Source organism: Delphinus delphis, chromosome 4 (genome assembly GCF_949987515.2).
Source record: "Delphinus delphis chromosome 4, mDelDel1.2, whole genome shotgun sequence".
NCBI lineage: Eukaryota > Metazoa > Chordata > Mammalia > Artiodactyla > Delphinidae > Delphinus > Delphinus delphis.
Genome location: NC_082686.1, coordinates 48,923,894 through 49,068,072, shown reverse-complemented (window position 1 = coordinate 49,068,072; position 144,179 = coordinate 48,923,894). Strand labels below are relative to the sequence as shown.

At 40.4% G+C, this 144,179-nt stretch overlaps 4 protein-coding genes and 1 non-coding gene across 8 annotated transcripts in view; 1 reads left to right on the top strand and 4 right to left on the bottom strand.

The window, feature by feature from the left end:
- NFKBIZ (NFKB inhibitor zeta) overlaps positions 1-2,285 on the bottom strand; it is an 11,627-nt gene extending 9,342 nt beyond the window's left edge. Inside the window, exon 1 of the mRNA XM_060010590.1 lies at positions 1,850-2,285. Within this exon, the coding sequence (XP_059866573.1) occupies positions 1,850-2,138 (289 nt within the window). The 5' untranslated portion in view covers positions 2,139-2,285. The remainder of the gene's footprint in view (positions 1-1,849) is intronic.
- A 22,539-nt stretch (positions 2,286-24,824) lies between these two features.
- Positions 24,825-78,336, bottom strand: NXPE3 (neurexophilin and PC-esterase domain family member 3). Of its 3 annotated transcripts, XM_060010586.1 has the most exons (9): positions 78,237-78,336; positions 77,357-77,488; positions 74,849-75,036; positions 74,093-74,204; positions 72,503-72,791; positions 51,036-51,790; positions 46,718-46,791; positions 29,794-30,000; positions 24,825-26,655 (listed from the first exon to the last, which is right to left on the bottom strand). In XM_060010586.1, the coding sequence occupies exons 5-9, from the start codon at positions 72,593-72,595 to the stop codon at positions 26,105-26,107; spliced, it is 1,680 nt and encodes a 559-aa protein (XP_059866569.1). In that variant the 5' UTR covers positions 72,596-72,791; positions 74,093-74,204; positions 74,849-75,036; positions 77,357-77,488; positions 78,237-78,336; the 3' UTR covers positions 24,825-26,104. The 3 variants fall into 3 exon arrangements, with proteins under 3 accessions (XP_059866569.1, XP_059866570.1, XP_059866571.1); XM_060010587.1 differs by lacking the exons at positions 74,093-74,204; positions 74,849-75,036; positions 77,357-77,488; positions 78,237-78,336 and adding exons at positions 54,706-54,839; positions 58,920-59,058; positions 59,972-60,058 and having other exon boundaries at positions 24,826-26,655; positions 72,503-72,605; XM_060010588.1 differs by lacking the exons at positions 72,503-72,791; positions 74,093-74,204; positions 74,849-75,036; positions 77,357-77,488; positions 78,237-78,336 and adding an exon at positions 54,706-55,095 and having other exon boundaries at positions 24,826-26,655.
- On the bottom strand, positions 52,413-52,485 carry TRNAR-CCU (transfer RNA arginine (anticodon CCU)). Its single transcript has one exon. It is a non-coding gene; the product is annotated as a tRNA-Arg (tRNA).
- A 14,237-nt stretch (positions 78,337-92,573) lies between the features above and the next one.
- Positions 92,574-121,053, bottom strand: CEP97 (centrosomal protein 97). Of its 2 annotated transcripts, none has more exons than XM_060010584.1 (11): positions 120,946-121,053; positions 118,397-118,539; positions 117,483-117,641; positions 116,475-116,576; positions 114,128-114,241; positions 113,408-113,574; positions 107,318-107,482; positions 103,642-103,775; positions 102,433-103,207; positions 98,635-98,710; positions 92,574-97,392 (listed from the first exon to the last, which is right to left on the bottom strand). In XM_060010584.1, exons 1-11 carry the CDS (start codon positions 120,986-120,988, stop codon positions 96,688-96,690), a joined length of 2,583 nt encoding a protein of 860 aa, XP_059866567.1. In that variant the 5' UTR covers positions 120,989-121,053; the 3' UTR covers positions 92,574-96,687. The 2 variants fall into 2 exon arrangements, with proteins under 2 accessions (XP_059866567.1, XP_059866568.1); XM_060010585.1 differs by having other exon boundaries at positions 102,433-103,030.
- Positions 121,054-138,724: 17,671 nt separating this feature from the next.
- On the top strand, positions 138,725-143,361 carry RPL24 (ribosomal protein L24). Its single transcript, XM_060010583.1, has 6 exons — positions 138,725-138,792; positions 138,924-138,999; positions 139,535-139,645; positions 141,986-142,122; positions 142,541-142,604; positions 143,237-143,361. Exons 1-6 carry the CDS (start codon positions 138,788-138,790, stop codon positions 143,315-143,317), a joined length of 474 nt encoding a protein of 157 aa, XP_059866566.1. The 5' UTR covers positions 138,725-138,787; the 3' UTR covers positions 143,318-143,361.
- Positions 143,362-144,179: the final 818 nt, after the last annotated feature.

Sequence of the window (144,179 nt, the reverse complement as noted above, 5' to 3'; positions counted from 1 at the left end):
CTCAGTTTATTATTTCCCTCTGTTCAGCTACGCCAAGAAAGCTACCTAAATTCACTGAGCTTAAACGCACTTCCACATATGCACACAGGATTTCCCCTCACCGACTGTTTTTGATCACATAGGCCTTCTAAGTAGAAAGGAAATAATCTCATTTCATATTTAAGCTTTAAAATACACTTTAAAATGCAGTACATGAGGGCTTCCCTGGTGGCGCAGTGGTTGAGAGTCCGCCTGCTGATGCAGGGTACACGGGTTCGTGCCCCGGTCTGGGAGGATCCCACATGCCACGGAGCAGCTGGGCCCATGAGCCATGGCCGCTGAGCCTGCGCGTCCGGAGCCTGTGCTCCGCAATGGGAGAGGCCACAACAGTGAGAGGCCCGTGTATCACAAAAAAAAAAAAAAAAAAAGCAGTACATGAGTACAGCATTCTACTCTGACCACTACTATGTCACAACCTCTTGGGATGAGCTGAACACAAAGTAAACACACAAAGAGTCAGGAAATGAATAATTCAGCAACCCCATTGAGAATGGAAAAAAATAAGATGGGACAAAAAACAAGGCATAATTTTAAATATATAGATATATACACATATATATATATAATCAAATACATGAGAGAAACAACTCAATGATAGTGCAAACTAAACACTAGTTAATTTTATGTTTAAGTCTAAGAATATCTTGCCAGAATCTAACACGGCATTTCTCTGGAATGACAGTAGTTAATAACTCAGCGTCACAGGGAGAAAAATTCAGTTTCAGAAATCCCCTATGGTAAACCAAAGAACTAACAAAATAGTTTCAGCCAGATGAAGGCCAAATGTGGAGGAGAAAAAGGGTCTAAATACACACACAACTTTGGCATTTGCTACACACTTAACATACAGGGAGCATGTTATACAACCGAGTGGTTTAAATCACTTTTTTAAATGAAAATGACAAATCACATTTTAAACTAAAACACAAGCAAAAAACAGGAGTGGCCAGCCGTGGGGAATACCTGAAAGAGAACGCTCTTTAAAATCATGCTGAATAGATTTTCCAAAATTTGAGATTATCTAGACGTTCTTTGGTTCACCTACAGCGACATCCTGTTTTCCCCCAAATTATGCAACTCCGTTCATTAAGAAAAGAAGCTAACAATTCACAGCCGCAGAACGGAAACGTTACGCCTTTCTCTGCTACAGACGGTTCAACCATTCTAAAGCACACAAAACAAAAACCGAAGAAATTCTGGGCAGATTTCGGAAAATCACAGACTCTAAACAGGTTTTCAGTCCAGCTTCACCTTACATCTTAATAATATCGGTTTCTTTTCTTTATAAAGTCCTTTTACTTAAAATTTCCACAAATACGTACTTAGAAAGAAATAAATCACGACCTTCAACCCAGTACCCAAACCCTTATCGCCGGCTACAGCCTTTCACTAAAACAGCCACAAGAAAAAGGTACACCTACATCAGATCCAAAATCTCGCCATAGCATGTGAATTATACCTTAAGAAAAGTGTTTTTTAAAAAAAAGAGAAAACCCAACGTGGTCCATTCCCCCCACCCGAAGTCAGAACTCTGTGTTTCAAGTTACCAGGTCAGCTAGAAGGCGCCCAGATTTCACAGACGGTCAAAGGGCATCGAGTGATATTCAACGCCCAGCACGGGGCAAGGCATCCAGTAGTGGCCTAATAATAACGGCCAGTGTGATTATGTACCTCCTCTAAAGCAGGCGCCGAGGCCACCTAACACCTGGCCGAGGTACTTCGCTTCTGGGCGGCCCAGACCCCCCCTCCCCGCGGGTGGGCCGCCCGCAAACAGGGGTCCTGGGGCCGCCCCGCCGGGGCCGGTGGGTACCTTGCAGCCGCTCGGCACGGGCGCCGCCTCTCGGCCGGGACTCTACCGCCCCGCAGGAGGACACGGACGAGGCAGAAGAGAAGTCGGACGAGTCGGAGCCGGGCGAGCCGGGCGCCGAGGGCCCAGACGACGAGCAGCCGGCGTCGCAGGCACCGGGGGCGGCGGCGGGTGGCGACGCGCCGTAGAAGTAGGCCAGGTTGAGTGGGCTGGTCATAAGGCGGCAGTCGCCGGCCGCGTCCAGCAACCCCTCTCCGCCGCGGCTGTCGTCCAGCAGCTTGTCCACGATCATACTCCCGGGATCGGTGCTCGGGGACCCCAGACACCTGCGCCACCGGTTTGCTGCGCGCGGCTGCCTCCCGACTGCGGCTGTGGCCGTGATGGGTTCTGGGACTTATCGGCTGGAGGACTGCGCGGGCACGGGCGTGGCCCCGGGCTGCCGGACTATTTAACCGGCCTTCGAGGCCAGGGGCGGAGAAAAGAGGCCACCGCCTTGCCAGCCTCCCCCGCGCCCGGCCGGGCCATTGGCGGCGTCGGGGTAGCCTCCCGGCCCCTCCTCCGGATGCGCCCCGTTTCCAGTAAAATGTACAGGATGAGGCAATGTGCCCTCCGCCCTCGCTCCGCCCTCGCTCCGCCCTCCCGGCCCCGCCCAGACCGACCGGTTGTTTTCCTGACCTTCACCTAGAAACCCCGATGGAACGCGGCCTCCTGGCCCTCGGACCCCCGACCCGGCCGCCAGCCGACGGATGTCGGGGCCGGCGCAGCCTCGGCGCGCTCCCAGCCTGGCCTAGGCGCCCGGGAAGAGGGCGCGTGGCGTGGGCCTCGCCCTCATTGGGCGGCGAGGAGGCGGGAGGCGGCGGTGGGAACAGGTTGGCCTGGTTCCGTGGCGTAGGAAAGTGCTGGAAGGTGCGCGCCGCGCAGCCCTCCCGCCGCCCTGCGCCGAGCTTCTCGCCAGCCCCAGCCAAGGCGTCTCCCAGCCAAGGAGTCTCCGGGAGGTTCTTAAAGGCCCGTCTCCTCTCAGTTTAGTAAGCGTTTGCCAACGTACCTTTTGGCCAAATCCCAAACTGAAAGAGATGTTGAAGCCATTTTTTTCTGTCCTCAAATTATAATACGGGCAACAATTTTTTTTTTTTTTTGGATGCAGCCCAGGAATAAAAAGCGGTGTCCTGTAAACTTCCATACTGAAACAAATACGTCTTAGCAAAATGACAAGTATACATACATGTATGTGCCTATTTACATATATGTAATTTCTTTATGCTGCACAACTGTCCATTGTGTCGGATAAGCACAGGAATTTTGCTCTTTCCTATCTTAAATACTTTAATGGAGTCACACAATTTTTGTAGTGAAGTCCAATTACTTGCTAAAACCATGGCTAGGAGTTAGAAGGAACTAAAGATGAATGATTATGTCTGTCCTTTCAAGTACATTATAATCTTTTAAGAATGATAAGGTAAATACACACATGCTATATTAAAAGAAACCAATTATGATTAAATATCATGAGGGATACAAAGTTCAGTGGGTGTCCTAAAAAGAACGTCTAGTGAAGGGCAAGATGAGGTCATGAGGAAAATCTTTGCAAAGAAGGTGACATCTGAGGTTGGCCCCAAAGAATGGATGAGGTTTCAATCCACAGCATTTATAGGAAGAGGGAACAACAATGAGCAAAGAATTAAAGAAAAGGTGTCAGATGAAAGCTTACAGTCCCTTCTAGGATAGTCAAGGGAAGACCATAACATTAAATGTGAAAGGTAACTTGGTGTTTTTGGGTGGAGCACCTCCAGTAACAGGCTGACACACTGGTCTTTAATAAACATTGAGTGAACATGAAAGAATTTGGGGCACGCAAAATTAATCCGGAAGCAGCTCAAAGGAGGAGAGAAACCACTGTAATGGCCCAAGAGAGAACTGACGTGACCCTGGGGCAGAGGCAGTGGGAAAGAAGAAAGTAAGCAGAAAGAAAATAGGCCTGCGCAGCATTGCTAAAGCAGAATGCTCAGGTCGCACCGGGTTGGAGGTGGGCAGCAATGAAGGGGTCCCCAACCAGGCTATGGTTTGGGGCTGGATGACCATGTGAATAGGGATGCCAACTTCAGATCACAGGGGAATCAGGGAAAGTAGACTGTTAGGGTCCCGAGAGGAAGAAATGAGGGAGGCAGGGGAGGAGGGAGACAAAGAGCTTGAATTGTTATTCAGTATTGATAGGTGGTACAAGACCCTGGTGCAGGTGCTAAAGTAAATATTTCCTTGTTTCTCACAAATGTTGTATTGCCCCAGGAACTTCTTGCTGCCTTTCCCTCCTGCCAGTTTTTGAGTTTTGGTAAATTTTTTTAAAAATAAAAAGAAAACAGCTCCCTTGATGTATCTGCAGAAAACAAGGCTCCAGTAATTGCAGTTCCTCAGAAACCAAAATCACTTAAAAGATGCTCCAAATGAGATACTAGGCTTTCTCAATAAAATCTATTTGGATTTTTTTTCCTTCCCACTAACATTTTATGTATAATAAAGGCCTTAAATGGCCATCCAAATAAATTCACGGCCAATATTTTTTTTTACAAAATTAATTCTTGGGCTTCCCTGGTGGTGCAGTGGTTGAGAGTCCGCCTGCCGATGCAGGGGACACGGGTTCGTGCCCCGGTCCGGGAAGATTCCCACATGCCGCAGAGTGGCTGGGCCCGTGAGCCATGGCCGCTGAGCCTGCACGTCCGGAGCCTGTGCTCCGCAATGGGAGAGGCCACAACAGTGAGTGCGAGGCCCGCGTACCGCAAAAAAAAAAAAAAAAAAAATTAATTCTCCCCCTAAAATTATTTCCTGTTTCACTTGGTATATAAAAATTCAAACTTGAAAATCATGGCTTCTGGAGAACTTAATATAGATAAATACGGTCAGTAGACTAATGTTTCAAAATAAAGTTTTCTACGAAATATCAAAGCAATCATACTGTTTTAAAAGACCACAAACCACCCCCCCCTTGGGCTTCCCTGGTGGCGCAGTGGTTGGGAGTCCGCCTGCCGATGCTGGGGACACGGGTTCATGTCCCAGTCCAGGAGGATTCCACATGCTGCGGAGTGCCTGGGCCCGGTGAGCCATGGCCGCTGAGCCTGCGCGTCCGTAGTCTGTGCTCCGCAACGGGAGAGGCCACAGCAGTGAGAGGCCCGTGTATCACAAAAAAAAAAAAAAAAAAAGACCACAACACACAGTCAAGATGGTTATTTGTTAATATCACTACAAAAACTAACTTTAAATGCTCATTTAAATGTTGAAATATAAACTCAGTGTGGTCTATTAGGTTGAGTGATTTGACACTGCCACTGTTCTAATCAAACATTGTGTACCATTCACTCTGTGGAGATAGCTAACCATGTTATGAGGACTCTCTGGAAAAGTCCACTGAGGCCAACAGTTAGCACTAACTTGCTAGCCATGTGAGTGAGCCATTCCAAAAGCAGATCCTCCAGCTCCACATCTGGCCTTCAGATGGCTGCAGCACTGACCAGCATCTTGAAGGTAGTCGTATGAGTAACCTTGAGTTAGAAACCCCTTTCAAAGCCACTCCCAGATTCCTGACCACAGAAACAGTATTTGAAAAATGAACCTTTGAGAATTTACACAGTTTACACTGCTCATCATAGGTGGAGAAGAGATTAAAATCCTTATCTGTCTGAGTCTGGAGCCCAATCTTTTGCTTTAGAAAGGGAGATCAGAAGACTCATTTCCTCAAGGCTCAGATGCACGGTCTACATCTAAAGATATAGGAAAAGATGAAAATGACAGATCAGAGAGTTCCCTGACTCAGGAAAGGAAGAAAACTATTCCAAAGCAATTGGAAGGAACTGTAAGTATAAAATAAAAATATGATGATGCTCTTTTCCTTGGCTTTATAGATGTTAATAATTTACCTTATTGTGTCTTATGCAATAGAACATTTCTGCATAGTAATATGATGCCAGTTAAGTTGCAACACCATTTTGAGACCAGTCATTCAGAGTTTTTAAAAAGGAACTGACGTTTTAAATGAAGATGTAATGAACTTTTGAGAAGCCAAAAATTATTTGGTGCAGCTTTTCAAACCTGAGGAGAAAAATCCAGTGAAGTATCTTACAGCATAACTGGCTGAAGAAGTGAACGTCATAGGTGAGAGAATAGTAAAGCCTGACAGAGTTTATCTTGCTGAATGCCTTCTAGAGGAAAAGTCAGCAAAAGAAACCATGGCACTGCCACTTTTCAATGTTATAGTAACTCATCAAATTAAAGATTTGACTGCAAACTTTAAAACTGGTCTTTTCTGCAGAACTGCACTTTTGCCTTAGAAATGGATAGATCTGCTGACTGTCTGGACTTGCTATTCTGGTTGTATTCATCAGGTATCAGCACCAACTAATTATCAAAGATCTTTCATATGAATGTTTGACAACAAACATAGAGGTGCTGAATCAGGGCTTCCCTGGTGGCGCAGTGGTTAGGGATCCGCCTGCCGATGCAGGGGATACGGGTTCGAGCCCTGGTCTGGGAAGATCTCACATGCCGCGGAGCATCTAAGCCCGTGTGCCACAACTACTGAGCCCACGCTCTAAAGCCCGCGAGCCACAACTACTGAAGTCTGTGCACCTAGAACCCGTGCTCCGCAACGAGAAGCCACAGCAATGAGAAGCCCGCGCACCACAACAAAGAGTAGCCCCTGCTCGCTGCAACTAGAGAAAGCCCACTTGCAGCTACAAAGACCCAATGCAGCCAAAAATAAATAAAATAAAATACATTTTTTAAAAAAGAGGTGCTGAATCATTTGAAGTATACAATAATTTTTTTGAATCTCATCATTTATCCTGGAACAGTTGTGTTGACATTTGCACTGATGGTACTAAAGCAATGGTGGGTAAAATTGCTGGTGCCTTACAACAAGTGAAGGCAACAGCAACAAAATGAACTAGTCATCATTGTATTCTTTACCACTACCCATTTGCAGAAAAAAGGAAAAAAAAGAGAAAGAAGCCAGTTTCACTTAAGAAAGTCATAGATGAAACAGTAATAATTACTAACTTTATTAAGACTTGACCCTTGAAATATATATATCTTTAATATTTTATGACAATTGTCTGGAAAGGCATTTGGTCTACTAGGTTGAATGATATGATATGACAATGCCATTTGTTCTAATCAAATACTGTTTGAGTTGTGAGCTGAACTAGTCTCTATTTTTTATGGAATACCAATTTTACTTGACTGACAAACTGGTTATTCAGATTTGGGTATTTGTCAGTTTTGGGGTTTTTTTTTTTTTTTAACACATGCAAATCATTTATTTCATTTCGTTCTCACCATGATTCTATGATGTGGGAATTGTTCCCTACATTTGATAGGTGAAGATATGAAAACTAAAACAGATAGCACCACTTGTCCAGGATCCCATAGCTGGAGCTCACATATGAATGCAGTGGATCATCACTTGTTTTTTTGTTTGTTTGTTTGTTTGTTTTAACGTCTTTATTGGGATATAATTGCTTTACAATGGTGTGTTAGTTTCTGCTTTAAAACAAAGTGAATCAGTTATACATATACATACGTTCCCATATCTCTTCCCTCTTGCGTCTCCCTCCCTCCCACCCTCCCTATCCCACCCCTCCAGGTGGTCACAAAGCACCGAGCTGATCTCCCTGTGCTATGCGGCTGCTTCCCACTAGCTAGCTATTTTACGTTTGGTAGTGTATATATGTCCATGCCTCTCTCTCGCCCTGTCACAGCTCACCCTTCCCCCTCCCCATATCCTCAAGTCTGTTCTCCAGTAGGTCTATGTCTTTATTCCTGTCTTACCCCTAGGTTCTTCATGACATTTTTTTTTCTTAAATTCCATATATATGTGTTAGCATACGGTATTTGTCTTTCTCTTTCTGACTTACTTCACTCTGTACGACAGACTCTAGGTCTATCCACCTCATTACAAATAGCTCAATTTCGTTTCTTTTTATGGCTGAGTAATATTCCATTGTATATATGTGCCACATCTTCTTTATCCATTCATCCGATGATGGGCACTTAGGTCAAACATGGATTGTTGTGAATTGAAAGGAGAATTTAACATTGGAATGCATTAATGAGGAAATCTGAACTCTCAGTTACTAAAAGACTATGCAAATTTCATATAACATTAATGACAATTATTCATTCAAACAATCACCTCACCTCCCCCAAAATTGATTTTGCTTACTACTATGGCCTGCAGGACAAATCTGGCCTATTGCACAGCCTGTCTCTTAAGAATGGTTTCTACATTTTTTAAAAGTTACATTTTAAATGGTTATATAAGTGCTTACATAATATCCTCTATCTTGTCTCTTAGTCCACAAAACCTAAAATATTTACTATTTGGCTCATTACAGAAAAAGTTTACGAACCCTTGTTTTAAGCAAAAGTGCTCAGAAGCACTGCAATGTCATGGCTTTGAAGCCTGCAAACTCAGCTCTAGCACTGACCAGCTATGTGTTTTGGGGCAAGTCCTTCATCTCTGAGCCTCAGTTTACTCACATATAAAGTGGACTATTAGTATCTAAATCAAATTGCTAAGACCACATGAGGTAATGTACAACGTGTGTAAATTATCTGACACATCCTAGACACTTCATGTTAGTTCCCTTCCAGTTCCCATAAAGTATTTTGACCATTGAGTGAATCTCCAACCTACTTGTATGTGTGTGGCTGAGAGAAGCAGGGAGAATAGATTACATATTGAACAAAAACTTTTCATACCTTTTGTCTGCATAGCATTTCCCCCCAGAGCACTTTCCCACTTGTGCAATCCAACTGTTAGGAAGAAACTCAATGTATTTTTTTTTAAATCATAACTGTAGAAGTTGTAGGTCAGAAAACTATTATAATGAACAAAGATGCACTAAATTAGACATGAGGTTCAGTAGACAGATTCTCCTGTTAACATCCTTCCACTTTTCTCTATTTCCAACAACCATGCTCAAATTTCATCTCTTAACCTCATTCTGGATTACATGTTGCCCTGCAGAGTTTCCTTTTCCCATCAGCCTACATCATCCTATACAGTTTAAACGTTCCATAAATGCTAGCAAACAGGGTCTAGGGGACCAAAAGACCAACCTATGATAAAGAGTAGAGAATAGATAGGAACAAAGTTATCTTTTAGTTTCATGTGTTCTGTTCTAACTCTCAGAATCTTTGACCAGTGATTCTCAACCCCTTTCTTCCCCCAGCACACCTGAGAGGTATGATACACTCCCACCAGTAAGGTTTTCTCTGGCCACTACGATCTTCAAAATGGGGTTGTATGGCCCTTGAAAACAGCTCCCCAGTGATTGTGATAGACCATTAAGGAGGAATTCTGGATCTGTTGGACAACTATTGCTTTAAATTACTTTACCCAATAATCCTAGTGCCATAGAACACTCTATGACATAAATCACAGCAGGATCAATTTGACCCACCTTCTAGAGAAATGGAAATGAAAGCAAACAAATGGGACCTAATGAAACTTAAAAGCTTTTGCACAGCAAAGGAAACCATAAACAAGACCAAAAGACAACCCTCAGAATGGGAGAAAATATTTTCAAATGAAGCAACTGACAAAGGATTAATCTCCAAAATTTACAAGCAGCTCACGCAGCTCAATATCAAAAAATAAGAAACCCAATCCAAAAATGGGCAGAAGACCTAAATAGACATTTCTCCAAAGAAGATATACAGATTGCTAACAAACACATGAAAGAATGCTCAACATCACTAATCATTAGAGAAATGTAAGTCAAAACTACAATGAGATATCATCTCACACCGGTCAAAATGGCCATCATCAAAATATCTACAAACACTAAATGCTGGAGAGGGTGTGGAGAAAAGGGAACCCTCTTGCACTGTTGGTGGGAATGTAAATTGGTACAGCCACTATGGAGAACAGTATGGAGGTTCCTTAAAAAACTAAAAATACAACTACCATACGATCCAGCAATCCCACTACTGGGCATATACCCTGAGAAAACCATAATTCAAAAAGAGTCATGTACCACAATATTCATTGCAGCTCTATTTACAATAGCCAGGGCATGGAAGCAACGTAAGTGTCCATTAACAGATGAATGGATAAAGAAGATGTGGCACATATATACAATGGAATATTAGTCAGCCATAAAACGAAACGAAATTGAGTTATTTGTAGTGAGGTGGATGGACCTAGAGTCTGTCATACAGAGTGAAGTAAGTCAGAAAGAGAAAAACAAAAACCATATGCTAACACATATATATGGAATCTAAAAAAAAAAAAAAGTGGTCATGAAGAACCTAGGGGCAAGACGGGAATAAAGACACAGACCTACTAGAGAATGGACTTGAGGATACGGGGAGGGGGAAGGGTAAGCTGGGACGAAGTGAGAGAGTCGCATGGACATATATACACTACCAAACGTAAAACAGATAGCTAGTGGGAAGCAGCCGCATAGCACAGGGAGATCAGCTCGGTGGTTTGTGACCACCTAGAAGGGTGGGATAGGGAGGGTGGGAGGGAGGGAGACGCAAGAGGGAAGAGAGGGCTTCCCTGGTGGCCCAGTGGTTAAGAACCTGCCTGCCAATGCAGGGGACATGGGTTTGAGCCTTGGTCTCGGAAGATCCCACATGCCACAGAGCAACTACACCCATGTGCCACAACTACTGAGCCTGCACTCTACAGCCCACGTGCCACAACTACTGAGCCCACGAGCCACAACTACTGAACCCTGTGTGCCTAGAGCCCATGCTCCGCAACAAGAAGCCACCACAATAAGAAGCCTGTGCAACGAAGAGTAGCCCCTGCTCACTGCAACTAGAGAAAGCCTGCACACAGCAACGAAGACCCAATGCAGACAAAAATAAATAATTTAAAAAAAAAAAAAAAGAGTGAAGAGATATGGGGACATATGTATATGTATAACTGATTCACTTTGTTATAAAGCAGAAACTAACACACCATTGTAAAGCAATTATACTCCAATAAAGATGTTTAAAAAAAAATTCTAGTGCCATTTATACCACTCAGACTACTTGAAAAAGAGGGACTAGATCTAACAAGAGTCTTCGCCTGTATGAAATACAAGCAGATTCAGGTTTACCTTTGATTATGATTCCTTAGAAAATAGAAGGAGGGTGGATTTGGTTTCAATGCCTAGCCTACCTATAGTTGTATTTTATGAGACACGATACCATAACCAGCAGCCCTCCTGGAGAAAATTATAGAGAAAGGCGATAGGCTTATGTTTGAATGGACTGTTAGCACCCACATAGGTACAATGAGAGGTGAATTTTTAAATACAGGTGTGATGAGAAAAAGGAAGAGAGATCTGACAGAAACCAAGGACTCGACAAGTAACCTTAATGAAAATTACAACAAAAAGAGTAGATGCAAACAGATAATCCGATAAGAGTAACCAGATTGCTAAAACACCTGGATTTTTAAAGAAAGTCACACCTACTTTCTCATAACGAGATTCTACTGCAGAGAAGGGACTATGTGATCATGATTTGTGGAAAGCAGAATTTAAGGAAAAACAGAAACAAAACTAAGTTTTTAGCCTGTATATTTCAAGAGTCTCAAATACATGCGTCTGTGTGTTCATTTATCTAAAGATATTTGTTAAGGAAAAAAAATTTATTATAAGAGAAGATAAAAATGCAATATCCAGCAATCTATCATCAGTTTAAATTCTATTGGACAGCGCTTCCCTGGTGGCACAGTGGTTAAGAATCTGCCTGCAAATGCAGGGGACACGGGTTTGAGCCCTGTTCCAAGAAGAACCCACATGCCACAGTGCAACTAAGCCCATGTGCCACAACTATTGAACAAAAACAGTCTATGCCCTCATGGAGCTTACATTCTACTTGGAAAGACAGACAATAATAAAATAGCTATACAAATATAAACGGGAATTCCCTGGTGGTCCAGTGGTTAGGACTCCACGCTTCCACTGCCGGTGGCCAGGGTTCTATCTCTGGTCAGGGAACTAAGATCCCACAAGCCACATGGCACGGCCAAAAACAAAATAAAGAAAAAGAAAAAGAACATTTAAAATTTAAAAAAATATGTGTAAAGCCAGGTTGTGATAATGTGCTGTGAAGAAAAACAAAGCAAGGCAAAGGGAGACAGCCAGAGATTCTATTTTAGCCAAAGAGGTCCTGGAAAACTTCTGTATTATCTTCCAAACCTATGTGATGGCAAAGCAGTTTGAGACCTGAGAGTTCTTGTCTCCTGTCTGTTTTGAACTCTGAGCAAGCTTCCCCACTCCCACAGGTTCAACTCTGACCTGTATTAAAAACTCCAAATCCCTATCTCCAGCTCTGACCTTTCCTCTGAGTTCTAATTCCATGATGCCAAGAGTATAATAGACAGAACTAAAACCAAACTAGCTCCCCCTTGGCTCCTTTACCCCCCACCAAAAGACTATCTTCATTTTTCTAGAACTGTCTAGAGGACTTAATGTTTTGTCTCTTTCTGCTCCTTTATTCCACTGTAAAAAAAAAAAAAAGTACTAAAATTTCCTTCTCCAAAATGCTTTCCACATATCTTGTAGTCCTCATTCTCAAAAGCATCACATTTAAGAACAGCTGGAAGTTTGTTTGGGAAAGCCCTGCTCGACCACAATTGGACCCTATGACCTCCCATATCAAAACTAAATCTCTATGCCTCGTTTTCATACCCTTCAAAATCCAGCTGCCTCAGATGTGTTATGGGCTGAATTGTGTACCCCCAAAATTCATATGTTGAAGCCCTGGTCCCCAGTATCTCAGAGTGTGATTGTATTTGGAGATAAGGGCCTTTAAAGAAATAATTAAGTTAAAATGAGGCCATTAGGATGTGCCATAATCCAATCTGACTTATGTCCTTATTAAAAGAGAGACACCAGGGACATATGTGCAGAGGAAAGGCCGTATGTGCACACGTGGGAAGGCAGCCATCTGCTAAGGAGAGAGGCTTCAGGAGAAACCTGCTGGCCCTTTGATCTTGGACTTCCAGCCTCCAGAACTGTGAGAAAACAAATTTCTGTTATTTAAGCCACCCAGTCTGTAATATTGTCATGGCAGCCCTAGCAGACTAATGCACTATCCCTTCATAGTTCTATCTACTACTCAACATGCAGTCTTACAAACGATCCTGGAAAACACTACACTAGTTCTTGTCCCAAACTTCTATCCAAGCTAGAACTCTTGCCTGTAATATTCTTCATCCCTTCTTAAAAGCACAGCGTTTTGAAGTCAAACAAACTAGATTCAAATCCCAGCTTCATTCACTTAACAGCCATGTGGCTTTAATTAACTTCTCTAAGACTCTGTTTTCTCATCCATAAAATGGGTACATCACTGAATTCAAATTCAGTCAATATGTAGGTTAAATGAGGTAGTGTACATGACATGCCCAACACAACACCTGGTACACAGCATACATTCAATGGTGATAGTTGTAGTTGATATTCATTTTTCAAAGCTCCATTTAATACCAGATTGTTAAGCATTCTGGCCTCTTTGGACCACCAGCCCAACCTGAAGAGAATATAGAAGAGGAGAATCATGGAGAGAAGCTTGGAGCCCTACCCTACAGGGCCTGATGCCACCTGAGAACATTGGAGTTAATGTGATAAGCCACGGGGAGCCAGTCAGGGTTTTTGAACCAAGGAAAAGCATGATCAAAGCCATGCTTTAGGAAGGATAAAGTGACAGCTGCGTGTAGATGATCAGGACAGACACCATGCAATACTAGAGGTGACAGGTCATAAAGAACTAAACTTGAGTGGTGCTTATAGGAACGTAAAGAGGGGAGAATTGTTTAGAGAAATATTTCAGACATGTAGTCTACAAGACTGAACACTGAAAGGGAGGACAGCGTCAGAGGTCTCCCCAAGGAAGGCCTTGAGATTGCTTGAGTGATAGCACCATGAACAGAAACATGGGGGCTGGGTGAAGATGCAGGAGCACAGGGGAGGCATCAAGCTTGATTTTAACCCTCACATTTCATTCCCTGTGCTGCTCCTGCCACTGCATCTCACCCCATATCTGCAGTCTGATCAGGTGCCCTTCTTTTCCAGTAAAACTGCAAGAAGGGATTTCAAAATTAATTTACACAAAGATATAAACTGTAACCTTTCTTAAGGGCTAATCTTCATTTTAAGAAAGCCCCTGCTCCAAAGATGAACAACAAGAAACGTGGATAATTGACAAACATAAGTGAGGTATGGGATGGAGACAGCATGTCCTTTACCAAATGTTATCATTACACATTCCACCTCCTGCTGCTACAAACACTTTGGCTGCAATCTGGTGCCATCCCTAGATTTTGACATTAGTGTTGTGTTTAAGAACCACTTTCTTATCTTAATGCTGGATGCTGTTCAACACTGCAAAAAAAAACAAAATTGTTTTCGTTGGCTGTTTAAAAGCTGAGACACATCAGCACAGAACAGCAGGGCTGGGAAGGTCCATGATACATCAGCATCAGCCATCCTTCAGATAGTTCCAGTTCTTCTACCCTGACACTAGAGATGCCAAGGGTAAATTCAGCAGCCTTGCCCAGTGCTCATTTTCCATCTCTCCAAACCTTGTCTTCCACCACTAATCAAACCCACCTCCTTTACCCTGGACAGAGGTATAAAATAGAAATTTCTTACAGTCTTCAAAATAGCTTTTCACAGATTAGAAAACAAACAATTCTTTCACTTCTTTTTTCCACTCTGGGTTATTTATTCAACCAAAATTCATGGAGTGACCATGCACATACACTGCAGAGGTGAGGGAAAGAGATGGAGGAAAGGAAAGGAGGATGAAAATCCAAACTCCTGCAATTCCTACCCTCAACATGTTCTCGGTTCGGTTAATCTTCATTCACATCTGTGGATCACCTTTGTAGCTCTGACCCCTTTAAATCTCCCACAAGCCTTTCTAGGTTTCTTTTAAATGTGGGATTCCATGGTAAATAGTCCACATTTTCAAAAGGATCTGACCCATATTTTCTAAATTCCCAGCCATGAACTTGTTTGAAAAGTGCATACATTGTAATGCGTGGGTATGCAAGGGTGAGTGTGTAGGAGAGGCTGATTTAATAGTCATGGTGCTGAATCATTCAGCAGATTATTTACCCTGAACTTCATATCACTTTCTGTCATATATTCACTGCACTCGGCCAAACACTGCACAAAATGTATTAAAAAGAAATCAACCTGGTACTGCTGCTATAGAAAATGGTAATATTAAACATCGAATTACCAGATGATCTAACTCCACTTCTGGGTATACACCCAAAAGAATTGAAAGCAGAGACTAAAAACAGATTATTTATACACCTATGTTCACTGCAGTATTATTCACAGTAGCCAAAAGGTGGAAGCAACCCAAGTGTCCATCGAGGGAAGAATGGATACACAGAACAGGGTATGTACATAAAATGGAACATCATTCAGCCTTAGAAGGAATTTCTGACACATGCTACAACTTGGATGAAACCTGAGGATATTATGCTAAGTGAAATTAGCAAGTCACAAAAGGACAAATATTATATGATTCCACTTATATAAAGTACGTAGAGTTGTCAACTTCACAGAGACAGAAAGTAGAACAGTGGTTGCCAAGGGCCGGGGAAGGGATGAATGGAGAGTCATTTTTCGATGGATGTGAAGCTTCAGTTTGAGAAGATGAAAAATGTCTAAAGATGAATAGTAATGATGATTGCACAACAATGTGAATGTACTTAATGCCATTGAACTGTATACTTAAAAATGGTTAAGATGGGGCTTCCCTGGTGGCGCAGTGGTTGAGAGTCCGCCTACCGATGCAGGAGACACGGGTTCGTGCCCCGGTCCGGGAAGATCCCACATGCCGCGGAGCGGCTAGGCCCGTGAGTCATGGCCGCGGAGCCTGCGCGTCCAGAACCTGTGCTCCGCAGCGGGAGAAGCCACAACAGTCAGAGGCCCGTGTACCGCAAAAATAAAAAATGGTTAAGATGGTAAATTTCATGTTATGTATACTTTATCACAATTTCTTAAAATATTAAAAACATTTAAGGATATAATAGAAGAAAATGTTCCTGAAATAAAGAAATATGAAAAAAAAGGAATCATCCCTCTTCTAGAAGCAGGTGCTTTAAAAATCCATGGCAATGATGCAGACACAAAGCAAAACACAAAGAGACAAAAGGCCAGGGGAAAATCTTTTTGACCTCAATTGAATAAGTATGTGTAAGAGCATTCACAGCTGTGTGTTTCAACCTTTCTTTCATTATCATACCCACTAAGGTAGTTTGTAGATATTTTTTTCCCTAATTGTCTCCTGATGAAAGTTTAAAACCACAGATAGGGACTTCCCTGGTAGCGCAGTCCTTAAGAATCCGCCTGCCAGTGCAGGGGACACGGGTTCGATCCCTGGTCCGGGAAGATCCCACATGCCGCGGAGCAACAAAGCCCGTGCACCACAACTACTGAGCCTTCACTCTAGAGCCTGTGAGCCACAACTACTGATCCCGCGTGCCCCAACTACTGAAGCCCATGCCCCTAGAGCCCGTGTTCCACAGCAAGAGAAGCCACTGCAATGAGAAGGCCGCACACCAAAACCAAGAGTAGCCCCCACTCACAGCCACTAGAGAAAGCCCACGCGCAGCAACGAAGACACAACGCAGCCAAAAAAATAAATAAATAAAACCACAGATACACTATATATCTGTTTATGTACAATGGTCCTTTAGAGGACCACAAACTATTGTGATATCTGAGATATTGCCCCCCAAGAACCAATTTTGCCCTCTTGTATGCAATATCACCCTCTCTGAGAAGGCATGACTTGCAGTATTAGCCACTCTAAAAAATGGGTGTCATGACAAATAGCAAATCTGACTGAAATAGAGAGCTGGGAATGCACACATACTAACCAACACTAAAATGTGTCCAAAAGTCTATCGCCAATGTTAAAAGTATCTGCACACTACTAAACATCTGAACAAAAAGTGAGAAATCCATTTTTAGTGTCTCCAAGTATCCAGAAATTGCCATTGTAGAGATGATATAATATCTAATTGATTAACAGGTTTTTGAGAAGTTTAATTCAGATATTTGATATCATGTATAGAGAATGTAGCATTACCATTGTAATGGTAACATAACCATGACATAGTTTATTTTTCTACCTGGTAAAATGACATATGCAGATTTTATAGAAAAATTCCATAATTTTTCTTATTACCTGGAATTTAAGGAGCCTTATGATTTTGCTACTCAGAGTGTGGAACTTGCAACATCAGCATCACATGGAAGTTTATTAAAAGTGCAGAATTAGGGCTTCCCTGGTGGCGCAGTGTTTGAGAGTCCACTTGCCGATGCAGGGGACGCGGGTTCGTGCCCCGGTCCGGGAAGATCCCACATGCCGCGGAGTGGCTAGGCCCGTGAGCCATGGCCGCTGAACCTGCACGTCCGGAGCCTGCGCTCCGCAACGGGAGAGGCCACAACAGTGAGAGGCCCGCGTACCACAAAAAAAATAAATAAATAAATGCAGAATTACAAGCTCCACCCTAGATTGACTGAAACAGAATCTGTAGTTCAATGAGATCGCCAGGTAATTCTTATGCACATTAAAGTTTGAGAAACACTGCCTTAAAAGACAAATACCATCCAAGTAGATTTATTTATTACTCCACTCATCCTATACTACGGAGCCTTTAGGAAGCGTAAACTGGAAAAGAATCATGCAAAAATTTTTAAAAATCACCAGATACAAAACACGCAAATTTCTATCCTGGGGCCTACCCCCTCAAAGAAGTTAGTTCAGGTAGTTAACTCACTCTGCAATAGCAGGGATGGGGCTTCCCTAGTGGCGCAGTGGTTGAGAGTCCACCTGCCGACGCAGGGGACACGGGTTCGTACCCCGGTCCGGGAAGAGCCCACATGCCGCAGAGCGGCTGGGCCCGTGAGCCATGGCCGCTGAGCCTGCACGTCCGGAGCCTGTGCTCCACAATGGGAGAGGCCACAACAGTGAGAGGCCCGCGTACTGCAAAAAAAAAAAAAAAATAGCAGGGATGGTTGAGAGCAGGTGAACGGGTTTGCCAGATGCCCGCAGCTCCTCTCTTCAGAAGCAGCAGCAGATGGCCCTTCACCAGAGGTGTGATTAGGAATGCTCTTTCAAGCCTTAGCTTTTCAGCATGGAAGAAAACATCCTGCGAGGAGTAATGTGAGCAAGCAGCAGGATTCCCCTTTCTTTATAATCCCAGCTGTTGTGTCCAAAACTGACTCAATAACTAAGAGGCTGCCTCTCCCCAAACATTAGCCCAACCGCTCCCATTAATTCCACCATATAGCTTCACTCTTTGGTCTGAAAGATTTTCCCTGTGGTCTTCTTAAAATATGAAGGGTTATGGTGGTTATTAACTACCCTAACTAACTACCAGTTAAAACTGAACAGGGAGTAGATGGTAGCCAGGTGTGAGCTAGGGAAAAGGAAGGACCCTAGGGAAATCAGAGCCCTGGAAAGAGGTTGACCTCTCCCCATTGTACCTCCGCTAATATCCCAGTGGCCTGGTGGCAAGGGCACTGGCTATGGGGACACGGCCCCTCAGATTCAAATCCAAGCTCTGCCACTTACGATCTGGGGGATCTTGAACCAGCTGTCAATCCCTCTGAGCCTCAATTTCCTCACCTATAAAATAAGACTAATTATGCCTGCCTCCGATGCCATTATGAGGGCTGAATGAGATCTTGCTGGTCAACTCGCAAAACAAGTGTTTAATAAATGTTAATTCCCTATCCACTAACTCCCCCAGGAAGCAGTAGCGTATTTTCATCCACTTAGTTTGGAAAGAAATTGTTTTACCTCACAGACAGTCCCAAATTAAAGGAACAGGAAGTGCTTTAATCAGAAACCACGTATGCAAGCTTTAATGACGGGCTTCACCAAAACCGTAGAGAGCATGATGCTCTCTGAGCCTGTTAGAGATTACATAACCCCGAAACTGCCAGTCAGCAGAGAGCTGAATTCCCCTCTTAGATGTATGCATGCGTCCTCTTCTCATGGAAAATAGTGGAAATTCAAAATGGTTAAAAAGATGCTAAACCATCAAAAAAATCTTAGTTCACAAGAAATCACAGTACAATGCCTACAAAGCTCATAGTAACTTTGAGGCAACTTCAAAATTTGATTAAGGGATCCAAGAACCATAGAAATTTTAGAAACATCCCACTGCCCACTTTGACTACATCAGCCAAGGCCCAGGTAACATCTGGAATTAGGAATATCCACCTTTCACACCATCAGGAGCTCAGCATCAGGCCAAGAAAGCCAAAAGGTGAAGTCAGCCTCCTGATCTTCCTATTAACCTGGGGGGGAAAATCAAGAGGCCACCAGATCAATGTCAGCTAAGAGCCAAAAGTAAATGGTTTTCTCAGGAGCAGTTCACTGTGCATCTCAGAATAATTAGAAAATCTTCCCTCTCAGTAGTGCTCTCCACAGCTCTTTAACTTCTGAGAGGGTTTCCTTTGGTTCCAGACTTCTTTCGGGACAAAGTAGAAATGAGAGAGGTTTGCCTCAACTTCCTCAATGAGGAAAAGTCTGTAGCTGGACGACTAAATTATACTGAGCATGGTCATCACCTCCATGCTAGCAAGGACAGTGCTAAACGTTTAACACGAGGTTTGTTGTGCGCCCACTTTTTTTTTTTTTTTTTTGGCCACGCTGCATGCCTTGCCGGATTTCAGTTCCCCGACCAGGGATTGAACCCAGACCCCAGCATTAAAAGCCTGGAATCCTAACCACTAGGCTACCAGGGGACTTCCGTGCACCCAGCTCTTGTGCTAACTCTTCCCAGACTGTCTCTCTTATAGCCTCTGTACCCTATCCAACTGTGTCTTTAACCAAAGCAAATTGATGTTATAATGAAGAGAGGTGGTAGATCATACATTGTACTCTGAAGCCAAATAAAAAGACTTTAGGGTTATCTGGATGTTTAGGTGATCTGTGTGGTTGATCTCTATCAGGGATTGTTGAGGGGAATGAATAAGCCTTTGAAATTTTTCTCTTCTTTTATTGTCTAAACAACCTACTGACAGGAGAGGCCAAAAAAAAAAAAAATTATTCCACCTGATCAATAACGTGTTTCTTTAGATGCCAGATTTAAAGTGAGGGAATATATATTACAAAGTGCTTAAAATTTACATAATAAATGTCATCCTCTGAGACACCTCCACCCCATACATCAGTTCCCTAATCCTCCTGGAGACAATCTCAATCCATCCTACCTAGAAAAGCACTTTTATTCACACAAAATCCCAGATTGTAATAGATCTGGGGGTTCAGCCAAGTCATCAAACTTCAAGATTTCCTTTGTTCATACAATGGTCTTGTAATACATGTCTTTCATTTTACAAAGGTAATATAAGAACTACATGCTATACAACATTTTGATCTACTCAGATATATTTTTCCATAAAGATATAGTTCTATGCCTACCCTTGGTGAGAAAGTATACCTCTAAGCCCACACTCAAACTTCCTGGGAGATTTCTAACTAGGAGTATCAAAGGCTACTTCACTGGCTAAATAAAAGTTTTTACATTAGATTTATGATACTTTCATCACCCATCCTACCAACCTCTTCCATCAGCATCTTAGTCTTTCCTGGGCCTTCAAGGCGAACAGAAACAATTCATAGTCATTACCAAACTATAAAAACATCCCAAATTTTCCTTCCCCAAAATACTGCCCCCTAATATTTTGCCCCAAAACAAGTATGATCACCCAAATATCAGAAAGTGACTCCAAAGTAAAGAATCTGAATATGGGAAAAGAAAAAAAAAAAGCTTTTAAGATACTTTTTCATACTAAATATAAAATAATAAAAATATACCTTTGTGTTTGAAGAGTCAAGTCATACAAATACGTAAAGGCAAATCAACTGTTTCCAGCTGTAATCAGCGATAATAACCCAAGTACGTGAGAGCACGAGAAAGATGATCAGTTTCCTTTTGAGGTTACATGATAAGCAGCAGCGACAGTTAAGCAGCCTTTTTCTCTAAGAACTCGCCGGCGTCTGACCTCTTGGCAAGAGAAGGCCAGGCCCTCTCCCTGGCCCCCTTTATAGCGTTCGCTTGCTGCTCACCGTTCTAGAAAGGGATGGGGGCGGGGGACGCTAAGGACCTGTTTCCTAAAATACAGAATACGGTCCAACTCTCATTCGAAAGGGTCTGCGTGGGCACAGAGGAGGGGCGGAGACGGCGGGAAGGGAGCAGCAAGGACTTTGTTCGTGGACTTTTTTTTCTGCACCCTGGAAATTCCCAGGCCAGAAAGGTACCGACCCTAGTCCCGGACATTCCCCTCAAGGGTCGGCTCCAAGACCTGGACTGGAACCCCGCAGAGGAATCAGAAGCAAATCTGTAAGCAAAACTTTTTTTTTTAGGGATGCCTTTTTTAAACGTCTCAGTGAATTTACTGCCTGCATTGGCCTTGCCCCCTCCTTAGATTCACCTTCTCTGCTTCTTTCGCTTTTTCTGTACAGCCTTTAAGTGCGGGGGCTGAGGAGGGGGATGCTTTCTACAGCAAAGCTTTTCAAACATGGCAGTCAGAAAGTAGTGTCCCCATGGTGTGCCTTCACTGACAAACTAAAGGACAAGGAATCTGCGATGTAAGTAAAGCAGTGGTCCCGTAACATGAAGATTACATTATTTTCATGTGGGGTGAATTTAAACAGAGAATGAACCATTGCGCAACAGTGAAAGGATATCTTCTACGACATTAGGTTTCACTGTGGCTTCTTTTTCTTTTAAGACACTTTCGACTGTCATCTCTGTACTGCTTCCCACTCCCCCGCCCCCCCAAGGCAGTCTTACAATCCAGCTTTAGAATTAGACAGGAAATACCTGCTTCTCCAATAGGAATGGGCATCTAGACCTAAACACCAGAAGATCCTTAAAACTTTAAGACAGCAGACCGTCCTTCTTATAAGAAGCCTGACTTCCTCTCATTTCACGCAAAATACTGAAAAGCAAAATGTAACACACTTAAGTTCACACGTTTTCTAAAAAGCTGTAACTGCACTTCTGAGACAAAGTGAACTTGAAGTGCATTCTGTGCCCTTCTACCTCCTGCATCCTATAAACTGATGCCCTCAACAACCCTCTGATTTTCCACCCTCACCCCCGCCCTCCCCCAGGATTCCTAGGTGCCCCTAGCACTCTGGGACTGTGGTCTCACTTTCAGAGAGGAAAAGAACACTTTCCAGAACTTATTTATTTATTGCACACTGAGGAGTCAGGCAAATGCACTCCACTGAAGACATAAAACCTGGAGAGAATAATGTTTAACACTAGAGAATGAATACACTTGGATTTCTGGCATGAGCGACTAGCTAATCTTTAAAAGCTGAATTTACCCAGATCTACAAAGATAATGCTGAGCACCTTTTTTTTCAGGGGGGAAGGGAGGGGGGTGGGAACAGAGTGGGGAGGTCTTATTTCTGTTGTTTCCCTTGGAGATTTATTTCCTAGTACTTTCTGGGTAACTGCTATTTCCTTTAATAGGGCCCAGAAGCAGACTCACCTCTGGCTTGCAACACACGGATATAAAGGCTTACCATACACATTCTTGGCAAGTGCCCAGATGGATCAATCTGAAACTTAATACCTGAAGCTGGGAAGTATCAGTCAGTTGGTATTTAACAAAATGATGGTTGTTCAGAAAGGTAAAATGGATCATATTGGAACAACAAACTTATATTTGCTAAAGAAAAGTTACTCTTAACTTTTATAAAATATAATTTTCACAGAAGAGCCTTATTATGGATTCTCCCTTTCATAAGTAGCATCAAATCAATCATTTGAGTTCTAGAATATGAGGAGATCCACTAAATGAAGTTAATGCTGCCATTCCAAAATAAAAATCCATATTTTAACCCAATGAAATTATATATTAATCACCATTTTAATATTTTATTATAAATCTAAATGGCCAACCTATGTAAATAATGATATCATTTAGCTAAACTGTTAGGCAGACTTTTATAATTAAGTCATGAAAACATAGAAAATATTTGTATGTTAAATTTAAAAACACAGATAAAAATTACATGTTCTCTGTGATTACAGCTGTGTGATTTAAAAAACCTAGAAGAAAATAAACCAAACTGCTAATGCTCATCGCAGATGATAGAATTATGGATTCTATCCATAGATTTTCTTTTTCTAGATTTTACAATATGTTTATTTAATATCCTTTACATTTATAATGGAAACACAACTCTGTGGTATTGGCTTAAAATAAACTTTTCAGAAGAAATTAAAATCGTTCTGAGAATGATTTAGGTAATATTCCAAACTCTACACTTAGGCTTTTTTTTAACTTCCACACGAGCATAGAAAGACACATTAGAAGGACAGAGTGAATGAGAATACTTTAAGAAACTGTGTCATCAGATCTTTAGGACATGTCACTAAATCAAAAATTAACGGGATGGGGCTTCCCTGGTGGCGCAGTGGTTAAGAGTCTGCCTGCCGATGCAGGGGACACAGGTTCATACCCCGGTCCAGGAAGATTCCACATGCCGCGGAGCGGCCGGGTCCGTGAGCCATGGTCGCTGAGCCTGTGCGTCCGGAGCCTGTGCTCCGCAACGGGAGAGGCCACAACAGTGAGAGGCCCGCGTACCGCAAAAAAAAAAAAAAAAAAAAAAAAAAAAAATTAATGGTATGAGATCGTGAGAAATCATTTGCACAAACAAGTAGTACCACTCCGAAGCTCTGAAGAGGCAGTAGAAATTGAAACTCTCCTGGGAAGACATGACTCAGCCTCCTCCAACGATCCTTGAGTAAATGCTCAAAAGTTCTTTCCTAAAAAATAAAACCTCTTTACAAAATCCAAAAAATTCTAGTTGAAAAGGGCTATGGACTCTCACATACCTTAGTTCAAATCTAAACTCAAGTTCCTCATCTATAAAATGGAACTATTATCTGCACTATTAGACCATGATCAGAATTAAATGTTATGGGAAAAGCTCCTAAAATAATAGACAAAAAATATTATTTCCTTAGTTCTATCTTCCCTCTGTGTTTCTCAAAACATAGAACACCACCATTGCATCAGAACTCCTGGGCATTTGTCACTAAGGTTGATTCCACAATTCCCAGAGGCATAGCTCCTAATTCTGCATTTTTATCAAATATTCCAAGTGAGGGACTTCCCTAGTGACGCAGTGGTTAAGAATCCGCCTGTCAGTGCAGGGGACACGGGTTCGAGCCCTGGTCCAGAAAGATCCCATGTGTCACAGAGCAACTAAGCCCATGCGCCACAACTACAGAGCCTGCGCTCTAGAGCCCGCAAGCCACAACTACTGAGCCTATGTGCCACAACTAATGAAGCCCACACGCCCAGAGCCTACACTGAGCAACAAGAGAAGCCACCACAGTGAGAAGCCCGTGCACTGCAACAAAGAGTAGCCACCACTCACCGCAACGAGAGAAAACTCGCACGCAGCAATGAAGGCCCTACGCAGCCAAAAAAAACTAATTTAAAAAAAAACTTAAAAAAAAATATTCAGAGTGATCCTTAGACATTCTAAAGGTTAAAGGCCATTAAAATTAAGCCATCTTAATATATTTAACTACCTGCTCCACTTCAGACTCAGAAAATAATTTAAAATCATATTTATTTATTTTATAAACTTGAAGGTGGCCCTCAAGGCTAGGAAAGAAAGATCTTAAACTCTCTGTTTTAAGTTAAAAACGCAGATTCTTTTTTTTTTTTTTTTTTTTTTTTTTTGCGGTACGCGGGCCTCTCGCTGTTGTGGCCTCTCCCGCTGCGGAGCACAGGCTCCGGATGCGCAGGCTCAGCGGCCACGGCTCACGGGCCCAGCCGCTCTGCGGCATGTGGGATCTTCCTGGACTGGGGCACGAACCCGCGTCCCCTGCATCGGCAGGCAGACTCCCAACCACTGCGCCACCAGAGAAGCCCAAAACCCAGATTCTTTGACCCATTCTTCTAAGGGTGTATTTTTTCATGCTTTAGGCATCTGTCTTCATCTCTAAAGCCTCCCCAGTTTCTTCACATGTTCACTTAGGGATAAACAAAACTATATTGTAGCTCAAAAAGAAAAGAGTACTTACTAAAATGGCACAAATTAATTTAAACTTATTTAAAATTAATAAGGTAAAGACAGTCAAGTAAAATTGATAATTCAATTATTTTAAGAGAGCCAATAGGAACAGCACCTTTTACTTCCAAGCATGACAGAATGTGTGTACCTTATGCCCAAATCAACCCATCACAGATTTCAATATCTAAATTTAATTTTTAATTAGATTTTAATTTCTAATTTGGGTATGCAATTCAAAATAACAACCAAAAAAGAAATACTCAAAATTGATGGAAATAATTTCTACAACTTTATAACAAACAATACCAATCTTTACATAAAAGTCAATTCTTAAAACCCTCAAACTTCAGAACACAAAAATAAATTTTCCTTTATAGATTTTCCCCTTCCAGCTCCAAAAGTGGTTATTTTAGAATAAGTATTCATCCTGTAAAATTTAGCTGAATCAGATAAGTAGCAATTACCCAATGCAAATATCAATTCAATGCACAGATTTTATATATACTGCTTTCATATTTCCCTTTTGCTTCTTTTCTAGATAAAAGCCAGACACTGTAAATATTCTCATTAGAAAGTTCTGACCAAGGACACTGGCCTTTTCAAGTAATCCAGAAAAAACTGGATCATCAAGATAAACTTCTAAGACACAGCAGTCTTCAGTGTGTTACGGGAGCCACTGACTAAAAGCCTTGGGGTTAATTCACTTCCCGCTGAAGATGTACCAATTATGCTATTCATGTAGATGTGCTCAATTTCCTTTACCAGACAAGATACAAACACTCCACTGCCAACCAAACTTGCCCCTTCCACTTAGGTCACAACATTTTTCACACTTTTTAGCACAGTATCCCCTCCCCTCCCAGGAGAAGCTAGTTCAAACACACTCATTAGTATCTTTGGTTACGAGGGCAATATAGTGTGTAAATGCTGTTAATAATCGTTCCCCCATAGATAAGTCAAGATGGGAAAAAATCCTATAGGTAGGTATAAATGTAATCTGCATTTTCTAAGCTCCTTACAAGTCATTATATAAAGTCCATCTCTTTTTTTAAAATTTTAAATACATATCAATGGCAGCCATCTCTCCATAGGGCCACCCATAAACTTTCCGTAGTGCAGGTGATAGAGAAGGTCACTGAATGTGATTTCTCCAGTCTCCTGCAGGGCAGACTAGCTCTCCAAGGGGCACACAAAGGACAAGAACATGTCCAGCTGGTTCTTCACAATAACTTCATCTGGATGTAGCTTGTGGGGCAGATAATGGGCCAGGGTCATCTCCCAGGCATCAACAAGATATACCCCAACTCCTGAGAACATCTTCCGAAGGATGGTGTCCAGCTGAAAGTTATACCAGTCGCTGTTGAAAAGGCTCACTTCAGGTCCCAGCTCTTGGGCGTTGGCTGTCCGGATGACTACCACAGTCTTAGGGCTTCGATCCAAGAGCTGGACCACGGCTCGACGGATGTTCCTGAGCCGCCGGATATACACTTCCAAGGGGAAGGTGCTGAAATGAGACCACACAGCTATGGCAACGACTGTGTTCTTCCCTCCCACGATGCCATTCAGCTCATTCGCCACATAACGGAGGTCATTGCTAAAGACGGTCGTGAAGCGGATCGGTGGACCGTGGCAGCGGTATTTGAGCAGGATGTTGTGCTTCTGGTCCACCGCAAGGAAGGGACCCACATTCTTCGGGCTACCCAAGTTAAACTCCACTAAATCTGAAACAAGGGAAACTCAGATTCATAAGAATGTTTAAACCAAGCGATATATTTTGATTATTCTTTAGTTAGTGGCTTCAAAGAACAATTTTTTAAAATAAAATAACAAAAAGGTACAATACAAATGTAAAGGAAACACCTATTGCACGTCACTTTGGCCCCCTTGGCTTCAATGGACCTTTATATTTTAACATATTTATTACTTAAATCACTCCATAAGCATGAAATTACAAGTAATACCATCAGCAATTGATTCTAGACCTGAGAAGCAAAATAACCTGTTTACCTCTAATTATTAGGCCAAGAAATCTTCCTGTTTGCACTGACTGTTAAATATCTAAACATCGATTTGGCATTTACACATTACTGTTCTAACAGATCAAAATTATTTCTTCCAGGTCAAGAACTATATAACTTCTGCTTTTTTACAAACACATAATAGTAACCAAATACCTCTTTTTGAAATAAGCAAAAGAAAGAAGCAACCACGCTTCTTTTGACTTTCAATTTCACCCTATGGATGGAAAACCCTGTTTATGTCTTAGAAAACTTCTCTCTCTCTGTCGTAACAAACACAGCAGCACAAGTTAGAATTCCCTTCTCTCCCTCTACTTTATCTAGGTTGTGTTTCCAAGTCCTGCTCCTCTGAAGATCCCAGGAATCAATGATTATTCTCCCTTATTACTCCTCAAAAAGGCTGTACAATTCATCACTGAACATTCACCCCATGAGGAAAGAGGGTCTGTGTCATATCCCTAAATATTCCTATAAGTGCCTTACACAGACCAGATTAAATAACCCTTGGCAGCCAAACTGAATTCACATTTCCTAAGCACCTCTTCCGTGCCAGCACTATTGTGCTATAAGCCAGCAATGCAGGACTTTGCTGGTGGTCCAGTGGTTAAGACTCCACACTTCCACTGCAGGGGGCATGGGTTCAATCCCTGGTCAGGGAATTAAGATTCCTCATGGCACGGCCAAAAAGAAAAAAAAATAGAATAAAAAAATAATAAAATAAATTAGAATCGTTTCCCAGCTTTAAAAAAAAAAGCCAGCAATGCTCAGATGGGTAAGTCACAGTCCTTGCCCTCAAGGAGTTTATAGTCAATTCTGAAGAAGTACCATCAAACTATAATTGTCCCATATTATTTACTCTTAAGGGTTAAAGTCAAGGTTTCACTTTTTTCTCCATGAGTTCCCAGGCTCCTCTTCTAAATTCTCATACCTAATTCATTACTACTTAGCATGTGGCCCCCCTTAAATTGAATAGAAGCTCAATTAACCATTCTTTCTTTTGATTAAGATCAAGCCCAACACAAGGCTTTATCGGGTAAAGATCTGTCTGCAAAGGGTAGGGTGGAAAATGCTCAAGACACACAATGTGATCATTGCTATGAAAGGAAATACCAAGCTACGTCATTAGAACTTAAGAATCAAGCAACTGGGGCTTCCCTGGCGGCAGAGTGGTTAAGAATCCGCCTGCCGATGCAGGGGACACGGGTTCGAGCCCTGGTCCGGGAAGATCCCACATGCCGCAGAGCAACTAAGCCTGTGCGCCACAACTACTGAGCCTGCACTCTAGAGCCCACGAGCACAACTACCGAAGCCCGTGTGCCACAACTACTGAAGCCCATGTGCCTAGAGCCTGTGCTCTGCAACAAGAGAAGCCACCACAATGAGAAGCCCTCGCACCGCAACAAAGAGTAGTCCCCACTCACTGCAACTAGAGGAAGCCCACATGCAGCAACGGAAGACCCAACGCACCCAAAAAAAATAAATAAAATAAATCTATTAAAAAAAAGAAAAGAATCAAGCAACTGCAGGCTCCTGGAGGGCCCTGCCTGGTCAACACCGAACTATGCCTAGCATCATGTCATACAAATGATTTCCCTTCTCCTGCTTTTGAACTTACGCTTCATCAACTAGAATTCTGCTATGTCTGTTTCAATAAAAAAAAGCAAGCAAATCAAAACCGGAATTAACTTTCTATTTTGGGGGGTCATATCTACTTCCTCCTTTCCTTCCTTCTAAAAATTAAATTTGAAACTAAGTTGATGTAACAAATAAAAGAGAAAAAAGAAAAACATCACACACAACCACTCCCAACTGTGGGAAGTTGCTTTATGAAAAGCCCTGTCCATAAACAGCCATCAGAAACAGTTCCCTCTGCTCAATGTTATGTGGCAGCCCGGATGGGAAGGGAGTTTGGGGGAGAATGGATACATGTATATGTATGGCAGAGTCGCTTTGCGGTACACCTGAAACTATCACAACATTGTTAATCGGCTATACTCCAAAAATCAAAAGTTTAAAAAAAAAATTTAAAACACACAAACAAACAAAAAAACCCAGTTCCCACAGAACTATTCATCAGCTCTCTAAACTCTAAGTGGGGCCTTTAGTCCTGCTGCCCCAAATCCATCCCTCCTCACTCCATCCACACCACTTCCAGGAAGAGGAAAAGGCCCACTGTGAATAAGGGATGGCCCTCCCATGAGTGGGGTTTTATTCCAAGTCTGGAGAGCTTCCCCAGAGCCCAGCAGGGAGACCAAGAAGCTAAGAAGACTGGGACTGACCAGAATCTCCCTTGCTGGGAGGCAGCTCCACCTCAGAGTCACACCAATGGATGGCCCAAGGGGTGAGCAGGCATGGCTCTGCCGCATGAATGCATTAAAATGCACGACAGTTTCGCTGCCTCCTTCCACTTAAATCTATGATAGACTTGGAGTTGGACCAAACAGAACTAGAAGAGAAACAACTGGAAATGTTCACTTCTATCTCACAGCCCAGAATGCTAGAAGTGAAAGACACCTGTGAGGTGATAGTGTCCTGCTGCCTCAGCTCACACTTGGAGAAGTGAAGCCCTGAGAAGTAGAAGACTCGTCCAGGGTCACACAGCTCATGAGTGGTATGAACTTCAACAAGCAGCCAGTGCTTTCATCGATGCGTCACAGCCCCACCATTGATCAGAAACTATCACTCATCTCTCCAAGGTTAGGACACCTCTTCAGTCCTACAGAGAAATAACTGCTTCCTCACCTGATGCCTTTCTTCAGGCACCGGACTGGGTCTGCTTATTTCAAAGCTGAATTTTGTATGTGTGGGAAAGAGTTATGAAACAAAAAGCAAAGTACCAACCTGGAACAAATGTAGTGAGGTATTCAAACCATTGCCTGATTGTCGAGTCACCAAATAAATACACCACTTTTCTCTGTAAGCATTCTGTAATGTTGTCAGGGTCATTAAACTGGCGCATCTTAAACTTTCTGGGCCTCCACTGATTTTTGTAATAATAGCCAGAAGGAAAAGTTCCTAAGCCTTGAGATAGTTCTAGGTTGTTGGTTTCTGGAAAAAAAAAAAAAAAAAAGATATTCTGAAATTCTCCTCCAACAAACCATACCTAAAAAATGTTCCAAGAAACACAATTATGCCCCTATGTTTGTTAGCTTGCTGGCTACGGATAACATTTCCTGCCATCACTTCTCAAAGAAATCCCAGACTTCCCCCCTCCTACAAAAAGTTCTCCTTTGCACAAAAATAGGAAGATCTGAAGTGGGTGTGAGGGTGTTTGTGGACACGCTCAAAGGGGAAAGGGGACGTTGATCATTCCCTCAGATTACGCATGTTTTTCTCAAAGCCAAAAATAAAGGCAGGCCAAAACTAAGGAAATGTGTAGATGTAAGCATTGTCCAGCATTATCCCAGAACAGGAGAAGAACTTCTCATCCAAATGCCTGTGAGGCAAGTAAAAATTTAAATTCATATTTTACATATGCATAATAATATTAGTCCACACTGTTTCTCAGCCCATTAAAAAGAAAAGTTTCAATCCATGGGTCCTACAATCAAATATTAACTCGGAAAACCACCACTGAATACAGAAAACAAACCATTTACTGCCCACAACACAAAAGGTTCAGAAGTCTTTATGCACAATGAACAATATTCAAATTGTATCAGCAGTGTGTACTCATGGTTGTAGCCTAGCTACACATGATAACACAAGTGCCGGGATACCTTTCAGAGAAACTCAACACCTTTCTGCCCTAACACCTCCCTCAGAAAATGCCACTGCAAAAATGGCACACTTTACGTGCTTCAACAGGGATGCCTAATATTTCTTGCAGGTTTACTCTGCACCAGACACCGTTCTGAGCAATTAAATTTATTATCTCATGGGATGTTCACAATAACCCTTTAAGGTAGTCCTATTATCCCTACCTTTCAAAACATTTAAGCAACTTGATCCAGAGATAGTAATGTAGCAAAGCCAGGATCTAATCCAAGCCGGTGAGCCCCCAAGCCCATGCTCTTAACCACTGCGTTACATCGTCTCTCAAAAAGAGATGTTAATAGATATCTTTCTTTTTGGCTTTTTTCCTGAAAGAGTACATTTATTCATTTCTAACATTTATTATTCAAACCTGCAATCTTCAAATAACCACCAATCATTTTATATCACTCCCTACACAGCCCAAAGTTGAAATCTTGATCATATTCCAGTAATTTTAGAGTCTCACCTGTTAAATCACAATTTAAAATCCAAATGCTCAGAAATTTAAATTTAAATATGACTCAGAAATTTAAATTTAAGTGAGTCTCCTATTTGTGACTATTTTCAGCTTCTTTGACTTCTTGATATTATCTCTATACTAAAAATTATTTTGGAGAGACCTTCAAGATGGCGGAGGAGTAAGACGTGGAGATCACCTTCCTCCCCACAAATACATCAGAAATACATCTACGTGTGGAACCACTCCTACAGAACACCTACTGAACGCTGGCAGAAGACCTCAGACTTCCCAAAAGGCAAGAAACTCCCCACATACCTGGGTAGGGCAAAAGAAAAAATAAAAAACAGAGGCAAAAGAACAGGGACGGGACCTGCACCAGTGGGAGGGAGCTGTGAAGGAGGCAAGGTTTCCACACACTAGGAAGGCCCTTCGCGGGCGGAGACTGCGGGAGGCGGAGGGGGGAGCTACAGAACCGCGGAGGAGAGCGCAGCAACAGGGGTGCGGAAGGCAAAGCGGAGAGATTCCCGCACAGAGGATCGGTGCCAACCGGCACTCACCAGCCCAAGAGGCTTGTCTGCTCCCCCGCTGCGCCGGGCGGGGGCTGGGAGCTGAGGCTCGGGCTTCGGAGGTCGGATCCCAGGGAGAGAGCTGGGGTTGGCTGCGTGAAGACAGCCTGAAGGGACCTACTGCACCCCAGCTAGCTGGGAGGGAGTCCAGGAAAAAGTCTAGAACTGCCTAAGGGGCAAGAGACCATTGTTTGGGGTGCGCGAGGAGAGGGGATTCAGAGCACCACCTAAACGAGCTCCAGAGATGGCCGTGAGCCACGGCTCTCAGCGCGGACCCCAGAGACGGGCATGAGACGCTAAGGCTGCTGCTGCCGCCACCAAGAAGCCTGTGTGCGAGCACAGGTCACTATCCACACCTCCCCTCTGGGGAGCCTGTGCAGCCCATCACTGCCAGGGTCCCGTGATCCAGGGACAACTCCCCCGGGAGAACGCACGGCACACCTCAGGCTGGTGCAATGTCACGCCAGCCTCTGCCGCTGCAGGTTCACCCCGCATTCTGTACCCCTCCCTCCCCCCGGCCTGAGTGAGCCAGAGCCCCCTAATCAGCTGCTCCTTTAACTCTGTCCTGTCTGAACGAAGAACAGACGCCCTCAGGTGACGTACATGCACAGGTGGAGCCAAATCCAAAGCTGGACCCAGGAGCTGTGTGTACAAAGAAGAGAAACGGAAATCTCTCCCAGCAGCCTCAGAAGCAGCGGATTAAATCTCCACAATCAACGTGATGTACCCTGCATCTCTGGAATACCTGAACAGACAACAAATCATCCCAAAATTGAGGTGGTGGACTCCGGGAGCAACTGTAGACTAGGGGTTTGCTTTCTGCATCTAATTTGTTTCTGGCTTTATGTTTATCTTAGTTTAGTATTTAGAGATTATTATTATTGGTAGATTTATTGATTGATTTGATTGCTCTCTTCCTCTTTTTTTTTTAATATATAGATATATATTTTTTTCCTTTTTCTCTTTTTGTGAGTGTGTATGTATGCTTCTTTGTGTGATTCTGCCTGTATAGCTTTGCTTTTACCATTTGTCCTAGAGTTCTGTCCATTTTTCTGTTGTTTTTTTTTTTAGTATAATTTTTAGCACTTATCATCATTGGTGGATTTGTTTTTTGGTTTGGTTGCTCCCTTCTTTCTTTCGTTTTTTTTATTACTTTTTAATTTTTTTATTTTTAATAATTACTTTTTAATTTTTTATTTTAATTCTTCCCTCCTTCCTTCCTTCCTTCCTTCCTTCCTTTTTTCTTCCATCCATCCTTCCTTTCCCTCTCTCTCTCTCTTTCTTTCTTTCTTTCTCCCTTTTCTTCTGAGCCGTGTAGCTCACAAGTTCTCAGTGCTCCGGCTGGGTGTCAGGCCTGAGCCTCTGAGGTGGGAGAGCCAAGTTCACGACATTGGTCCACCAGAGACCACCCAGCCCCACGTAATATCATCAGTCACTGAGAGGTCTCCCAGAGATCTCCATCTCAACGCTAAGACCCAGCTCCACTCAACGACCAGCAAGCTACAGTGCTGGACACCCTATGCCAAACAACTAGCAAGACAGGAACACAACCCCACCCATTAGCAGAGAGGCTGCCTAAAATCATAACAAGGTCACAGACACCCCAAAACACACCACCGGACACAGTCCTGCCCATGAGAAAGACAAGATCCAGCTTCAACCACCAGAACACAGGCACTAGTCCCCTCCACCAGGAATCCTACACAATGTACTGAACCAATCTTACCCACGGCGGGCCAACACCAAAAACAATGGGAACTACGAACTTACAGCCTGTGAAAAAGAGACCCCAAACAGAGTAAGTTAGGCAAAATGAGAAGACAGACAAACACACAGCAGATGAAGGAGCAAGCTAAAAACACATCAGACCAAACAAACAAAGAGGAAATAGTCAGTCTACCTGAAAAAGAATTGAGAGTAATGATAGTAAAGATGATCCAAAGTCTTGAAAATAGAATGGAGAAAATTCAAGAAAGGTTTAACAAGGACCTAGAAGAACTAAAGAGCAAAAAAACAATGATGAACAACACAATAAATGAAATTAAAAATCTCTAGAAGGAATCAACAGCAGAATAACTGACACAGGAGAACACATAAGTGACCTGGAAGATAAAATAGTGTAAATAACTACTGCAGAGCAGAATAAAGAAAAAACAATGAAAAGAATTGAGGACAGTCTTAGAGACCTCTGGGACAACAGTAAACGCACCAACATTCGAAATATAGGGGTCCCAGAAGAAGAAGAGAAAAAGAAAGGGACTGAGAAAATATTTGAAGAGATTATAGTTAAAAACTTCCCTAATATGGGAAAGGAAATAGTTGATCAACTCCAGGAAGCATAGAGAGTCCCATACAGGATAAATCCAAGGAGAAACATGCCAAGATACATATTAATCAAACTATCAAAAATTAAATACAAAGAAAAAATATTAAAAGCAGCAAGGGAAAAACAACAAATAACATACAAGGGAATCCCCATAAGGTTAACAGCTGATCTTTCAGCTGAAACTCTACAAGGCAGAAGGGAGTGGCAGGACATACTTAAAGTGATGTAAGGGAAAAACCTACAACCAAGATTACTCTACCCAGCAAGGATCTCATTCAGATTCGACAGAGAAATTAAAACCTTTACAAACAAGCAAAAGCTAAGAAAATTCAGCACCGCCAAACCAGCTTTACAACAAATGCTAAAGGAACTTCTCTAGGCAGGAAACACAAGAGAAGGAAAAGACCTTCAATAACAAACCCAAAACAATTAAGACAATGGTAATAGGAATATAGATATCGATAATTACCTTAAATGTAAATGGATTAAATATTCCAAGCAAAACACATAGAAGTGGCTGAATGGATACAGAAACAAGACCCATATATACACTATCTACAAGAGACTCACTTCAGACCTAGGGACACATACAGAATGAAAGTGAGGGGTTGGAAAAAGATATTCCATGTAAATGGAAATAAAAAGAAAGTTGGAGTAGCAATTCTCATATCAGACAAAAGAGACTTTAAAATAAAGACTATTACAAGAGACAAAGAAGGACACTACATAATGATCAAGGGATCAATGCAAGAAGAAGATATAACAATTGTAAATATTTATGCACCCAACATAGGAGCACCTCAATACATAAGGCAAATGCTAACAGCCATAAAAGGGGAAAGCGACAGTAACAGAATCATACTAGGGGGCTTTAACACTCCACTTTCACCAATGGACAGATTATCCAAAATGAAAATAAATAAGGAAACACAAGCTTTAAATGATACATTAAACAAGATGGACTTAATTGATATTTTGAGGACATTCCATCCAAAAACAACAGAATACACTTTCTTTTCAAGTGCTAATGGAACATTCTCCAGGACATATCCTATCCTGGCTCACAAATCAAGCCTTGGTAAATTTAAGAAAATTGAAATTGTACCAAGTATCTTTTCTGACCACAACAATATCACACTACATATCAATTACAGGAAAAAATCTGTAAAAAGTACAAACACATGGAGCCTAAACAGTACACAACTTAATAACCAAGAGATCACTGAAGAAATGAAAGAGGAAATCAAAAAATACCTAGAAACAAATGACAAAACATGACGACCCAAAACCTATGGGATGCAGCAAAACCAGTTCTAAGAGGGAAGTTTATAGCAATACAATCCTACCTCAAGAAACAAGAAACATCTCAAGTAAACAACCTAACTTTACACGTAAAGCAATTAGAGAAAGCAGAACAACAACAACAACAAAAAAACCCAAGTTAGCAGAAGGAAAGAAATCATAAAGGTCAGATCAGAAAAAAATGAAAAAGATATGAAGGAAAGAATAGCAAAGATCAGTAAAAGTAAAAGCTGGTTCTTTGAGAAGATAAACAAAATTGATAAACCATTAGCCAGACTCATCAAGAAAAAAAGGGAGAAGACTCAAAGCAACAGAATTAGGATTGAAAAAGGAGAAGTAACAACTGACACTGCAGAAATACAAAGGATCATGAGAGATAACTACAAGCAACTATATGCCAATAAAATGGATAACCTGGAAGAAATGGACAAATTCTTAAAAAAGCACAACCTTCTGAGACTGAACCAGGAAGAAATAGAAAATATAAACAGACCAATCACAAGCACTGAAATTGAGATTGTGATTAAAATCTTCCAACAAACAAAAGCCCATGATGAGATGGCTACACAGGCGAATTCTATCAAATATTTAGAGAAGAGCTAACACCTGTCCTTCTCAAACTCTTCCAAAATATAGCAGAGGGAGGAACACTCCCAAACTCATTCTATGAGGCCACCATCACCCTGATATCAAAACCAAACAAAGATGTCACAAAGTAAGAAAACTACAGGCCAATATCACTGATGAACATAGATGCAAAACTCCTCAACAAAATACTAGCAAACGGAACCCAACAGCATATTAAAAGGATCACACACCATGACTAAGTGGGATTTATCCCAGGAATGCAAGGATTCTTCAATATATGCAAATCAGTCAATGTGATAGGGACTTTCCTGGTGGTGCAGTGGTTAAGAATCTGCCTGCCAATGCAGGGGACACAGGTTTGAGCTCTGGTCCAGGAAGATCCCACATGCCGCGGTGCAACTAAGCCCGTGCATCACAACTGCTGAGCCTGCACTCTAGAGCCCGCGAGCCACAACTACTGAGCCTGCGTGCCACAACTACTGAAGCCCACACACCTAGAGCCCATGCTCTGCAACAAGAGAAGCCAATGCTGCAATGAGAAGCCTGTGCACCACAACAAAGAGTAGCCCCCGCTCACCACAACTAGAGAAAGCCCATGCCCAGCAATGAAAATCCAACGCAGCCAAAATCAATCAATCAATCAATCAATGAAATAAACCATATTAACAAATTGAAGGAGAAAAACCACATGATCATCTCAACAGATGCAGAAAAAGCTTTGGACAAAATTCAACACCCATGGGCTTCCCTGGTGGCGCAGTGGTTGAGAATCTGCCTGATAATGCAGGGGACACGGGTTCAAGCCCTGTTCTGGGAGGATCCCACATGCCGCGGAGCAACTAGGCCCGTGTGTCACAACTACTGAGCCTGCGCGTCTGGAGCCTGTGCTCCACAAGAGAGGCCGTGACAGTGAGAGGCCCGCGCACCACGATGAAGAGTGGCCCCCACTTGCCACAATTAGAGAAAGCCCTCGCACAGAAACGAAGACCCAACACAGCAAAAAAATAAATAAATAAATTACTAAACTCCTTCCCCCAACATCTTAAAAAAAAAAAAAAAAAAAACACCCATTTACGATAAAAACCCTCCAGAAAGTAGACATAGAGAGAACCTACCTCAACATAATAAAGGCTATATATGACGAACCCACAGCTAACGTTGTTCTCAATGGTGAAAAGCTGAAACCATTTCCTCTAAGATCAGGAACAAGACAAGGCTGTCCACTCGCACCACTGTTATTCAACATAGTTTTGGAAGTTTTAGCCACATCAATCAGAGAAGAAAAAGAAATAAAAGGAATCCAAATCGGAAAAGAAGAAGTAAAGCTGTCCCTATTTGCAGATGACATGATACTATTCATAGAGAATCCTAAAGATGCTACCAGAAAATGACTAGAGCTAATCAATGAATTTGGTAAAGCAGCAGGATACAAAATTAATGTACAGAAATCTCTTGCATTCCTATATACTAAGGATGAAAAATCTGACAGAGAAATTAAGGAACATTCCCATTTACCACTGCAACAAAAAGAATAAAATACTTAGGAATAAATCTACCTAAGGAGACAAGACCTGTATGCAGAAAACTATAAGACACTAAGGAAAGAAATTAAAGATGATACAAATATATGGAGAGATATACCATGTTCTTGGATTGGAAGAATCAACATTTTGAAAATGACTCTACTACCCAAAGCAATCTACAGATTCAATGCAATCCCTATCAAACTACCATTGGCATTTTTCACAGAACTAGAACAACAGATTTCACAATTTGTATGGAAACACAAAAGACCCCAAATAGCCAAATTCTTTTCTCTTGACAAAGAAAAATGGAGCTGGAGGAATCAGGCTCCTGGACTTCAGACTATACTACAAAGCTACAGTAATCTAGACAATATGGTACTGGCACAAAAACAGAAATATAGATCAATGGGACAGGATAGAAAGCCCAGAAATAAACCCATGCACATATGGTCACCTTATCTTTGATAAATGAGGCAAAAATATACAAAGGAGAAAAGACAGCCTCTTCAATAAGTGGTGCTGGGAAAACTGGACAGCTATATGTAAAAGAATGAAACTAGAACACTCCCTAACACCATACACAAAAATAAACTCAAAATGGATTAAAGACCTAAATGTAGGCCAGACACTATAAAACTCTTAGAAGAAAACATAGGCAGAAGACTCTATGACATAAATCACAGCAAAATCCATTTTGACCCACCTCCTAGAGAAATGGAAATAAAAACAAAAATAAACAAGTGGGACCTAATGAAACTTAAAAGCTTTTGCATAGCAAAGGAAACTATAAACAAGACGAAAAGACAGCCCTCTGAATGGGAGAAAATATTTGCAAATGAAACAACTGACAAAGGATTAATCTCCAAAATATATAAACAGCTCATGCAGCTCAATATTAGAAAAACAAAAAACCCAATCAAAAATTTGTAGAAGACCTAAATAGACATTTTTCCAAAGAAGGTATACAGATTGCCAACAAACTCATGAAAGAATGCTCAACATCACTAATCATTAGAAAAATGCAAATCAAAACTGCAAGGAGGTATCACCTCACACCAGTGAGAATGGCCATCATCAAAAAATCTACAAACAATAAATGCTGGAGAGGGTGTGGAGAAAAGGGGACCCTCTTGCACTGTTGGTGGGAATGTAAATTGATACAGCCACTATGGAGAACAGTACGGAGGTTCCTTAAAAAACTAAAAATTGAACTACCATATGACCCAGCAATCCCACTACTGGGCATATACCCCGAGAAAACCATAATTCACAGAGTCATGTACCACAATGTTCATTGCAGCTCTATTTACAATAGCCAGGACATGGAAGCAACCTAAGTGTCCCTCGACAGATGAATGGATAAAAAAGATGTGGCACATATATACAATGGAGTATTACTCAGCCATATAAAGAAACAAAATTGAGTTATGTGTAGTGAGGTGGATGGACCTAGAGTCTGTCATACATAGTGAATTAAGTCAGAAAGAGAAAAACAAATACCGCATATATAACACATATGTATGGATTCTAAAAAAAAAAGGTTCTGAAGAACGTAGGGGCAGGACAGGAATAAAGACACAGACGCAGAGAATGGCCTTGCGGACACTGGGAGGGGGAAGAGTAAGCTGAGACAAAGTGAGAGAGTGGCATGGACTTATATATACTACCAAATGTAAAACAGATAGCTATTGGGAAATAGGGAGATCAGCTCGGTGCTTTGTGACCACCTAGAGGGGTGGATAGGGAGGGTGGGAGGGAGACGCAAGAGGGAGGAGATATGCGGATATATGTATATGTTTAGCTGATTCACTTTGTTATAAAGCAGAAACACACCGTTGTAAAGCAATTATAATCCAATAAAGGTGTTAAAAAAGAAAAAAAAAGAAAAAAATTATTTTGGTTTTACTCCCTTCAAAGAAGATGCCCTATTTGACAGTGCATACTTAATCTTTTTTCTTAGGTATCTGCTAATGCTTTGCAGGTTCAGGGTCTAAATTGAAAAGTACACAGAATTGTAAATGCTCTTTTGGCCAATGTGATTATCAAAGAAAAATGAGGGTTAGGGTAAACACTCGCTTGGCTTATTCAAAAGCAATTTCTCAACATGCTACCAAGTGTGGCTTTACCATGTCACCACACCTTGCCCGGAGCTCCTCACTGTATCATCACATCAAGGCTGCACAGGCCAGAGAGCTCCTGAGCAGACACCTGGGGCATAAAGAAAACATTTACTGGAATGGGAATTAAAAGTGATTTTGAAGTCACAATATTTACCACAGTTAAGTCTGTAGACTCAGTAGCTGAGTCTACTGTCAAATAAGGGTCATAAAGAAACGGGTATATCATACAGGAAACAACTACCATTTCCATTCAAATGTTAATTATATTTACTATCAGAGTTAAGTCAAGCAAAGCAAATCAATTACTGAACCTGACATTAATTCTTTAAACATGCAGCACTAGATAACAGAACATATTTTTAAAGTGAAATGTGTTTACCTACATTGCCCTCTTATGGTCAACTGGGACAAAAACATTTCCTGACTAATATGATTTCAAGCAGTCTGAAGTTGTTTAAAAAGTCAGTGTTGCTTGGAGCTCAGAATGCATTTTCACATAAGATATCTGAGATATGAAAGCCCCTTAAATCAATAATATAATTCTTAATGTACTGTACAAGTGGAATGAAAATAATTAAAAAACAAAAATGAGTTATTACTCAATTTTATGGTTGTCTTGAACATTGATGGTGAAGGAAGTTTACAGGCAGGCGATTGTAAGAGCAGATATAAAGATCTTTATGCAAAATCAGGAGGGACAGTTTTGATTATTTGCAAGTAAGGTCCCTGCTTCTCTAAAATGTCCTGGCTTAATAAATAAATAAATAAATAAATTAAATTAAATAAAATAAAATGTCCTGGCTTCTCTTTAAAAGCCGACAGCTTACATTTTCCTCCAAAGGGCATCATCCCATATCATTCATTAGCCATAATAAGGGCTATTTGGACCACAAATGTGACAAAACGAGAGCGAAAAAGGCAGAGATAAATTTTCCTAAATGATCTAGAAAGAGCTGGACGAGAGGGATACTGTGTGAATTAAGGGTTGGAGGTGTGAACACAGGTCCCTTAATTTTCTGGCATGGAGTTAGAAGTAAGAACAGTGAAAGGCTGACCAAAGGGAGAACGTGGTTCATGAGGGGAAGGAAAGACAAGTCAGAGAAGAAATCGAGGCAAACAATTCCCTGGCCAGGGAACATGAGCACAGGAGTGCCCGGGCACCACCTCGGGGAGGTAAGGAGTAAGGATAGCGTGCCAAGCTCTGGGCATGCCCCGTCCAGTGCTGGGAATGTGAGGAGGTCCTAGCTACTCAGCCACCATACTGGTTTGAGTTTCCCCCCACAAAACCTTGGGAAATTGATTTTTTTCCATTCTATTTTAGTCCCCTAAAACTATGCATTTTACAAAGGAAAGATAAAAATGCTATGTGAGGTAGAAATACCTGTAGATTCAGAGAATGTTGAAAGGGACCTCAGAGAATAGCTAGTCCGAATATCTTTTAGAGGTAAAGAAAGCAAGTCAGAGTGACTTGCCAACGTTTCTCAGAGTTGAAGAGACAGGAGGTAGCAGAGATGGGACCATTTACAGAGACCTACATTTATTATTGAAATGGCTGTGGGCTTCCTTTCCCCAAATGATATCAGTTTGCTGGATGTTATGTGTAGGATGTGAGTCCTTTGATTTCCTAAGTTAATTGGACCTGGACCTTGGTTTCATTATCTGTAAAACGGACAAACTACTAGTTATTCTGAAGGGCTGTTGTGAAAATTCGATACTGTAATAGTGTGAAAGTGCAGTTGTCACAATAAGGGGCCATACTGGAACGCTGGAAATATTCTATACACTGTAAACATTCTATATCTTGATCTGGGTGGTAGTTAATTAGTTTTCTATTGCTGTGTAACAAATCACCACAAACTTAACGGCTTAAAAACAAGGGGCATTTATTTTCCCACAGTTCTGCACACGTCAGGAATCTGCACGTGGCATGGCTAGGTTCTCTGCTCAGGATCTCACAGGTGGAAATCAGGATGTTAGCAGGGCTGTGTTCCTTTCTGAAGGCTCTGGAGAAAAATCTGCTTCCAAGTTTGTTCAAGTTGTTAGCCAAATTCAGTTCCTTGTGGTTATAAGATTGAGTTTCTCATTTCCTTGCTGGTCGTCAGCCAGGGAATGCCCTTCAGCTCCTAGAAGCTGCCTACATTCCCTGCCCCATGGCCTCCTTCATCTTGAAAGCCAGCAATGAAGTATCTCCCTCACATGGAATCCTTTTCACACTTTCAATCTCTTTCTTCTGGAAGAACCTGGTCCCTGTTAAGGACTTATCTGGTTAGGTCAGATCCACCCACGAAAATCTTTTTTTTTTTTTTTTTTTTGTGGTACGCGGGCCTCTCACTGTTGTGGCCTCTCCCGTTAAGGAGCTCAGACTCCGGACGCGCAGGCTCAGCGGCCATGGCTCACGGGCCCAGCCGCTCCACAGCATGTGGGATCCTCCCGGACCGGGGCACGAACCCGCGTCCCCTGCATCGGCAGGCGGACTCTCAACCACTGCGCCACCAGGGAAGCCCAATCTATCTTTTTTTAAAGTCAACTTTGTCATATAATTGAAGGGACGGGTTTATATAAGGGCATGGATCATTGGGAGTCATCTTAGAATTCACCCTACAAAGATATGTACACATGTAAAACTCCGTCGTACTGTGTGCTCTATTGCATATGAGATAAATTTCAATAAACAGAGAAAATAGTAAAAAGCTATAAAGATGTTGATATTTATCCTATTGCTATTAAATCTAGTCCTATCCTAAACTTTCAGTAAACTCCCCCAAAAATATGAGCTCTAGTTTAGTTGCTGATGAGGTTAGAAGCCATCAAGGTCCCACACCATTATATGGTCTATAATGGTCTGAGGACCACAGTGCAGATGCTTATGAAAATTCAGTAGTAATTCTGACACTGGAAAAGCCTGTCAGAAACCAGATGCTTGCCCTTGATAAGATAGTCTAGTCTAATTGAAAGCTGTGTTTCTTTGCTTTTGACTGGAATTATGTGTGCATGGGGGTAGCACTGGCAGCCTCAAGCAATCCACCAGACTCTAAACATGCACCTGAGAAGAGTTTTACCTTGTACAAAAATCAATTAACTAATATATAAATTATGAAGTGTCATAGGGGAAATAAAACCTTCAAAATATAGGATTCATAAGTGAAATAATATAAGTGTAAATATTATGAACACTTCCAAGGCCTGGGCAAAGAAAATATAAGATGGACCTGAAATATCCTGTGGTACCATAAAGTAAGGAAGTGCTCAAAAAAAATAAGTTAATTAATTAAAAGAATGAGAGCATGTCATGGGGAGGGGGAAGGGTGAGCTGTGACAAAGCGAGAGAGAGGCATGGACATATATACACTACCAAACATAAGGTAGATAGCTAGTGGGACGCAGCCGCATGGCACAGGGATATCGGCTTGGTGCTTTGTGACCACCTGGAGGGGTGGGATAGGGAGGGTGGGAGGGAGGGAGACGCAAGAGGGAAGAGATATGGGAACATATGTATATATATAACTGATTCACTTTGTTATAAAGCAGAAACTAACACACCATTGTAAAGCAATTATACCCCAATAAAGATGTAAAAATAAAATAAAATAAAATGGAAATAACAATCCCTGTCCTACTTATCACATTGAAAATAAAATTATAAGTGATAGATAAATGTAAGTTATTTGCATTGAATTAAAACATACGTGAATGGAAAAAAAAAAAAAAAAAGAATGAGAGCATGTCAAAAGGGCACAGAAGCCAAACTAAAAAAGTTCTCAACTACCAAAAGTGGAACAATTTGAACAACTGAATTGGATTATAATCCAAAGAATGAAATAGTCAGGAGTCTATGCTGATAAAATTAAATTAATGGTGAAGAAGGGACAACTCTTTCTTACAGAAAAATTTCAATTAATAAATGTCTTAAAAATGAGAGACAGAGCAAGTCACCATTAGAACACCACAGAAATAACTGCTGCAGGGAAGATCGAATGATGAATGCTAAAATTAGTAGGTGAAAGGTTAAGCAGAAACAGAACGTTTACATAGTCTCTGTATTCGTTTCCTGTAGCTGCTGTAACAAATTACCACAAATTTAGTGGCTTAAAACAACACAACTTTATTCTCTTACAGTTCTGAGGCCAGGAGTCCAAAATCAGTATCGCTGGGCCAACACCAAGGTGTTAGGAGAGTCACACTGTCTCTGGAGGATCTAGGGAAGAATTTGTTCCCTTGCCTTTTCTAGAGCTATATTCTTTGGCTCATGGCCCCTTTCTCCATTTCTAAAGCCAATGTCATGGCATCCTCAAATCTCTCTCTGCTTCCGTCTTCACATGGCTTTCTGTCTTCTGTATGAAATCTCCCTCTGCCTCCCTCCTAAAAGGACACTTGTGATTGCATTTAGTGCCCACTCAGATAATCCAGATAATCTCCCCCACAGCTCAAAACTCTTAACTTAATCACATCTGTAAAGTTTCTTTTGCCATATAAGGTAACATTCACAAATTCAACGGATTAGGATCTGGATATATTTAGGGGCCATTATTCAGCCTACCACAGTCTCAAAGTACCTCCCCAGAATACTGAGTAAATACAAAGATAAAAATAATTAGTTTAGGGAATTCCCTGGCAGTCCAGTGGTTAGGACTCCATGCTATCACTGCTGAGGGCCTGGGTTCGATCCCTCATCAGGGAACTAAGATCCCACAAGCCGAGAGGCACAGCCAAAAAAAAAAAAAGGAAAGAAAGAAAGAAAGAAAACTAATTAGTTTACAGTGGAAAACCGAGGTAGACACCACTTTAACCAAGTGATCAAGGTTAACATTGTTAGCAATACATATCAACATCATGTACCCCCTCAAAAGGATACAACATCATTTCTGTCCTATTCTTTCCAAAAATGCATAACCTCATTCCAATCAAAAGAAAACACTAGACAAACCCAAGTTTAGAGAGATTCTAAAAACTATCTGACCAATGCTCTTCAAAAGTGTCAAAGTCATGGAAGACAATAAGAGCCTGAGGATCTGTCACAGAGGAAAGACTGAGGAAACATGCAACTAAATGCAATGTGAGATCTGCACTGGATTCTGAAACAAAAAAGGACATTAGTGGAAAAACTGATGAAATCCAAATAAACTCTATAGTTTAGTTAATAACATTATATGGATGTTAAATTCTTGGTTTTGATAAGTGTTCTGTGATTTCTTAAGAAGTTAGCATAAGGGGGGACTTCCCTGGTGGTCCAGTGGTTAAGACTCCACACTCCCAGTGCAGGGGGCCTGGGTTCGATCCCTGGTCAGGAACTAAGATCCCACATACCTCAACTAGAGAGCCCGCATGCCACAATGAAGACCCAGCACAGCCAAGCAATTAATCGATTAATCAGAAATTAGCATAAGGGAAACTTGGTGAAGGCTATATGGGCACTTTGTACTATTTCCACAACTCTTCCTTAAGTCTAAAATTATCTGAAAACAAAAGATTTTAAAAAGAGAACAAAGGGAATGAAGGAATTAAGAGAGGAAGGCAGGGAGAGAGGGAAGAAGGAAGGAATTAAAGAAGGAAGAATGTGAGCCCTTCGTTTAGCATCTTTGAGTGCCCCCTGCTGGTCACTAAGGTGAATTTAGGTGAAGTTCCCCCAAGCCGGACTTCGTTGATTTATAAAGTAATTGTCCTCCTCTTTTCTTTCCAATTATTTACCTGCTCTGAGACAGTTTTATCAAAGCCAGGCTACCCTGCTCCTACTGATTCATGGTTTCTTTCTTCCTCTAAAAATCCATCAAAAGCCCCACTAGTTACTGAATCTTTCTTCTCTCTAAACCGAATGTACATCACAAACCCACAACCACTTCCTGGCTGAATCCCAAGACCTGTCAGGTGCAAGTAAACCACCCAAAGCTCCTCCCACTGGACAGCCAGGGAATCACAAGGTGGGTGAGCCAGATAACCAGGGCTGTGGAAGAGGGGGATAGATCTGGTAGTGGGACGGGGCCTCCGGAGGTGTCAGATGTGAGGATATGAAGGGTTGAGCACTACTGGGTGATCCCATGTTTACTGATATCTCGGCTGTGGGGTTAAGGGCCAGGCAGATAAAAGGTAAGCAATTTCTATTAACGATGTTTCGCATATGTACCCTCTAAAATTAGTAACTTACTGGGTTCAAGTAAATCAAATACAGCTCTTCACTAGGAAAAGATCAGGATTTCTTGTGGCACATGACAGTGAACACCAGAGATACAGACTGACAGTGTCCTGCCTGCATCTGGGCCTCAAATTTTATTTAGCCCACACAATAGTTTTAAAGTTTTTAACTGGATGCCAATGTTTTGAAATCTGGAGATATTAACATTCAAAAATTGATTTCTGGTTTTTCATGAAAAAAATCTATAGATCTGGCTATGCTGGGTCTACATTTTTGCATAGCAACAATGTTTGCATAGCAACATAGGAACTGAGCGGACACCCCCTTTAGATGGTCCTTGCTCTGCAGTTCCCCCTTTAGATGGTCCTTGCTCTGCAGTTCCCCCTTTAGATGGTCCTTGCTCTGCAGTTCCCCCTTTAGATGGTCCTTGCTCTGCAGTTCCCCCTTTAGATGGTCCTTGCTCTGCAGCTCCCCCTTTAGATGGCCCTTGCTCTGCAGTTCCAGTGTGGGTCAATACCCACACTGGTGGGTTCATATGTGTTATATACCTCATCCCTGTGGCATTGGTGTTGGCACTATCTGCTCTGTAGGATACTACATACATGCTTTCAACAGCTAAAAGGACCTCGTCTGCCATCTGCACTTGATCTTAGCCAAAAGGCCAAGGAGTGATCACCTTCCATCTGCATAACCTCCTTAATAATGTTCATCCTTTCTTTCTACAAGTCACTATAGCTCATTATACCTATTATGCAAAAACAAAACACATACATTTACTCTTCTAAATTTCATTCTTTTACTCTTAATAGTATCCTACACAATGGATCAGAATCACCTGGAACGTTTGTTAAAACACAGTTAAAACCGTGCCCAGCAGTAACCGGGACATATTAAAAAAGGAAAAAAAAAAGGGCTTTGTAACATCAGTGTAACTACAGAGCCTCAACACACTTAGCAGGAAAAACAACAAATCATCAAGCTCATTCCTTTTTACCTTTTATACTGCTGGGAATCACAGTCACCCAATCAGGTCCACTGGAGTTGATCGGCATTTTGATATTGACACCACTTGAAAGAGGAATAAAAAGAGTACAAGCTTAGATTCAGGAACATTTATTTTCTAATATGTATCTTTATTTTCAAATTTTTAAATGGACAGGATTTCACAAAGCTTTACTAAGATGAAATATTCTTATAAATGTTACTCAATAAAATTGATAATTAATAAACTAGGTATATTATAATAAGCAGGTTATATGGATACATAAACTGAATAAGAATTAAACAAGTTTTTAATTTTTCACTGCTTCACCCTTAGAGTGCAAACTCCAAAATGACAAATTCTGTTTGAATTACTTACCTCCCTTGGACTCAGAGAATGGCTCACACTGATGAGAATGTCTATTTTGTCACTACTTAGTTTTCAGGCTGCAAGACTATGGAGCATTAAGTAATACGTCAGATTCCTTAGGCCTTGCCCAGAGCTGAGTCCTACCTAGGGACATGTGTCCCCAGATACGTGCTCATGCATGTACTCTGTTCATCATTACTATGGCTCTGTAGTGTCTGTTCCCCTTAATAAAACATGTACTCCTCAAAGACATGGATTATGTCCCATTCATCTTTCATCTTCAGTACTTAGCACAGGCCCTGGACTAGAGTCCATGCTCAGAAAATATCTGATAGAGGGCTGTGTGAAAAGGTGGGGGACAGTGGAGTCCAGGAGAAGTATACTGAAAACATGGTGTAACTATTCCAGAAACTGGCTCATAATAATTAGGCCTCTTGCACTTAGACCAAAAACAAACAAAACAATAAAATGTTAACTTTCCAAACTCGATATGGGAACTTGCAGTCACGATATTTCATTTCATCAAAAATCAATTCAAAACAGGTTTGTTCTTAAATAATTCTTAAGCTTCTACTACGTGCCAGGCACTATTCTAGCTACTAGGGATATAACAGTAAACAAAACACATAGCATCAGGAATTCCCTGGAGGTCCAGTGGTTAGGACTCTAGGCTTTCACTGCCGAGGGCCCAGGTTCGATCCCTGGTTGGGGAACTAAGATCCCACAAGCCAAGTGGCACAGCCAAACAAAAAAAAAAAACAGCATCTCCTCCTTCATGGCACTGACATTCTAATGAATGAGGGAGAATTATAGGGGGCTATGTTAGAGAATAACAGCATTTCATAGATTATAAAAGAGACAATTAATATACATGACTTTAAGAGAGCACATATAAACTACTTTCATGAGTTTAAAGCTTTAAGGTAAGGAAAAGAAGAAATCTTCACCACTGTAATTTGCTTGTAAAAATGTTTACTCTCAATCTAATCACGCAGAAACAATAAAGCAGCAAATCCAATTTAAGCAATATTCTACAAAAACAGCAACATCAAAATTGTCAATGTCGTAAAAACCAAAACAAGTTAGAGAACTCTTCTGGACTAAAAGATTAAAGAGACAACTAAAAAGATTGTGTGTGATCAGAGACTCAGTTAAAATAAAAGAGATAGCAATAAAGGATATTATTGGGACAACTGGATAAACTTGAATATAGACTGCATATTAAATAACAATGTTGTGTCAATGATAAAAGGCCCAAGTGTGATCACTGTGTCATGGTTATACGTTGGAGAAGGTCCTAGGAGATGCATACGCCTGGGGTGCAGTGCCATGATGTCTGCACCTTACTCTCAAATGGTCTGAGGGGAAAGAATTATACACAAATACACACATATAAACACATAGAAAGAGAGAAAGCAAATGCAGCAAAACATAACAATGGTGAGTCTAAGTTAAAGACTCACTGTTGTTATTCCTGCAGGGGTTCTACAGATTTGAACTTTTTTTTTTTTTTTTTTTTTTTTTTTTTAGCGGTACGCGGGCCTCTCTCTGTTCTGGCCTGTCCCGTTGCGGAGCACAGGCTCCGAACGCGCAGGCTCAGCGGCCATGGCTCACGCACCCAGCCGCTCCGCGGCATGTGGGATCTTCCCGGACCGGGGCACGAACCCGTGTCCCCTGCATCGGCAGGCGGACTCTCAACCACTGCGCCACCAGGGAAGCCCCTGAACATTTTTAATACAAAGTTAGAAAGAAAAAAAAAGTATAAATCATGCTAAAATAAAAGGGAAGCTTTTAATGTGATAAGCTCATTCTTTCAAAAGACGTCCTCTTATTATCAGAATCTTTTAAGCAAAGTATTATGGTTCTTTCTAAAACCAACACTTTTTTTTTTTCCTCGAGAGATTAGATCACCTTAATTGTCCAACTGTCATTTGGGAACCAAAGACCAAGGCTAAGCTTCTTAATCCTTTCTGAATTAAACATTACGAGCCACCAAGGAAGAGAGGTAAAAATGAGCGTAGCTTAACATATTCAGGCCATGAGCTCAAAATACTGCACTCAAAGATCCCTCAAATGATCAATTTCAATCTTTCTCTTTTTCTTTTCAGTTAGCCTAATGCAAAATTTCAGATTTTTAACAGAGCAAACAATGCAAAAAAAAATCTGTATCAGGACTCTGTCAAATGTTTGGTTTCCAAAAACTTATGCCACCTCAAATGCTTTCCCGGAAAACTTCCAGGTAAGTAGAACCTTTTTTAATGATTCTACTACAAAGTACCCTCAGCCAGCCTCATCCAGGATATGCAAGTAAAGGCAGGGGCAGACATTATTTTATCCTTCTGGATTCACAGGTGTTCTTTGGTTTTAATGGTAGGATTTAGTGTTAGGAACATTTTAAATTTTACACGAACTTAATTCTCTAACCTTTTTCCCACTTTTTTCCACGTGGAATTTCAGTAAATTACATGCTATGCTTCCTCCTCTTTGCTAAGCCACTAAGTAGACTGACAACACAACTCTAAAAGGGAGTAAGACTTTAAAAAATGGTCCACATAAAAAAAAAAAAAACTTTAAAAAAAGTTATTTAAAATAAAATAAAAGGGGGTAACTGAAAAGTCTTCATACATAGGCAAAAAGTACACAGAAATAAAATCATCTGCTCATAGTCATTGATAAATAATGTGTCTAAGATCTGAACCCAAGAATAAACCTAAAGTCCTTTTGTACGGAGCCACAAAAAACTAGGCAGTCCCCTCAAGAGTACAGTGAATACACTGGGAGTAGTGCTCCCTCTGCTGGCCTTCTGAAAGCATGGCATCAAATATGTACTTAAAACTGTTATCACCAAAAGCTGACTCAGGGAGTAAAAAATCAGAGTTTTATTTTAGAAGCTCATACAGACCACACATCTTATGTGATCCCTCTCTACAAGGGAATTTTTTTTTATATAAATTTTTTTATTTTTTATTTTTATTTTATTTTTGGCTGCGTCAGGTCTTTGCTGCTGCGTGCGAGCTTTCTCTACTTGCAGCAAGCGAGGGCTACTCTTCGTTGCAGTGCGCCGGCTTCTCTTTGCGGTGGCTTCTCTTGTGCAGCATGGGCTCTAGAGCGCAGGCTCAGTAGTTGTGGCGCACGAGCTTAGTTTCTCCGCAGCATGTGGGATCTTCCCGGACCAGGGCTCGAACCTGTGTCCCCTGCACTGGCAGGCAGATTCTTAACCACTGCGCCACCAGGGAAGCCCAAGGGAATATTTTTAAAGTACAGATTTCATTTAAAAATAAAAAATGTTTTACATTCTCTCAAGTAATTGTACTTTCTATGTTATTTTTCTTTTTATTCCTTAAGAATGTTATTTTATTTCAGAACTATATGGAATGCAATAATTTCAACAACTATTAACCTTCAAAAATACAGTTTGCTGTGGTATTCCTGGCTTCCCATGCTTATCATTATATCAGTCCAGCAATGTTACCATATTCATAGTCTTTTTCCTATCCATAAATGTTTATATGATTTTAACAACTAATAATATGTCACTTAAAACTTTTTTCAGTTTATTAGACATGAAGCTAAAACACTACCCTGACTATATAAAACTTTTTTCAGTTTATTAGACATGAAGCTAAAACACTACCCTGACTATAAGACCTCTAGCAGCCCTGTTCTTGGATGATTTTTTTTATCTGTTCTGTGAATAAGTGATCTTGCTTATACAGATATACTATGCAATTCTGAAGTTAAAGATATTAGGGTAAAAGAACAAAAATTTAAGGTCATTAATTTGAACTGAAATAAGCACACTAATCACAAAATATATTTATTTTCTTACCACCTCTCTTGAATTGGGCCAAGTTCAGAAAGATATAAGAAGCACATAACCAAAACAAGAAAGTCTCCTAAGTAGGACAAAGACAATGAAAAGGGACCTCTTAAATTACCCCCTAGAGCAAGGAGCACGTACCTCTGGAAGAAAGCATTCTCTGCAGCAGTTAGGAGGCCCTTCAGGTATCCGCCCTTGAAATGGTTAATTCTGCTACTGCAAGGGAGCTTCTTTGGTTTGAAGCAGAACCAGGGTTCTCCAGTATAGAGATCTGTAAAGTTGCACAGGGGAAGACTCCCAGGAAGACACACATTACACTCTGTAGTTTCAGAAATTCTTCCTGAACGGAAGAGGCTCTTGAAATAGACCCTGTCTGGTTTCTCTTCCTGTAGATTCTGAAGAACTCTGATTCCTTCACTGGGGTGGACCAGAGATATGGACACTTTAACTCTGCCTGGCCAGAGCAGAGTAAAAAAGACCTTGTAAAACCCATTCTGGTAGTCCACCACTCTACCCACGGCCCCTGCCTGCAGCTTAGGGGAGTGGATTCTGGCCTGCAGGTAGTCTCCACCATACTTCTTGGGCTTTCCTTGAAAATCCTGTACATGAACCAGCACCTCTAGCTGGCTTCCCACCTTGAAGAAGGCTGCAGAGTTCAAGATGACAAAGTAGCTGGAAGAAGGGTCAGTGCTCTTCAAAAAGGGGACTGGGCCCACATCAGGCACCTGCCACTGTAAGGCGGCCAACAAGGAGTCCTCCTCCAGGCGCTCCCGGCTGGACAGAGTCTGGTGCTCATAGCCACAGTAAGGATTCCGGCTAATTCCTGTCACCTGGGAGAAAACAAACTGTCCACCACTGTCGATGAATGTGGCTGATGCAGTCTCATGGTCCAAGTACTGAAGAGAAAGACACAAACAACAGAAACCACAGCTACAATAAATCTCCTTATAGTCAACAAATAAATCCCTGCTTCAGCTTAAATTTTAATAAAACTTACTTGAGATGACATTGTTTCAAAAACCACAGCTCACCAGTTTTACAGATTCCCACAGCAAATATCAGAGAAAAATCCCTTTGGTGCTTCCAGAAGGAGAAAGGGAAAAGGAATCATTTTGAAGGACAGTAGTCCCCCTTTATCCACAGGAGATATTTCCAAGACCCCCAGTGGATGCCTGAAACTGCGTCACATCAAACCCTATATATACTGCTTTTTCCTATACATATATACCTATGATAAAGTTTAATTTATAAATTAGGCACAGTAAGAAATTAACAATAATAATAAAATAGAACAATTATAATAATATACTAGAATAAAAGTTATGTGAATGAGATCTCTCTCAAAATATCTTTTTTTTTAAATTTATTTGGCAGCGCTGGGTCTTAGTTGCGGCATGCAGGATCTTTGTTGCCGTGTGCAGGGTCCTCATTGCCGTGTGCAGGATTTTTCAGTTGCAGCATGTAAACTCTTAGTTGCAGCACGCGAAGTCTTCGTTGCAGCATGCATGTGGGATCTAGCTCCCCAACCAGGGATCGAACCCGGGCCCCCTGCATTAGGAGCACAGAGTCTTAGCCACTGGACCACCAGGGAAGTCCCTCTCTCAAAAACATCTTATTGGTGTACTGTCCTTCTTCTTGTGATGACGTAAAAGGATAAAAGGCCTACGTGATGAGATGAAGTGAGGTGAATGATGTAGGCATTGTGACGTAGTGTTAGGCTACTACTGACCTTCTGACAACACATCAGAAGAAGGATCATCTGTGTCAGGTGATCGTGGATTGAGCTACAGTGATGTCAGTGGTTGAGGATCCTGGGTGGGAAACAGCAGGATGGCACAAGATTTCATCACGCTACTCAGAACAATGCACAACTTCAAACTGGTAAGTTGTTCATTTCCGGAATTTTCCATATAATATTTTCAGATCATGGTTGACCATGGGTAAATGACACCACAGAAAGCAAGACAGTGGATGGAGGGAGTACTGAATACCAGAGTATTCCATTCTTCTTAACAAGGCCTGCCCTCAAGCCAAACTATTTTACCAGAGTCTAACCTACTGAAGTTTTACCAGAGCCTAACCTACTGAGGTTTTATCAGAGCCTAACCAAACTGAGGTAAGGAACATACCCAACTCCAGCCCACTCTAACCATTCTATCCAATTTAAGGGTTGGGGGTAAGACTAAAAAACAATTCTGAAGTTCACAGACTCACTAAAGGACTGAGGATCATAGGACTATAAAATGTTTCACCTCCCTTACACCTCACCCCCACACCACTAAAAGCCTATTTACTGGAGTTCGTTTTACCCAGTACATCATGTCCAGCTTTCAACAAAAATTACAAGACATACTAAAAGGAAAAAAATACAGCAATTATCAAGGGACAGGAGGGAGGAATTAGGAATATTTTGTTATTAGTAATGTACCTGCACTACCCATGAAGCAGTATGGTATTATTTGATAGTGGACTTGAGTTGCTTGTAAATGCATACTGAAAACTCTAGGGCAATCACTTAAAGCAAAATGAGAAGTATAACTGATACACTAAGAAAGGAGACAAAATGGAATCTATAAAATGTTCAATTAGGGACTTCCCTGGTGGTCCAGTGGTTAAGATACTGCCTTCCAATGCAGGGGACACAGGTTCCATCCCTGGTCGGGGAACTAAGATCCCACATGCTGCGGGGCAACTAAGCCCATGGCCACAACTACTGAGCCCAAGCACCTCAACTAGAGAGCCCGCAGGCCACAACTACAGAGCCCACGCGCTCTGGACCCTGCGCACCACAACTAGAGAGAAGCCCATGCACCACAACTAGAGAGAAGCCCGCACGCACGCCACAAGACAGTAGCCCGCACACCACAACTAGAGAGTAGCCCTCGTGCTGCAAGAAGAGCCTGCGTGCAGCAACGAAAGATCCCTCATGCCACAACTAAGACACCATGCAACCAAAAATAAAAATAAATAAATAAAATAAGTATTTTTTTTAAATGCTCAATTAAAACCACAAGAGTCAGAAAAAGAGCAGAAGACAAAAATAGGAACAAAGAACAAGGACAATGAATAGAAAACAGTAACAACTATGGTAGATATTAATCCAACTATATCAATAATCACCTTGAACACCAATGGACTAAAGACACCAGTTAGAAGACAGAGGTTGTCAGACTCAATTATATGGTGTCTCTAAGAAACTTACTTTAAATATAAAGACTTATATAGATTAAAAGTAAGTGGATGGAGAAAGATATACCAGGCTAGCACTAATCAAAAGAAAGCAGGAATAGTTATATTAACTTCAGACAGAGTAGACTTCAGAGCGAGGAAAGTCATCAGAGATAAAGAAGGATATTATATAATAATAAAAGGGTCAATTCTCCAAGAAGACATAACAATCTTTAACATGTATGTGCCTAACAACAGAAAGTCAAATATGTGAGGCAAACACTGATAGAACTGCAAGAAAAAATAGATAAATTCACTATTGTAGTTAAAGACTTCAATACCCCACTATCAGAAATGGATGGATCCAGCAAGCAGAAAGTCAGTGAGGACACAGTTGAACTCAACAGCACCACCAATCAACTAGATATGATGGACATCTATAAACTACTTACCTAGCAACAGCAGAATACACATTCTTCTCAAGCTCACACGAAAGATGCACAAAAACAGATCATATTCTGGGCCATAAAATATACCATAAAAAATTGAAAAGAACAGAAACCATACAATGTCTGCTCTCAGACTCCAATGGCATTAAAGTAGAAATTAATAACAGAACGATAGCTAGGAAATCCCAAAATACCTGGAAATTAAACAACATGCTTCTGGGAATTCCCTGGCAGTCCAGTGCTTAATACTCCATGCTCTCACTGATGAGGGCCCAGGTTCAGTCTCTGGTTGGGGAACTTAAAAAACCCCACAAGCCACGAGGGGTGCCTAATAAATAAATAAATAAATAATAAAACAAACAACACACTTCTAAATAAAACAAGGGTCAAAGAAGAAATATCAATAGAAAATTTAAATCTTTTTAGTTAAATGAAAATGAAAACACAACTTATCAAAATTTATGGGATGCCATAAAAGTAGGTCTTAGAGGGAAATTTACAGCACTGAATGCACATTATTAGAAAAGAGGAAAGATCTAAAATCAATCATCTAAACTCCAACCTTAGGAAACTAGAAAAAGAAAAGCAAATCAACTCCAAAGTAAGGAGAAGAAAAGAAATTAGAAATTAGAGCAGAAATCAATGAAACTGAAAACAGGAAATCGATAGAGGAAAGACAATGAGGCCAGAAGCTGGTTCTTTGAAAATGTCAATAAAATCAATAAGCCTGCAGCAAGGCTAACTATGGAAAACAGACAGGACACAAATTACCATTATCAGAAATGAAAGAAGAGACATCACTATAGATTCCATAGACATTAAAAGGATAATCAAGGGACTTCCCTGGTGGTGCAGTAGTTAAGAATCTGCCTCCCAATGCAGGGGACATGGGTTCAAGCCCTGGTCAGAGAAGATCCCACATGCTGTGGAGCAACTAAGCCCATGCGCCACAACTACTGAGCCTGCGCTCTAGAGCCCGCGAGCCACAACTACTGAAGCTTGCATGTCTACAGCCCATGCTTCACAACAAGAGAAGCCACCGCAATGAGAAGCCCGCGCACCACAACCAAGAGTAGTCCCCGCTCACTACAACTAGAGAAAGCCCGTGCGCAGCAACAAAGACCCAACACGGCCAAAAATAAATCGGTAAATAAATTAATTAATTTTTAAAGAAAGGTAATCAAGGAATACCACGAACAACTCTATACCCACAAATTTGATAACTGAGATGAAATGCACCAATTCCCTGAAAGATACACTCTGCCAAAACTTATGCAAGAAGAAACAGATCATCTGAATAGGCTTATAATCTCTAGTAAAGAATCTGGATCAATAATTAATGACCTTTCAAAACGGACACCACCAGGTCCAGGTGGGATTCATTGATGAATTCTACCAAATATTTAAGGAAGAAATTGTATCAATTCTCTACACTCTCTGTCAGAATACAGAAGCAGAGGGAATACTTCAACTCTTTCTATAAAGCCAGCATTACCCTAATACCAAAACTAGACGACATTACAAGAAAACGACAAATTTCCCTCATAAACACAGATGTAAAACCATCAACAAAATATTAACAAATCAAATCCAACAATGTGTAAAAAGAATTATACACCATGACCAAGTGAGATTTATCCCAGGTATGCAAGAAAGTGCCTTAATAGAACTCCAGTGCTTCCCAAAGACCATGTCTTACACCCTCTTAGAACTGGTCCTTAATCTTCACTTTGGCCTTTCTGCTTAGAAGACAACCTTATAAGGACTTCAGTCTTTTCTAGTTTGGACATTAATTGCTATTTATATTGTGGCATTTTGCTCTATATATCGTACAACACAATGGCTTTCTAATATTTTGTATCTCAAAATTTTATACTCTATCTCTAAATTTCAGATGTTTAAGCTCTTTTCTTATTAGTGAGCAGATCTGCCTGTTTGACAATAAAGTTTTCTACCAAAAAAAAAAAAAAACCTCACCTTAGAGCCTTGTAAAATTTCACAGGTAAAGAAAAGGTCCTAATAGCTTCCAGAAAGGAGAACAATGTTACCAATAAAAAAACAAGAATTAGATTCGCATTAGCCTTGTCTTTTGCTACACTGGACACTAGAAGACGGTAGAGCAAAGTTGTAAGGTTCTGAGGGAAAAGGATTTTGAATACAGCGTTCTAAATACAAATCATACATGAGGGCAAAATAAAGACAGTTTCAGACATGTAAGCTTTGTTCCCATGTGCCCTTTCAGAAAAACATTATTTGAAGATTTAACCCAGTAAAATGGAAAGAAAAATCCAAGGAAGTGAAAGACATGAGCAAGAGTGTAACCAACCGAGGAATTCAATGAAAAGCAAACTCAGCATAACAGCTGGGCAACAGGTCAAGACAATAATCAGTGAACACTGAAACAGGAAGATAGAGGGCTGTGAGGAAAAACAACCAAAATGCCTTGAAGAAGCAAGTGGAGGGACTTCCCTGGCAGTGCAGTGGTTAAGACTTCGCCTTCCGATACAGGGGGTGTGGGTTTGATCCCTGGTCAGGGAACTGGGATCCCACATGCCTCGCGGCCAAAAAACCAAAACATGAAACAGAAGCAATATTGTAGCAAATTCAATAAAGACTTTAAAAATGGTCCACATCAGGGGCTTCCCTGGTGGCGCAGTGTTTGAGAGTCCGCCTGCCGATGCAGGGGACGCGGGTTCGTGCCCCGGTCCGGGAGGATCCCACATGGCGCGGAGCGGCTAGGCCCGAGATCCGTGGCCGCTGAGCCTGCGTGTCCGGAGCCTGTGCTCTGCAACGGGAGAGGCCACAACAGTGAGAGGCCCGCGTACCGCAAAAAAAAAAAAAGGAGAAGAAGCAAGTGGATTCAATTCAACAAATCATATGAAGGAAAATCCTCATGACATGTTACAGAAGGTGGTATTCTCTCTCATCAGAAAAAAAAAGCAATTAGCACTCCAGAAAAAAAAAAAAACAAGAAGAGGCATAAGAAAGTCATCATTAAAATATGAAGCAAATTAAAATGCAGCATGATTAAGCCACTGAGGTAGTGTATAAAAAAGATCCATTTGACCTTGATGTTTGGGAAATTCTCCACCAAGAGATATAGATTTGGTTTCAAAGGATCATGTTCTATATTGACTAACATTTACATGATTATCATAATGTTATTTTTTTTAAGTATAAGAATCAATCCAGGGCTTCCCTGGTGGTACAGTAGTTGAGAATCTGTCTGCCAATGCGGGGGACACAGGTTCAATCCCTGGTCTGGAAAGATCCCACATGCCATGGAGCAACTAAGCCTGTGTGCCACAACTACTGAGCCTGTGCTCCAGAGCCCGTGAACCACAGCTACTGAGCCTGCGCGCCACAACTACTGAAGCCCGCGCGCCTAGAGCCCGTGCTCCACAATGAGAGAAGCCACCATAATGAGAAGCCCGTGCATCGCAACAAAGAGTAGCCCCCGCTAGCCGCAACTAGAGAAAGCCCGTGTGCAGCAACAAAGACCCAATGCAGCCAAAAATAAATAAATTAAATAAATTAATTTTAAAAAAAAAGAATCAATCCATAAAGATTGATATAATTAAGGCTACGCGTTAGCCTTAATTATAGTTAGAGCAACAAAACTAAAGGTTATAAAGCCTGATGATGCAAAAGTTATATGCTAGCTAACGGAAGTCAAATGTAAAATAATGCAGAAGTGATTTTCTTCCTCACTTACAGGAGGGAGTTAAAATGTGCTATCTAATGCTATTAGGGAAAGAAAAGGTCTAAATACATTATTCTAATGCACAGAAATAAAAATAATTTTATAAAGTTTAGAAAGAGAGTGATAGAAAGTGTGAGTCAGCAGAAGACCTCACCTTTCATTATCTTAACAGGAACAGCAGTATCAACCAACATGTACTAAGCACCTATGTGCCAGACACTCTTTTGAAGACTTTACATAAATCTTTTAATACAATGTTTAAATTATCCCATGAGATAAGTCCTATTATTATGCCATATGATAGACAGGGAAACTGAGGCAATGAATGGCTTGATAATTTGCCCAAGGTCACATAGGTTAGAAGCAGCAAACCTGGACTAGAACCCAAGCAGTCTGAGTTCGGTCTGTGTTTTAACTTAACCATCCATGCTGTACTGCCTGATGTGGAAAGGTCAGAAGGTACAGTGTAAAGCTGACAAAACAAGATATAACTGTGTAATGTGTAGTTAGCACTAACTAAGCAAATAATTAAAAACAAGCAGTTACATCCAAGAAACAACATTGAGAGTGACGACTGGGGAGGGAATTCATTTATGTACTTAATACCACTCTCTATTTTTTCAAGTGGTTTATACTTTTCATTAATTATTTTCTTAATAGACAGAAGGACAGGTGAACACATGGATGGGAAAAATAGCTATGTACCTGCAATACTGTGATTTGTAAGAAATATACATTTGGTCTTCATCCACAGTTCCTGGCTCACAGCTCCCAAAATCCTTGGCAGCGATAAGAGCAATGGGAGCATCTTTTGCTGTAATATTTGGTTTCGTGTCCTCAGTTCCTGAAAACACTTCAGAGTCATAAAGGGGAAATGGGTGCCTTGTTCTTCGTTACAAGCCCCTTTCCACCACAGCAGGGTGTATGTTACTTTGGTGGCTTTTGGAAAGCTCCTGAGGATGGGGGCTGGTTGGGTTGTCAGGAGAACCAACCATGATTAGAGGGTTGGAACCTTCAGTCCCATCCTGGACCTCCATCCCTGGAGGCTGAATCAATAACACCTATGGAATAAAGCCTCCATAAAAACCCAAAAGGATGGGGTTTGGAGAGCTTCCGGGTTGGTGAACACATGGAGATTCAAGGAGAATGGTGCACTCAGAGCATGGAAGCTCTATGTCCTTCCCATATACCTTGCCCTATGCATCTCCTCCTCCTGGCTGTTCCTGAGTTATAATTGGTTATAATAAACCAGTAATCTTGTAAGTAAAATGTTTCTCTGATTTCTGTGAGCTGCTCTAGCAAATCAACTGAAGCCAAGGCAGAGACCATTGGAACTTCTGATCTACAGTCAGTCAGAAGCACAGGTGACAACCTGGACTTGTGACTGGCATCTGAAGCTGGGCTTGGGGGAGAGTCTTATAGGACTGAGCCCTGAACCTGTGGGATTTGATGCCATCTCCAGATAGACAGTGTTGTTACCAAACCAAACTTGGGTCCACTCGCCTGCCCACAGTAAAGCCAATCTACTGACACCAGGTTGTGGGGAAGTAAAGTGCAGCGTTTATCGTAAAGCGCCCAACTAGGAGTCCAGGGCAGCTAGTGCTCAGAAACACCCCAACTCCCGAATGGGTTTCAGGAAAGCATTTTTAAAGGAAAGGTGAGGGAGGGGAGTCACAGAGTATATGATCAGCTCGTGCACAATTCTCTGACTGGCTGATGGTGTGGTAGCAAGGTGGTGTCACAGGGGTTAACGTTACCAATCTTCAGGTTCCAGATGGTCTGGGGGCTATGTGCTCATGATCATCAAACAGTTAACTTCTTCCATCTGGTGGGGGTTTTAGCATCTGTAAAACAACTCAGGAATGTGGATCAGATACTGTTATCTATGTATTCCAGGGAGGAACTATGGACTGCCATGTGGCTGATTTATTGTTTCAATTGTTACCAGTTCTCCTGGCCCAACTGCTATTTTTGTCACTATATTGTCCTTTCAATCATTAATTCTTGGGCCAGGCTTTTGTGACTCTCGGGAGGCCTGAGAAACTACAGCTTTTCTACAAAGGAGAGGCAGGCAGAGGACCTGGGGGAGGGGGTCTGTCCAGGAAGGGCCCATAGGGTCCTGCTCAGTTACAGTGTCAGAATTGATTTGAACTGTAGGTCACCCTGCTGGTGTCCAAGAATTGCCTGGTGGTATGGAAAAATCTCCCCTACCCACATTGGAAATTGGGTGTAGGACCTTTTTAGTACCTAACCCAGGGAACTGCATCTGACATTATGCAATAAGTTAAATTGCAAGGGAAAACAACAACAGCAAAGCAAAACTGAAAATCACTCTCCTCAATAGCTAGTATTACCTGTTATAAACCACTTAAACAAGGCCTCAGGCTCCCCATGACCGCCTGGAGGTGTGGGATAGGGAGGGTGGGAGGGAGGGAGACGCAAGAGGGAAGAGATATGGGAACATATGTATATGTATAACTGATTCACTTTGTTATGAAGCAGAAACTAACACACCATTGAAAAGCAATTATACTCCAATAAAGATGTAAAAAAAAAAAAAATCCTATACGAGGTAAACGTAATGCCAAATAAGGTAAAAATAATCCCAAAATACAAAAGGATTTTTAATGATCTTCTTAGATTCTGTATTTTTTTCCCTTTCATTTTACACTTGTATCCAGACACTCTCAACTGGAAGAATTTCATTGGGCTCCTTCATTTTAAAGGAACACACAGTATTATTTGTTCATTAAAAAGGGTAATAATGGGGCTTCCCTGGTGGCGCAGTGGTTGAGAGTCCACCTGCCGATGCAGGGGACACGGGTTCGTGCCCCAGTCCGGGAAGATCCCACATGCCGCGGAGCGGCTGGGCCCATGAGCCATGGCCGCTGAGCCTGCGCGTCCGGAGCCTGTGCTCCGCAACGGGAGAGGCCACAACAGTGAGAGGCCCGCGTACAGCAAAAAAAAAAAAAAAGGGTAATAATGACTTTGAAAATTTTTCCCTGGCAGAGTTGACATCAGCGCCATGACATGGCATAAGACATTCCTCCTTTTTTGTCCTCCTTTTTAACAACAAATTAGGCACCCATCCAAAAGACAAAAGTGCCTCTGTGGGAATTGAGGGATCCAGTACCACATGCCAAGGGACCTAGGAGGAGTCTCGACCACATGTGTATCTGGTAACAGGCAGATAAACCTCAGTGAAGACAGCATAGCCAGTGAACTTGTCCCAATCCCTCTTGGCCATAGTCAGGGAAAACCTGGAGAGTGCTGACCCAGGCAGATACCAACAGATGAGAAAGAATTTGTAGAAATCCAGTCTTCCCAAGGGGAAATCCCAGAAAGAAAAAAAATACAAGTTTGGATGTGACTAAGAGGGTACGAGGAACTTTGCCAGCACTGCCCCTCCCCACACATAACAAGCCCAGGGCTGAACAACCCAGGAGCGCTCTCTTCCAAGAGGGAAAAGGAGAGTGGCAAGTTAGTGCCCAGCTACCCCCACTATGAGAGAAACCCACTTAACTCAGCAGCACCCCAAGTACTGAGGTGGGATCTCCATGACTGGAGGGAGGGAAGGGATCAGGAAAGAGGCAGATAAGAATACCAAAGGGCACTGAAGGGATGCAGTTCCTGCTAACTGTGCTCAGGACTTTAGCAGGGAGTCCGACCACGAGCCCATGGGAGACCCTCACCCGACAATCTTTCCACAGAGCCCACGGGCACTCCCAATGCCCTGAGTGCTAAACCCACACCTCCCCACACTCTGGAACCAGCAGCTCCTGTGCATGCTCCCAAATGAGGCAGTAAGTGAGACTCTGCTAAACAGGACACTATCAGTCTCTGTGGACAAGGGAGAAATACAAACTTAAGCCATAGTGCCTCCTTCTGGAAAACAAAAGCTTAACAGCAGCTAGCCTGGTGGATTGTAAGAAAAGGTTAAGAACTGCGCCACAAGAAGAAGCAAGACATGAGAAGCAAGTGTACCCGTACAAGGGCAGAAAAAACCACAGATAAAACAGGACTAGAGAACATTTTATCCCATCCAAAGGCAACTAGTAAGACGGGAGGAGGTATCTGCTATTTCAAGTGTGAAAGCAGCAATGCAAATGTACAAGGAACTATAAAGAATCAAGGAAACATGTCATCACCAAAAGACAACAATAATCCTCCAATAACCAAGCTCAAAGGCACAGAATTAACAACCTAGAAGATAAAGAATTCAAAATAGCTGTTTGAGGAAACTCAATGAGCTACAATGAAACAGAGACAAACAAGTCAAAATATACATGAACAAAATCAGAAACTTACCAAGAGATAGAAATCATAAAGAAGCAGCAAATGGAAATTTTGGAGCTGAAAAATTCCATGAATAAAATGAAAAAAATGCAATAGAGAGCATCTATAGCAAAGGAGATCAAATGGAAGACTGAATAAGGGAGCTAGAGGACAGGAACTTTGAAATAAACCAATCAGAAGAGAACGCAGGAAAAAAAGAATGAAAAAGAGCATAGAAAGCTTACATGATCTATGCGATGCCACCAAATGTACAAATATTAGAATAATCAGGGTTTGAGAGAGAGGAGAGAGGGAAAAGGGGGCAGAGTTTATTTCAAGAAATAATAGCTGAGAACTTCCCAAACCTAGGGATATACTTGGACAACCAAGTTCAAGAAGCTAAGAGATCACCCTATTATCTCTATGCAAAAAGACCTTCTCCAAGACACATTATAATGAAACTGTCAAAAAACAAGCGTAAAGAGAGAATCCTAAAGGCAGCCAAAGGAAAAATTATTGTAATCTACAAAAGAATGCCCATTCAGCTCTCAGTGGATTTCTAAGCAGAAAACCTACAGGCCAGGAGAGAGTGGATGACATATCCAAAGTGTTGAAAGAAAAAAATTGCCAATCAAGAATAACCAGAAAAGTTATCCTTCAGATGTGAAGGAAAAATAAAGACTTTCCTTGACAGACAAAAGCTGAGGGAGTTCATCACCACTAGACCTGCCTTGCAAGAAATGCTGAAAGGAGTTCTTCAAGCTGAAATGAAAAGATGCTAGTGATATGAAAACATACAAAAGTATACAACACACTGGTGAAGATAAATATACAGATTTAGAAAACTCTAATTCTGTAATAGGATGGTGTGTTAACCACTTAACTGTAGTATAAAGGTTAAAGAAAATAACTACAGCTACTATAACTTGTTAACAAATACACAGTACAAAAAGAGGTAAACTGTGACATCAAAAATATAAAAGGGAGGGAATAAAAAGGTGGAGCTTTGTGTGCAATTGAAGTTATGCTGTTATCAGCCTAAAATGGTCTGCTTTATCTATGAAATGTTTTATGTAACCACGAAACAAAAACATAAAGAAAATTCACAAAAGCGAAAGAAATGAAAACAGAGCATACCACCATGGAAAATCACTAATTTACAAAAAAAGGAAGGCACAAACAGAGGGGAAAAGAAACAATGAAAATGCAAAACAAATAGAAAGCAATTAATAAGCTAGCATTAATAAGTCCTAATGTATCAATAAATACTCAAAATGTAAGTGGACTGAATTCACCAAAAGGCACAGAGTGGCTGAATGAATAAAAAAATAAGACCCAACTACATGCAGCCTAGATTCACTTTAGATTTCATGACACAAAAAGACTCAACATGAAGGGATGGAAAAAGACATTACATGCAAATAGAAACCAAAAGAAAGGGGGTTATCTATACTTATATGAGACAAAATAGGCTTTAAACCAAAACCAGTAACAAGAGATAAAGATCATTATATGATGATAAATGGTCAATACATCAAGAAAATATAACAATCATAAATCTATACCTACCCAATGTCAAAACACCTAAATCTATTACACAAATACCAACAAAACTGAAGGGAAAAATACACATGAATATAGTAATAGTAGGGGGTTTCAATACCCCAGTTTCAGCAATGGATGGATCCCCCAGACAGATAATCAATAAAGAAGCATTGGACTGGAAACATATATTAGATCAAATGAACCTAAGAGACGTTTATAGAACATTCAATCACAGCAGTAGAATACACATTCTTCTCAAGTGCACATGGAACATGCCCCACTTTAGATCACATGATAGGCCACAAAGCAAGTCTTAGCAAATTTAAGAAGAATGAAATCATACCAACTATCCTTTTTGACCACAGTGGTATGAAACTAGACATCAACAACAAGAGGAAAGCTGGAAAATCTACAAATATGTAGAAATTAAACAACGTACTCCTGAACAACCAATAGATCAAAGAATAAGTTGAAAAAGAATATTTTTAAATATCTCAAAATGAAGCTGGAAATAACATACTAAAACCTATGGAAAACCTACCACAAAAGCAGTTCTGAGAGGGATGTTCATAGCAACAAATGTATATATTAAGAAAACAGATCTATCTCATGCAACCTAACTTTACACCTCAGGGAAGTAGAATGGCCAAGTGGGATTTATCCCTGGGATGAAAGTATGATTCAGCATACACAAAACAATAAATGTGATACACCATATTAATAGAATGAAAATGTATTTGATAAAATACAACATCCTTTCGTGATAAAAACATCGCAACAAACTGGGTATAGAAGGTAAATTTAATAAAGGCTATTTACAACAAACCCACAGCTAATATCACACTCAATGGTGAAAGATTAAAAGCTTTTATTCTAAAATCAAGAACAAGACAAGGATGTCCACAGTCACCACTCTGATTCAACATAGTACTATAAGTGTCAGCTAGAGTAATTAGGCAAGACAAAGAAATAAAAGGCATCCAAATCAGAAATGAAGAAGTAAAATTGTCATTATTTGAAGATGATATCATCTCATACAGTTGACTCCTGAATAATGCAGAGGTTAGGGGCACTTACCCTCCACACAGTAGAAAATCTGCATATAACTTATAGTCAGCCCTCCTTATACACAATGTCTCCATATCTGCAGTTCCACATCCATAGATTCAACCAACTGTGGATTATGTAGTACTGTCGTATTTACTACTGAAAAAAATCCATGTATAAGTGAACCCATACAGTTTAAACCCATCTTGTTCAAGGGTCACCTGTATTTAGAAAATCCTAAAGACGCAATCAAAAACCTGCTGGAACTAATCAACAAATTCAGTAAAGCTGCAGGATATAAAATCAACATACAGAAATAAATTGCACTTCTATACACTAACAACAAAACATCTGGAAAAAAATAAAGAAAACTATCCCATTCACAGTAGCATCAAAAACAGTAAAATAATTAGGAATAAATTTAACCAAGGAAGTGAAAGATCTATACAATGAAAACTTTGATGAAAGAAACTGAAGTAGACATAAACAAATGGAAAGAGAGCCCATGTTCATAGATTGGAAGAATTAATATTGTTAAAACACCTATACTAACAGAGTCATCTATAGATCCAGTGAAAACCCTATCAAAATTCCAATGGCATTTTCCACAGTAATAGAAAAAACAATCCTAAAATTTATGTGGAACAACAAAAGATCCCAAATAGCCAAAGCAATCCTGAGAAAAAAGAACAAATCTAAAGGTATCACACGTCCTGATTTCAAACTGCACTACAAAGCTATAGTAATCAAAACAGTATGGTACTGGCATAAATACAGACATATAGACCAATGGAATACAATCAAGAGTTTAGAAATAAACCTCCACATAAACAGTCAACTAATATTTGATAAGGGAGCAAACAAATACTCAATGATGAAAGCATAGTCTCTTCAAAAATGGTGCTGGGAAGACTGGTTAACCACAAATAAACAAATGAAATTGAACCCCTATCTTACACAACTCACAAAAATGAACTCAAAATGGATTAAAAACAAACATAAGATCTGATACTGTAAAATACTAGAAGAAGAAGTGTCTTGGCATCGGTCTTGGCAATGATTTTTTTAGATATGACACCAAAAGCACAAGCAACAAAAGCAAAAATCAACAAGGGGTATTATATCAAACTAGAAAGCTTCTGCACTGCAATAGATAGCTCCAATAAAATGAAAAGATAACCTATGGAATGGGAGAAATATTTGCAACCTATATATCAGATAAAGGGTGACTGTCTAAAATATATAGAGAACTCATACAACTCAATAAGAATAACAACAAAATCCAATTTTAAAAATGGGCAGAGGGTGACTTCCCTGGTGGCACAGTGGTTAAGAATCCGCCTGCCAATGCAGGGGACACAGGTTCAAGCCCTGGTCCGGGAAGATTCCACATGCCGTGGAGCAACTAAGCCCATGCACCACAACTACTGAGCCTGCGCTCTAGAGCCCACGAGCCACAACTACTGAGCCCACGTGTCTAGAGCCCGTGCTCCGCAACAAGAGAAGCCACCACAATGAGAAGCCCATGCACTGCAACAAAGAGTAGCCCCCACTTGCCACAACTAGAGAAAACCTGTGCACAGCAACAAAAACCCAACACAGCCAAAAATACATAAATAAATAAACGGGCAGAGGAACTAAATAGACATTTTTTCCAAAGAAGACATCCAAATGGTGAACAGGTACATGAAAAGATGATCAACATCACTAATCATCAGGGAAATGCAAATCAATACCATGATAAGATATCACATCACACCTATTAGAATGGCTACCATAAGGAAGATAAAGAAGATAGGGAGAGAAGGGAACCCTTATACACTGTTGTTGGGAATGTAAATTAGTTCAGCTGCTACAGAAAACAGCATGAAGGTTCCTCAAAAAATTAAAAATTGAACTATCATATGATCCAGCAATCCCATTTCTGGGTGTATATCCTAAGGAAATGAAAAAAGGTATAAAAAAAGATATCTGCACACCCATGTTCACTGTAGCATTATTCACAATAGCCAAGATATGGAAAGAACATAAGTCCACTGATGGATGAATAAAGAAAATGCAGTGTGTGTGTATATATATCTATATACACACACACACACAATGGAATATTATGCTAAGTGAGATGAGTCAGACAGAGAAAGACAAATACCCCATATCACTTATATGTGAAATCTAAACAAACTGAACTCCACAATTCCCTGGCAGTCCAGTGGTTAGGACTCCATGCTTTCACTGCCAAGGGCCCGGGTTCAATCCCTGGTTGGGGAACTAAGATCCCACAAGCCACATGGTGCGGCCAAAAAAAAAAAGGAATAAAGTGTTAAAAAAAAAAAAAGCTGAACTCGTGAAAACAAAGAATAAAATGATTATCAGGGGCTAGGGGATTGGGGAATTAGGGAGATATTGTTTAAGGGTACAAGCTTGCAACTAGTAGATAAATAAGTCCTAGAGATCAAACGCATAGCGTAGTGACTGTAGTCAACAATAGTGTATTATTGTATTAATATAAATATAATAAGTTTATGTAACAAACTTCAAAGTTGCTAACAAACAAGATCTTAATTGTTCTCACCATAAAAAGAAATGATAATTATGTGACATGATAGAAGTGCTAGCTAACACTATAGTGGTAATCATATTACAATATATAAATGTATCAAATCAACACATCATACACCTTAAACTTACACAACGTTATATGTAAATTATATCTCAATTTTTTAAAAACAGAAAAATTTCCCTTACCTACTGATTACGTTTTAGGAAATATTCCAGCCTCCCTCTCCTTTTTAGTTGTTGTGAGGCTATGACAAACCACTAAGGACCAAACCATGCACTGTGTGCTCACAGCATGCCTCCTTCTCCTTTCTTTTTCCTCTCTTCCTCTCCCATGGTCACTCTTGTTCCTTGGGTAGCCACCAGCTACCAACTCAAGGCCAGCAAACTGACCCATACAGCCCAATCCAAGAATCACCAGATGCTTGGTGCTAAGTCACCTGAATTTTACTTAAAAATGAAAAAGAATGCAAAAATGTCAATTTACTTAATTTTCCCAAATGATAACCCTATTCTAGGCCAGTAACAAGGGCAGCTTCAAGGTCTGCCATCTTTTTAGATTCAGAGCCAAGAGGAAACACTAATGGTCACTCCTGGAGCCACTGTAAGGTGTGGACTGGAATGAACACTATGCTTGCCTGTTCCACAGGCCTGTTTTACTCCTGTCTACTGAAACACAACACTGCTGTTTACTGACCTGTCAGCTCAGGGGCGGGCCTGACTGATCAAAGAATAATCCCAAGTGACTGATTCAGGAATGGGCCTGTGACCCAATTCTGTTCTATGAAAAGCTGCTGCATGTTTCTGATGGATTCATGCACCCGAATCCAGACACCACCAGTACTCTGGGAACAGCTCTCTGAATTTTACTTGCCAATGAAAAAAATGCAAGTAACTCTTGAGAATATTTTTGGGGAAAAAATTGTATCTCAAGCTGGACATGTACAAGAAAGCAACCACCTGTTGCTGTGGCAGCAACCTAAAATCCAACCATGAAAGAGGATGCCATAGACAAAGCTAATGCACAGAGGGCACAGCTGAGAGAGACTTACAGAGAAATGGAGCCTGAACTATGCTCAACGTAGCAAAATGAATTATGCCCAACTATACCTCCTGACTTCTACTCTAAATGAATATTATTCCTTAATATTAAAGCCAGATTGAATCAGCTTTATTTGCAGCCAAAAGCCCTAATACACTGGTATTGTTTTCATAATCAGAAAACATATATATTTAAAATATCAATGAATAAGGAAAAAACAAATAAATACAGGCCATGCTCAATGAGAGGTTAACAGAGAACTAACAGAGAATTCTCCCTACAAACTTTTGCTAGATGTTGATATACATCTCCTTCTCATATGTGATATTTTTTCTCCCATGGTTCCTACCTGCATCATTCTAATCTCCACTTCCATCAACATATCACCGCCACCTTCTTGCCACTCTCTTATAAAGACCCATGTGATTATATTGGGCCCACCCAAATAATCCTGAATAATATCCTTATCTCAAGATTCTTAACTTAAACTTGTCTGCAAAGTCTCTTTTATCAGATAACATATTCACAGGTTCTGAGAATTCAAACACTGACATCTTTGTGGGCTTTATTCAGCCTACCGTATATACCAACATGATAATAAGTCCTTTACATTCGGAGACGTCTAGAAATTCAGAAATCTGTGAATTCACTATAGTAGTTGCTCTACTCACAATCACCTAACTAGAGAGGTTTTGCTAGTTTGTGGATCTTATTTGTTCCTCTATTTGTTTAACTGAATTTGGCCAAATCTTAGGAAATGTGGGGATTTTGGTGTGATACATCTGAGATGGAGCAGACGGGATGCCCCAGGATTTGTATTTTTTAAACATCCATGAATTATTTCAAATTTATTCAACTTTCATTCAATAAATCTTTATTAATGTTTCAGAAGCTGAAGAATTTAAAGTATCTAACCACATTTTATGTTGGAAAACTAAGTAAAAATGTAATAGTCGTGACAAAGGAAATATTCCTTTCTTAAATTTCAAAAAACTCCGCATATACAATATAAGGGAGACTAACGTGAGCATGAGATGAGGAAACAAAAACATGAAAGAGACCTGTTACCAATGGAAAGAATATTTGCTGCATTTAGTGTTGTTTGTTTGTTTTCTTTGTTTATCTTAACCAACTCTGAATTTGGCATATTTGAAAATGCTTTTTCTCCCCTTACCACCTGTGATGGTTAATTTTCTTATGTGATATTTTTAATTAAAATTGAATCTGTGCTTTTTAGAAAATACTCAGATACTGTAATTGCAAGGAGAGTACAATCAGGATCAGAAGCCTAGGACAGACCAGGGATTAAGGGACGGGAGACGGCCAAGGTTCAGAGCCTTTCCCACTCCCCACTCCCCACCCCAAGCTTCTTTAACAATTATCATCATAGTAATAAATTGAACAGTTTAAAAGTCATAACAGTACTCTCAGCCTGGACAAGATAACCTCTTTAGACGAGGGGAAGTGTCTCACCACACTCCACTAAAAGATCTATTTATATTTTCAATATTAAAATTGTCCTACATCATTTATATTACTGGTACCTCCCTTCTCCATTATTGTTCAGTTTGTGTTCGTGCAGATAGCTACAGCTGTTAGCGGACATTCTCCAGAAGTTTCCAAGAACTACAGCAGGGCTATTAGGGGAATTCCTAAGAATAATTCCTAACATTTCTTCCTGAGTATAATGACAATAACGATGTGGGACTATGGCCTAACCTCTCAAGTCTCTCTTTCTCCTACCTCCTCGGCCATCCTAGACCTACACAACTATCCTCTCTTTTCTTACACCCAGGCTGTTGAACGTGGTAAAACAAAACACACACTCACAAAACCAACGCAAGTAAGCGCCATGCACACATATGATCTTGAAAGTTATTGCCCCTCTATCATCGTGCAGGGTCAGCTCCATCTTCCACCCCCATTCTTTCAATCCCCTATGTACCAACCTCCTGGGCTCCACCCTCCTTCCACCTTCCACCTCCTGTCTAAGCAAGAACTCCCTCAATGTCTTACCTTCCAGCAGCAAATGTATCTACATTGCCAACCATTATGACATTTTTCCCTCTTAGGTCAGAGGAAGGAGCATGGCTCCTCCTACATAATTAATAATAAAATGATAACAAGAACACTCACAATGTACCATGTCCCTCATTCTACATAGTTATTGCTCCATCTGTACTCTAGGTCCCATCCTCTCCTCCTCCCCTTGGTCCATTAATCCTTCTCTCCAGCTCCTCTATGAACTCTTTCCCCTCAAATGCAAGTCCCTCAGACTTCCACTTGCAGCCAAGATACAGAAACAGTGAGATCCACTCCTCCACCTGAAACAGTGGTTTTCCAGACACTGCACATCAGACAACAAAAGACATGATGCCTGAAAGATGGAAATACAGGAAGTGATCCCTATGACTGATTGCCCTTTGCTTACAGCCTTGAGAGCATCTCCAGGCTGCAGCAGCAAGAGGGGAACGCAGGTGGAGCCTGGAGAACCCCCTAAATTGAGGAGATGAGCTGAGAGTCTTAGAAGACCAAGCTGATTAGAATCCACAGGACAGTAACAGTAGGAGACAGCTGCACACAGAACTCAGGAGATCTACAGAGAGTCCTAATTAAGTATTCAGCAGAGTACTGAAGAGCACATGTGTGTAAGGAAACTCCTGGAGGCTGGGGAAAGAACCACACGAAACCATGAGAGAAAACAGTAACCTGAGCTCCCACAGGGCCAGGATGTTTGAGAGACACAAACATTCAGTTTACAGCAAAATCCAAAAACCAAAAAAATACTGTAATTAAGTTCGACCTATAACCTAAGAAGTACCACAAGCCAACAAAATTAAAAGTACAGCATCAGTTTAGATAAAAAATACTCCACAAATTTTGGTGATATGTGAGTTCATGAAGGGAATGGAAGAGAGGGGGAGAGGCGACTACTACTAAGTACCTTCTCGGTGCCAGGCACTTGTGAGGGTTCAATAAGACATGGTCCCTGTCCTGAGCACCACACCCAGTCTTCAAAACAGACTCATCGGACTTCCCTGCTGGCGCAGTGGTTAAGAATTCGCCTGCCAGTGCAGGGGACACAGGTTCGAGCCCTGATCTGGGAAGATCCCACATGCCGCAGGGCAACTAAGCCCGTGCACCACAACTACTGTGCACCACAACTACCAGTGAGCCTGCACTCTAGAGCCTGTGAGCCACAGCTACTGAGCCCGCGTGCCACAACTACTGAAGCCCGCATGCCTAGAGCCCGTGCTCCGCAACGAGAAACCGTCGCAATGAGAAGCCCGCATACCGCAAGGAAGAGTAGCCCCTGCTCGCCGCAACTAGAGAAAGCCTGCACACAGCAACAAAGACCCAAAGCAGCCAAAAATAAATAAATTTAAAAACAACAAAAAACAAACAGACATCATCATCTCCCTCCCCTGAAATACTCCAGCTTTCTGCCAGGAGTCGGCTAAAAGGTCCCCTTCTTGAAAAGACTTTCTTTCATCACTCTAAAGCTACTCTAGAGAACCCACTTTCTTTTCTCTACAGTACTTCTCACAATTTCTAATTATCATTTATTATTATATTCTATGATTACTTATTACTCTTATTTTCTCCCATGCACATTTAGAATACGAACTCCATAGTGAAGAAACCACCGCACCTTTGGTGACTAGCACAGTATATAACCGTTGAAGGCACTCAAACACTTATTGAATGAATGAAAACAGGAACTGTGACTAAGTTTCTGGATGATCAACATTTTCCAGGCTAGTTAGCCCCAAATCCCTCGACTTGGTTCCCTTAGTTATGAAGCAGCATGCTGAGTACTCACCTCCACCTGAGTGACATTGATGACCAGCACTACCACCATCAATACTGCAAGCAGACAGCAGAAAAAACGTAGTTTGAAGAAACTGATCCACATTGTCTGGCTGTGTCTTGATCACCCATGGCCGACACCATGCTCCCTTCAGTCCTTAAAACGCCATGTCTTTGTTTTTCTGAGCTGCAGATGAGCTTTCAGTTTGACTTGCTTCTTTTCTGCTAGTTTACTTACGAGTTCTTTGTATAAAAGAGCAACTGAGGTTGATTTAAGAAGCACATTTTTCTCCAAAGGACTCCTTCGAAGAGGGGAGATGAGAAAACAGATTACCAATTACAACAGCTTAGAGTGGAGTAAAAGGAAAGACACCATATTTCCTCTTCCTTAACCTTACTGAAGACCCAAAGTCATAAGAGAAAGCAAAGAAACAGAGCACAGTAACATCTATTCCATATCCGGACAATTTACTTAAACCCAGCTCCAGGCTTCTGTGTAAATACAGAGATATTTGTCCTACTACCTATTTAGGTTTTAACTTTTAAGAGAGCAAAGAAGAATATCTTCAAACCCTTAGAAATTACAAAATTCAAGTGTTAATTTTCTAAAGAGGTCTAAGTAAATAAAACCACTTCCCTTCCCTTACAGTTTAAGTTTTATTACATTACTAGAGTAATTATATTTAAAGGCAGTAAGAAGAAAACCTGTGATTTTATGAGAAGATCTGGGATTAGGTGCAAACCATTCTGATAACCTCTGGAAAACAGGGATGCCATCCCTCTGTATGGCAGGAGACAGGAAACACCCTTTGGGTTTCTGGCTCCCTCACCACACATGTGGTTCTGATGGTCCCTCAGCTGAGTAACAAGGCACAGGAGGAAAGACACCTGCCCTGAAGATGTAGGAGAGGAAAGCTAAGCTTCAGGAGTAACAGCTCACCGAAATCCTTCATCACACCTGCTAGAGGCAGAAGTCTTGAGAGTATGTGGCTCCTAACTGTTCTTCCATGTAATTATTTTAAAATGCTCTCCCCAGCTGCTTTTATGATATAGGTAAGCAGTGAAAATGTTAGTGTTTAGTTCCCAGTGAGGCTTTCCATGCAAGGCAGGATAGAGAGGTAAAGGTGAAAAGGGTGCATAACCACGGTGCAGAGGACCTCAGACTCCCTCAGCTGCACCAATACTCCTACAGTTTTGTGTTGGACCTGGCAAGCCCCCTCTTCCCTCACTCCTCCACTCTTTTGGTCTAATACGTTCCCATACCACAAGGACATACAACAACACTTCCTCACCCCAGCTTCATAAAGGAGACAAGGCTAAGCTATTCCAGTATGCTTTCCATCCTCAGAATTCCCACAACACTTACGTTTTTCACTTCTCAGCTGATCTCTGTACTTCTATGCATTTCTCATCTCCCCAACTACTCTATACCAATTAAGACTATATTTAAAAAAAAAAAAAAAAACAGAAACTATAAATCAGAGAAAAGCAACTTAAGGATAACAATGTATCATACTTTTTGATTCCTTCCCAGTACTTAGCTCTTTACATGATATACCAAAGATAATACTCCACTGCACCACGGTAGCCGTGGTCTACGTACTGTGGAAAGGCCAGCAGCTCAGAGGACGTCAGTGTGGTTCAGAGCTGTTCAGCAGCAGCACAGCAATGGTCAGTGGCGCAGAAGGACGGCCCAAGGGCAGCAGACTTCAGAGCTAAAGGAACGAAAGGCCTTATAGGCAGCAATGCAAACATGCAAGAAGCCCCTCACAGCCAGGGACTTCTTATAAAAATCATTATGGAAGGTCATGCCAGGAAAAGATCTGACTTCCTGCTACAAGTAGGTGGAACACTGAGATTGAGAGATCCATCTGTACACCTAAATAGATACAGGTGTACTACTAGATGAGGTGTACTAGACAGACCTCTCTTTGAAAAGACACATACTAAAATGTTGATGGTTGTCACCTCTGGGTGGTTTTTATTTTTCTCCTTCATCTTCACCAGGAAATAAAACTCACAAATATAAAGAAAAAAGCTGGTTTCTAAAAGTAATAATTAAAGATGGGCTTATAAGGAGAAACAAGGCATTAAATCAGATATGAGAAAACAAATTTAAAATGAAAGATTCCAAAGTGAAAAAAGAAATCTGTAACAGATTTCTGGGTTTTTCCTACAAGTATAAAACCTAGGCATTATAGCAAGAAATCTATTTGCAAAGAGAGCAGGAAAATATCATTTGGTATCTCAAATTGCCTTAGAATTGAGTAAGAACAACAGTGCTAGATAGGAATGACTCTAAAAAAAAAGTTTCCTAGATCAACCAAAAAATAAAAAAATATAATTGAATTTAATTTACCTTTTTTTTTTTTTGGACATTTCCAGTTCCCAAGAAGAGATACTTATTAGAACTAAGAAATTAGGGTTTACATCTAACTTTCCTTCCAGTGTAAAATCTGAACTCAAGCAATCGTGAGAGCCCTTATTCTTTTCTTGTCACATTCGAAGCACATGTTGAAGTTTTTCATTTTTATACCATTCTTCCTGCTGCAACAGAGATAAGCACATGAAATACAGGTTAAAGATACTGAAAATGAAGCAAAGGAAAATATATTTGAAATCAAGAATACAATTTTATAGCAAAGAGATGTACATAGATTTCAGTACAAAGTAGTGGGCGGAATAAGGATAGGAACATTTCCTTTCCTAGTAATAAATAGAAAAAAAAAACCAACAATAAGTGGCTATTTATATTCATGAACTTACATAGGGCAAATTATTCTCAGATCTGAGCTAAAGGTCAAAACCTTATAAATAGCAACATAACTGGAAAAAATATAAACCACAGATAAAAGCTCCATATGTTATTTTTCTTTTTTTTTTTAATTTTTATTGGAGTATAGTTGATTTACAATGCTGTGCTGATTTCAGGGGTACAGCAAAGTGAATCAATTATACATATACATATATCCACTCCTTTTTAGATTCTTTTCCCATATAGGCCATTACAGAGTACTGAGTAGAGTTCCCTGTGCTATACAGTAGGTCCTTATTTTCTTATAGACTAGAATAATCATGTAGTTCAATGACCCATCCTACCACTAGAGAAAACAAGAAGTATCTGGACACATCTAAAAGTTGTGATCACTCCATGAGGAATCTCAACTTGAGCAGTCTTGTTTTCAAATCTTTCTGAAATGTTAGAGCACCACTTATTCATGCTTCATATTTATGTTCAAATGACAAGCAAAAAGTAAAATCCATGGTCTGCTGGGTCTGTTTTGCCAAATTTTGATTAAGACTATTTACCAGCCAATCTAAATTCTTTATGGCCTGTGGCAACAACCCTATACTGCCATTAGGTACCTGACCTCCTACCCCCATCTCACAAGAGAATTACAAAGTGATTGCTTATATCACTTGGAATTACAATTGTCAGTAACACAAATGAAATACTTGAGTTCAGTACTAAAAAGAAAATTAGGGGCTTCCCAGGTGGCGCAGTGGCTAAGAATCCGCCTGCCAATGCAGGGGACACGGGTTCCAGCCCTGGTCCGGGAAGATCCCACATGCCACGGAGCAATGAAGCCCGTGTGCCAAAATTACTGAGCCTGCGCTCTAGAGCCCGCGTGCTAAACTACTGAAGCCTGCTCGCCGCAACTAGAGAAAGCCCGCGCTCAGCAACACAGACCCAACGCAGCCAAAAATAAATAAATAAAAATTAGGCAGCAACCCCATCCTCCGGGAGTGCTAACGTTCTTAGACAAGCACTACACAAAAACAATACATTACTGAACAACCACACACCCGGTTTCTGGAATAGTCCCCATCCTAAATACTCTGACCTGCCAGCCACATAGATGTACTTGTCAGAGCAAGTATCTGGAATTTTAATTCAGAATACAAGGACCCCACACATAAAAGACAAAAGCACAGATTTACATGGAATATATCCCAACTTAAATGTTCGTATCTTGAACTTTCCAAAGATCAGCTGTATTTCATAGGGTGCTGAGTAAAACCTTGAAACTTAACAGGGGAACGTCTAGAGAAAGAACTGGAGACTCATCCAAGACCATGGTGATGATGGGTCAACCAAATAAGATCAATCCTTGGATAAAAATGAAGCAGGGACAGGAGTCTACACAGGGACAGAAGTCTACAAGACTTGTTTCCCCATATTCCATTCCATTTCTCTTTCATGTACCCCCATCTCACATGCCCAAAATGCTGACTCACCTAGGGCTGCTCTTCTTTCAAAGCAGCACCCCAATGCTTTCATAATACCCGGGGGCAGTAGGGTAGAGAAGTAAACAAATCAGTTAAATAAGTCACAAAGCAATAAGTGCTATAAGAAAAAAATAGGGCATGTTGATAGGCGGTGGTCTTTAACCTTGCATGCCCATTAATTATCATCCCAGAAGCTTATAAAAATACCAATGCCTGCATTCCACTCAACCAACTGGGTCAGAATCCATAGGAGTAGGGTCCGAGAAACAGTTTTTATTTAAGGTCTGCAGATAATTATAATACACTGCCAGGTAGGAGAACCAATGGTATAGAGTGGCCAGAGGGTCTTATTTGTACAAATTGCTCAGGGATGGCCTTTCAGAAATGATGCTTGAATTGTAACTTACATTGTCCCTCCAGGACAATCCGATTCTGGGTCAATGGGGATAGCCAACCCTACTTCAGGGATCTATCCCTTCGTTTCCTTTCTCAATAACAAATAACTGCACTGTATCAGGCCCAGAGAGATTGTGAGGATGAAAGACACAGAAGATGTTAAACACAGTCAAAGGAAAGCGGAGCCCAAACACTATGGAGGAACAGTGTGCTGTTCTACTGCGTGGACTGAGACAGTTACCAGGGTCTGGGAGTGCCGCCAGCTTCAAGAGCACGCTGATGTTCCAAATGATAATTAACCACAGTGAGAAGGGGAGAGATCCATCAGAGCAGCGAGATCCTTTATTCTTTAGAAAACGTGGCAACAATCCTCCTTTAGAATAAATAATGAAAGCAAGGAAAATTTTACGGACAATTACAAATTTTGTATAAATCCTGTGAATCCCTCTTACCACCACACTAGTGGTCTTTGATCAAGTGGAGATGAGCGACAGGCCAGGCAGAGTCTCCACATCACACCTTGTAGAATCACACTTTACCCAAGTGACCTCAATCTGATGTCCCAAAACGGCAGCTCAGTAAAACCAGAATAGTCCAACGCATTAGAGGACCGCCAGCCAAGAGGCAGCTGGGTCTCGGAGCAGCGATGAGACTGGAGATGCGGGCAGAGGAGGGAGGCGTCTCCAAGTGCCCCGCACTCGCTTAGAAAAGGGGTTAGGGGAAGGGGTCTTTAGCGGCCCGGAAGTCTGGGCTCCGCCGCGCTGCGGCTGCTCCTGCGGGTGTTGCAGCAAGTCGAGAAAGCTGAGGATGGAGACGCTCGCGCCCAGCCCCGCCCAGGGACCGGCTACAGCTCGGGCTACTCCGGACCAAGGCTGCGGCAGCCGGTGGCTTTAACTCTGCCCCGCCTTGGGCCGGAGCCTCCCGTTCCAGGTTCAGATGCCCCAGCCATGACCCCGGGGCTGCAGCTCCTCTGCACCGGGCCGGGAGCTCGAGAGCCAAAGCGCGGAGGAAGGGGCTTAGCAGCCGAGAGGCGCCCGGGAGGAGCCAGGCAATGGTTCGCTCGGGCGGCAGAGGCTCGGCCCGGCCCGGCCCTGGAGCACAAGCCGCAAGCTGGCACTCACCTCCGCTCTGGCCTCCCGACGTGCGCTCTCCGGCTGCCGGGTACCCCAACGCCCGCCGCAGCTGCACCAGGCCGCCTGGCCCCGGCTTCCGGGACCAGCTGTGTCGCCTCACCCCCGACCCCCGGCTGCGATTGGTTAAGCTCTGGGAGGGGCGGACCGAGGGCGCTGACTGACAGCCGCGGGCTTGGAGCGCAAGCGTCCCCCGGAGCAAGGACGCAGAGTTGGCGCCTGTCGGGCTCCGCACCACTGGGCTCACGCACGAGGGTGTCCTGCTGCTGTCGCCCTGTGGTCTGAGCTCTGGCCCCTATCAGGACCCCAGCTCCTGTCGCCCTCAGACATCAGGGTTTCCCCAGGGAGCATCCATTTCGAAGCTTTTGTCTTCTCTGCCTAAGTGACCAAACCCCAGATGCCCCTACTTGGGCCGTGTTTCCGCTCAGTGGCGCAATGTTTTGTTCCCTGCAACAGAGAAATAAGATTTGCCAAGCTGGGGCTTCCCTGGTGGCGCAGTGGTTAAGAATCCACCTGCCAATGCAGGGGACAACGGTTCCAGCCCTGGTCCGGGAAGATCCCACATGCTGCAGAGCAACTAAGCCCGTGCACCCCAACTATTGAGCCTGCGCTCTAGAGCCTGTGAGCCACAACTACTGAGCCCGCGTGCTGCAACTACTGAAGCCTGCGTGCCTAGAGCCCATGCTCCACAACAAAGAGAAGCCACTGCAATGAGAAGCCTGCGCACCGCAATGAAGACCCCAGGCAGCCAAAATTAATTAATTAAAAAAAAAGATTTGCCAAGCTCCAGCAGAGAGCCATTGGGTCCTTGAATCTTTCCTTGCTTGAAATTAGTGGACGTATTCTGTTAGCCCTTAAAACAACCCTTTTGCTTTTACTCGCCCTGTACGTGACATGGGTCTTCCAGCAAAAAGACCTGAATACTCACCCCACACACACCCGAATTCTAGGTAATCCTTTTTGGACTTTCTTCTAAGCAGTGAAACATCTGTAGCAACTATGTGAAATTCAGGAACTGAGAGTCCTTCGAAGACAGAAGCACTTGCTCAGGAAACCGGAAGAGATGGCAGGGGTGCTCTGTGTTCCTCAGGGCTGGGAACACAGTGGGATTAACCCCAGTTTATCCCAGCAAAACGCAGCCTCTAAAAGTAGACTGCCCACCCATGCGCTCTAGGGCCCTCCCTTGCCAACTGCTGAGCAGGTGTGCTGCAACTACTGAAGCCCTGGCCCTAGCCAATGGTCCACAACAAGAGAAGGCACCACAGCAAGAAACCGGACACCACAACGAAGAGTAGCCCCCACTCGCTGCAACTAGAGAAAGCCTGCTCACAGCAACGAAGACCCAACACAGCCAAAAAGACAAACAACAAAAAAAAAAACAAAAGTAGACTGCCCAAGACTATTGTTCCAAGGTCAAAATATTTGACATTTACTGACCACAACGGACTCTATGTGCTCATTCAGAAGTTTTCATGTCAGACCTGCATGCATGGGTAACCCATATGACTGGAATAAAAGGTTCTACGTGGGGCAGTCTCTTCTGGAGTAATCATTTCATTCTTCTTTCTCGAGGATCAGCCTTTTGGACTCGTAAAAGGTGGTTTCCATTGCCTCTGTGCCTAATGATCAACAGCCCCATATAATAGGCTTCTGCTCTAAGTCCCATCTTCCAGTAGGTGGACTCCCTGCCACCTGTCTTTCACAGTCTGGCTGTCTGGCAAGTGGCTAATACTTAAATAGGACATGCTGGCTCCTAGTCATGAATTTGGACCATTGGTGAGCCTTATTAACCCCCATTCACACAGGCACTCAGAACCCTAAGGCATTTTAGTGATCTTATATTTTACAGTTATTACAGACACAAACAAGAGTGGCAGGGACCAGAGATGCCTGTCCATCACTACTAGATTCTTAAAAGATCTCTGACTGCAAAGCCACCACACTCCCAGTGGAGAGTACTACTGTACAAAAAAACATGCACTTTGGATCCTAGCCTGACTCAGTCTAATTCACAGCTTTGTCTCTTATTAGCAGTGCCATCCCAAACAAAGTACTTAACTTCTCTGAGTTCATTTCCTCAACTGTAAATTAGGGGCAACACCACCTGCACTTAGGAATAAGTGAGAAGACAAATGAAAAGTACCTAAAAGAGTGTCCCAAATCTCTTCCTGTTGAATTCCCTATCTCAGGTCATGACATAGCATAAGGAATTTCTAAATGTTGCATTTATGATAACCTAACTTTGAGCTGGGAGAAAAAAATGAGAACATAGGTTTGTATATTTTGTTATGAAACCAAAGGAACTGGTCATTTCTGACCTGTCTGCAGAAATGGTTTAGATGCTAATGTTACTAAATTTTATTTCTCTAAGTAAAACAAAGAACGGATCCTAAGTTTAGATAAACAAAAGCAAATTAAGCTTGTTTATGATGCAGCTAACTTGAGAGGTATTCACCAGCAAGTCTGGCTCCATCTCTGATGGCAGAAGCTTGCTGCATAAGCACTCCCGAGTCCATGTCAGCTCCTGATTCAGTTCCTTTGCTTCCTCTTTTTGAACAAGTGACTGAAATTTGGGCCAGAAGAACCATCAAGCTATTGTTCAAAATAAGTGACTGCTGTCACATTGGATACCAACCACCTTATTCCAAAACACCACAGACAGTGAGAGGATGCTGCCAAGGGTGGAGACTAGAAGAGGTATTTGGTGCCTGTATTAGTCTGCTCAGGGTGCCATGGGCTGAGTGGCTTAAACAACAGAAATTTATTTTCTCACAGTTCTGGAGGCTGGAAGCCCCAGTTCAAGATGCCAGCTGATTCAGTTCCTGGTGAGAGTTCCCTTCCTGGCTTGTAGATAAGCCTTCTCAATGTGTCCTTACATGGCAGAGAGAATGAGAACTCTCTGGTGTCTCTGCCTCCTCTTATAAAGACACCATTCTCATCAGGTTAGGGCCACAGCCTTATGATCTCATTTAATCTTAATTGCCTCTTGTTGGGAAAGGCAGTCTTTCAGGCATGAGGCTTTGGCTTGGAACACTTCCTGACCAAGAGATAAAAGCCTGTGGCTTGTGCTGAGCTTGTTGCCTTGTTTGGGAGTATTTTTCCCTGTTTCAGACTTAATGCGTATTCCTTTGCTCCACTCTCCCCAGAGGGTTCCTTCACCCCTTCCACCATATGATGACACAGTGAGAAAATGGCCATCTATGAAACAGGAAGCTGGCCCTCACCAGACACTGAATGCCTTGTTCTTGGATTTCCAGCCTTCAGAACTGAAAAATAAATTTCTGTTGTTTATAAGCCACCCAGTCTATGGTATTCTGTTATAGCAGCCCAAACGGACTGACACAGTATACAGTCAAAACAATTTTCCAAAGTTACTTAGGTCATCTCCCTTTTTCCTATCCCCTTCAGTGAGTTTATGTCATACATCTGTAAAACATATTCATTTGGGGCTTCCCTGGTGGCGCAGTGGTTGAGAGTCCACCTGCCAATGCAGGGGACACGGGTTCGTGTCCCGGTCCGGGAAGATCCTACATGCCGCGGAGCGGCTGGGCCCGTGAGCCATGGCCACTGAGCCTGCGCGTCCGGAGCCTGTGCTCCGCAACGGGAGAGGCCACAACAGTGAGAGGACCGTGTACCGCAAAAAAAAAAAAAAAAATATTCATTTGTCATAGTCCTCATTGCATCTTGAGATCCCCTGATATCCTAGTTAAGATGGGGGGTAAAATTTGCATATAGTAAAACTTCAGTCTTTGTGTACTGCTGCATAGGTTTTGACAAATATCTAGAATCGTGTATCCACAGCCACAGTACTGTATAGAATAGTTTCATCACCTAAAAATTCCCACGAGCAGCCTCACCTGCCCTCAACTCTCGGCTACCACTAATCCTGTTTTCTCTCCCTATAGTGTTGCCTTTTTCCAGAATGTCATATAAATGGAATCATGCAATATGTACTCCCAATATTTTGATTAGCAAAAGTTTGGAAACGATTACTCTTGCTGATTCAGATATATCTAAAACAATTACCAATATCCACCTAATCACCAAATTGGGAGTCAGCTTCAATTTACAGCATTTTAAAAGGACTCTTCTCTCAGCTCTGTATGTTAAATTATCTAAATTTGGAAGAATCTTTTTTTTGGCCGCACCATGTGGCATGCAGGATCTTGGTTCCCCAACCAGAGATCGAACCTGTGCCCCCTGCAGTTGAAGTGTGGAGTCTTAACCGCTGGACCACCAGGGAAGCCCCTAGAAGAATCTTTTTTGAGGTGCAAAAAGATTTTCTTTTCCTTCAAAGACAAAAGAGAAAGTACACAGAAAGCCGTGTTATTCTGCTGACTTGCTTTCAATCCCCTCTGTTTTCTTTTTTTTTTCTTTGGCTGTGCTGGTTCTTCGTTGCTGCATGTGGGCTTTCTCTAGTTATAGTGAGTGGGGGCTACTCTTTGTTGCAGTGCATGAGCTTCTCATTGTGGTGGCTTCTCTTGTTGCGGAGCACAGGCTCTAGACACGTGGGCTTCAGCAGTTGCAGCGTGTGGGCTCAGTAGTTGCAGTGCACGGGCTCTAGGGCTCATGAGCTTCAGTAGTTGTGGTGCACAGTCTCAGTAGTTGTGGCGCACGGGCTTAGTTGCTCCATGACATGTGGGATCTGTGTAGGCTGCGGTCCTCTGACCCCCGAGGCCCTCCTGGTTCACTCATTCCTAGGCTCCTAACTTCTACCATGGGCCCTTGTTATCTGGACCTGTTCCCCCTGGTCACCAGTCTCCCCTCAGATATCCACAGGGTATCATGCAGCTGCATCCATGGGTAAGAGACCTTGCACCCTGCCTGTTGGGTAGCCCAAGGGATGCACAAAGGTCAGCCTGAGGCTGCACAATCCCCTCCCCAAGGCAGTAGGATTCATTACTTCCACTTTGGCCAGATTAGGCTGCTCAGTCTTCTCTGATAAACTGTGAATTTTCTCCACTGCGTCATCCAGTGGCTGTTGTGTCATCCTTCCCTGTGCTGCCAGAGCACATGGCCTGAGCCTCTCTTTGGTCCTTATCACAGGCTGCCCTGTGTTATTGTCCATGTTCTGACCTAGCCTAGGCCTCTGCTAGGCTGTGAACTCCTTGAGGGCCAAGTTTGTCTGACTCCTTTCTGCATCCTTTTTACCTTGAATCACAACAACTTATTTATAAATATATTTTTCTATTATATTCTGAATTCCCTGCAAGTAAGGACTGTGTCCGATTCCTCTCTTTGTCCACTGCACCCGGCACAGGGCCTGGCACAGAGTAGACAACAGTAAAGTTATGCTGAATGAACAAAGGAGCCAAAGGCCCTTGGCCTTCTGGAGCTGAGAGGCCAGAGCAAGTTTCCCCAAGGGAGAAGCAAGTTGTGTCCCTCTGTGGCTTGCACTCTCAGCCTGCTGAATACTCCTAAATGAGTCTTCTCTGTGGGGGCCTGTATCCAGGCCAGTCACAGTACTTCCTGGGAATGACCTGCTCTCTGGCTTGAGCTTGGTCCTGCCTGGATGTCCCAGGATCACAGCCCAGGTCTAAAGCCGAGCCTTGACCTAGGGTTCTCATTTCACTGGCATTTCCCCTCTGTCCCTATTTGGATTTTCTGTAACTGACCGCCTCCAGGGAGATGCTGGGGCTCAGCGTGTTTGAGCGTGCCTTGGCTCTGTGCTACCATGTGCTATAAATGATATCTGTACTGTAAGAACTACCATGACTCTTTGAAACAAGAAAGATGAATAAAGAGCTTTATTCTGATGGCAATAAATAAATAAATAACCTGGTTTCAAGACTTAGTGTAAAGCTATAGTAATCAATATAGTGTAGTACTGATATAAACAAATAAATAATGGAATAGAATAGAATCTAGTTATATTTTAAAAACAAACTCATGGAAAAGGAGATCAGATTTGCAGTTACCAGAGGTGGGAAGTCAGGGGAGGGGGTGTTGGATAAAGATGGTCTAGTTATAAAATAAATAAGTACCAGGGAGGTAATGTGAACACAGCTGTATGTTATGTACGGAAGTGGTTAAAGGAGTAAATCTTGAGTTCTTATCACAAGGAAAAAATTTTTTTCTTGAAGTTTGTGTCTATATGGATGTTCACCAAACTTATTGTGACAATCATTTCACGATAAATGTTAAGTCAAATTCTTATGCTGTATACCTTAAACCTATACAGTGTTATATGTCAATTATATCTCAATAAAACTGGGAAAAAAATTTTTCCAGACAAACAAAAGGTGTGTGAGTTCATCCCCACGAGACCTGCCTTACCAGAAATAGTAAAGGGTATTCTTCAAGCAGAAACAAAAAGATGCTGACATCGTAAAAACATGAATGTGTAAAACTCACTGGTAATGCTATAGTCAAAATAAGATTCTCTAATATTTCAATGTTGTTGTGTAATTTACTTACAACTGTAGTTTAAAAGTTAAAAAGGAGGGAATTCCCTGGTGGTCCAGTGTTTAGGACTCAGCACATTCACTGCCATGGCCTGGGTTCAATCCCTGGTCAGGGAAATAAGATCCCAGAAGTTGAGTGGTGCAGCCAAAAAAAAAAAAAAGTGAAAAAGGAAATGTACTAAAAATGACCATAATGACAAAACAAAAAGACAATCCACTGAATGGGAGAAAATATTTGCAAATGATATGACCAATAAGGGATTAATATCCAACTCAACATCAAAAAACAAACAAACAAACCAATTAAAACATGGGCAGAAGAACTGAATAGACATTTTTCCAAAGAGGAGATGCAGATGGCCAACAGGCATATAAAAAGATGCTCAAGGTCACTAATCATCAGAGAAATAAAACCACAATGAGATTATCACCTCTCAGCTGTCAGAATGGGTATCATCAAAAAGAACACAAACAACAAACGATAGTGAGGATATGGAGAAAAGGGAACCCTCCTACACTGTTGGTGAGAATGTAAATTGGTGCAGCCACTGTGGAAAACAGTACGGAGGTTTCTCAAAACACTAAAAATAGAACAACCATATGACCCAGCAATTCCACTCCTGGGTATATATCTGAAAAAAACAAAAACACTAATTCGAAAAGATACATGCACCCCAATGTTCACAGCAGCATTATTTACAATTGCAAAGATACAGAAGCAACCTAAGTGTCCATCAACAGATAAATGGATAAAGAAGAAGTTTATATATACATACATACACACACACACACACACACACACACACACACACTGGAATACTTAGCCATAAAAAATGAAATTTTGCCATTTACAGCAACATGGATGGACTTGGAGGGCATTATGTTAAGTGAAATAAGTCAGACAAAGAAAGATATATACTGTATGATATCGCTTATATATGGAATCTAAAAAATACAACAAACTAAGTGAATATAACAAAAAAGAAGCAGATTCACAGAGAACAAACTAGTGGCTCCCAGTGGGGAGAGGGAAGGTGGGAGGGGCAATATAGGGGTAGGGGATTAAGAGGTACAAACTATTAGGTATAAAATAAGCCACAGGATACTGTACAACATGGGGAATATAGCAAATATTTTATAATAACTATAAATGAAATATAACCTTTAAAAATTGTGAATCACTATATTGTACACCTGCAACTTATATAATATTGTATATCAACTATACATCAATAAAAAATTAAGTAAATTTTAAAAATAAATAAATGAAAAAGAATGCATTACTAAAAATGATAATGGTAACTTAATCCAGAAAAAAATTCAGAATATTTAAATTCTCATGGTTAGAGAAAATTAAAAATTAAAATTTAAACTTATATGCATATATTGTTACAGATAAGCATGATATGATGATCAACAAAATATTTTCAAACACAAAATATATTATTCTAGGATAAATATCTTTGGGAGTATAGTGGAATAGAAATATGAGTTAATAAAAAAGGAACAATGGAAATTTTCTAATTCTTATGAAAGAGTGTATTAATGTATTTTAAATGGATTATGGTAGTTATAAAATTATAGCATTTGATTTCTCATGAGACATTTAGAAAAATGTTATAATAATTTCATTTTTAAATGTCAATTCTTACAATGTGCCAGAAATTAAATGCTTTGTAACAAAAAAAAAATACAAAAACCGTAACTACCAAAATTTCTTATTGGATATACAATGTTAAAAATGTATCATCAATAACCTAAATGTGAGGTTACCTAAAAGTATACTAAAAGTATAAAGTTTCTATATGCTATCAAAATGATTATCAGCTTACAACAGAATGTTAAAAATATAAGACACTTTATGTAAGCTTCATAGTAATCACACACAAAAGAAAAACTGTAGTAAACACAAAAAAGATTACAATAAAGGAGTTAAAGCACACCACCACAAAAAAAGTCATCAAATCACAAAGGAAGATAGAAAGACGAAGCAAGGAAAAAAGAATCTACAAAACAGTTAGAAAACAATTAATAAAATGGCAATAATAAGTCCTTACCTATCAATAATAACTTTAAATATAAATGGTTTAATTCTCTAATCAAAAGACAGAGAATGGGGCTTCCCTGGTGGTCCAGTGGTTAAGACTCCACGCTTCCACTGCAGGGGGCACAGGTTCAATCTCTGGTCGGGGAAGTTCCACATGCCACGAGGTGCAGCCAAAAAAAAAAGACCAAGAATGGCTGAATGGATTAAAAAACAAGATTCAATGACATGCTGCCTACAAGAGACTCACTTTAGTTTTGAGGACACACACAGTGTGAAGGAATGGAAAAAGATATTTCAAGCAAATGGTAACCAAAAGAAAGCACAAGTAGCTATACTTAAGACAAAATAGACTTTAAGATACAAATGGTCAAAAGAGACAAAGAAGTTCATTATATGATGATAAAGGGGTCAATTCATCACCAAGACATAACTGTATTTATGCATCTAACTTCGTGGTACCTAAATATATAAAGCAAATACAAACAGAACTAAAAAGAGAAATAAAGAATAGTACAATAATAGTTGGAAATTTTAATACTCTGCTCTGAACAATGGATAAATCATCCATGGAAAGAATCAATAAGGAAACAGCAGATTTGAACAACACTATAGACCAAATAGATCTAACAGACATAGAGAACATTCCATCCAACAGTGACAGAACACACGTTCTTCTCAAGTGCACATGGAACATTTTCTAGGATAGATCGTAGGTTAGGTCACAAAACAATTCTCAACAAATTAAATAAGATAGAAATTATATCAAGTATTTTTTCCAACCACAGTGAAATGAAACTAGCAATCAAGCACAGGAGTAAAGCTGGAAAATTCACAAATATATAGAAATTAAACAACACACTCCTGAAAAGGCACATTAAAAAATATCTTGAGACAAATGAAAATGAAAAGGCAAAATACCAAAACTTATTACAACTGATACCACACAAATACAAAGGATCATAGAGACTAAAATGAACAATTATACACCAACAAATTAGACAACCTAGAAGAAATGGAGAAATTCCTAGAAACATAAAATCTAGCAGGAGTGAATTAAGAAGACATCTGAGAAGACCAAAAATGAGTAAGGAGATTGAATCAGTAATCAAAAACCTCCCAACAAAGAAAAGTCTAGGACCAGATGGTTTCACTGGTGAATTCTATCAAACATTTAAATAATTAATTCCAATCCTTCTCAAACTCTTCCAAAAAGTTGAAGAGAAGACACTCCTAAGCTCACTTTATGAAGCCAGCTTTGTGCTGATACCAAATGCAGATAAGAATACAAGCAAAGAAAACTACAGGCCAATATCCCTAATGAATATAGGTGAAAATTTCCTCAACAAAATACCAGCAAACTGAATTCAAAAGTACAATAAGAGGATCATACACCATGCAAGGATGATCTTTCAACAAACACAAATATATATAAGTTATATATAATAGATATTTATTTATATATTACATAAATATTACATAAATATAATTATATAACATACAAATATATAATATGTATGTATATATACCTGACATTATTATAATTATATATTATTAAATAATTATATGTATTATATAATGTATAATATATAATTACATGATATATGCAAATATATAATTTATATATACTATATAATTTAAAATACAAATATAAGAGATTTCCCTGGTGGTCCAGTGGTTAAGACTCTGCACTTCCACTGCAGGGGGCATGGGTTTGACCACTGGTCGGGGAACTAAGATCCTGCATGCTGCACACCGTGGCCAAAAAAATAAAAATAGAATAGAATAAAATACAAATATGATACTTCACGTTTATATATACAGTTGACCCTTGAACAACACGGGTTTAGACTGCATACGTCCGTCCACTTATACACAGGATTTTTACAATAAATACATACTGCAGTATTACGCAATCCTCAGTTAGTTGAACCCTCCGAGGTGGAACTGTGGATACAAAGGGCTGACTGTAAAGTTATACCAGGATTTTTGCCGTTGCAGGGGGGTTGGCACCTCTAACTCCTGTGTTGTTCAAGTGTCAACTGTATATAATAATTATATATTACATATGATATACATAATAATTATATATAAATATATACAAATATATATTATATATATAAACATATATAATATATAATTTAAAATATAAATGTGATACATCACATTAATAGAATGATAGACAAAAATCAGATGATCATTTAAGCAGAAAAAGCAGTTGACAAAATCAACATCTATTCATGACAAAAAACTCTCAACCAACTGAGTATAAAAGGAATATACCTCAGGACTTCCCTGGTGGGGCAGTGGTTAAGAATCTGCCTGCCAATGAAAGGGACTCGGGCTTGAGCTCTGGTCCTGGAAGATCCCACATGCCAGAGCAACTAAGCCCGTGCACCACAACTACTGAGCCTGCTCTCTAGAGCCCGTGAGCCACAACTACTGAGCCCACGTGCTGCAACTACTGAAGGCTGCATGCCTAGAGCCTGTGCTCCACAACAAGAGAAGCCACCATGATGAGAAGCCCACGCATTGCAACAAAGATTAGCCCATGCTCAACGCAACTGAAGAAAGCCCACGTGCAGCAAGGAAGACCCAATGCAGCCAAAAATTAAATAAATTAATTAATTTATTTTTAAAAAAGGAACATACCTCAACATAATAAATGCTACGTATGACAAGCCCATATCCAACATCATACTCAATAGTGAAAAGCTCAAAGCTTTTCCTCTAACATCAGGAATAAGGGTGCCCACTCTCACCACTCCTATTCAACATAATACTGAAGTCCTAGCCAACGCAATCATGCAAGAAAAAGGAAAAAAAAAGTATCCAAATCAGGAAAAAGTAAAACAGTCTGTTTGCAGATGACATTATCCTATACAAAAAAAAAAAAAACCCTAAAGATGCTACCAAAAAGCCATTAGAACTAATCAATGAATACAAGTGAAAAGTTGCAGGATACAAAATCAATATACAAAAATCAGCTGCATTTCTATACACTAATAACAAACTCTCTGAAAAAGAAAAAAACAATCCCATCACAATAGCATCAAAAACAATACAATGGGGCTCCCCTGGTGGCGCAGTGGTTGGGAGTCTGCCTGCCGATGCAGGGGACACGGGTTCGTGCCCCGGTCCGGGAGGATCCCGCATGCCACAGAGCAGCTGGGCCCGTGAGCCATGGCTGGAGCCTGTGCTCTGCAACGGGAGAGGCCACAACAGTGAGAGGCCTGCATACCTCAAAAAAAAAAAAAAAAAAAAAATACGATGGTGTGTTAGTTTTTGCTGTAAAGCAAAGTGAATCAACTACACACATACATACACTTTGGAATAAATTTAACCAAGGAGGTGAACTTCTTTACACTGGAAACTGTAAGGACTTCCCTGGTGGCACAGTGGTTAAGAATCTGCCTGCCAATGCAGGGGACACAGGTTCAAGCCCTGGTCTGGGAAGATCCCACATGCCGTGGAGCAACTAAGCCTGTGTGCCACAACTACTGAGCCTGCACTCTAGAGCCTGTGAGCCACAACTACTAAGCCCACATGCCACAACTACTGAAGCCTGTGTGCCTAGAGCCTGTGCTCCACAACAAGAGAAGCCACCATAATGAGAAGCCTATGCACCGCAATGAAGAGTAGCTTCCACTCGCCGCAACTAGAGAAAGCCCATGCGCAGCAACAAAGACCCAATGCAGCCAGAAATTTAAAAAATTAAAAAAAAAAGAAACTGTAAGACATTGATGAAAGAACTTGAGGAAGACACAAATAAATGGAAAGATATCCTGTGTTCATAGATTAGAAGGTTAATATTGTTAAACATCTAAATTACCCAGAGCCATCTATAGATTGCAATCCCTAACAAGATTCCAATGGCATCATTTTACAGAAGTAGAAAAAACAATCCTAAAAGTCATATGGAACGACAAAAGAACCCAAAAAGCCAAAACTGAGAAAAAAGAACAAAGTAGGAGGCATCACACTTCCTGATTACAAAGCGATAGTAATCAAAACAGTATGGCACTGGCATAAAAACAGACACATAGACCAATGGAACAGAACTGAGAGCCCAGAAATAAACCTTTGCATATACAGTCAACTAATATTTGACAAGAGCCAAGAATACTCAATTGGGAAAGGATAGTCTCTTCAATAAATGATGTTGGGAAAACTGGATATCCATATGCCAAAGAATGAAACCAGACCCCTATCTTATGCCACTCACAAAAATTAACTCAAAATGATATTTAAACATAAGACATGATACCATAAAACTCTTTGACAACTGCTAAGAGAATAGATCTTAGAAGTTCTCAACACATAACACACACACACAAAATTGTAACTGTGAGATAATGGATATGTTAGCTAACCTTATTGTGATAAACATTGTACACCTTAAACTTACACAATGTTGTATGTCAAGTATTTCTCAATAAAACTAGAAGAAAAATTGTAATAAAGTTGGAAAAAAACTCAAAAACACATCATAGCAAATACATACAATGGAATACGACTCAACAATAAAAAAGAATAAACTATCAGGTGAATCGCTAAATAATTATGCTGAGTAAAAGAAACCAAAGCAGAAGGAAGGGTTATGAAATGATTTATCTTTCAGGGGTGATAAATATGTTCATTTTCTTGACTGTTGTGATGGTGTTATGGGCATGTGTCAAATGTATCAGTGTCCACTTTAAATATATGCTGTTCATTTTATGTCAATTATATTTCAATAAAGAATTTTTTTAAATTTTAAGATATATATATCATCTTTTATTTCCTGCTCTAATCAATTTTTAACTAAACAACTGTATTATTGTGCTTAGGATGCCATAATAAAATTCCACTGATTGGGCTTCCCTGGTAGCACAGTGGTTGAGAGTCCGCCTGCCGATGCAGGGGGCGTGGGTTCGTGCCCCGGTTCGGGAAGATCCCACATGCTGCAGAGCGGCTGGGCCCGTGAGCCATGGACGCTGAGCCTGCGCGTCCGGAGCCTGTGCTCCGCAATGGGAGAGGCCACAACAGTGAGAGGCCCGCGTACCGCTTAAAAAAAAAAAAAAAAAATTCCACTGATTGAGTGACTTAAAACAACATAAATTTGTTTTCTCGTATTTCTGGAGGCTGGAGTCCAAGATCAAGGTGCCAGCAGGTTTGGTGTCTGATGAGACCTCTCTTCCTGGCTTGCAGATGGCTGCCTTCTTGCTGTGTCCTCCAATGCCCTTTCTTCTAGGCATGATGCCCAGACAATTTCTTGTGCCTCTTCCTCTTCTTACAGGGATACCAGTCCTATTGGATTACGGCCCCATCCTTATGACCTCATTTAACCTTAATTACCTCTTTAAAGTCCTTACCTCCAAATGCAATCACTTTGGGGGTTAGGGCTTCAACATATGAATTTGGGGCGGGGGGATACAATTCAGTCCATAACACCAACCAACTACAGTCCTAACTGTGTCAAATGAGAAGGCTTCTGCTATATTTACTCCCTCCCTCCCTAACACTTTCAGCACCCACTGTTTCAACAGCAACTGGCAGTGTCACCTATGCTCTTTGAGGGATATCTGCTCTTCTCTACCCAGAGAATTCCAGTAAGTATCCTGGAAATAATGAAATTTATACCAAACTAAATTAGCATTCCTTTCATACGGCTAGGATTGTTTTACGGTAAATTCACTTATATAACAATACTCTGGACCTTCCTTAGAATTTGTATCTAGCTGTCCAGTGGTTATGACTCCATGCTTCCACTGCAAGGGGCACGGGTTCAATCCCTGGTCAGGGAACTAAGATCCCACATGCCATGCAGTACAGCCAAAAAAAAAAAAAAAAAAACTATCTGCAATATGTTCTGAATTTTATTTAATTACCCAATAATTACAAGCACAATGAATAACAACCATTACTACTAATCACTATAATAAACAGATGAATCACTCAAACAAATGTACAAACTTTTTATTTAGCATTAGAGACTCAAACACAAATTAAATAAGTATAATATAAATTAAGCCTTCATAAAACAATCCACAACCACTTTAAATCATCTACTATTTCTACAATAAAATTAAAGAGAAATCTAAAAATAGTGAAAAATCATATTATTTTTAAACTCATACTGTCAACATTGAAATTATTACAAAACATTCAAAGAAATTTAATTAGAAAATGAACAAAGCCACTATAGAGTGATTCCTGCTATCCACTAAAATGAACTAAGGAATTAAATTATAGTATGATTTCTACTCATACACAAATTAAAAGCACTTTATTTTTAAAAGATAGTTAATTATCTGTTTCTCTCCAAGGCTGTGAGAACTACTCTGTTTACTTGACTTTTAAATTTAATATGGCACAATAGGTTTGATCAATGAAAACAGTATCACTAAAAATGTTTAGAATATTCCTTACAGACCTTTTCTGCTTTATTTCATAAATGAGGGGGTCACATATTTAAAAGTTAAAATATTATAATAAATATTCCTCAATAAGGTATGTGGCAAAATAAAAATATATATTAAACAATTACTTTTCATTTACAAGTGGGAAATTGATCAGACTTATTTTATATTTTCCCTTTTTATGTCTTAATTGTCCAGAAAAAAATTTTTTTTATATTTTATGTTATTGTTATAAATCCAACTCTAAGAATTGATGCCCAAAAAACGACCAAGGGAGATAGTATGATATCTTCAGTCCATGTTGTTTCTGAAAATACTTATTAAAAGTGGAAATAGATCTGTCTTAAGTAGATAACAGAAAAATACACTATTATGGTATTTGTATATTTAAAATAATCTAAAACAAAAGAAAAGAAAAATCCACACTCAAGAATTCAAGAATAAAGTATTCTGCATACATATTAATAACTGTGTGGCTAAATATTTTCCTAAAAACATGCATATTATAAGGCCTTTTATAATTGAATTTATAAAAACCAAACTGTATTGTTTATATATCAACTGTCATGATTGAAGCTTTCTGCACACCAGGAGAGTTAAAACTTTAAATCTGTTATTCTGTAAAACTGAAGATGAAATATAATCAAACTAGCTTTTCACTAGAAAATTTTATATATCTCAGCAATCTGTTATACTTCTTGTCATCAAAAAATAGACTCCAAGATGCAGTTATTCTTTCAAAATGTTAGTTTCTACTGCGTTACTCTTTAAGAACCATTTTAATCAAATCACATTTCTTGGAGAAAATTCACTTAGGGTTCTGAATGAATCAGTTGTTTTCTACAAGCAACTCTGCCTTGAGTGGTAGAGTTCTAGCTCTCTTAGAAGTATTTTTTGTCTTTCAAAGAGAATGAAAAATATGTAGAGACTTTCTTACTCACTTACTAAATGTAAAGAATAATAGAAAGTATATAATAACATTTTGGAATACAATAACGTTTAAGTTTCCACAGTTTTTTTTCTATAAACTAGCTATAACCTCAGAAAAGTCATCGAAGTTCTCTGTGCTTTAGTTTCATCTTTAAAACAAAGAGATTAGAATAGACAATCCCTAAGGTTCCTTACAATTCTCACATGGTATGATTCTGAAGGAATATTTAATTGATATATTGAATGTCCAAAAATCAAGAGAACTGAACTAAAATAGCACAGCTGAACTAAACCTCTCCTATTAGAAAAACACAAAGACTGTGTTAAAGCTCAACTTCTCAAACCTTACTAGGCCCATTCCCTCTTCAGCCACACCAATGAATAGCCCAGAGTTAAGACCAAATATCTTAATTAAATAAATTATTTTAATTACAGTGTGCCAGCCAGGTCTAGGTTGGGGGTATAGTTTACATTATTTTCATCCTATTTACATTCAAGATAATCTGTACAGTTAAGGTTGGGGGGCTACTTAATATTCTTGCACTTCAAAACCAGTGAAGTTAAATACAGCAGAGTATTAGTCATTATCATATTCTGTCAATTTCAAAATAAAAGTATGTTGAATACCATTTATGGGCTAGAAAAATAACACAAAGGTAAAAAAGAAAATCTTGCTGACAAATGCTGATGTTCAAATGAATTCAGTTGTGTTTTGCCATTTCTCAAAAAAAGAGAAGAGGGAGGAGATGTCAGGAGAAACCTACTTAGGTAATACTGAACCACGACATTTCAGAAGCTTTTATGAGAAATTAATGTACCATGAAGCAGCACTTTGGTACTAGTGCAGTGCAAGTTGGTTTTCCTTTGTCTAACTATGGGCAGCAAATGAGGCACTTAACTGTAAAATAGAAAAATAGGGTAGATTTAAGAAGAAAATTCAAAACCATTCATAAAAGGTAATTAGCATTATTCAAAAAGTTTAAAATTCTACTTTTATTTAACATGCGTTCAATGTTATACATGCTTTGCTAGGGAAAATTCTTTGAATGTAAGACTGCTATTTTGTTTATGAGACAGAAAATATTTCCTTTGCAAGAGATTCTGGATTTCTGAGAATGAAATCCAAGTCTTCTCAACCTGAGTGCTACATATTTATAAACCGAGAAAAATGCATCTTACCCATACTGGAGAAATGTTTCTAACCATCAACAAAGTATAACATGTGATCCCTGACTTTATTCTTGGAAGGACCAGCTTTTATTTTATATAACTTCAAAGAAGGGGACCTAGTGACTGTAACTGCATAATGAATACATATTTAGCACCTAAATTTAGAGAACAGTTAAGTATTGCCATAGTTTTAAATCACTGTACGTCCATAGATTGGGGGGAAGTCAGATATGTGTTGTTCAATGATATCAGAACATTCTCAAAGATTAAAACATCAAGCTTCCAAAAATTATCCTTGATTTGCGAATGCATCTATCTATAATATTCAAACACAATATTATCATTTCTTCCTGGAGTTACAGACATATATTCTTTTAATAAGTAAAGAAATAAATGAGGTTTATTTTTTCTTTACCACCATTAAACTGTCTTCTGAATGCGGCACTTTTTCAGAGATTTAGATAGAAAATAGTCCTTAAAAAAATGTCTTTCATATTCTACCATTGGTATTATTTTAAATGTTCTTTTCTATGAGGCAGAGATCAAGAGTGAAGTAAATGATCATGGGTCTCTGCTGAAAAACATAAGCAAATATAAAGCAGGAACAAAGAAAACGAACATTAATTTCTGGCAATATATTGGCACATAAGTGCTTATCTAAGGGGTAAAAAAAATCACTAAATGAAAAGATAATGAATGTTTGCTGTGACATTATTCCAAGTGAATGGAGCCTATACCTAAGAGAAATAGTCTTGTGTTGCCTCTTTAAATAAGCTTGACTTTAATTCTGGATGGAACACTTTGCTTCATATGTTAAAACTGATACATGGCATTAACTAAAGTTTTCCGTGAGACAATCTAATCATTCCCACTGAAAAATCATATAATCTTACCTCTTCTCCCTATTCTCTTACAAGAAGGCTTCTCTTGACTCATAAGGGAGGAAAAAGGCTTAAAAACACATGTTCTTACTCCAAGGAGGATGGCAAATTTCAGTAGTTCACAATCCTTACATTTGTCATTTATGTTCACTGTAACCAACTGCATTCCTCACTACATAATTAATTTCCTCACATACAGAAGAATTAAAATTCTCTTATTTATATCTTTAAGGTAAAATTTTCTATCTTCTTTAAGGTATTCTAGTTTATTTATTTATTTATTTTTTAACATCTTTATTGGGTCTAGTTTATTTTTGAAAGGAAATGAATACATAAAAACACAGGAACACTGTTGATTCAATTTAGTTGTTAATAAAGGGCATGTGGCTTTCAATATGAATATTGTTTGATACATTACAGCTTAAGTAAAAAGCTAACTAAGTCAAAATGAAGATTCAGCTTAGTACCTAAGATGTGGAAAATGTGAGACAAGAATATAAATTCCATATAAATAGTAACAAAATTGGGAGAAATATTCTTCTTTCCCAAAAAAAGCCAACTGAAAATATTCTTAAATTAAGTGGACTTCTGCTTCCCAAACAACAAGACATGCTACACAATAATACCAACGTGCAATACCTGAAATGTAGAATTACATTCTGACTGCTGCCCTTGAACTTCTGCATTTAATTCACAATTCTCTGGTGTCTGATTGATTTCATCTTGCAAAGTAGGAGATATGCCGTGAGTGTCATCTACAGAAGCACTGTCAGACAAGACATCTAACTTTTCAGGGGAACGAGCTATGTGAAGCTTACTATCTCCCGTCCCTTCATCAAAATGTGTCCTCTCATCAGCATCATCTAGCTGTTGAACTGAAGTTAGATACTGTTCAAGCAGACTATTATCCTGCTCATTGTTTGAGCTTTCCTTACTCCATTCACCATGCTCTTCACTAACATCCCCTATATCTGACTCTTTGCCATATTTGACTGTGTCAATGGAATTCCCCATTATGGAACTTTCACTACCTTCTGTGGAACTTTTTTCAAAATCCAAAGGATCCTGTAAACAGTGAACTTGTTCTGTTAAGGAGGAATGAAAACCAGAGTCTGGGAATTCTGGTAAGGATTTCTCTTGAGAAGCTTCATCAGGAGCAATGAACCAATCAGAGTTTTGATCAGAAGAGGGCTCCTGACTTTGGGTGAATAATGGAGGGTTAGATGGCACCAGAGTACTTGATACGGGAGGAACATCAGGACGGCAGGAACTTAGATGCTGGTCCACCGTCTGCTGCCAAGCTTGTAGAGACCTTACCTATAAACCAAAGGATATAGTTTTACTACAAAATATAAATCATGCCTGTTTTACAACTGTCCTTTGAGCTTTCTTCCCCAACACTCATGAAGTTGGTAAATGGCAGATGGCATAACTGGAGTTAGAAACGACCTGACTCCTCTTATCCTTTCCATAGCACCCCCAGCCTAGACCTGGCTGGCACAAGTGGTTCACGTCCTTGGTAATAAAAGGTCCTTACCAGCAGAGCAGGGATGGGCCAAAGCAATTCTCTTCCTACTACTGGAAAAATAATCAGAAGCACAATAGCACATGTATAGCTGACTAAGGGGTAAATAAGGTACTCGATAAGATACACTTAAGTCTATCAAATAAGACAGACTAGAGCCTATTAATATGAGTAGATTCACTAAAATGGAAGTCTCATTTTAGATACCCATTTGGGATAAGAGTTTTTAAAAACTAACAATATAGTATATACAACTCTAAAATACCTAAAAATACCCCAAGTTCTTGATAATATGCTTTTACACTTTTAAAGTATAATTAAAATCTCAGAATTTTACTGTAAAATCTGCAACAAGAAAGCAATATAAGAATTTTTTAGTTTCCCTTTGACCATCCTCCAAGGTAATCACTGATAGCAGGTTAATATGTAGCCTTCCAGACCTTTTACTATGTATTTTCAAATATAATATAGGTAAAATCCTATTATAACAAATTTGTTTATAAAAATACTTCCAAGGGATTATTATCAAGAAGTATTTGTTGGGATACAATAATAGTAAAACCAATGTTTTAGGGAACTGTCCCTAAAGTGTGCTACTACAGGATTCAAACTCTCTCCCTGGAAGTCATGTGTACCTTTTAGGACATGCATATTATAGCCATCACACACTATTTCAATCACTTTTCATTCAAATAGTCTCAAAAGATAAAACAAGATAGTTACATGAAACTTCAAATTGGGCTTTTTATTTCTACTAGAAAATTATAACAATATCCCTCAATTTAGTACTTTCCTTCAGTGTTATAGTTCTTTATCTCTCTGGTCAAAATTATGAAAATATTTTTCTTCAGACTAAATAAAATGTAACAAAATTCACTGCCCTAGTTCAGAGTTAGTGGCAAGGAACACAAACCACATCCTTAACCTTGAGAAAGGGTGCTTACTTTTTACCTGTAACTACTCTATGATTATCTCAGGAAATCTAGAATTTTTCTTTGTTCACACAGTAGGTAATTCAGCAGGAGGGAGCTTACCTGGTTCCAAAGGAATCTGACAGCCTCTTCTTGTACAAATTTTTTAATACGTTCTTCATCTCTTTCTTTTCGTAATCTACAATAATTCAAACTCCATTACTGATACAAGAAACGGTGCTTTGAATTGTACTTCTTGTTATGACGAATAAACACATACGTTGTAAAGAGATGAATATTCTAATAACAGTCCTTTCCACTTTTAGAATATCTAAGTGAAACTTTAGTTTTAAGCTATGACTCAACATAGAAGCCAAATAAGATGTGACTGAAATTCAGATTATACTGGTTCTACAAAGGACTGCCAGTAATGAAAAATAAAATATTAAATGGCTCTTTATCTGGCCTCAATTTCCCAGCCAAACACACCAAAGGGGCAGGAGCTGCAGAAAGGATCAGGACCACAGCTTGAAACACCCTCTTCTAAGAGACCAGTAGGACTAATCACATCAAATTTCACATCCCTGTTTGCCTCCTGACATACTCTTTGCTGTCAACAGACCTTCCCCTCATTCATTAAAGTTTTCACTCTGCGCTCACTGCCCCCCTCTCTGTACTTAAACTAATCAGAAACCTAAGGTTCTCTTAGCTGTCCATTATCTCTTAAACTGTCACCCCATTCTGTTCTGAACCTCTGATCTACTTTCTCTAGCCCCCCCAAAGCCCTCCTACTGTGCCATGTGGGATTCCTGAATTATAATCAGCAAACTCCCATATATACTCAACCTCTGTAGCTCTCTCAAGTGGCAGCTACTTTTTTTACTCATACATCAGGGCCAGAACTTTGCTTCTCACTGCTGTTTACAAATGAGTCTTAACCTTCCTCCTTCAAGAACTCCAGCCATCCTGCTAAATTTCCCAAAACTCTTTTTCAAGTACTGACATCCCATTATCGACCCCCACTCACTGAAGGCTCAGCACTAGTCTTTTTCTCTGCCCTGTTCCCCTTGTCATTTCTGGAGCTCTTGACATTCACATGGATGCTCTATCTAACAATAATCCACCCCCATCACTCATCCTCAGTCCCACTCTAGACGCAAGCATTTTTTTTTAACATATTTATTGGAGCATAATTGCTTTACAATGTTGTATTAGCTTCTGCTGTATAACAAAGTGAATCAGCTATACATATACATATATCCCCATATCTCCTCCCTCTTGTGCCTTCCTCCCACCCTCCCTAACCCACCCCTCTAGGTGGACACAAAGCACCGAGCTGATCTCCCCGTGCTATGCAGCTGCTTCCCACTAGCTATCTATTCTACATTTGGCAGTGTATTAGACCCAAGCATTTTGACTACACCATTTTCGAAAATGATTTCAAGCACCAACACAAACCACTACGTCCAATCCTCCCAGTTCACTTGTTCTTGCCATAATCTGCAACAACCTGGACGACCAATCTTCATCTATGACCACCAAACAAATGACCCCTTTCTCTTGTCTTTCCTTCTACCTCCTTTAAATTCTGAGATCCAGCATTATAATCATTCCCCTCCCAAATGTCATCAGCTCCCTTGCCCTTCCCTCTCTCCCCTACCATGTTCACCTGGAAAAGAACCCACTCCTGGCTGAACCATGTCCAAAATCAGAATGGAACAGCTGAGAGTTGTTGATGAAAATCATACAGTCTGACCTATCGTTTTGCACTTTAAGTTTTTCCTCACCCTGTCCAGTTATCCTCCTCCATTCCGCTTATAAGTTCACTTTTAAGATGAACCCACACCTCATACCTCTCTTAAACCTCCCACATCCTCACCCCTCTCCTCACTTCCAAGTGCTGACCACATCTTGTATATTATTGGAAAAGGAGAAACAACCATCAGACAGGACTTCCCTATCCCACCATCAAACCTACCACCTTACCTGCTCCTGTTCCTACTTCAGGCTACTCCCTCTACTTGTGCACTGGACCTCTTCTTCTCTCACCTTCTCAAGAACTTCCATCCTGCACTTCTTCTTTCTTTGCTCTGCACCATCAGTTCTTCCTTCCTTATAGAATCATTTCCATCAACACATAAACCTGCTCTATATCTCCCATCTTTAAAAAAGAATCTTCCTAAGTCCAGATCCTCCTCTGTCAACCACCTACTCTCTTCTCTTCCTCACATCAACACTTCCCAAAAGTTGGCTACCCTCACTCTTCACCTCTCATTCACTACTCAATCCTTTCCAAACCGCCTTCATCCCACTACTCACTGAAGCTGCTCTGAAGAAGCTCATTGGGCAGGAAGAGGTTAACTCAACAGGACTGGGGTGTTTGAACCCTGCACATTCTAAAGACAGGACTAGTCTTGACCAGCTCCTGAGAGATAACCTTCAAGCCCTTGGAATATCCTGCCTGATAAGAGTATCTTTGTACATCTGGGACCTTGGTTTATGCTAACAGTGTATTTTCTGGTGAATACCTGTTTTGTTCACCTGAGACCCTGGGCCACAATGCATCAGTTTGACCTTGGGTGGGGGCTGAGGTCTGAGTAGTTAAGGTCAGTCACAGGGGCACTCAACGCCTAGGTGACTGACCCCCAATAAAAACCCTGGATGCCAAGACTCGAGTGAGCCTCCCTTGAGGTTCACATACTTCAGATGTGTTGTCACACATCGTTGCCAGGAGAATCGAGCCCCATGTGTACAACTGCACTGGAAGAAGACAACTAGAAGCTTGTACTTGGTCTCTCCTGAACTCTGCCCGGTGTGTCTTTTTCCTTTGCTGATTGTAATCTATATCCTTTCACTCTAATAAACCATAATCCTGAACATAAAGAATAGCTTTCTTGGGCTTCCCTGGTGGTGCAGTGGTTGGGAGTCCGCCTGCCGATGCAGGGGTCACAGGTTCGTGCCCCGGTCTGGGAAGATCCCACACGCCGCGGAGCGGCTGGGCCCGTGAGCTATGGCCGCTGAGTCTGCGCGTCCGGAGCCTGTGCTCCGCGATGGGAGAAGCCACAACAGTGAGAGGCCCACGTACCGCAAAAAAAAAAAAAAAAAAAAAGAATAGCTTTCTTGAGTCCTGTGAGTCCTTTTTGCAAATCATCAAACCTGAGGATAGTCTTGGGGACCCTCAACACAGTCACCAATAACCTCCAGCTGCTAAATCTAACACACAGTTCTCTGTCCTCTTACAGCGCCTCTCTTCTCTCCTGAAACACTTCCCTGCTGGAGCTGGGACACACACTCTCCCAGTTCTCCTACCACTCTAGCTATCCCTCCCCAGTCTCTCTTATTGCTTCCTCCTCTCCCACCTGATAATATTAATAAATACTGCTGGTTACAATACTAATACTCAGAATAAATCTATGAAATCCTAATTTTCCTGAGTTGACAATCATGAAAACATGTGAGCCATGGAATGAACAAATAAGTGCCACCATAGCCCCCAAATTTTAGCCCCTTTTAAGTCCCTGCTATTTTCTTTAATTCTTACGTCACCTAATGCGTTCTATGTAGACTTTCTCATCTTCTCATTTTTATACTTAAAATTCAGTTTTTCTATATTCTCTGTACCTTCTGTGTTTAGGTATATAGATGTCCATAAGGCATGCATTCATTCAAAATTTACTGCTATGCTGCATCTATGCTCCAATTGCTGTACCACAGATGAAGATGCATATGGCAGTCCCCGCACTCAAGATGTTTTCAGTATATTGTAGGAGACAAACCAAGAGTGCCAACATGGTATGGAAAGTGTCCTGGCCACAAAAGCAGTGATTCAGTGTTCTGAATCAATGCTAAGAATCTGACACCCCCAAACCAACCAAACAGCATCCAAACTGTAAAAGTCCTAAAAAGGGACTTTTAACCCACCTCCTTATTTCATCAGTTAGGCAGACAATGTGCTCCTGCATCCGGCGCAGCCGGATTTCATAGCGTACATCTTTAGCTTGTGGGTTGTAGTTTCTGGCATAAAAGCCCCGCCAATAGGCCTGAAGCTTGGTGGCTGCTTCATTCAATTTCTGAAGGGCAACTTTATTTTGTCCCAAAGTAAGAGATCTATGGGTTAAAACCCTGCAAGGAAGTTTCTCTGAAGCTGTTTGAGAGATGGTTTCTTCACTGTCTGGCTGTGTATGGAAGACATTGTGTCCAACTGACTCAGGAAAAGATGTAAGACTGTGGGTGTCATCCTTCATGATGGCATAGTTTACTGTTGGCTCACGACAAGGTAATAGCCCATCTTTCTCATTTACCTCTGTACTGATAGCACTTTTTGTCATCTCAACAGAATTCTCATTTGCAGCCCAAAAAGCCTTTTCCCCTTCCTTATCAAAGCCGTTGTTTTCCAGACATTTCACAGATTCATCTGCAGCACCATCATTTTCTAGGCCCAAGTTAATGTCTTGCAGCCTCAGCTCAACTGTAGGTGATACTGGAGAGAGTCCTGATGCAACTGGCATAAAAGTAGACTCTGAAGAGAGAAGACTACAGTTTAACTTGTCTTCATCTGTCTGGATGTCTTCCAGGTGCAGGTCATTTCGAGAATATCTTGTAGTGTGTACAGAGGCTGGAAAGTTATTCTTAACAGCATATAAATGGTCATCATTACTGCTTATCCCAACCCAAGAATTGACCTGGATGACGGGTTCTAAAAGAATCAACAGAACATCATTTAAACATTAAATGTTTAAAGAAGTATTTTTTCAGTTGGATCCTTTTAATGAACTCTAATCCCTGAAATATAGTAAAGTGCAATGAAATGATTTCAGTAATTTCCTCCAATATGCCTAAAACACCAAACCAAATATTTTTAAGAAAATGAATTCTTGCAATGGTCATAAGAATAATCAAAGTACCAGGTCACTTCAAAAGGTAGCAGTTCTCTGAACGTTTTCAAAAATTAGACATATAGTCGTTATATATGTCTATCTGTGTATATACATATATATAAAATATAAGATCCAAATGTTCACTTAAGCTAACAAGTACAAAATTATGAAAACATGTACTTTTTTTGTTTTATGATACCAAACAGATCAAACAACTTGGAGAAAAAGGATCAGAGATCAGTTAACTTCTTACCACTTTCCTGGACTACCTGGCAATCTTGAATGGGGCTGGAATGCTCCGGTACAAGGGATGCCCTTGTTTCAACAGGAGCAAGAGAAGACGACTCTTCATTTTGGCTCTGGTTCATCAACTGCCTCTGGTGAAACCTAAAAATCAGTAACTTCTGATGTGATTTAACGCAAACCAAAAAAAGAAAGCTTTTTCTGCTCCCTTTGAAGGGTAACACTGTCAAAAAGGTAGAAGTTTACAAGCTTTCAAAGTATATACCTTTGAAAGGCAAGAATATAAAATGGGAAAAAGACAGTCTCTTCAGCAAGTGGTGCTGGGAAAGTTGGACAGCTGCATGTAAATCAATGAAGTTAGAACACACCCTCACAGGGGAGGGTGGTGGTCCAGTGGTGGTCCAGTGGTCCCTCCATGCTCTCACTGCCGAACACCCAGGTTCGATCCCTGGTCGGGAAACTAAAATCCCACAAGCTGCTCAGTGCAGCCAAAAAACAAAAAAAAAACAAAAACAAAAACAGAACACACCCTCACACCACGCACAAAAATAAACTCAAAATGGCTTAAAGACTTAAACATAAGACAAGACACCATAAAACTCCTAGAAGAAAGCATAGGCAAAACATTCTCTGACATAAATCATACCAATATTTTCTTAGGTCAGTCTCTCAAGGAAATAGAAATAAAAACAAAAATTAAAAAATGGGGGGCTTCCCTGGTGGCACAGTCGTTAAGAATCTGCCTGCCAATGCAAGGGACATGGGTTCAAGCCCTGGCCCAGGAAGATCCCACATGCCACGGAGCAACTAAGCCCATGCACCACAACTACTGAGCCTGAGCTCTAGAGCCCGCAAGCCACAACTACTGAGCCCACGTCCACAACTACTGAAGACTGCGCGCCTAGAGCTCGTGCTCCACAACAAGAGAAATCACAACAATGTGAAGCCCGTGTACGGCAATGAAGAGTAGCCCCTGCTCACCACAACTAGAGAAAGCCTGCTCACAGCAACGAAGAACCAACACAGCCAAAAATTTGAAAATTAATTAATTAATTATTTTTAAAAGCCATTAAAAAAAAAGAGGGACCTAATCAAACCTACAAGCTTTTGCACAGCAAAGGAAACCATTAAAAAAAAAAAAAACAGCAACAACAAAAGAAAAGACAACCTACAGACTGGGAGAAAATATTTGCAAACGATGCGGCTGACAAGGGCCTAATCTCCAAAATATACAAACAGTTCATACAACTCAACAACAAAAAAACCAACCCAATTGAAAAATGGGCAGAAGACCTTAACAGACATTTCTCCAAAGAAGACATACAGATGGACAGTAGGCACATGAAAAGATGCTCAACATCACTAATTATTGGAGAAATGCAAATCAAACCTACAATGAGGTACCACCTCACGTGGGTCAGAATGGCCATCATCAAAAGTCTACAAATAACAGGGACTTCCCTGGTGGTCCATGGTTAAGAATCCATTGAATCCTATCCAATGCAGGGGATAGGGGTTCAATCCCTGGTCGGGGAACTAAGGTCCCACATGCCACGAGGCAACTAAGCCCATGTGCCACAACTACTGGGCCCTCGCGCTCTACAGCCTGCTTACCACAACTAGAGAGAAGCCCAAGCACTGCAACTAGAGAAGCCCACACACCACAACGAAGATATCGCGTGCCGCAACTAAGACCCAATGCAGCCAAATAATAAAATTTTAAATAATAATAAAATTAAATTTAAAATTATTTAAAAATTTTTTTAAGTCTACAAATACAAATGCTGGAGAGGGTATGGAGAAAAGGGAACCCTCCTACACTGTTGGTGGGAACGTAAATTGGTGCAGCCACTATGGAAAACAGTATGGAAGTTCCTCAGAAAACTGAAAATAGAATTACCATATGATCCAGCAATCCCGCTCCTGAGCATATACCCAGACAAAACTATAATTCAAAAAGACACATGTACCCCTTGTTTATAGCAGCACTATTTACAATAGCCAAAACATGGAAACAACCTGAATGTCCATTGACAGATGAATGGATAAAGAAGATGGGGTACATATACACAATGGAATACTACTCACCCATAAAAAAGAATGAAATAATGACATTTGCAGCAACATGGATGCAACTAGAGATTATCATACTGAAGTATGTCAGAAAGAGAAAGACAAATACATATGATATCGCTTGTATGCGGAATCTAAAATATGGCACAAAAGAACCTATCTACAAAACAGAAACAGACTCACAGACATAGAGAAAAGACTTGTTGCCAAGAGGAAGGAGGGGAGGGAGAGGGATGGACTGGGAGTTCTGGGTTGGTAGATGCAAACTATTAAATTTAGAATGGATAAACAACAAGGTCCTACTGTACAGCACAGGGAACTACATCCAATCTCCTGGGATAAACCATAATGGAAAAGAATATAAAAAAAGAATGTCTATATGTGTATAACTGAGTCACTGTGCTGTACAGCAGAGATTGACACAACATTGTAAATCAACTCTACTTCAATAAAATAATTTTTAAAAAAAAAGCAGAATGTATATACCTTTAATAACCCCCAAATTACAAAGTCTCATTTAAAAGCACTGGATAGAAAAGGTTAAGAAACTTATTTTTAAATCACATAGTCAGACACCATCATATGCATATACATGCACAAACCTTCAAAGGCAGGATCTCTGATAAAAGAAATGACTACTAAATGCTTCTAGCTATACTTTTTTTTTTGGCTGCGCTGCACGGCTTGTGGGATCTTAGCTCCCCAACCAGGGACTGAACCTGGGCCCTCCCCAGTGAAAGTGTGGAGTCTTAACCACTGGACCACCAGGAATTCCCAAACAATACTTTTCTTTTCTTTTTTTTTTTAATTTTTATTTATGTTTGGCTGAGTTGGGTCTTCGCTGCCGTGTGCGGGCTTTCTCTAGTTGCAGCGAGCGGGGACTACTCCTCGTTGCGGTGCGCAGGCTTCTCATTGTGGTGGCTTCTCTTGCTGCGGCGCACAGGCTTAGTTGCTCTATGGCATGTGGGATCTTCTCGGACCAGGGATCGAACCCACATCCCCTGCATTGGCAGGCGGATTCTTAACCACTGCGCCACCAGGGAAGACTCCAAGCTATACTTCTTTTATTTTATTTTATTTTATTTATTTATTTATTTTGCGGTACGTGGGCCTCTCACTGTTGTGGCCTCTCCCGCTGCAGAGCACAGGCTCCGGACGCGCAGGCTCAGCGGCCATGGCTCACAGGTCCAGCCGCTCCGCGGCATGTGGGATCCTCCCAGACAGGGGCACGAACCCGTGTCCCCTGCATCAGCAGGCAGACTCTCAACCACTGTGCCACCAGGGAAGCCCCAAGCTATACTTCTTAATGTTAGTATTTTAAAACCCATATGAAACACCCACATTAAGGGACAAATGCAGTTTTTAAAAATCCCACTCTCCCATGCTGCTTGGCTCTCCCCACTGAAGAAATGATTAGCAATGCAGTTGCTGGGGAGCAAACTGGACTGCCCTGCAAGGTTCGGTTCCCCTACAGAACTGCTACAGTGACCAGTGGCCCAAGTGCCCAGAAATGTGGGCTGCAGCACTCACCTCAGTCCTACTAACCCTGCAGGAAAGAGTCAGAGGTATTTTCACTCGTGAATTTATCAACCGCTACAGATAAATGGGCTCACCTCTGCTTGCTCAGAATCTTCTCTAGTTTGGCATCCTCTGCACTCTGAAGACCCAGCGTAGAAGTGAGAGGACAGACTGTGGCCAGATACTGGACAAGCTGGATGTGCTGGCCAGGCCGATACGCTCTCCCCTTGCCTTGACTATACAGCCATTCAGCTTTCAAACTGGAATTGAGGGACATAAAGAAGAAGGGATGGCACTAGGGTAGACAAGATACATTTTTAAGCAATAATGAGTCTTCCTTCTTAATTTACCTTTATAGCATCATTGGATATTTTTCATAAATTCACTCAAGTTAAAAAGAAAATCTATCCTTCTGATTCATTCTCCTTACTATTACAATGTTTTAAACCTTTTTTCTTGCTTAGGAGCACTTCCAAAGATTTTTACTAATATTTTAAATTTATTTAAAATAAATATTTTCCAAATATTTTAAAATTATTTTCAAAGAAGCAATGAATAGTCCCTTCATTCACTATCAAACTGAAGTACCTAAATACATAAATTGTGTTTAAATCCATTAGTTCATGATAGTTTTTTAAAGCTAATTGGTCACAGCTGAAGGATGCTAGTGAACTACCGACTCATTATTTTTAAAAACTGGTAATTAAAGGAGACAAATTAAATATTATTAGTTCTACCTTTCCTATACAAACTATACCAATGACCAAACAGTTACTTCATAGAAGTATTCCAGCTAATAAAAAAATTAATGATAGAATTAAAATTTCACCATTTTGCAACTCTCAATGAATTAATGGATTTAGGCACTGATCATTAATAGCTACTCCTAACACAAGAGACAACCAGACACCATGTGCCTCTCAATAGAACCCACAAAGTAGTCCTTCTCCCAACAAAAATCTGATCAAACCTCCACATTCAACTACCAATTTACAGGAAATACAGAAGGAGAGGAGTATGTCAAAGGACACAGAGACATAGCAATTGGCAAAATAAGCACAGTGGGAAACTCTATAGGACAAATAATCTGATTTCTTCAACAACCAAAAAAAGAGAAAAGAAAGCAAAGAAAATAAGAAGAGGAGGAACCCATGGAGAGATTTGAAAGCATCATCTTGGACCTCCAGCCAAGTCAAGCCTTCAAACGACTCCTGCCCCATGTGATCTCACTACAAGATCCCAAGTGAAAACTACCCAATCAGCACAGCCAACCCATGGAGCATGCAATGATAATACATTTTTAAAACACTGAAAAAGAGAGCAGGAAAGAAATTTTTTTAATATATCAACCAATTACAATGTATGGTCTTATTTCGATCCTGTTTCCAAAAATCCATTACAAAACTGCATTTATGAGGACTACTGGAAATGTAAGCACTTAACTAATATCTGGTGTTATTATGGAATTATTGTTAAATTTTTTGATAAGTGATAACAGTATTATAGTTATTTCTTTAAGAGTCCTTATCTTTTAGAGATGAAATTATATATAATCTGAGACTTGTTTCAAAATCATACAGGAAAAGGGGGTGTGGGTGAAGGTAGAGATGAACAAAGTTGGCCATGAATTGAAAACTGCTGAAGTTGGGTGACAGATTCAGGGGAGGTCATTACACTACTGTTTACTTTTGTAATATGTTTGAATTTCTTTTTTTTTTTTTTTTTTTTTTTGCAGTACGTGGGCCTCTCACTGTTGTGGCCTCTCCCGTTGCGGAGCACAGGCTCCAGACGCGCGGGCCCAGCGGCCATGGCTCACGGGCCCAGCCACTCTGCGGCACGTGGGATATTCCCGGACCGGGGCACTAACCCGTGTCCCCTGCATCGGCAGGCGGACTCTCAACCACTGCGCCACCAGGGAAGCCCTGAATTTCTTTTTAATTAACATGCTTTTGCCTCAATTTTATCATTCTTAAATCTGCCCATCAACTTGAAGTTAAAGTTGCATCATTTTGGCATACTTTGTTTCTCTGTACATCATTTAACTCAGCATTGCAAATAGTTTGAAAATCACTTCCAATCCACAACCCTTTTCTTCAACCTTCACGTTAAGGTATCCACATTATGCAAAAAACTGTACAGTCCAAAACTGTTAAGCCACCCAAGATGTATTATAGACTGAAAAGAAACTGGTTCTTTTGACAGCTGGTTAAATAGTGCAGAAGAGTCTCGGTGCAGTAAAATGAGTTTGGTTTTCTATGATGTGCCAGTGTCACAAGAAAGGTGAAACTGTTTTCTAACAATGAGATATAAGGTATGCCAAGCTGATTAACTGAAGTCACGTAACAATAAAAATTTTAATACACTTAATAAAAATAATTAGAAGTATTTCTTCCATAGACACATTCCTGTGGATTAAATAAAGCTCATTCAGGATATTCATGAACTCTGCTCTCAGTTTCCATAAGTTCTGCAAAGCAAATGGCTTGTTGAAAGGCTGTCCCTAAAAAAGGTCCATAATAGAGAACAATCCCTAACTTTAATAATAGCTAGCAAGCGACGCTTCCAGGTTATAGGCGGTTTGTAGTTTGGGAGGAAAGAAAAGCGAAAGTAAAAGGATACAGAAGGAGGCTCAGGTATTCCACAGTTTAAGTGTATGAGGTGAACCACGAACTGTGGAGTATCAACTACTGTAAGATCTGTTTTCCTGCCTTTGCTTCACATTCATCAATAAACACACCATTACACAAGTTTATTAATCCATACGATATTTTCTTAGGTAAAAAAAATCTCTCTGCCCATTCAAAGACAAAATTAAAATTAATTCAACTCTAACATATTAATTTCAAATCACTGGAATATGACTTTTCTCTTGAAATTAAAGGAACAGTCTACATTATATAACAGGGATAGCAACTACTGAGAGAATTTAAAACTGCTCTTTCACCTAATTAAAAAAAAAAAGGAATAATGGATGAAATGATATCTGGTATTTGCTTTTAAAATATCCTAACCAAAAAAAAAGTGCGGGATAGATGAAACAAGATTGGCAAAATGTTGATAACTGTTGAAGCCACATGGTGGGTATTTAGGTGTTCATTATGTTACTCTACTTCTGTATATATTTTAAATGTCCTTTCAAAAAAAGAAACGTCTCCAAAATTCTGCTCCCTAAGTTCTGATCTGTAAGCAACAGAGGTGTAGCTTGGTACTAGGTCCTATAAACAGTAAAACAGAGAGTGAAAACAAATTCAGAAAGAACTCCAAATACTGAGGTGTTACACAAAGGTCCTTCCCCAGGTGTGCTTCTCTCTGAGAAAGCCCTCAGCCAAAGCACCACAGCGGTGGGTGACTGCTCAAGTTACTTTTTTGGGTGACACACACACTTGAGATCTGGCTACCCAAGGTCATCAGGGAACTTGGGACACTTTTCATCATGGAGAAAAAATTTAACTTGGTTGTTCTTAGCAAACAACAGGCTGGATAGATACAAAAACTAGAAATTCCTTCCTGCCTATCCTTCAGGGCAATTCCAAGGCTGACCAGGAAAATGCTGGAACACTGCTCAGGCTACCCACTCATTTTTCAGTCAATAGCTCTCCCTTAGAATAATTCCTCCCTCCAAGACAAAATACTTCCAGAGTTGTTTTAAAACATGGGAGCACTGTTTACAGACTACACAGTTGTCTCAGACATCAACTGCAGCAGCATTTTTCTCAACAACCTAGGTTCTTTGGTTTGAATAGGACTCTATTTACCCACTCTTCTATGCACTGACATTTGGGTTGTTTCCCAAATGTCTCACATAGCTCCCAAATGTTTGGAGCTATTATGAATAAGGCTGCTACGAACATGCTTATATACATGTTTTTTGGTAGACATAAGCACCTATTTCTCTAGGGTATATACCAGAAACCAAACTGCTGGGTCATAGTGTATTTATAAGTCCAACTTCAGTAAATACTGCCAGTTTTTCAAAATGGCTGCACCATTTACACTCCTAGAACAGTGTATGAGAGTTCCAATTGTTCTACATACTCATCAATACTTAGTATTGTCCGTCCTTTTAATTTTAGCTACTCTGGTGGGAGCTGGTTGATTTGAAGCCTCCATAATAAATGAGGAAAAAAATAATCTTTCTGAATTATCAAAAATATCAACATAGTGGTTATCTCTAGTGGGGAGGGGAGTTATGATGAGAGTGGGGCAAAGGAGATCTCTGGAGTGCTGGTTTTGTTCTAGTCTTATTTTCAGTGATGATTATATGGGTATTTTTAAATAGTACGTTTGAACTATTTCTGAATTATATGATACTGTGCAATTTTTTTTTAATGTGGGGGGGAAAAGAATCTGTCTGAGAAAGGGTTGCTATTATGCTACACTCCCACCTCTTCCTTCCTCCCATACTTTAGTGTAGAATAACCCCACAGAGAGAGAGAGGCTACCCAAGTAAAAGTCCACTCTTCCCTACCTCCTGAAGAATCTGAAATTAAACAACTACAAAACATTATAGAGAAAGTTCCAAAAAAATACAAATTCACCTTAAAGTCACTTGGATTAAAACCATTTCCACAGTATAGAAACATAGCCTTTGCATTATTATTCATCTATTCAACAGATATCTTCTGCTTTTTAACACTAGCTTTAGTTTCTACAAAACTCTTCAATCCCCAGTCCCTATCCTTAAGTAATAATGACAATTATCACTTATTAAGCATCTACTGTCTGACCAGTATTATGTTATATCCATTATCTTTAGTTCTCATAGCATCCTTGAAAGCTAGGTAGTTTTAGCCACATTTTACAGATGAGAAAACTAAGGCTCAGAGAAGTTATGGAACTTGTCCAGGCCACACTGTTAATGGGAGGCAGGGAAAGATGTGAAGTTTTCTCTTGTCTCTCCTGACCAGGTCTGATTCTCTTCCCAGGTCTCTCTTTATACCAAACCCTTACCTCTGCCCATCTCACCATGCTGCTGCCACATATGAAAATGTTGCCAGTCCTACTCCCACAGAGAAATCTGATAACGTCTTTCTTTCTATTAAAGGAAGATCCAGAGAAGATAATCCAAGTAAACCCATATTCTAGCTTTAGAATTACCCACAGTTTGAAATAAAATAAGGTGTCTGAATACACAGCAACACTCACTGCAGGAAAAAGGAAAAGTCACACTTTTTTGTAGGCAAACCAGAGCTGACATATGTCCTGCACCCTACACCAGCACCACCACTATGTAGCTCCTGGTTGCCATTCCTCACTGCCCCACACCCTATACAGCAACTAGATGCAAGAGAGGGAGAAAGAAAAGGAAAACCTTGTCAGTAATCTACCATTCCTTCTCCCATCGGGAAACCCCTCAAGCGACTTTCAATCTGTAGAACAGGACAAAAACAGCGAGGAAGAATGTATGTGTTGAGTCCATGAATGCAGGTGTGTATGCAGTGAAAGGAAGAAGAGAAATGAGGCAGAGTGAAGAGAATTAAGTCATCCTGATTCTCACTATCCTCTCTAAATCCACCCCTTCTTGTCCACAACCTAGTTCCTTACCTCCCCTGAAGCTCTGATTCTACTGATCATGTGCCAGCGTCCAGAAGACCCCATCATGCAGGGGTCCCAGCTCCAAGCTGCAAAAACCATCAAAGATCTAGAGAAGGGGGAGTTCCCACTTCTGCTGTTTCACAGGTAGAAGGTGAGGACCAATCAGCATGTCTGCTACCAGTTCCAAATTGGAACTCTGCACGCATTTTCCCAAGGTCACTGTTATAAAGAGTAGTTGGGTACTAAGGTATTATTAATACTGCCTTTACAATATGATGGATAGAAGCTTTTGTGGGATTGATCTGAAATCCTACACAGCATCTATAACATGGTTTCTATGTAGAAACGCTCCAAGCCCCAAACAATCGATTAACAAAAGGATTTTTAGAAATCAATTTGTTGTATGTTGGGCAAGAAGTTAAACTCACTAGCCCCAACCTCTAAGGTTGATATTTATTTCTTATCTTTTTTTAGAAAGGATAAAAAATCCTAAATGAACAGCACAGAGTCTGCTATATGATGGTACAAATGATCTTAATTTCTAAATGCACATTTCAAGAAATATTCAGTTTATTAATCTGTAGTAAGCTAGAAATGGGCTTTTCAGTTAACTTCCATAATAAGTGTGATGTTAAAGAGGTCACGTTCACCTTTCCTTCTGCGAAATCACATATCCATCTAGGACTCTGAGGTTTAAGCACCAGCTGACGATGTATGGCCGATAGTCGAACCCTGGAATGGAAGGTGTTGCCATCACACAAGGATTGTTCATGATCGACAACTGTTCCAATTCAGTTAAGGATGCCAGAAAAGAGATCTGGAACAAAGGACAGCTTTGTTGAATGAAATGGACTACTCAGTGTCAAGCGCAGGGCTTCCACTGATTACACATCTTTGGCAGTTTGAGAATGTAACAATTTCCCTCTTGTTTTGAAAAGTGACAAGTAACACTCTTATATTATCCACTGACTTCCAAAATTCCAACAATATGGCCATCTGTCCTTGCTGCACAAAGTCCCTTAGAAAGCACTGTTTCCTAGCAAAGAGAACCCTATTTTGAAAATATAACAGCAGCCAGAAAAAGGTGCAGAGTGTGCCTTATTAACCCTGTTAATGTACATGTCCCTCTACCAACAATTACTTCCCAATGGAGTGATAAGTACAGCACTGCAAATGAAATTAAGCCTTAATAACCCACTGACATTAAGTAAAAGTAGAAAGAAAAATAATGGTCTTCTAGAGCCAAGTGTTTCATCCTGATAGCAGTTTCTTCCAAGATGCTCACAGTCTAAAGTGAGCTCACAACCCTTTCCTGCATCTCTCCTGACCTTCCAGCTTCCCAGATCCCATAAGATACCCTCAAATTTTACCTCATTTAAGTCCCGGATTTCATTTTCTGCCAAAGAAAGTATAGCAAGACATCTGGGTAGATAAGCAGGTGCCATTCTAAGAGAGGTGATGATATTTCCATGTAAAAGTAGGGTCTTGAAAGTAAAAAGAAAATGCATTACAAATGAAAAGATTACAAATAAATTGGTCTATTTTGATAAAACCAAAATGGTGTGCACAAACATAAAGTGATCTGTTTTATTATACTTCTCATCACACACAAATCAAAGACTGCTAATGCTGGAAGGGTCCTACGTGGTCTTCTGGTCCAACTCTCCTTTTTCACATCCACATTCTAAGCTCAAGAAAGTTTAAAGACTTGTCCAAGAACATATGCTTAGTGTAGGCATGTTGTGAGATTTAAGTTATTAAAACTTGAGCAATTTCCAACATACGTGTTCATTTCCTTTTAAAACATCAAAACAGAGGGTGAGAAAAGTGAAAGAAAACATTCATTAAAACAATCAGGTATAAAGCAAATTTTCCAAGAGAGAGAGATAACCCACAAACCATAATTTGCAATTATATTCTCTTGGTAACTTAAAGCTTGAGGAAGGCTGAATGTGCTTAGAGATGGTGCTGACTCAAATTAAGTCAGCAACAATGAAGAATAAAGCGAATACTCCCAACACCCAGGATTTTTTTTTTTTTTTTGGCTGCGTTGGGTCTTCATTGCTGCATGTGGGCTTTCTCTAGTTGCAGCGAGCGGGGGCTACTTTTCGTTGCGGTGCACAGGCTTCTCATGATGGTGGCTTCTCTTGTTGCAGAGCACGGGCTCCAGGCACGCGGGCTTCAGTAGTTGTGGCTCTCGGGCTCTAGAGCGCAGGCTCAGTAGTTGTGGCACAGGGTTTAGTTGCTCCGAGGCATGTGGGATCTTCCTGGACCAGGGATCAAACCCATGTCCCCTACACTGGCAGGTAGATTCTTAACCACTGCGCCACCAGGGAAGTCCCAACACCCAGGATTCTGATAAGGTAATCATGCCTCCATTCCAGAAAAAAAAAAGTTCAATCATTTTTAGTTCATTTGAATTCTCTTAGTATCTGGCTACATCAAATTGCTTAGAATAATTGTTGCTAAAAATGATTTCTGCTAACAATATAGTGAAATTTGAGCTAATAATACTGTTTCTAAGGTTAATGAATTCATCTGATGCTAATAATATCCAATGGAGGAAAAATATGGAAAAAGCCTACACATGTTGAAGCTGTGGTGCCAACTGTTACTTATTTCAGCAGTCCCCAACCTTTTGGCACCAGGGACCGGTTTTGTGGAAGACAATTTTTCCACAGACCTGGGCGGGGGCGGGGTGGGGGTGTGGGGGGATGGTTTGGGGATGATTCAAGCGCATTACATTTATTACACACTTTATTTCTGTTATTATTATGTTGGATTATATAATGAAATAATTATACAACTCACCATAATGCAGAATCAGGAGCCCTGAGCTTGTTTTCACTTGCCATTCACTGATAGGGTTTTGATATGAGTCCACAAGCAATTGATTTATTATGGTCTCTGTGCAGTCAAACCTCTCTGCTAATGATAATCTGTATTTGCAGCTGCTCCCCAGTGCTAGCATCACTGCCTCAGCTCCACCTCAGATCATCAGGCATTAGATTCTCACAAGGAGCGTGCAACCTAGACCCCTCGCCCGAGCAGTTCACAGTAGGGTTCGCGCTCCTATGAGGATCTCATGCCACTGCTGATCTGTCAGGAGGCGGAGCTCAGGTGGTAATGCAAACGATGGGGAGCAGCTGTAAATACAGATGAAGCTTTGCTCACTCGCCTGCCGCTCACCTCCTGCTATGCAGCCCATTCCTAATGGCCCAGGGTTTGGGGACCCCTGACTTATTTGATTACATTCCCCTCTATAAAAAGTGCTACAGGCCACAGATTTTTTAAATTAAAGTGAAGTTAATTTTGATAATTTAGTAATATCTATTACTAAAAAAATAGCAATCTTGAGTGTCAAAAAACAAAGTAAAGTTCAGGAATGTTTACTCTCAAGCCCACCAACATGTTATGTACTATATAACTGAAGCTGCTAACGTTGGCTGATTGGGCATGAAGGGAATTTCATCATGTTTGTTGGATGGTAAATAAGAATTAACCTTAACTACAACAACCAGTTTTAGTTAAAGTAAATCAATTATAGAAATTAACAATAAAAAGTTCCATACTTAATTTCTGGCACTCTAATAGAATTTTTATCATAATGAACACTATCTGTTCTTCATAACAGCAGGCTGATTTTAGATCAATTAGGTTATTTTCTCTTGGTATTTTAGTATAAAATTTCAGAAATGACATAGAAAACACATTTACCTTCAGTGATGCCAATTTAGATAGATCACCTATCTGGGGTATGTTATTGTCTGATAAATCGAGGTGTTGAAGAGCTGTGCAGCTATTGATTTGTTCCATGGCCTATTACAAGAAAAGGATCACATTATTTCACGCACATGAAATCAAAAAATGAAATTCTTCCCTATTTCCTGTAGCTGAGCCTCTTGCCTCCTCTGCCCATTATCAGAAGCAGAGGAGCAGGGCTTAGCAAGAGAAAAAAGAGGCAGTGCCAACAGAATCTGGCATACTGCTATATGGCTAGTTTCTACCTTCATTATTTCTCTAAGAGTAGAGTCAGATATTTATAGCTTAAAGAAACTTTTAGTGATGACATGTGACAGTTGGTATAACATAGACTTTACAATTTAACAATGGAGCCAAACTGCCTGGATTCAAATCCTAGCTCTGCAACTTCCTGACTGTGTGACCTTGGGCAAGTTACTCAACTTCTCTGTACTTCAGTTTCCTCATCTATATAATAAGCATAAAGACTGTACCTACCTTATTGGCTGTCATGAGATTGAATAAGTTAAAATTGTTAAGGTGGTTAGAATAGTACTTAGCATACATTACATACTCAATAGAAGTCAATTATCATCATTTAATCCAGTTCCCTTACCTAGCATATCAAAAAATAAGACACAGAAATATTTATTAACTTACCCCAAATTATAGAGCTACTAAGTGGTGGAAGCAGGACTAGAAGCCAGATCTCCTGACTTTTAAAACATTATATTCTCCACTGTACCATTAAACATGTACATAAAACTTAATTCAGCATGAATTTTCAAAATGAGATTTTTTTTTTTCAGTTTATGTTAACTGAAATTATCTCTGCGGAATGGGAGTGGATACTTTCACTTTTTATTCTATTTTTTTCTATACTGCTTAAATTTCTTTTTCACAGCAAATACTTTTGTGAAGTAAAAAAAAAAAACCTAATTACTTAAAAAAAAAAAGAAAGAAAGAAAGAAAGAAACAATTCACCTTGAGATTATTTCCTGCCAAATTCAGCCATTCCAAATGTACTAGTTCCTTTAGGCCTTCCACATAGCCAATGCTATTATGAGGCAAATTTAATACCCGGAGTTGGGTCAGTTTGGCCACACCCATCATCCGCACCAGCCGATTGTTAGCCACTGACAACTGTGGAAAGAAAACATACCATTATTCTTAGGAGTAAAATATAAATATTACTTTCACATTAGGGTGGTTAAAAAGATTTATTTATATGGCCCAACATTCCCAAATATACAAACCCAATTTGTACTTTTCACATATATTGTCTAAAAATTCTGCAGTGCAACTATTAGTTGTTGTTGTCATTCCTAAGCAGTGGAAAATACAGATAAAGCTGAGCAATCAGACCTCCTCCAACTACTAAAAGAAAACATCTTTAACACAGCAACTACTTGAGAATGTAAACTCCACAATAACAGAGTCCTTTCACTATCTCCATCAAAATCTAGAACAGTACCAGACACATAAGGGCCCAATAAACATTTGTTGAAGGAATGAACTAATCAACTCTTTACCCCCACCATGAAATAAAAGGTTATCTTAACAACACAATATTTTGCCAACATAAAATGTTTTCTTTTTTAACAAGTGCTCTTTTTTCTAGTCTACTCTAAAGGCAGCAAAAATGTGTTCATCTTCAGTAGAAATTTAAAAAGCATCACTTAATAATCATCATGTAAAAATTAATTTTTTTAATTTTTTCTTAAATTATTTTATTCATTTATTAAATAAATTTATTTGTTATTAAAAGTTTTAAAAATTTAAGGCAACATTTACTGCTTTCTAGGCTTGCAGAGTTACTTTTTGTTATCTTACTCTTTTATTTTGTATAATAATAAACTGGTCTTATATAACTATTTCCCCCACATAGCAATACCTACCTGTATTAAACGTTTGCATTTCTCAAGATTTTCCAATTTAATAATCTGATTTTTATCCAGAATCAAAGTATGAATATCAACTTCATAGGGTAAGTTTGGACTTAATTTCTGTAGCCCCTGTCCTGACCAATTGACCACTGATCCTTGAAAAGAGAAGGGAAACTGTTAGAAAACACAACTACAACAGCTGAGCATAGGGATAAAATTATACTCATAAAATCTTATACATTTAGAGTTAGAAAACACTAGAGCATAATAAACATCAAGCTTTAAAAACTAAAGCAATCAATTTCTAAGTGACTACGGATTGAAATTATTCATTTTCCTTTAGAAATATCAAATTATACCTAGATTTGTGATATTCTACTCAAGTTTCTTTTCTTTCTTTTTTTAAATTAATTAATTAATTAATTTATTTATTTTTGCTGTGTTGGTCTTCGTTGCTGCACGTGGGCTTTCTCTAGTTGCGGTGCGCAGGCTTCTCATTGCAGTGGCTTCTCTTGTTGCAGAGCACAGGCTCTAGGGCGCCCGGGCTTCAGTAGTTGTGATTCGCAGGCTCTGTAGTTGTAGCTTGCAGGCTCTAGAGTGCAGGCTCAGTAGTTGTGGCGCATAGGGCTTAGTTGCTCCATGGCATGTGGCATCTCCCTAGCCCAGGGCTCAAACCCAAGTCCCCTGCATTGGTAGGCAGGTTCTTAACCACTGTGCCACTACGGAAGTCCATCTACTCAAGTTTCTTTGATATAATACTTTGGAATTCTTCACATTTAAATATAAACTATTACTTCAATATTTTGTGCCTAAGTAATGACAGTATTTTTTAAATGTAACTAATCTTTTGATAGAGACCAATGTGCTTATAATATCAGTATATCATAAAGTGCCCAAACTATTTTGAAAATCAAAGTATAGTTAATTTATCTACAAAATGGAAATAATATACCTAATTCATTAAATTGATGTGGGGATGAAAAGAGAAACCATATGAACAGCACTTAGTCCCATTCCTGGCACACAGAATTCAATAAAGTAATTTGGTATGTTTAACAGACGTTCAAATCCTGGCTCCACTAAGCTAATCACTGTGGTATCTTGGGCAAGTTATGGATCTCTTTTGGGCTCACTTTTCTACTCTGTAAGATGGGAATGATAATAATACCTGCCTTATAATGTTGTTCTACAAAGAAAATGAGATAATTTAAAAAAAAAAGGCACTCAGAACATAGTCTTGCTCATATAAAAAGTGCTTGTATAAATGTTAACTATTATTATCAGTACATTGCCATGGTGGGCTGGGGAGGTGGAGTTTAAGAGCTACAGATAGATTTGTGATATCTATCACAAATAGATTGTGCAGGGGGCGGGCCAGAGAAACTGCCAATTTCATATTTCTACCCAGATTAAGATTACTGCGGGAAATAATTATGCGAAATTGCTCTCCTGAAGGGTTTCAACCAACGTTTTTCCATTGTCTAATGGCTTCTAGCATTTGGGGCGGGGAGAGGGGGTCATTCGATTCTGAGAATTTGGTGAAAGATATATACCGTCCCAGGAAAATGCATAGCCTTTGCACACAATTCAAAGGGATCGAGAGACCTCTTAGACTCTCCCTTCTAGATAATGAGCCCCAGACCTAAGCGGTGGAGACGAGCATTCACCTTCAGCCCTGACCCTGACCCAGAGCCTCCGAACTGTAACCAAAACAAAGGAGCTCCGCTCACACGGCACCTACAAAAGCACCCACGCCGCGCGTTCCGCTGGGCAGAGACCAAGCTATACCTCAGGACCCGGTCTGCAGAAAAAGGCATGGAGAACTGTGGGCTCTGGATAACCCCCAGATTTTATCACGGCCACCGGACACTTCCAAGAAAGGGTCCAACGTCAATCTCTATCTATCTATATCTATATCTAGATTTTTTATTTTATTTTTTTTGCGGTCAGCGGGCCTCTCACTGTTGTGGCCTCTCCCGTTGCGGAGCACAGGCTCCAGACGCGCAGGCTCAGCAGCCATGGCTCACGGGCCTAACCGCTCCGCGGCATGTGGGATCTTCCCCGACCGGGGCACTAACCCGTGTCCCCTGCATCGGTAGGCGGACTCTCAACTACTGCGCCACCAGGGAAGCCCCCAACGTCAATCTAGAGAGCTGTGTTTGAGACAGGGTTTTCTTGAACTTTCTAGGAATCCACGGGAAAGGGGGAGATTCTGCAGTTTTCACTTGGGCACCCAGAACTCAAAGTAAACATCCAAGAAAGATTACCGCGGCGGCCAGAAACCCACCGCCCAGGCATCCTCAGGAGCGCGGGGGCAGCGCGAAGGTCTCTTGGGGCTTGTAGTCCCCCGCTTGGCCCTCGCTGCGACGCCGGAGAGCCAGGCAGCGCCCAGGGGACTTCAACTCCCAGAGGGCAGCGCGCCTCCGCGATGCCCACAACCCCACATCAGAAGAACTGGTCCAGAACTGAACCCCTAAACCCAGTCTTCTTCTCTCCACCAGGTAACAATAATTCAGTTCTATGGAGTAAACATGGGGACCCAGGGGTGGGGATCGCCTTACCTTCTCCAACAGGCAGAGCCGCGTCGACGCGCGCCACCGCCATACTTCCCGCTTGCTAATAATACCAAGCAACCGTCCTCCGACTGCTAGGTGGAACTCGTAGTCGGGAGGAAGAAGCCAGAGACTACAGATCCCAGGATGCACGGCACCCAAACGGCCCAATTGGCTGCCTACAACTAACGATGCGAAACCCGGGTTAGAATATGAGCCAAAGTGAGTTTGGAAACCGGGTCAACTCCCCTTGTTTGGCAGGGAAGCAGGCTATTGTTAAATGATCATTTCACTCTCTTTTCTAGGTGTTTTCGAAATTTGACACTTTTACCATCGGGGTGATTATAAAGTCACTACTCAATACAGACCGAATTTGAGGACTCATTGCTAGAGACTTCAAGCAATGGGGGCTGTCCCTTCTTTTGACAATTCTGAATAAGTGAGAGTGTTCAACTCATCTATAGGCGATTTTGTGAGTTAGTCAAAATAGATACATTTTATTTGAAAATTTAGCTTAAGCATGTTGAGATAGAAGCTTTTATACAGTATTTTTAAGTGGTTGTTCTTGAATAGTTAACAGAACTTTAGACCTGGGAGTATATTTAATAGGTATAAGCCCAGAATTTTTCCAGAGAGTATACAAAAGAAGTTTACAATACAGTGTCCAAACTCAAAAATTACACTGCCTTGCTGGAGAGGATATAGCTATATCAAAAAGCTTACACTTTTGACACAACTATTACATTCTAACTAGTGTGATTGTAGCAATGAACTCAATAAGCTTTCAGGAAATGGAGAAAGAAATAGAAACTATAATCTTCAGAGAAGACTTAAAGGAGGAAGTGAAACGGAGCTAAGGCTTAAAAGATGGGTAGACTCTAAACAGTTCAGGAGTATATAGAAGACGAAAAGACAGTACAGGCTGCAGGTGGAGGCAGGTAGTAATGAAACTAACCTGATAGCACCACACAATGTAGAGAGGGAGCTTCCAATTTCTACTGCCCACTCCTTCATTCCCTCTTATTCTGAATTCCCCTCTTTCTGAAACAGCAGTGTCCAAAATCTCTGATAATTTGTTTGAACAAAATCCCCATAACTCACGCTTCTAGGTTTCCAGGCAATTGATTCTGTGAGCATTCCCTCCTTCCTGAGTCCTCCTCCTATCTCTCTGACTACACCTGCTTTAATTCTTTTTTTTTTTTTAACTCTGTTTCCCACTGTTTTAGTCTGAAGACAAATTTCTTAACTCTGAACAGGGAATTAAGACTAGGAATTTTTTTCTTCTAACCAAGAGACCCCTTACCTAGAAAGTACAGTCTTACTATATAGGTGTAAGAACAAAGCAAGCCTGAATTCTGTCTCCTACTAACCTTTGTTCCCTGGAACACCTGGTGAGGACTGAGGCGAGTCTCCAGCTCAGGGAGAGAGAAAGGGTTTACAGTTCTCTCCAGTTTTGCAGGGCAATGACTTGGGAGGGGGGGTACTGGATGCCCAGAAGGTACCTGAGGAGCAGAGCTACCTGCAAGTTTACATCAATAGCAGAACCAGAGTTTTGTCTGGTTTGTCTGACCTGGGATCCTGAGGAAAGGGCCAAAGGATTCTCTTCATGGGGTTAACTGAGTATAGTCATAGCTCTTAAAGAGAGTGGCCACAGATCCTGGGCACATGCCCAAGTAAGCCAGCAACCCTTTAAAATCATACCATGGAAACTTTTGTGCTTCAGATACGGCTTTTGCATCTAAAATCAAATTGCTACACTTTAACTAAATTGCTTCATTTTGTGCATATGTTAAACCCTGCACTGCACACTCTGATCAATTTCCAATCAGTCTACTAACCAACACCATGAACTTCTCAACAAGGTAGCATTTTTTGGCAGGCTTAGGCCCCACAAGAAAGACTTTCCCTCCTATCAGCACAGTGTACTTGATCTCTGCAACAGCTGATCCCCCCGACTCATCTTTCCCATCTCTAATTCATCTGCTCACTGCTACTGGCATGATCTAAGTAAAACAACACCTTTTATCATATTAATCCCCTCCTCAAAAACTTCCCTCTTGAAATTCAACTTTCCAGGGCAACCATAATCTGGCCTCACCCTACTTCCCACTAGTTTTCACTTGGCGCTTTTGATTGAGGGAATGACAAAATGATACTTGTGTTTTAGAAAGGTTAAACTGCTCATGAAACAAGGATGAATTGAAAAGCAGAATAGTGGCAGGAAGGAGACTGTTGTAATAGGGAATGGTAACCTTTAACAAACAGAGCAGTTTCAGGAGAGTATTATGTACAAGTTTAGGTAACATGAAGTTAAGTGACTAGGTAGACAGAAAACTGGAACAACAGTTTGGATAGTGCAATTTATCTTGACAAAATAAAGGAGTTTTTCTAATTAGGATGACATCTTATGTTTGAAAGAAGTAAATATAATAATAACTTTGAAGTTTTAAAGTTTTAAAACTAAGAAGTTACTGATCTAAAGAATTTTGACACTAAAGATTTTGAAAATGTGCCTTATTTTTACAATAAAAGTATTTTACATGATTTTTTTGTGATTTATATGAAGGTTTAGGTGTACAAAATCAAAAGTTTTCTTCTCTGGTTAGTATTCATTGGTAGACTTTTATGGTCCTCCTCTCTTATCTATGACCTGTGACACTGAAGGAGAGACTACCAACTGTGAAAAAACAGTTCATGGGTGTCAATGAAAAACTTAATCAACAGTCGATCTAAGAAAGAAGTGGAAAATTTTATTCCAGTCAACCTGATGATTGTAACCCAAAAAGCTCTGAGGACTCTTCTGTCCATTAGAGGTCAAAGCATGGTTATGTTGCAGGAAGGGGGACCTCTTCCAGGGCCTGAGAGAGGGCTCTTGTCTAACACTTGGAAATGAATTGTCCGAGGAGACACACATGTTGACAAAGCAGGAGACTTTATTGGGAAGGGGCACCCAGGTGGAGAGCAGGAGGGTAAGGGAACCCAGGAGAACTACTCTGCCATGTGGCTCCTAATCTCGGGTTTTATGGTGATAGAATTAGTTTCCAGGTTGTCTCTGGCCAATTATTCTGACTCAGGGTCCTTCCTGGTGGTGCACGCATCACTCAGCCAAGATGGAGTCCAGCGAGGAGGATTCTGGGAAGTCGGTAGGACACGTGGACTTGTGTCTCCTTTTGACCTTTCCCAAATTCTTCCAGTTGGTGGTGGCTCGTTAATTCCATGTTCTTTACCAGGTCATCCTGTTTAAGATAACTCATTCAAATGGTTACTGTGGTGCCTGGCCAGGGTGGGTGGTGTCAACCAGTGTTTCCCCTAAAGTTATATAAGTTTTTGAGACAAATTAGGTATTATTGACAGTTTACACAGTCCATATCTACAGTACAAAGCGAGTACTTTGTACTCACTGGGGGCCATCATGGCCCCTTACGAGATTAAGAGGGAAGGTTATCTTCTAAGGAGTTGTGACCTTGTGTGAGATTAAGAAGGAAGGTTATCTCCTAAGGAGGTCTGGTTAATGCAGATGCACAATACACACTAAAGGAGGCCCAAACGGGCAGTGAAAATTTTATGTTTAAAATTTCTTGTCATGCCATAAAATATGAATTTTATTTCATCACGGGTTATCTAGAAGCTCCAAATGAGCATTAACTTTCCTCATTATTAGTTATCATTACTTAATAGGTGTTACATACACAATAATAAAAACTAAACAGTGCACAAGGTTATACACATAGTTTCAAGTGTTTTGTCTGTGCACTCATCTAGAAGAGGAGATGCAGCTCTTTCAAATTATCGAAGTGGTCTGTAAATCAAAAAGAAGTTCAGAACCACAGTGAAAGAATTTCAGTAATAAAATTCTACAATAATATTTGGATGGAGGGGCTAACTACTCTGCCTTATTATTTTTTATTTTATTTTTATTTCTAGCTGCATTGGGTCTTTGTTGCTGCACGTGGGCTTTCTCTAGTTGCAGCGAGAGGGGGCTACTCCTCATTGAGGGGCACAGGCTTCTCATTGCGGTGGCTTCTCTTTTTGCGGAGCATGGGCTCTAGGCGCGCCGGCTTCAGTAGTTGTGGTTTGTGGGCTCTAGAGCGCAGGCTCAGTACTTGTGGCACAGGGGCTTAGTTGCTCTGCTGCATGTGGGATCTTCCCGGAGCAGGGCTCAAACCCCTGTCCCCTGCATTTGCAGGCAGATTCTTAACCACTGCACCACCAGGGAAGCCCCTGCTTTATTATTATAAGGAGGTTCTAGCTGGGCTTCTGTCTAGAGATTAGTGCTGAACAAATAGGAAGCTCTCTCTGGGAGAGGAAAATAAAATAGTTTGGGGGAACCAGTGAATGATTGTCTCCACCACCCCTCTGGATGTAAACTGCCAGCCCACCATTCTCCAAAGTAGTGAGATTTCAGGAAGGCCAACAGAACAGTCTTAAAGAATTGATCCCAAATAGCATGAAATGTCAGGGCCAAAATAATTTAGAAGAGTTAGCCATCTCAAGATGAGATACTAAATATTTTATTTTATTTTCCCCCATATGACATATCAGCTAATATCTGAGAAAAAGAAGAGGTGAAAGTAAAAATAAATTTCAAGAATAAAGCCACTGTCACATATATACAATGGAATATTACTCAGCCATAAAAAGAAACGAAATTGAGTTATTTGTAGTGAGGTGGAGGGACCTAGAGTCTGTCATACAGAGTGAAGTAAGTCAAAGAGAAAAACAAATACCATATGCTAACACATATATATGGAATCTAAAAAAAAAAAATGGTCACGAAGAACCTAGGGGCAGGACAGGAATAAAGACGTAGACCTACTAGAGAATGGACTTGAGGACAAGGGGAGGGGGAAGGGTAAGCTGGAACAAATTGAGAGAGTGGCATGGACATATATACACTACCAAATGTAAAACTGATAGCTAGTGGGAAGCAGCCACATAGCACAGGGAGATCAGCTCGGTGCTTTGTGACCACCTAGAGGGGTGGGATAGTGAGGGTAGAAGGGAGGGAGATGCAAGAGGGAAGAGATATGGGGATATATGAATATGTATAGCTGATTCACTTTGTTATAAAGCAAAAACTAACACACCATTGTAAAGCAATTATACTCCAATAAAGATATTTAAAAAAAAAGAGAATAAAGGCACTGTGAAATACTTTTCAGGTGACTTTGCCTAACTAACTGGGAAGAAGATGACTTTTGTTTAAAAGAATAATAAAGGAGGGACTTCCCTTGTGGCGTAGTGGAGAGTGCAGGGGGGCCGGTGTTCGACCCCTGGTCAGGGAACTACATCCCACATGCATGCCACAACTAAGAGTTCGCACGTCACAACTAAGGAGCCCACGTGCTGCAACTAAGGAGCCCTGGAGCCACAACTAAGACCCGGTGCAACCAAATAAATAAATAAATATTTTTTTAAAAAAAGAATAATAAAGGAATCCTTGACAGCTTTATTTCATCATCTCTTTTGAAGTGCTTCTAAAAGGCAGTGAAACCTATATAAGTGATTCATCATATTTCCAATTCAAAATTAAGTGAATGTTTAAATAAAAAATTGTAATTTTAATTTATATTTGGAACACTATGAGTGCTTAAAAGCTCAAAAAGTTCATTTTTATAAGAGTGGTAGTTTTACTCTCTACCCCACCCCCCCAACATGATTCATTTTTTAAAAATAAGTGGTGCAGGGACTTCTCTGGTGGTCCAGTGGTAAAGAATCTGCCTTCCAATGCAGGGGACTTGGGTTTGATCCCTGGTCAGGGAACTAAGATTCCATATGCCGCAGGGCAACTATGCCCGCACGCCACAACTACTGAGCTCATGCACCTCAACGAGAGAGCCCGCGTGCTGCAAACTACAGAGCCCACATGCCCTGGAGCCTACACACCACAACTAGAGAGAAAACCCACATGCCACAGCTACAGAGAAGCCCATGCACCACAACTGGAGAAGCCCGCGCACCGAAATGAAAGATCCCGCACACCTCAATGAAGATCCAACATGTTGCAACTAAGACCCAATGCAGCCAAAAAAAAAAAAGAGAAAAAAGTGGTATAATGGTTAATTTCATGTGTCAACTTGGCTCGGCCACAGTGCCCAGATATATCATCAAACATTATTTTGAATGCCTTCTGTGAGGGTGTTTCGGATAAGATTTACATTTAAATTGGTAGACTTTGAGTAAAGCAGATTGCCCTCCATAATGTGGGTCAGCCTCATCCAATCAGCTGAGGATCTAGATATAACAATAGACTGACCTCCCTGGAACAGCGTGGAATTCTCAGGCAGTCTTTGGACTTGAACCGCAACACTGGCTCCTTGCTGAGTTTCCAACCTGCCAGTCCACCCTGCAGATTTTGGAAACCCCAGCCTTCACAATCATGTCAGCCAGTTCCTTAAAATAAATCTCTTCATCTATATATCTATCTATATCTATATCTATCTATATCTATCTATATATCTATATCTATATATATCTATATCTATATCTATATATATATATACTATTGGTTCTGTTTCTCTGGAGAACCCTGGCTAATACAGGAGGCAGAGAGGTAACCAACTTCCAAGTAGCTTTTAAATACTAAAGGCTTCATTTTGTGATGGTCCACCTCATTTGGGGCTCCATTGACATCAAATAGAGGTATGAAAAATTTAGTCAGTTCTGAAAAAAATTTCTCTGAAGAGAAAGAAAATTCAGAGTATCAGTGAATTATGTGTCTCTCATATATGGCATACAGCAGTGTAGCTGCTGTGTATCAGCAGCTACAGTGTATCAGCAGTGTAGCTGATATAAGTGATCTAGCTACAGTAATTATCAGAATAGCTTTCCTACACAGTTGCTTGTACACAGAATGTTACACAAGTTTTCAAACCTAATTTAATTTGCAAAAAATAATCTCCAGGGACTGCCCTGGTGGTGCAGTGGTTAAGAATCCACCTGCCAATGCAGGGGACACAGGTTCGATCTCTGGTCCGGGAAGATCCCACATGCTTCAGAGCAACTACTGAGGCCCACATGCTCTAGGTCCCATGTGCCGCAACTATTGAGCCCACGTGCTGCATCTGCTGAAGCCCAAGCGCCTAGAGCCCATGCTCCGCAACAAGAAAAGCCACCACAATAAGCCCTCGCATGGCAACAGAGTAGCCCCCGCTCTCCGCAGCTAGAGAAAGCCTGAACGCAGCAACAAAGACCCAACTCAGCCAAAAATAAAATAAAATTTTAAAATAATAATAATCTCTAAAGGAGTCTAAATATATCTTTAGATGTTCTCTTTGTCCTTCAGGATATATTTTCTATTTTAAAATAATGTAGCATGCGCCAACTTTAAAAACATGTTACTGTAAAAATCTTAGAAAATATAGGCAAGCAAAAAAGTAAAAATAACAATCTTCCGTAATTCCCCTACGCAGAGATAGTCACTGTTAACATGTTGTGTTTCCTTTTAATCTATTTTTATCTATGGGACTATATCTAGATTCCCTGCCTCCCGTATTTTTTTTTTAACAAAAATGGATGTATACTGCACATAGATTTGAGACTGCTTTTTTCAGGTAATATGTTTGTAAATTTCCCTGTGACCTATTTTTGGTTATCTCATGCACTTTTAAGAAATTTACCTTTTCTTCCTTTCCAGTTAAGAGAGGATATTGTCGAACAGAAATATATAAAGTATATTACTACACTGAGGAATTCAAGTATATGTGTTAAATTTTTCTCTTCTGAAATTGTACTTTCAAAACTTTGAAATCACTAAGATTTTCACATTTAACTACAACACAAAGTCTATAATACAGAAAGAATATTAATAATCTCTTTAAGCTAAAATACAAATTCCCTTGGGATCGACATATACACACTACTCTTCTTGCCTCAGCACAAAAGAATTCAGAGATGAAGTGATAGGTAAGAAATGGATTTATTTAGAAAGAAACACACTCCACAGACAAAGTGTGGACCATCTCAGAAGGCGAATGAGCCTCGAAATATGCTGTGGTAAGTTTTTATGGGTTGGGTAATTTCATAGGCTAATGAGTGGGAGGATTATTCCAATTATTTCGGGGAAGGGGTGGGAATTTCCAGGAATTGGGCCACCGCCCACTTTTTGACCTCTTATGGTTGGCCTCAGAACTGTCACGCCAGTGGGTGTGTCATTTAGCATGCTAATGTATTACAATGAGCATATAATGAGGCTCAAGGTCTACTGGAAGTCAAATCTTCTGCCATCTTGGACTCAGTTGGTTCTAACCAGTCTTTGTCATGTCCTATGGCTGTATCATTGTTTTAAAGGTTGTGCCCTACCCCCTTCCCTCCTGTTTCACTACTATATATAAAATAGATAACCAATAATGACCTACTGTATAGCACAGGGAACTCTATTCTGTAATGACCTATATGGGAAAAGAATCTAAAAAAGAATGGATATATGTATATGTACAAGTGATTCACTTTGTTGTACACCTGAAACTAATACAACATTATAAATCAACTATACTCCAATAACATTTTTAAAAAATAAAATATAAATTTCCTTCCATGAAATAATAAACTCAAATGAAATAATCAACTCAAACGTCTACTTTACATAGATATTCTCTAGCAAAGGTTGGCAAACTACAGACTATGGGCTGAATCCAGCCTGGTGCCTAATTTTGTACACCCTACAGCTAATATGGTTTTTACATTTTAAGTGACTGGGGAAAAAATAATAGTAACATTTTATGACACAAAATTATATGAAATTCATATTTCAGTGTCCATAAATAAAATTTCATTGGAATACAGTCATATTTATTTACCTATTGTCTACAGCTGCTTTTACACTACAATAACGGAGTCCTCATGACTGAGACCATATGTAGCATTCTGAGCTCTTATTAGTGCTGCTACACACTACAAATCACAGTAACACTTTTTTTTTTTTTTTTTTTTTTTTTTGCGGTACGCGGGCCTCTCACTGCTGTGGCCTCTCCCGCTGCGGAGCACAGGCTCCGGACGCGCAGGCTCAGCGGCCATGGCTCACGGGCCCAGCCGCTCCGCGGCATGGGGGATCCTCCCGGACCGGGGCTCCCGAACCGGGGCACGAACCCGTGTCCCCTGCATCGGCAGGCGGACTCTCAACCACTGTGCCACCAGGGAAGCCCAAAATATTCCATCTTTAAGATACTGTGAACTGCAGATTATTTTGTTAACAAATTAGATGGCAAAGCATTATGTTTATTACGCAGTGAACCTATATGCTAAAAGAATACAATATATGTCGACATTACCAGACTGAGCAGTCATTACAATATTCAAATCACAGAAAACAGAAAAGTTAGAAAAAGTAAATAGAATATCTCATCATTGTAAAATTTCTTCACCAAAAAAAAAAGAGAGAGAGAGAAAGAAAATTAGGCTGCAACCAAAGTAATTTCCAAGTGGCTCATTTGTTAGGCAAGCAAGGAAAGTCATTTACTTATGGTGTGTTAATTAAATGATGTTTGACTGCAGCAGCTGAAGAAATGTATCCAGAAAAAATAAACTTGTTTAAGATCATTAGCCTTTAGGTAAGAACAGCTGCTTTAAGTGTTGAGCACACTGGGAACATCAATAGTCAATTTAAATTATTTAGTGAAGCCTAATTATTTTGAATCGTTTTCCTTGGCTCTTAATGAGTTGACAGGTGTTATTGAAACTGCTCCTTTGTTCTGTTTATTCAAGGAGTCAATTTTTCAAGTGACTTTAGAATTAGCCTTTATGAATAGGCTGTATTGAACAGGTGAGAATATTTTTAAAGAAGTTGAGAAAACACTAATTCAATACACCTAAGTGGAATCTTCTGTTTTAAAAAGGTAGAAAAAGCCTTAGTTTGACAGATTTACAACACTTGTGAAAATGTAAGGTGTAAAGCCTATGGTTATAACATCATTGTATTATTAATTAGCAGATTCTTTGTGGAAAACATTTGAATCCACCACGTGTTGAGCCAGTGGTGTCAACAATAAACTTCATTTGTTCTTATGGGTTTACCATCATCAGCCCATGAATTTTTGTCAGAAATAGCAGCCGAATATCCTGACTTGCCCTACCACACAGTGTTTGATGACTTACCAGTGGTATCATTTTATTATTATTATTAATTTTTTTTAGCTCAGGGCCAAGATTGAAATTTTTTCAAATGAAAAGAACCTCCCTTAACCACTATTTTGGAACACTTATTGAATGGCTTTAGGATTCGTTTTTTGCTAATTTTGATCATGTGATGATGCTTCTTAACAAACTCAAGCTAAGGACAATGCAGCACTTACATGCAAAACTTATTCTGTGGTAAAGTCATTTCAATAATCACTAACGTTATTTGATTCAAAAGTTAAAAAGGAAGCTGTCCATTCTCAAACAAATTTGCAGTGGTTATATTTTTCAAGCTCAAATTACAGTTTTAGTAGTGTTGTTGAGACCTCAATGCAAATGCAAAGAAAATTTCCATGTTTCAAGACCAATTTAACTGTGCATTTTGGAGCTTTCACTTAACTTTCAATTGGAAATAATTAATCTGACATGCTAAAAGGAAAATATCAAGAAAATAGTCTAATTCTATAATTGCCTTCCAAGAGATTAATATGTTCAATTTAAATCATATGTCCTTGGATTGATGGCAGTATTTGTCAGGGTGAAAAGACATTTTTCAAAGACCAAAGTTGTAAAATCTCATTAGAGATCAGGATTAACAGATTAATATTTGCAATTGATTTTGATGATAGGGAAATGTTAAGAGAAATGTTATCCTCCCCCTCCCCAAAAAGAATTTCATTCTTTTCTTTAGTAGATCTGTTTTACAAAAACGTACTCAATATTATTATATTTTAAATTTTGTCAATGGATATATTGTGGAAATTGGTTTTCTCTCTTGTTATAGAAATACTTATATAAATATTCTCAATTTTGCCTCTTAGCCCATGAAGCCTAAAACACTTAATATTTCCAAACCTCTGTTCTGGAGGAAATGAAATCTGAGTAGGAAATTAGCCAGTGAAAGGGAGGAAAGATTCCAGCCAAAGAAGACAGCTTGGGCACATGCGTGAGAACCAATAGAGTATGTGAACAGTACTAAGCAGTTATTGCATTCTGAATCATATAAATACCATGCTTCGTTCCGCTTGCATTTTTGAGCCAATCGGTAATACCAGTTTCTTCCAGAAGATGGCTCCCTTCATTTAGCCAAAATTTTATTATGAAACATTTCCAACATACAGAAAATTTGAAAGAACTTTACAGGGAACACTCATAAACCCACCACTTTGATTCTCTTATCAACATTTTATTATACTTATTTTATCACATATCTATCCCTCCCCTCCATCCATCTCGTTTTTTGATGTATCTCCCTATATACTTCAACAAGTTATTTCATTAACTAGTGTTCAAAATTTATTTAGTTTCCTGTTTTTTTTAAATAATAGTTACGGTAATTCCCTGGCAGTCCAATGATTAGGATTCCGAGCTTCACTTCAGGGGGCACAGGTTCAATCCCTGGTTGGGAACTAAGATGGTGCATGCCGCGTGGTACAGCCAAAAAAAAAAAAAAAAAAAGATAAAGTAAAATTTACATGGATACTCAAATCTTAAATGAACATTCACTGAGTTTTGACCAACTGTGTTTAATTAACCCAAAATCCATAAAGACATAGAACATTACCATTAAAACAGAAAGTTCTCTCATACCCTTTCCCATTCAATAATTCCTCTCCCACCCAGAAGCAACCACTGTTCTGATTTTTTTTTCCATCATAGGTTAGATTTGTATGGTGTAGAACTTGATACACACAGAATCATACAATATGTACTTTTTTTTTTTGGTAAGGCTTCTTTCATTTAGCATAAGGTTTTGGGGACTCATGTTGATGAGTAAGTCAGTAGTTTATTCCATTTTATTTGAGTAGTAGTCCGTTATATGAATATATATTATAGTTTGTCTATATATTCACATTTGATACAACACCGAGAGTGTTTCTTGTATGTATTATGAATAAAGATGATATAAACATTCTTGTATAAAGTGGGTTTTTGTTTGTTTTAAAAATTTTTTAAATTACAAAATAATACAGGTGGTACTTATTCCTCCTATTTTCAGGATTGAATTGCGGGGCTTAAATCTTTCAATCCCTAAACACTTTATAATTGTTTGAAACTTTTTATCATGGAAAAGTAATTAAAAGAGTACATAACAGGACTTCCCTGGTGGCACAGTAGTTAAGAATCCACCTGGCAATGCAAGGGACACGGGTTTGATCCCTGATCTGGGAGGATCCCACATGCCGCGGAGCAACTAAGCCCATGCACCACAACTACTGAGCCTGCACTCTAGAGCCTGTGAGCCACAACAACTGAGCCCGCATGCTGCAACTACCGAAGCCCACGCGCCTAGAGCCCGTGCTCCACAAAGAGAAGCCACCGTGATGAGAAGCCCGGGCACCGCAATGAAGACCCAATGCAGCCAAAAATAAAGAAGAATAATAATTTTTTTAATTAAAAAAAAAGTACATAACTATATAGACTATTGTGATGAACTCTCCTACACAACACCCAGCTTCAACTATTATCCACTTCTGGCCAATCATTTTTTTCATCCATGCCCTTACCCACTAGTCCCTTCCTCAGATTATTTTAAGGCAAAGCCCAGCCATCCTGCTATTTCATCTGTAAATATTTAGTATGTATCTCTAAATTTCAATATAAGAACTCTTTTTTTTTATTAAACACACAGTACAATTACAATAGCTAAAGAATTGACAGTACATCTTAATATCAAAAGTCCAGTCAGTATTCAAATTACCCCTATGGTTTATCCAGCTTGGTTGTTCAAATCAGGCCTCAGTTAAAATCCATATGTTGCAATTAGTTGAGGAGGCTCTTAAATTTTTTTTAATCTATAGGCAGAGCCAGCTTCAAGTTGTGCAACCTATGCAGTCACACTGGGTCCCTTGCTCAGGGGTATCCCATGCTTGGAGTTTAATGCTCTGCAGTCGCTGTCTTGAAAGTCTTAATAATTGTATCCTTGCATTTGTGTTTTTTAAGTGAAGTATAATGGGACGATAGAGCATGTGCCTGGGGCTTGCCACCTCAGCTCCCTTGTAGGCCCACTCCTTGCAGCCTCCTCTCTTTCCAGGGATGGGTTCCAGAGGGCCGCTGGTGAGTCCCTTGACTCACTCCTTCCCCTCCCCCTCAGCTCTCTCCAAAGCAGGCAGCACCATCATGCATTATGCCAGTTTGACATCTACCCAGGAGGATGGTGGAAGGAGATGGCTGGCTGAACTTCCCAGCAGCACTGAGGCAGTTTGTTGGTCCGGTGCCTCTAAGGAGGGGGACCTGAGAGCAGGTAGGCCTGGAATGTTCATGCACAATGTCAAGTCACAGGGCAGGACCCTGGGCACCTATGAGGGGCTGCATTGGCCCAGCGAATGTCCTTGCCTGAGAGAGCATGAAGTTAAATAGCAATTGAAAAAATATCATGAAAGGTCGAGAGATAGATTGCAGAAGAAAGGAAATAGCTTATTTTAGTACTTTAAGGACATCTTTTTCCTGCTTTTTGACAAAGGGACCCCATACTTTCATTTTACACTGGACCCTGCAAATTATTTATATAGCTGGTTCTGTTCATTTGTTCTTCTCTCTCTCTCTCAATTTTACATGATGTTGAAGAAATTAAGTCATCCTGTAGATGCCAGTTGCAACCATGTGGAGTCATTTCACATGTTCCTCTGTCCCCTATAATTTATATAATGGGTAGATATGAAAACTTGATTAGAGTTATATTTTTAAGAGAATTCTTTATATTTTAATAATGCTTCATAATTTTAAAGAAAGATTCATAATTGTTCACTGAGTAATTTATTGATTGATTTATTTATTTATTTTGCGGTACGCGGGCCTCACTGTTGTGGCCTCTCCCGTTGCGGAGCACAGCCCCCGGACGGGCAGGCTCAAAGGCCATGGCTCACGGGCCCAGCTGCTCCGCAGCATGTGGGATCTTCCCGGGCCGGGGCATGAACCCGTGTCCCCCGCATCAGCAGGCGGACTCTCAACCACTGAGCCACCAGGGAAGCCCCACTGAGTAATTTTTAAACCTAGTTATTTTCTAATCTAGTTACTAGGCATTCCTTTCAAAGCCCTCCCTGAGGCCAATGCCTGAGAGTCTTGGGATTGATCAGCCTACTGGGAACTCTGATGATAGATTCTAAAAAGGCAGGATCCCTCCCCACAACTGAGGAGAGAATGCTATTGGAAGAAAACACTAAGATTGGTGCCTAAGTCATTCCGAAGGCATTCATGTTTACACATTCCTGTTGTTGTCTTATTTTAACTTTTTCTGCCTCTTAACGCTGTCAAAATTCTTCCATAGGCTTCTGTGAGATGACTGTCATGGATATCTATTTCCTTTCACCTCATCTGCTCAGCCTCCTTCAGTAGATTCTTTCTCCATTTCTCCTATCCCATAAATATTAGTATTTCCTGATTCCTTTGGCTGACTCACTCTAGTCACTCTTTCTAGGGGTGGCAGACCCAGAGATGCCCTATCCAGATCCCTCTTCAAGCAAGAGCTTGAAGACATCATAGTTAGCAATGTCCTCCAGCTGTCAGCAGAGTCTGGCTCAGCTGCTGAGCACCACCTCACTTAGGTCATGAACTCCCTGGGTCAACCCACATCTGCTGACTAAGCAAGGTGGGGGTATAAAGAGAATTGATCATTTGACTCAAAAAGGGATACTCTGACAGGCAATAATTGTTCCAGAGCTCCTGGCAGGGTTGACTGGGGTTTAGTTGGGCCAGTAATGCATTTGCCTTCTTCTGCCTAACATTGCTTCCTCCTTCCTTTCATAGGACCTGGTCCCTAATAAATACCTTTTACTCTAAACATAGTCTCAGTAAGTGCTTCCAGAGAAGACAGCCTGTGACAGTAGGTGATGCTATCCCACATATTCTACTATCACCTATAGATCCATTACTCCTAAAATACATCCTATTCCAAACACTCCTCTAAACTTGTTTATCTTCCCACTACACAATTCCACCTTAACATCCTACGGGCATCGTGAACTTGGTCTTTCCCAAAGTGACCCTTTCCTCACAAACACGCTCCTTCCTCTTATCTGTCTTCTTTTGACAAATGATACCGCTATTCACTAAGTCTCCATCTTCAAATTTTCCTTACTTCCTGCATTATCTATTGCTATGTTAACAAATTATTCCTAAAACAAAGTAGTTTAAAACAACAAACATTTATGATCTCACCGTTTTTATGGGTTAGGAATTCAAGAGGGTTTATCTGGGCGGAAACTGGAAGAGCAAGAAACATGTTCTACCCCAGAGCCTCCGGAGGGAGCACAGATCGCTTGACTTCAGCCTAGTGATACTGATTTCAGACTTCCAGCCTCTAGACCCATAAGAGAATACATTTGTCATGTTTTAAGCCATCAAGTTTGTGGTTATTTGTTACAGCAACCACAGGAAACTAATACAGCAGGAGACTATGTATAAAAGGTGAAGAAACAGTGAAGAGAATGCTCTGTTCTCAGGAAGTATATAGACGCCCAGAAAAGCACCAATTTTGCAGTGAAGCTGTCTTTTGCCTATGAAAGAGAAAGGATAAAGTCTGCAAAAATTTATGGATGGTGTTGGAAACTGTGCTTTATGACACTATATAAAATGCTTTTAGGGGTTTCTGTATAATTTCTTCTTATTATAAGAGTGTTTGAACACAATGTAAGGTGTGATACATACAAAGTGTTATAAAGAACCCTGAAATGCCAGCTCTAGGAAAGAGTAAAAGAGCTAAAATCCATAAGACCGAGTCTCCTGCTTTTCCTCCACGGAGTTAGACCAAAAATAATTTCGAGGACCGACAGAACAAAATCTTCCTAAAATGCTTGGGAAGGGACTATAAATTCTGGGGTTCTGTGAAGTAAACAGATCCAAAATCCTGCAGGTAGATCTTGGCTCCACCCTCTACTCACATCCAGCTCTGCCTTGTGGAGCTTGTAGAAGCCAGGACTATTCCAGAAAGATTTTTTTTTAAGTGATCAAACAATTTTATCACCAGTAATTTAAAACAAAGAAAGTTAGATGGATGTCAGAGTCAAGTTCAAAAACCATGGAAGCTGAGGTATCCATCTGCCTGTAGTCTATTTAGACAAAGTCTTCTAAGTATACCAGACACTCTCAACAGCTGGTCAGAGTTGGTCAGGCTGTCAAATTCCTTCCCTTTGCTTCTTTGGTTTTTCAACTCCATTCATATCTCTATTCATTCATTCTTGAGATTGTTTCCAACATATGTGCAGCTTTCTTAATATCAGTCAGCCACCTTGTTGGACTTTTTAAATCTCTTCAACCACCTATTTGCAGAACTTTTTAGGGTGCGTTGCTTATATAGAGAGTGTCCAGAAGAAGGAAATTTCCTACTCTACCCATTTTGAGTTCTTGTGGCTGGACTAATAATAAAATCAACACACAACAGATGAACAGGAGAAAAAGAAAATTAAACAAATTTAATTCATGTGCACAGAGGTCTCACAGAAATAAGTCCTAAGTAAGAAGTTGCAAAAGCAGGCAGCTTGTATATTTTTTAGACAAAGGAACAATAATTAGTAAGGAATTTAAGCAAAGTTTGGGCTTTGGGTAGTAAACTAGTATCAAAGTTTGTTTATACAAGCTTCTGTGCCCTGAATTCCCTATCTCTGGTAATAATGATGTCTTCCTATCTTCTGGTACAGTACAGCGAGAGAGTATGAGAGATTTATTTCCTGCTTCCAAGGGGACACAGAGGAGGGTCTAAGTATCCCTCTTGCACCTACCGGTTCTTAAGTAACATGAATGCAAAATATCCACTATGCCATTGAGGCATACTTTGGAGCAGCCTGCCAATGGGCTCCAACAACAGCATAAACCGATCATTAGATTTGTTTCCTAGTCAAGTACTCCAGCCTCGCACACAATTCAAGGATTCTCTTTTGCCATTCCCCATCATTTGCTGAAGTACCGAGCATTACAGAAGGGGTCAAGCGATCCAGGCATCGGCCTTCCCGGTGGGCCCGGGCAGGGCTGCCTTTTCCAGAGAAGGGCTTTACCGTTTCCTGAGCAACCACCGGCCGCTACCCCCACACCCCCGCCTCTAGGTAGCAGCCGTCAGCCTGGCAATCGACCGCCACCGGCAGTCGTCATTTTGCAATGCTTCGGCGCTTACTTAATATAGAGTTTGTAAACTAAATGAATTAATGTATGCATATGATTTAGCACGAGTCCTGGCACACAGAAAGAGAACACTCAACGAACGTTAATTATAATTAATGCAAAACGCCATCAAGCACAATTCCATTTGCACGGCCTCAGAGACAGTTCAGATGTCCTTATTTTTTTGCAAATGTGGAAACTATTACAATTTAATTTTGTTAGTTAAGGAAATGGGCCAGCACAGAAGGCAAAATATGATTTTAGGTTTTACCTAATTGGTATTCATCTATACATCACTAAACTATAAGAGGGAGGGGAGAGAGGAGCCTCTTCTCTTTACCTCACGTTCCCTGCAGTAGGACGAAGCTCTAGGAGAGACGACAGAATGACTCAGAAAGCAACTGCCTGCCTGTCCCTCCCTCCCCGCCTGTAGAGCCTTAACGGCCTCTAGCGCAGTTACTCCAGAGGCAGACGGCCACCGGGGAACTCTAGACGTGTCTCCCCGGCGAGGTGACGTCATCACCGAACGCCGGGGTTAAGGAAGAGAATTGTGGGAGGAGATTGCTTTCCCACGACCTTATAAGGGCTTTTCCCATGATCCTTTCCTTCTTTTCGCCATCTTTTCTTCTCGCCGGCGCTAGCAGCAATGAAGTAAGCAGGAACCTTATATCCCAATCCTCTTGCATCTTCGGGCAAAGGGCCTCTCCGGCATCCCAGGCATGGCTTCTTCTTTCCGAAGATATCCCCTACCCCACCTAATGTGCTTTCGCTTTTCGTTACAGGGTCGAGCTATGCAGTTTCAGCGGGTACAAGATCTACCCAGGACACGGGAGGCGCTACGCCAGGACCGACGGGAAGGTGAAAGGCCGCTTGGGCTAAACGCACCTTTGCTGCTAAGGAAAGACCGGTCTCGTTCAGTCTAGGCGGGATCCTTCACCACATCACCCTTGGTCCCTGAAAAGCTTGTTCCGGGGACCCTGTGTGCAATGATTGTTAGGATCAGAAACCTCTAAGTGAATCAGTCTTGAGCTTTGATCGAATGTAAATCAGGTCGGAAGTTAGGAGCTTGTGTAACATTAATGTTCCAGTGTAAGGGCAGTGGGCCACCGGGGTATTTGGCTATTTTATGGGCACCAGGTCCTTTTGGAATCTCGGGAGGGACAGGAGTTAGATGCCTTCCAGAATTTGACACCCAACTCTCTTCTGCGTTATGAAGTTAGGTTTGTCTACTCGAGAAAAGACAGGGCGAAACGCAGAGTTTCCTGCCAGTTCTGTGATACAAGCCTTTTGGTCTGTATGGGCCTCAGTTTTGTAAAATGAGAGGATAGAATTAGAATATTAATTCACTAGTAATTTCAAGCTCAAGACTCCTACTTTGAACTTGTCACGACAGGTTTTCCAATTTCTTAATGCAAAATGTGAGTCGGCATTCCTTTCCAAGAGGAATCCTCGTCAGATCAACTGGACTGTCCTCTACAGAAGAAAGCACAAAAAGGGACAGTCGGTAAGTGAAATGCACTTTCATGTTGTTGAAACTCTGAGCATCATTTACTGCTTTTTAAAATTAAATGAGACAGTGTGAAAGTACTCCTAACTGAAAAGCATCAGACAGTGAAGTGAAAATGATTGATATAAAGAGTGCCTCCTTATACATCTTAGGCTCACAGTAAAAATATCAAGTTGAAATTTGAAAGCATTCCCCCTTCCAGAGTTAGGTAAATTACATTAAGCTCACTTGGGTTATAGTGCACCATTAAAGTGTTTAAGATGTTCAAGTGGTGGCAACTAAATAGTTCTGTGAAAACTTGGTATTGGTTATAATGCTTATAGAATTATTCCCAATGTAGGTATCATATTGTGGAGTCTTCCAGCATATTAGTTCTTAAAACTGGTTGTGTTTTTTGAAGTGGTCTTTTAGGTTGTTGAAACAGATTTTTGAGAAAAGGTTTGAGTGTCATGGCAAGAGAATTAGTATTCAGGAGGCTTGTGAATATTTAGTGAGTGAGCACCTCCTGGGTGAAAGACATGGCTAGGTATTATGGGAGTTCAGAGGAAGGAAAAATTCTAAATAGGGGGATGTGACATACCCAGTAGGGTGGCCGTTATCCAAACGGGGGTGGGGATGGGAGGAATTACAAATGTTGGTGGGGATGTGGAGAAATTGGAACCCTGTGCATTGCTGAATGAAGATGGTGCAGGCACTGTGGAAAGTGGTTTGGCAGTTTCTCAAAAAGTTAAAGAGAATTACCGTCATATGATCTAGCAATTCCATTTCTAAGTCTATATACGCAAAAGAATTGTAAGCAGGGACTTAAACAGATTACTTGTACACTGATGTTCACGGTGCTGTTATTCACAGTAGCCAAAAGGTGGAAACAACCAAATGTCCCATCAGTGGATGAATGGATAACTAAATGTGATAAATACATACAGTGAAATATTATTCAGCCTTAAAAAGCTGACAGGCCTGACATTATGCTAAGTGAAATAAGCCAGACACAAGAAGACAAATATTGTATGATTCCACTTTTATGGGGTACCTAGTTGTGGACAAATTCATAAAGACAAAGTAGAGGTTACCAGGCAGGACTAGGGGGGAAGGTGGAATAGGGAGCTATTATTTAATGGGTGCAGAGTTCGTTTTGAATTATGAAAAAAGTTCTGGAGATGGAAGTTGGTGTTTGCACAATATTACAATGCCACTGAATTACACACTTAAAAATGCTTTAAAATGGTCAACTTACTGTTATATATATTTTACCACAATAAGAAAAATATTTTTTAAATGGATTTGAGGTAAGAAAAATATAAACAGGTAAATACTGGCATTTTCTACAATAAAATTTCACCTCTGTATAAAGTTTAAAGTATTGGTAAAACGAGCATTTTGGTTAACCACAAATGTGCCCTCTTTTCTCCATATGTCCTGTTTAAAAATTTTAAGATATTTTGCGTATCCCTGCTTTAATAAATAGTTCATTTTATTTTTTCTTGGACTTAGAGATGCACACAAGATCTTTTTTCTCACAAGCACTGTAGCATAGGTTTCAGTATAGAATCTGCAGCAGATGTGTGAATTGTACTGTCTTGATTCCCAGACATTCCCTACATTTGGTGGCTTTCCTGTCTTAAATCATCTTCTAACTTGACTATTTCTCCCAGTGTCAATACTTGGAGTAAAAACAAAATAGAGTTGAGGTTTGATAATTTTTTTCCGAAAGCACATTCTTTATCATAAAGTCTTGCTAAGATCACTTTTAAAGTACTATTCAGTTAACTTCCTTAGAGTTTAACTTTCTGTTCTTCTAAATAATGGCCAGGATTTGTAATAGATGGTTTAACCAATCCATAATCGGAAAACTTATCTGTGTATTGTAGTATTTTACATATAGATACTTTAAAAATATATATTTGTATGTATATTTCATTTCAAATAATTGCATGGATTATTTTTGGTCTTTTTTTTTTTTTTTTTTTGCTGCACTGTGCAGCATGTGGGATCTCAGTTCCCCAACCAGGGATTGAACCTGGCAGTGAAAGACCAGAGTCATAACGACTAAGCCACCAGGGAACTCCCTGGTTGTATATTTCTGTGGTCTGAATTGTGTTCCCCCCCAAATTCATATGTTGAAACTGAGCCTCCAAGGTGATGGTTAGGAGGTGGGACCTTTGGGAGGTGATACAGTCATGAGGGCAGAGCCCTCATGAATGGAATTAGTGCCCTTATAAAAAAGGCCCGAGAGAGAGCTCATTTGCCCCCTTCTGACATGTGATATATTTCATTTCTTCCCGACATTCATGAAGCAAGGTTGCTAAGTGTGGTCCCCATCTTTTTGTTCTGTAGGAAGAAATTCAAAAGAAAAGAACCCGCCGTGCAGTCAAATTCCAGAGGGCCATAACTGGTGCATCTCTTGCTGATATAATGGCCAAGAGGAATCAGAAACCTGAAGTTAGGAAGGCTCAACGAGAACAAGCTATCAGGTGAGGAAGCTTTCATTATGAGCATTTCAGCTGTTGCAATGGATTTTAGGTTATGTTTGGGTTTATAGGCACAGAAATCTTAATCTCATGTTATTTTGTGTTGTGTTACTTGCATCTGTATAGGAATTGTGAAATTGTAAACACTCATGTTTAATAATACAGAAGTTTATACTATAGTCTAAATGATTTGTTGAAATTCTATATGCAATTATAAAGATACTGTACAATTTCTAACAAATGTTAAGCTGACTTGGTGGTTAATGACATTTGTTAATAAATCCTTTGGATTTATCATACAAATAATTGCAGGTGGGGAAGGAATATGTTAATTCTACTTTTCCCAAACACTAGCCTCTTGTTAATAGACTATACCCTTAAGGAGTAAAGTGCTTTGCTTATGTTATTTTTAACCCCACAGGGCTGCCAAGGAAGCAAAAAAGGCTAAGCAAGCATCTAAAAAGACAGCAATGGCTGCTGCAAAGGTAATTGTGGGATTATCTTGGATTTCTCATTTAAAGCAACAGAAAGATTTATTTTTAATCCAAATTGTGGTAAATGAAAGTTTCAGTTTTTTTAAGGAATTTAGTTCAAGGCTCTAATGGAAATGATGTCCATAACTGATTTCTGAGTGAGTGATTCCGGTCTCCAGAGAGGTCCCTTTGCTAAAGCCAAATGCGTATGTTAGTGCTATATAGAAATAGAAAGGGGGAAAATAAAGGTGTTTTAAAGTTTATTTTGAAATAATTCTAGATTTTCAGTAAAATTTTCTATAATTGTACAGAATTTACCCAGCTTTTATCAGTGTTAATTTCAATAACCATAGTAAAAATTTCAAACCAAAAAATTAGCATTGGTCCTTCTTCTGTTCTTAGGATACAGTTCAGGGTCCCACACTGCATCTAGTTGTGTCTCTTAACTCCTTCAATCTGATATCTTTGTCTTTCGTTTATATTTCATATAAAGGTGGACTTCATAATATTAGGAACACAGATAATTAGGAAAGCAGTCTAGGAAACAAACAGAATCTGGGCATAAGAGAGCAGTGATTGGGGGAAAAAAACCAAAACAAAAGCTCACATGGAATAATGCCACATAACATATTGTCTTTTTACAGGCTCCCACAAAGGCAGCACCTAAGCAAAAGATTGTGAAGCCTGTGAAAGTTTCTGCTCCCCGTGTTGGTGGAAAACGCTAAGTTGGTAGCTTGGATTTTTAAATAAAGATCTGACTATAACTAGATTGTGGTGGAATTTTTACTCCTAAATTAGGCATGTTCAGCCTACACAGTAATAGCTAAACCACACAGTTAGGAATTTAAGAGCTAGGTGGGTTTTTTTGTTTTAATAAATTATTTATTTATGGCTGCATTGGGTCTTCTTTGCTGTGTGGGCTTTCTCTAGTTGCAGTGAGCAAGGGCTACTCTAAGTTGTGGAGCATGGGCTCTAGGCGCGCGGGCTTCAATAGTTGTGGCGTGTGGGCTCAGTAGTGTGGCTCACGGGCTTAGTTGCTCCGCGGCATGTGGGATCTTCACAGACCAGGGACTGAACCCGTGTCCCCTGCATTGGCAGGTGGATTCTTAACCACTGCACCACCAGGGAAGTCCAAGAGCTAGGTATTTTTTAAAGAGTTCATTTCTTGGGAATAGTGCCTCCTAATGTAAGCCTCTTGGAGAGATGTTAAGCAAGATGATGTAAATAAAATAAGATCTATATGGTTAAATGCAAGCTTTGCTCAGCTGAGGCTATAAGGGCATGTTACAGACTGCATTGTCTAAACTTTTTTTGTTACATAGCTACAAGTACTAGGATGTTGCATAGATTTTAGCCAGGTTGATTGCTAAAAGATGCATTTTTTTCTTCTGTCTGCAGAAAGGAAGCCTTCTTAATGAGTTACTTTCTTGTTAAATTACCCTTCTCCATAATAGACACATTTATTTCATATTGGGGATGCCTTTTGGTTCACTAGTATCTCACCTTTTAACGATTAGCTTATAGCTGAGTTAAAACTACTTAGAACTATCACCTGTATAATCTGCTCTTGCTTCCAGAAAATAAGCT

Excerpts from the sequence above, each read along its gene's own strand:
- CEP97 (XM_060010584.1), bottom strand. The coding sequence starts at position 120,988 with ATGGCGGTGGCGCGCGTCGACGCGGCTCTGCCTGTTGGAGAAG. Across the intron at positions 117,642-118,396 it reads AATGCAAACGTTTAATACAG|TTGTCAGTGGCTAACAATCG; the intron begins GTAGGTATTGCT and ends TTCTTTCCACAG. Across the intron at positions 114,242-116,474 it reads CTAAATTGGCATCACTGAAG|ACCCTACTTTTACATGGAAA; the intron begins GTAAATGTGTTT and ends TTTACTTTCAAG.
- RPL24 (XM_060010583.1), top strand. Across the intron at positions 139,000-139,534 it reads ACGCCAGGACCGACGGGAAG|GTTTTCCAATTTCTTAATGC; the intron begins GTGAAAGGCCGC and ends TTGTCACGACAG. Across the intron at positions 142,123-142,540 it reads CAACGAGAACAAGCTATCAG|GGCTGCCAAGGAAGCAAAAA; the intron begins GTGAGGAAGCTT and ends TTAACCCCACAG.
- NXPE3 (XM_060010586.1), bottom strand. The coding sequence starts at position 72,595 with ATGTGGATCAGTTTCTTCAAACTACGTTTTTTCTGCTGTCTGCTTGCA. Across the intron at positions 46,792-51,035 it reads GAGAATGCTTTCTTCCAGAG|TGGTGTCAATATCAAAATGC; the intron begins GTACGTGCTCCT and ends TCCTCTTTCAAG. Across the intron at positions 26,656-29,793 it reads CCTCACTACATTTGTTCCAG|ATTTAGTGGAGTTTAACTTG; the intron begins GTTGGTACTTTG and ends CCCTTGTTTCAG.